Below are 117,474 nucleotides of genomic sequence, written 5' to 3'. Positions count from 1 at the left end.
GATATTTATCCTCCCCTGGCTGCCCCTTGGCTCCTTCCTGGAGGTATTTGAAGACTGTGATCCCATTCCCTAGCTTTTGTTTTTAATTCTTCCGTGCTCAGGTCAGGTTTTCTCAGGGTTTTGTGTCATGCCTGGGCACTTAAGAGGTTCCTGTTTTGCTGCTGCTGCTGCTGTGGACCTCAGTTCTCCTTGGTACACCCAATGCATGGAGACAGCCACATGCCATCAGCACACTGATAAAAGCTGAAATAACATCCACCTCTGCACTAACCTTGGATCATTCAGAATCAGAAAAACAGAATTGTTTGGGTTGGAAGGGACCTTAAAGCGCTCATCCCACCCCGCTGCCATGGGCAGGGACACCTTCCACTATCCCAGGTTGCTCCCAGCCTCATCCAGCCTGGCCTTGAACAATTCCAGGCATGGGGCAGCCACAGCTTCTCATGGGGCCACCTGTGCCAGGGCCTCACCACCCTCACAGTGAAGAACTTCTTAATAATTAATCTAAATTTCTCCTCTTTCATTTTAAAACCATCCCTCTTTGTCCTATCATTATCTGCACCTGTAAAAAGTTGCTCTCCCTCTTTTTTATAAACTCCCTTTAAAAACAAAAGGTCACAGTGAGGTTTCCCTGGAGCCTTCTCTTCTCCAGGCTCAGAAGGCCATGATTGTCCTCACACAGGTGGCACTTGCAGCCAGGCTCTGGTGATGCTGAGTCTGTGAGCTTTGCCCTTTTGAAATCAGGAGCCTTCCTCACTGTGGGTTTGCTTTCACTGCGCCTCCATCAAATGCCCTGTCTGGACTAATCCAGCCTTCCCCTCCCCTAACTTTCTGTGATTGTGATAAATAATTTATGGAACAGGCTGAATCAGGATTTGTTGCCTGGTATAAAGTGCACAGATTTCTGCAAAATACTCCTTGGTCTTGCTGTTAGCCTAAAAATCGGAACATTATTATAATAAACACGTAATAGCCCTGGCTCTTCTCCCTCCTGCAGTGACAGAAATTGGGGGTGACACTTGCTCAGCAAATGCAGCTACTCATTTGTACCATGAACGTGAGGGATGAAGAGCCAGAGTTGAATCAGTGAGATTTTCTGGATCTGGCAGAGAAATAAAAGCTGGTCTGGCAAGAACCAAATTCTGCAGGTCCCTGGCAGAACTTTGAGTCCTTTGAACTCACAAGTGTGGGCACACACTGTGGAAGAAGCTTAGTGTGTCCCTAGGACACCTGAGCAATTCCATGCTGAGGTCAAAAAAAGCTGTTTTGATGGCAAAATTAAAAGTAACCTGGGTTTTGTGCTCCTTGTAGTGAAAGACCCTCAAGTCATTATTTTTGTTTCCCACTCCCTTTGTCCTGCTCTGCTTTCCCTACTCTGTGTCCTACAGCTGCATGCCTGAGGATCTCAGAGGGGAAGGATGAGGGGTGGGAAGGGCTGGAAGGGGCTGTTTTCCTGCATCCACCCCCAAGGTGATGCACTCCTGTACACGATCCCCATGGGTGAATGATGCCAGCAGAGAGTTGTTGCCATGGATGGCCATGTGGGTCTTGGACTGAGCTTGACACTCTGACCCACAGGTGTTCTGTCTCATTCCAGACCCTTCTGAAGGAACCAAACTAGGATGGCATGCCAGATTTTAAATTAAGAGATGTGTATCAGTGGAAGAGGCAGTGATGCACCTGGTGTGCATCCTAAAAGAGCTCTCCACTACTTCTGGCCCACTTGCCCCAACGTAAAAAAGCCACAGGGGACTCAACCCTCCAGTTTGGGGTTTGGCTGTTTGAAGATGTAAAATCATCTTCCCTAAGGCAGCAAACCTCCCTTTGGGGTCAGCACTTCTAACACTGCCCCAGAGCTACCCAGGGAGGTTGTGGTATCTCCCTCTCCAGAGATATTCCAAACCCACCAGGATGCATTCCTGTGTCACCTGCTCCAGGTGACCCTGCCTTGGCAGGGGGTTGGACAGGTTGATCCCCAGAGGTCCCTTCCAGCCCTGACAATTCTGTGATTCTGTACCCAGTGCTGCCCTGGGGCTGTGTCCCCAGGCCAGGTCCCGTCTCTCTTCTCAGGTGTCACCCACCAGGGTCACCATATAAAACCCACAGGACGATGTTTCAAATTCCAGGAGCGTTTCCCAATCAGACTAATTGGTTAGCTGCCATAAAAAATCCACCGCTGCTGTTACATGGCAAACCTGCACTCAGAGGGGATGGACAGACACAGGGACACTCCATGACAGGTGAGTCACCTGAAATAACCCCTCATTTGTCTGGAGTCCCAGCAGCTCCTGGAAAATGAGCTGCGCGATCATCACTGCAGCGTCAGCGCCTGCTGATGCAGCACTGTTAATTATAGAGCTGGGGCTCAAGCAAGCACAGCACAATTAACATCTCTTAGGTGAGGCTTGAGAGCTGCTGGGCTCTCCCAGACCTCCCCCAGACTGGAGGTGACAGCAGGTGCCCTAGAGGTGATGGTCCCATGGTCAGTGCATGGATTTACACCCTGCTGCTCCAAGGCTGATGTTTGGGCTCACAGTCCAGTCTTTAATGCTGGAGCAATAAATTGCAAGTGGTTTTCAGAGGAAGGCCAGATGCTCTTCACTGGCAGCTCCAGCTGGAGGGAGGGAAGGGGTGCCAGTGTGACATTAAGGTTTGCAGCACCCATCCTCTGTGTCATTATTCACTTTTCTCCCTGAGAACTGGATAAACAGTAGAAGGTGTTATTTTCAGCACTGAAATGCTGGCATCTTACACCTCCCATCTCTAAATGTGCAGCCATTTCCTTCCAAAGGAGACATTTTTTCTGAAAATAGAAAGAAATGCGTATTTTGACCAGAGTAAGCAGTTGTTTTCCTGCACTTCTTGATTTTTGGAGCATCTGGCAAGCTGATGTTACCACATTAAAGTTGTACTACAGACTTCCCATCCTCTGGCTCTAGAAAACCTCGATGGCCAGGGACACTAAAGCACCTGAAATTCCTCATTCAAGGCCAGAGAGAGTCCCTGTGTCCCAACACATGCCCAACACTGCCATGTGCCCAACACACTCCCAACACTACCAGCCTGGCCACCAGTTCCAAGCTGGAGTCTGTGAGGGTTAAGTGGTCCTTTTTAGAAGGTCCTGTTGTCACAGAACAAAGGGTAATGTTTTAAAACTAAAAGAGGGTAGATTTAGACCACCCTCATTTTACAATGAAGGTGGTTAAACATTGGAATAAGTTGACCAGAGAAGTGGTGGATACCCCATCCCTGGAAAACATTCAAGGCCATGTTGGGTGGGACTTTGAGCAACCTGGTCTTGTTGAATATCTTGCTCAAGGGGATGGACTAGATGACCTTTAAAGGTCCCTTCCAGTCCAAACCATTCTATGATTTTGTGGTCTCTGAAAGGGCTGAGTGGGGCTTGCAGCATCTCCTTGTGGGATGTAGGTGCTCAAGTTCTGTGCCAAGCACCTGCACTTGCTCTCAGCTGGGCTGATGGTGCAGGGGGAGTCCCATCAAGCCCCACGTGGGACACGTGGTGTTTTGGAGGACATCCATCCCCATTGCTGCAGTGAGCAGGCTCCCACAGGTTTTTGCTGGGCATTTCAAAGGAGCTCAATGCCCAGCACATCACCCCATCACCCCATCCCTTCCCACTGCTTCCCAGTGGCTGCCAGCAGTGATGGAGCTGGTTAATGGGCTCTGCTGGAGAGTTTGATATTTAACTCACTCCCACAGTCAGGCTGGAGAGGTGACTCAACAAGGTCTTGCCCTGGTTCAGCCGGGAAAATCACATCCTGTTCTTTTAGCTGGAAAAACATTTGGCCACAAATACATCACATCATGTTGTACATGGAGGCATCTGCTCCTCACCCAGGCTGATGTCACCTCTCCTGACCCCTACGAGGAAGGGCCAAAAACTGTCACCCCCCCATGGGCTCTGTTATTGATGCACACAACTGCCTGGGCTGCTGCAGTTTCAAAGAGTGGCCCTCATGGTGCTCAGAACTCTAAAACAACTCTCCCTGTGCCTGGCACTGGGCTCACTCCATCTCACCCCAGTGACAGGTTTGGGTTTGTGCCTGTCCACGTGTGCAACTGCACATCCCCAGCACAACTGGTGTCATGAATCTGAGGAAACGAGCACAAAACCATTGAGCTGTACTGATTTTATGTCACTGCCAGGCTTTGCACTCAGCTTGGGAGCCAGGGAGATAAAAGACACTTGTTTTGTTGATGCCAGTGAGGTTTAAGACTCAAGACAAATTAATTGCATCTGTATTTTTTTATCGTTGAAGGCAATTTCGTGAAGCATTTGTTAAGGATGCCACTTAAGGAGGAATTTCCTAGCTGCACAAGTTAATAATTTTAAAACTGCTACTCAGGCTCCCTGCAAAGGGGCTTTGTGCTGCAAATCTCTTTGAGGCTCATAATTCAATCCTATTTAAAAGCAAATTTTCTTAGATTTAGAGCAATGAATATTTAAATGCTACCAGTTGAACAATTTTCAATTTTGAGATAATTTCAAAGCCAGGGGAGTTTACAGCATCCAGCTACTCTGCCACACTTCAGCGTCTGAATTGATCTGAACCAGTAGCTGACTCTTAAGCAGCTTAAACAGCTATAAAGGGTTAGAGTAGTTTAAAGGGTTAGGGTAGTTTAAGCAGAATATCGTGTTTTCAGGGCTTTGGTTAAAGAAATGAGAGTTCACAGGCTGTCAAGCTGAGCAGCTCCAGAAAAAGGATGTGACAAGCTTTGCTAGAAAAGCTCTTTGAAGCACTCAGCATCTTCTCTGCCTTCAAACCTTGTCTGGTTTATTTTTTTTATTCTGAGAAAAAAATAAAGAAGAAAAATGAAACGAAAGGAGCATGTTGAACATTGACAGAAAATGCAGAACACAGGCAAAATGTTTGGGAAATGCTGTGAAGGTGGGTTTGCACTGACAAGAGCCTTGTTCCGCTCCCTGTATTTGACACTTCTTCAGTACAAACCACTTCATAACACAGTAAAGCTCTGAAAAGTGGCAATGAAAAAAAAACACATGAGCTTTTCTGTGCTCATGTTTAGCCCTTCCAATGTCAGATACATGCAAATGAAAAATCAAAATATGAAGCTTTTAAAAACACTGTTGTGAGACCAAACCAGATCAGCACAAGATTTTGGCCAGGGTGGTTATTTCAGATGGGAAAGCAGACAAGGAGAGAAGGAGAGGTTGTTGTTTTTTGGGGTTTTTTTTCTTTTGGTTTTTTGGGGGTTTTTGTTGTTTTTTGGGGTTTTTTTTGGTAAGAGATATTGACACCACTCCTAGCCATAGAAATGGCCCCTGTGTCCATTTTAATTTATTCCTTTTGACTAAAAACCATGCATATGCCAGTATAGTTGCTCCATCTGTGCTGTTAATGCTGGACTGTGCAAAAAACAGTTCGGGTTTTGTTGCATACAAGAGACAGCTGAGGCAGAGGGAAGACCCCTTAGCTTGGCGTATCACAGAAGGATGAACATGGGGAATCTGTTTCCAGGTGTTTAACTGCACTGGCATCAGGACAGCATCTGTGCTGGCACAAGCCTCCCACACCTGTGCCACAAAAGCAAGGTAAGAAGCAGCGCAGCTGAGGTGAGCTGCAAAGGCTGTGCCAGGGCTGTCTCTGCTGCAGTTACTTTACATCAGCCTGAGGGCTGCAGGAATGGGACAGGGCTGATGTACCAGGCTACACCATGTCCCATTTCCCCATGGTTCTGTCCCTGGCTCCAGAAGCAGATTTCTGGGAAAAGCATAATGAAAGGTGATGTAACTTCCTCTGCAAACCCTCCTGTCTCAGACTGACTGTGGCTTGGGGAGAGCCAAGCTCCTGGGCTCTCTGGGTGCTGGGTGACCCTCTGTGAGTTTCTCTCCTGTGACCACACAGGGCTCCCTGGAGAAAGCAGGACAAGCCTTTGCCATCCAAAGCTTCTGTGTCAGACCTTGTACCAAACACTGGCTGATCTGTCTGTTTTGAGCCTGGCAACCCCAGCTGATGCCCTTATCCATCTATTTCTTTATTTTTATTTGTCAGTGGCTGAAGCACTGAACAGCCTGTCTTCTCCCAGTTCCATAAGCGTCACCACATTTCTACCCACCTCTTTTTGAGGATGAGAAGTCCTGACCTACTCATGCTTGATCTTCCCTGCATCCCTTCTTTGAACTTCTCCCCTTCTGCCCATGGTGAGCTGTGATGATGGATGAGGCATGGCCACTTCCACATCAGGATTATATCCTGACAGCATCATTGCTGCAGAAGAAAATGCCAGCCCTGACCAAACATCCCCTCTGAGGGTATTGCCAGGGTTTTCATCAAGGATGGGATATTTAACATCGCCATGGTAGGATCCAGGCAATCACTCAACTGGAAAAATAACTCAGGTGCTGTGTAATGAGATCTGACAGAAATGTAGCAGTAAATGATTTAATTACTCAGCCTGTTTCAGTGATGCTGCCAGGATGGATGCAGCAGTGCTGGGTCCCTGCTGCTGACAGCAGCATCCTCCCACAGCCCAGCAGCATGCCTGGGGCAAGCCTGTGGCTTGTGACCTCCCATCTCACCATAAATATACTCCAGAATTGAATTATACTATTTAGAGTGGGTTTATTAGTGGTATAGCTGATGTGTGTGTATGTATATACTGAATTATTCCTTACACTGAGGAACCCCAGCAATCCCATTTCTTTAGTCTTCTTCCTCAGCACCATTTCCCTTTTCCTTACTCCCAAACTGCTCCTGTCTCATTCCATCTTATCTCCATACTCTCTTAGAACACTTTTTTTCAACAATAATATCACTGTCCAAGATTATGATATTCCCACCAGTTCTTAATTTTTCCAGTTTCTCTGTAGACATACACAAAAGATCTGGGTTGTTTTTGGGTTTTTTTCAGAGCAAGCACTCAGCACTTCCAGGAACTGGGTGTCTTCAACAAGCAGCAATGTGTGTGTTGTTTTAAAAGCATCCCGCCCTTGCTTTAACTAACTTTTAATATGTCCCAGAACTGGGTGTTCTGGGACGTATTTCTCCATGGCTCTGGGCTCTGGGTCAGGGTTAGAGCACCAGGATGTGCTGATCTGGCAGGATTTTGTACCCACTCCAAAGCTGGCAAGTGGCAGATCCCCTTTTTCCCCACAGCATTTTGTGAAGATATTTGGAAGCTAATAACTTCTGTATCACCAGCATTGGGACTTTTCCTGCATCCCCCGGGGTTTCTGGCTTGTGAAGCACCTTTTGGGACAAGCCAACAAAAAAATTCCCGCATGATGGAAGGCACCAGGTGTTTTCATCATCCCTAAAGCTTTCCAGGAAACCCCGACTCAGAAATTCACATTCCCCTTCCCTCATCCCATCCACAGCAGTGGTCAGCCTTGGGAGCTGGAGATGTCGTCACAGAAATGAGTCAGAAAATCCACGATTTTAGGGAGGGGAATTCTCTATGACGGTTCTTTCTCCTGCGGTTTTGCAAGCCGATACCTCCAGCTTGGCTGGAACGATTCCCAGCGTCTCTCCGAAGGGTTTTCGCCCTCTGGAGGCTGACATTAGCAAATCAAATGCAAAATTTAAAGAGAAAAAAGCAGCCTTCATAAGAATAGATATGCAAAGATCTGGTGAACTCCAAAGTGCTTGTACTGAAAAGCTGGGCACAGACTCGTGGCAATAACAGAATCACAGAATGGTGATTTGGTTGGAAGGGACCTTAAAGTTCAGCGTGTTCCAACCTCCCTGCCATGGGCAGGGACACCTTCCACTGTCCCAGGTTACTCCAAACCCCATCAACCTGGCCTTGGATGCTTCCAGGGATGGGGCAGCCACAGCTTCTCTGACCAGTCTGTGCCAGGGCCTCACCACCCTCACAGGGAAGAATTTCTTCCTAATAATCAATCTCAATTTCTCCTCTTTTATTTTAAAACCATCTCTCCTTGCCCTCTCACTATCTGCCCCAGTAAAAAGTTGTCGCAGACATCTTTTTGTGAAAATATTTCTTAAGATTTTTCCTGCTGAAGCTGAGAAGTTTCAGCAACAAATGTAAACAATGGTTATCTGCTGCTGCGGAATGCAACAGGTCCACCTGTGATTGGGCCATCTTGAATGTTTACAATTAATGGGCAACCACAGACCAGATAGCTTGGACTCTCTGTCTGAGACACAGATCTTTGTTATTCATTCTTTTCTATTCTTAGCCTAGCTAGCTTCTGAGGAAACCTTTCCTTCTACTTCTTTTTAGTAAAGTCATAATGTAATATATATATATATATAATAAAATAATAAATCAAGCCTTCTGAACATAGAGTCAACATTCTCGTCTCTTGCCTCATCCAAGAACTCCTGTGAACACAGTCACAAAAAGTCACTCTCCTTCTTTTCCATAAGCCCTCTTTAAGCACTGGAAGGGGGAAAAAAGTGACACTGAAAATATAAGCTCAGACTTGTCTTGCACTAGGCTTGATTTAGCCATATTTGCTTATCTTATTTTATTTCCCTGTGTATTTCTGCCATGACTTCATCCCAGTTCCCTGAAGACTGTGATTGCCTCCTCAAATTCCTATGGAGTTTTCTTGTCAGCCTCTTTATGTCCTCTGTCAAGCTGAACAAAGCTCAGCCTCACAAGTCCCAGGAGAACAGAGAGAGGGCTGTGCATGGAGGCACCGTGCCAGGAGCATGCCTGATGGATGCTGCTGGCCAGGCATGGGTGATGTGATTCAGTGAGCTGGAGGCAGAGACACAGAACATCCCCTTCCAACCCTGTTCCCATGCAGGACACCCTGTATTTTGTGTTTTCTCTTTTCCAGCCAGCCCAGGTCCCTGCATATCTGCCAAAAAAACAGCTGGAAGGCAGATGTGTGAACAACAGCTAGCACCTAGCTCCTAGGAGAGACAGGAATTCCCATGGGTGCTGCCACACGTTAGGAGCCTATATAGGAATGGTGCTGCTAAACATCTTTTTGGACAGGATCTTTTTGTCCAGAGCATTATTGGAGGACAAACTCCTTAGCTGTGTGTTAGAATAACACACAGGGTGATGGTTTTCAACTGAAAAAGGATTGATTTAAATTAGATAGAAGTGCTTTATAATGATTATGGTGGAACACTGGCACAGATTGCCCAAAGAAGTTGTGGATGCCCCATCCCAGGAAGTGTTCAAGGCCAGGTTGGACAGGGCTCTCAGGAAATTGATTTAGGTGAAGATGCCCCTGCTTATTGCAGGGACCTTGGGCAAAATGACCTTTAAATGTCCCTTCCAACCTAAAGCATTCTATAATTCTATAACACAAAGCACACAACAGATGTGAGGGGTACCAAGGATTCCGCAGCCTCAGAAGTCTTTGCCGTTTGCTCCTGACACCTTCTCTCCAGTCTCCTGTGAGAAGGAAATGCCCACTTGTGATCTGTACATATCAAGAGCTCAGAAAGTTCCCATATTCTACAGTTCTACACCACTACCCATGGCTGGGAGAGAAGGTGTGCAACACCATGAAGCAGAACCCTCTTACCCTGCTCACCTTCATTCCCAATCTCAACAAGGTGCCCACCTGCACCTCAGCAACCTTCAACACTTCTGCATGGGGTCAGCTCCATCCCACAAGGCTGCTGAAGGGAATGGCACAAGTCTTTTCCAAAGGGAAAACCAAAGATTGTGAGAAAACAAGGTCCAGATGGGAGAGAAGCATAAGGAAAACCTAGATGGGATTTTCCACATTCTTGGTCCTTGATCCAGAGAAGTCACAAAGGTTTATCCAGTGCCAGCTGTCCAGTCCTACAGACCAGGCTTGGTTTGGCAATTAACTTCTCCATGGGACTGATTTGACTCCCCATTTCTGAGCTGGCTGAGGCTCTGCACTGCTGCCAGTACAAGGTCCACAGGTCACTCAGTCACCCACAGGCAGCTCTGGGCCAAGAGCTCATCACTGTCCAGGGCCACACCAGCCACCCTGGCTCCCTGGGGCCAACACCAGCAAGCCTGTGCAGGGCTCAGCTCAACAGGCTTTGGTTTTTTCCTGGCCCCTCAGCACCTGGACCCACACAGCCAAGAGTTCAGCACTCCGGGTCTTCCTACAGGACTTGAGGAGATGTTTTCAATGTCCAAGAGAGAGTCTTCCCATGCTTGGATAGGCCTGAACTTGGGAAAAAGCATTCCTCAAGGCAAACCAAGAGAAAAAAAAAATCACTTGCATCTCCGTCTGTCTCAATAAAACAGCAAGACCGTATCCTACTGTGCATTATTGGGGTTGTTCTGTCCTGATTCCCATCTTAGGGGGTTTGAAGGCAGTTTTGGCAGGTTGGCTCCCTGGGTGTGGCACTGGTTGTGGGAGCGAGCTGAGAGAAGATTCCCCCCTATTTTCAAGGCTATTATATTGTGTCCATGAGCCAAATTAGATTTTAGCAAAAGAGAAAGACATGTCACCCCACAGCAGTGGGACAAAGCTGGGACAGGGGACACTCGTCACAAAACCCCCAGCAGTTCTGGGTACCACAGACAGCATCAAGACCAGGACAACATCAGTTTCTTGCATTACCTGTGCAACCCAACACCTCCTCAGGCCAGAAACACCATTCCCTGGAGGCAGGAAATTGCTTAATAATTTAAAGCTGTGCTCTAGAACAGAGGTAAACACACTTTGGTGGAGGAGTGGAGGTGCATTCTAGTGCTGGGGTACATGTGGTGTGTGCTGAGGTTGTCACATTGCAGCAGAAGCCGGCAGGGCACTGTCACAGTTGGGTGAGAGGGGACAGTCACAGGGGTGTAATCACTGCTGCAGATTTGGGGTCAGCTTTGCCGGTGCTTTGCAGGGAGCCCGGGAAGGCGCCAGTGATGTTTTGTATTCTGTCTGCAGGGCTGGGATTTGTACAGCTGAGCAAGTTTTAATGTGATGTTTTCTGAGGCAAGAGACGTGGAAGCCTAAAGTGCTGCTATTATGAAATTCCAGTCCAAGCAGTGGCACATTTTAAATAAGCAATAAAGATGCAAGAGCAATTCAGTACCAAATAGCAATTCCACTGTAAGATCACAGAGCCATGACCAGGCACAAGCTAATTTTTTATGCATGTTAAAGTAATTGGAAATTTGCCTTGTGCTTGTTCTTCATCTTATTAAAGGACTAGCTGCTATGAGGACATATGGGGGTCATTTCCAATGTTTTTAGTGCTCTGCACAGTTTCTTGGCCAGGGTTCACATTGTTCCAGTAAACAGTTACCTGGTTGTTTACTGGAAAAGCCAGGATTCCAGGCCTTCTTTGGAAGATGATTTAATCATCTTACACAGCATTTTGCACTTGGATAAGCAGGTCAGCAGCCAAGGCTCAAACCAACAACAGGGTCTGTCGTGGCCTTACCTCCTGCCTCGAGCAGCACTGGAATGCAGGAGCAAGGAACCCAAGGAGTGCACACACGTGGCTGGGTCTCTGCAGCTCTCGCACGTTTCCTCATGCCTGATGTGCACATGCCATATTAGCAAAATGTGAACATTTGACTCAGCTTGGCCTGCACTGAACATGAGTTGGAGACCCAACAAGTAAACAAACCCATAAGTCATCCTCCAGCCAGGCTGCCAAGAGGCTCTTCAATACCCAGGCAGAATTTAATGGGTGCCACTCTGCCAGACTGTGTCTGCAGCCCGCCGCTAATGGGGAAAAATCATCACCGTCATCATGAGCCCTCCTTTGGCTCATCTCAGCACACACAGACAGCTGATCCTGCAGGCTAATTCCCAGCTGGCCCAGTCAGGAGAAGGAAAAGGAAGCTCACTTCAGACACAGTAGCTCAACCCTGCCTTGCTCAGCCTGTGGTGACTCACGAGGCAGAATTGTACCATCTCAGCGTGACATCTGCGGCTTACACCAGACACAGACCTGCCACGTGATGTCCAGCACATTTCAGGAAGCAGCTGGTGCCTCCACTTAGCCCCAGAAACTGACTTTTGGCACGGTGATGCACTGTGCAGTGCCTGGTCAAGTCATCATCTGCTGGTAGTCATGTGTGTATCTGTGAATGATAACTGTTATCAAACTGGTGGAAAGTTCTCAGCTGTAAAGTTCTTTGCCTGTGGAAGAAGAAGAGGAATCAGGCCTATGTGAGAAATTAGACCCAAAACCAGGAAGACAAAAAAATATTTTCCCCCATTTCTAAGCTGTCTCTGACTTATCACCATTTTACAGCTGTCCCTGCATGTCCACTGTGAAAGCTGAGTGAAGACTCCTGCCTTCCTGGGATCATTGAATCACAGAATGGTTTGAGTTGGAAGGGACCTTAAAGATCATCTAGTTCCAACTCCCCTGCCAAGGGCAGGGAACAGCTACCCCAGATGCCAGCACCCCTTGGCCAGGAGCTGCAAAAGTCAATACAGCTGGGCAAATGCAATTTTTTGTGAATATTTTACCCTGCCATCCTGCAGAGTCTCTGTACATCACACCTGTGCTGTTTGCCTGTCCCATGAGTGGGGCACATATGGCACATCCCACTACTTGAGAAGGAACAGAGACAGGAGGAAAATGGCATACCAAGGGCAGAAAGAGTGATGGTGAAGAAAAGAGAAATAAGAAAGAAGCTATGAAAGACAGGAGCAATAAAAGAGAATCTCTGTAGAAAGCTACAGCAGAGCTCAACAAGATGATGTCACATGTCCCTCTGGGTTCATTAACCACTAATAGGATTTATGAAAAGGATTTGTCACACTCTCAGGAGTATTTAGTAAAATAAAAAAAATAATCTGGAAAAAATCTTACACCCTATAAACATCTATCCTTTCTAATGAACACTTAATGCTTGTTAGGAGTGACGGAAATAAAAGGAGCCAAGGGGGAGGCGAGGAGGCTCCAGTTTGACATGAAGCCCCTGAGGTGTGTGAGGACCTGGAGTCCTTGGCTCACACAGATATTTAGGGCTGGGCAAGGTGCCCTGAGCATCTGTCCTGGCCCCCAGACACCACTTGGTGGCTACAAGTAGAACCTGGAGCTCATATCTCTGTCTCTGATGCCCATGAGCATCAGTAATCCCTGAGAGCTTCAGTAAAACAAAGCAAGAGAGCTTCCATGGGCATTTTTGTATGGGTGCTGCAAATCATGGGCCAGGTTCAAGGCAAGAAAGATCATATCCAGTTGCAGGGAATGCCACAACAAGAATGGACCCAAATCCTGCACTGTAGCAGGGACAGTCTTAAACATCTGCTGGGGATCCAGGAGTGCTCACCCTTGTTTGTGAGAAATTAATTTCAGGCAAGAACCTACCTGAAATAAGCTGTGCCACCAAAACCAACACTGGGGACATTGGGGTGGTTGCTGTTGCATCCTGGCTGCCCCACAGAGCGAAGCTCCTCAAGGTTTTCTTCATCTTTTCTGGGCTTTAGGAGTCCTAAATACAAATCAATTAAGTAAAGCCTGAGGCACTTTCAATGCCCTGTGCTAAACCGCCCTGAAAACCCCCAGCTTTGAACACGAGGTGGCAGGCTGGCCCCAAGATGGGGAGCAGCCAAGGCAGCTGAAATGGCCAGAAACTGTCCTTTGTCACCACAGAAAGGTGGTGACACGGAAGCTCAGCTCCTTCTTGTCACCTCTCAGAGAGGAGAGAAAGGGCACAAGGTTCCTGTGGGTCTTGGAGTGACTTAGGGGGAAGAGTATGAGGTGAGTGACCACATACTATGAAAAGATGTGACAAGATGTGAAAAGATCTTGCCTAAAACCACCTGCAGCTTGGAAGGAGGATGACTGAGGGAGGGGAGCCCACCATCTGGTCGTGGGGATGGTGGGATGCTGTCCAGAAATTAGGTACTGGCAGCACCCTCAGCTTGTCCACTCGAGTGGTTCAGCTCCCAGGGCTTGGGGTGAGGCTGGAGATGGCACAGCCAAGAGTTGATCCCATTATTTGGACCTGGCTCACACGTAGGGGTGTCCAATAGCACAAGAGGAAACAGCCTTGAGTTATGCCAAGAGAGATTTAGATTGGATATCAGGAAAAAAAATCTGCAGGAAAAGGGCGATCAAGCACTGGAACAGGCTACACAGGGAAGTGGTAGAATCAGCATCCCTGGAAATGTTCAAAAGGCACAAGGATGTGGTGCTTAGGAACATGGTTTAGTGGTGGTCCTGGCAGTGCTGGGTGAATGGTTGGACTTAGTGACCTTAGTGGTCTTTTTCAACCTTAATGATTCCATGGATCTGTCTGGTGACCACTGGGCTGTTTCTAAGTCTGATTACCTTGATCCTGACCCTGACATGGCACTTGGTGCTGTAGTCTAGTTGAGGCGTTAGGGCATAGGTTGGACTCGATGATCTTAGAGGTCTCTTCCAACCTCATTATTCTGTGATTCTGTGACCCTGCCCCTGCCCTGCAAACTGACTTTGCAGCTTGACCTCGGGCCTGCCTCATCACCTCAACTTGCCTGAGGACTTGGACTGAACCTGGCCACCATCTTCAAACCTGCACCAAACCTGCACCAGCCCTTTTGGCAAGGGAGCAGTGAGGGCCAGGGTGCTCCCCACCAGGACCTGGGGCAGGAGTGCAGCACCCACATGGAACACAGAGCTCCCAAGGAGCAGGAGCTTTCCATGGCTCCCGGGGCTCCTTGCCCTGCAGTTCAAACACAGGGCAGTTTAGATCATGTTGCAAGGAATGCAAGCACGGTGGGACTGCGGAAAGAGCAGTCTAATCCACCAAGTCTCACTGTAGCTGCTGGCAGTAGGAGACCAGAATGCTGCTTTTGACTCTGGTGTTGGCACCTGAACGCTCTCGGCACTAATGGCTCCTCCCTCTTGCCAGCTGAGAGCATCCCCAGCTCATTAAGCTGATTTGCATACAGCTCTGTGTGAGGTCGTTAGGAAGTGCCAGGCACAGGAGTGAAACATCATGAAAGCTTCACCGGAGGGAACAATCCAAGGAAATCCCAGTGCTCGAGCTCCAGTTTGCCTCAACAGAGGGGAATTCAATTAAGGGCTGATTTGATTTGTGTAGCTCAAAGTAAAGCCAGCTGACTGGGTGTTGGACATATTTTTGGCTCTGCATCAGCCATAAATACCAAGAATTGCTTTAAGCAGGTTGGAACAAACATACTGGACCAAACCCATCCCTGGCTGCCAGCTGCTGTGGGCAGCAGAGGCAGAACTGCCCCTCGCTGATGAAGAACTGATGTGTGACTGCTTGCAGGGGTTGCCTTCCCCACACACCCCTCTGTGGGAGGAGACTCTGCAGATTTTGGCTGTGCTGGGTCTGTCCTTCCCTCCGCTGCAGCTCCTGCCCTCCAGCGTGTGAGTGCTCAGCATGTGAGCGCTCAGAGACCTGCGCAGCTCATGGCACTGGAAACCCACCTTCCCACTTCCAGAGCTTTTGATCTCGCTGTTGCCTCCCTGGGGGCACTGAGATAAGGACAGCCACCAGTTAAGATCAAGCTTTGCAGAAGTGATTAGGTATCCTGTGTAACTCATTATCTTCCTGTTAACATTTTACTTTTCTTCCTTTGAAAACCCACTGTTTGTTAAATCAACTGATTCATCCTTTGCCAGCTCACCAGTGTCCAGTTTGGTTTCCTTCTTCCAGTTTTCTGACTGGAGTGACTCAAGATGGGTGGTTTCCTAGTGATCTACCCCACCTGAGCCCACCTCTGGTGGGTGCCTATTAAATCCTATTAACCACTGGCTGCACTAAAGCCTGAGCAGCTCGTCTCTCCTGTGAGTGTGTAGGGAATTTTAGCTCTTGTGTGCCAAGAGCTGCTCTGCTCATAAAATTAATGAGGACTTTGCTCCCTGAAAACAAGACCCCCTGCACAGGTGTGCTGCTGCATAAACACAAATCAGCTCACGCGACTCCCACGGGCACCTTCTCTGACCCCAGGGTCCCACTGTGCCTCAAGGTGCTCATGGACTTGTGTGAGCACCAGGAAAACTCCAATTCCTGCTCACACTGGGAATAGAAGAGCTGCATGCAGCTTCCCAGGAGCAGGATGAGACCTGGAGGCACATCCAGAACTGCTGCCTGCTCACTGCAGATGGCACAGGGCACACGGAGCAGCCCTGGGAAGCAGGGAGCAAGCATCACTCAGAGACTGGCACAAATGAGGTGTTCATTCCTTCCCTCCAAACTTCACATATGCACGGGGAGTTAGAGGGTCCTTCTTGTAGGAAAACTCATCTGCAGTACAAAGCAGTCCCCTGGGTTGACAGCATGGAGTGCTTTCTCATTTGCTTAGGGAGCAAAATGGAATTGCACAGCTCCCAAAGGGAGGAATAAACTGATTTAAAAGGATTTGCCCTTCACATCTAAAGAAAGTCATTGGAGCTGTGCCTGAGGTCCCATGAGAAGTATCTGTGCAAACATCTTGCTTGTCTGAATAAAACAAGGACTTCTTGGTAGCACTGAGCAAAATTCCTCTCTAAATATAATATTTAAATGGGAGGATACAAATTTTCTGCTGAAACCACTCAAACAGGAAATTTCATGTGGGTAAGTTCACTAGATTTTATTTCCTCTCCTCTGTGTGACGCATGGGGGTTGAATGGAACTGATCATCTCCCCACACTCTTAAGCATGTGCCTTTCTTGTCCCTGACCAGTGGCATCTCAACCAGTTCCTCCATCTGCCACTTTGCTTCATCCTGCCACAGTGGCTACAAAAACCAGCTCAGAAAGCATCCACGAGGTTGCCTGCCAGTTCCATGGGGTGAATCCACTGCTTCAGCAGGGCATCCTCTGGGTGCCAGGGAAGGGGAGGCCAAAGGGAGCAAGAGCAGCCAGGCTTACTTACAGCAGGGATAACCTGCTAGGACAGCTTGACTGGAGCATGCCATGCAGTCCTGATGGGGCTTATGCCAGCTAAAACTCAGCTTAAAACTGGGACAAGGATCCAGGAATGATTGTGCTGTTTGGAAGAGTTGTGTCTCCCAAGGACTTTGAATATTGTTGGTAACTTACTGCCCCCAATGTCTTAGTTCTCCCAATTAGAAAGAATGGCTGGAGTTGCCAGGCAAATTTTGAGGCTGGTACAAAAATCTCAGGATTTCTGCAGCAGTTCTAACATAAAAGTTGTCAGGCTCTTGCTAGACTACTACAGCTAAACCTATCATTTTCAATGCTTGTCAAAGATTGCACTTTAGTATTAAGTAAATATTCCATTCTTGGAAACATTTCCCTTTAAAACAAGCAGGCTGGATGAAAGACTTCCCTGCCTCTCCCTACCACAAAAAAAAAAAAGGGGTAAGATTTATTTTCTTGCTCAGCCAGCAATGCTGCTGGACACCCATACCTCAGGTTTTCCTTCCTGCTGCTATCCTGTCTGCTTATCAGAGGGTATCACCTGTTTATTTGAGACAAGACAAACAGACTTTGCTCATCAGAAGCCTCTCAGAGACATCCTACGAGCATCCTTTGTAGCTGAAACTGGACAACCTGCAACCAACAGGAGCACTCAGCTCAGGCTGGTCAGGTTTGCTGTGTTTTGAGCTGCATTTATGTGAATTTCCAAGCAGGACTGAAGTGAAAGCTGGGCTGTGCTCCATCTGGAGCAGCTGACCAAATATAAAGCTTCAGAGCAGAAGGAGGAAGCAAAAGCTGCTCTGCCCATCAAGGTCAGGGAGGACTGGTGCCTTCTTCTCATCAGGGTCAGGGAGGACTGGTGCCTGTCCCACCTGACCTTGATTTTTGGCCATGGGAGTGGGCATTGTGGCCATGGGAGTGGGCATTGTGGCCTTGTGTGCACAGATTGCTGCTGCCCAGATGAATAACCATTGGCTGGTAGTGCTGTGTGGTCCTTGGCAGGACTAAAGCCCAGCAGCAGTGAGGGGCTCTGCTCTGAGTGTGCTGAGCTAGATGCTGTGGAAAGGACCTGGGGAAAGGAGAGAGAGCAGGGAATGTCCCACATCCACCCAACCTGTCCCCCTAATCCACATCCCCTTCGCCTGCTGCCACCGGCACAGCCTCACCCTGTGAAACCTTTTTGAGGGGTGTCAGGGGACAGAATGTATCCTCTGTGTTGCTCACTGGGGTTAGGACAGGGACAGTGCTTTCAAGTGCAGACCAGTCCCAAGAAATTTATCTTGCCAGCTTCCCTTTCGTAACAGGAAGGATTGCGGGCAAACAATAAATGCAGGAAATGTGCAACTGACCCAGACAAAGGTAGAAGGTTTGCTCTGGATCAGCCTTGTGTGCAGATGGGAACAAGGAGAAAAGCCAGTGCTGGGAGCTTGTTAGTCTTCTTCATGGATGTTTTTTAGCTGAGAAATGTTAGTTTGTCACAAATTAAGTGTTGTGGAAATGTGCCTGAGTCCACAAATCTATGGATGGAACACTGACAGCATTACACGTGCTAGAAACCAGCTAGAAAAGATGAGATAAATCCTCCACACCTCTGGATAAGGCTCTGCTTCAATCTCAGTATCATTTATCAGATAATTAGGGTTGTTTTTTTTTTTTACTTCAAAGTATTTTCTTTATATTTCCTTCTCTTGGAGACCCTATTAGAGATTTCATTTAAGGTCCCAGAGCAGGATATGTTATACAGCATGTGATGAATTTCAGCTGCAGGTAAAATCCAGCTTTCAGCCACCTCTAATCTCAACTATCTTCAGTCTCCATTCCCCAGTCCTTCAGACAGATTGGAGACTCCAAAAATTGGGCTGAGAGAGAGCCTGTGAGGTATCAGCCCTTCTGTAAGGATCAGCATGTTCAGGGATGTGGGACTGAGGAGGAAGAATTCCAGAGGAGGAGCTCCACCTGCCAGTCCATAGGTGTAATTGTCCTCTCCATCCCCCCTTGTCAATGAAGGATTTATTTTTGTGCCAATGAAGTTGTGTTGGTGCAAAAATGGAATGAGAGAAAATTCAATAAATATTTCTGTCCTTTCTGTTCAACTGGGACCAGTTATAAGGTCAAACCCACGCCCAATGTCAGCTGAATTTGCTGAATGCCCTCTGTAAGCTAAGAGTGGGTTTATTTTCATATACACAATCCACTGTTGATATTTTTAATCCATTTGTGTGCTAACCATTCAGAAGGAACCACCTTTGTGTTGCACTAAGAAAAGGGCCAGGTGTGTTGATTAATAAACACAGAGACCTTTTAAATCCATAAATGGTATTTCTGGGATGTGTTAACCTGATTGTTTGGTATTGCCCTGTCCTGTGATCCTCTTTCTCTCTTGGAGGGGTTTTTTGGGATGTGCAGTGACAGTTTTCTGCCCAAATCTGTTCTGTACTGAGCCACAATCCCACAGGCTTTCCAGTCATTCCTAGAAGTGAGTTCTGGAAGGCTTCTGGGGGAAAACAAGTCTGGAAGGTGCAGCCCAAGGTATTTGGCTTGGCCAGGATCAGTCTGTAGTCCACACAAATGCCTCCCTGCATGGATAACATATGGATCTGGTGGAGCTCCTCAGGAAGGGACTCTCAAAAGCTTATAAAGCTGAACATGGATTTATCCAAATCAGTACTGAGCAGGCAGAGGTGTCTGTCTATAGGCTTAGACAATGGCTGATAAGGACTTTCAGAGTAATCAAGAGCGGTATTGTTGATAAGGGACACAGAACTTGGCACCTGAAGTGACAATTAAGTACTGACATCCCTACAGGCATTTAGTTTTGGCCAGGGAATTGTTTCCTTTGAAAAGCACAAGCACATTCCAGCCAAAGCTGTTGTTGGACACAGCACCTTATCCCCATACCTGTTTTACCTCAGAAATACCAACACCGTGCAGTCCCAGCAGATCCAAGAGAATGAGTTTGTACCACCATCCTCATCTGGCCCAAAGCCTTTCAGGTTCAGTTTCAACAACCCCTTCATCAGCTCTGCATGGGTGGCAGATGTCAGGCTTAACCTAAGGGGTCAGACTGGTGTGACTCCATACCACAGAGGCGTTTTTGGTGCTGGCAAATGAGAGAAGGGCCAAGCAGAAGCCATACTCTGGTCTCAAATCTGGGGAAATGAGTGTCAAATCAGGGTCGTGTGTGGCATTTGACCCCTTAGGTGTTTACTCCTTTGTTCTCTCACTCTGAGATGAGTGTTTTCCTTGCTAATAAACTAATTTTTTTGCTGTTCTGATCTGTCTTTCCCTATTGGTCACTTTCATTTTTTCCTTACTTTTCCATCACAGAAAGTCTGGCAAACTAAAGCCCTTAATGCAATTGAGGCCCCCACCAAGGAAAAAGGCTCTCAGTGGTGCTGCTGAGAGAAGGATCCTGTATCTAGCAAGGTGTGAGTGGGTACTCAAATACCTGGTGTACAGCACTTTGCTCTTCCTTCAGCTGGATCTGAGCCCCAAGGCAACCACCTCCTCTCTTGTGTAATGGGAAGACAGGACACAGAACTGAGGGCAAAGTGTTGTGGTGGGAGCAGATGCTCAGAAATGAGGTGCTGCTTCTTGAGATGTTTGGTTTAGGTAACTTTGAGTTTTGCCATATAACTGCACCTCGATGCACTGAAATACCCCCAGTAGTCAGTTCAGATGTCTAAGAACTGTTGTGGCTCTGACAACTTAATTTTGGAATTAATTTTTGAAATTTAATTTTGGAGTTAATTTTGGAAACTCTATGTTCCCCTGAGTCTTCCCTCTGCCCAAGGTCAGCTCTGCAAGGGTACAGCTGTGTAACCAGGGAGGACACTGCTGGGAAGACAGCCAAGGTATGTAGAGCTGGGAGACACCTCACTGGGAACCCTGCCTTGTGTTGGAGCCACATTTATGTTTTCCCTGGTCCTTGGCCAAGCCACATTGCACGCCTGCATGTGCCCAGCCTTACCCTGCTAATCCCAACAGAGACTTGCTGAAGTGACCTCCTGGCTTCACCTTGGACCTGCAGCTTTGCTATGGGCTCATTTGGTGGGACTGAGGTCTAAGCTGGTCAGCAGAGCTGCTCTGCTTTCCTTGTCTGGGTGCCACAGGGCTGTGCCCATCAGTGAGGGTGCTGGTTATGCAGAGCAGCTGGCTTCTGCTCCCTGGCACTGGGTCTCTCCTTCTCCTGTAAGCTGTAACCCAAGTTCTAGGTCTCTCAGAAGATGCCTTTTCATTGGTTTGTCTGTGAATTTCTCAGGGAAGATCCTGAAACTTCCTTGGGAACATGCTGTTGCAAGTCAACCAGGAGGTGTGCTGGAGATTCCATGCCAATGGAAAGCACTTGAAGGTCCAGGGTAACATGTTGCATAGCATTTTGGATATCTCTTGGTGGTTCTGATCTGCAGTAGAATTCAGTTTCTTATGGCTCATCTGTCTTGAGTAAAAATCAGCAAATGGACTCATGAACATCATAGATCAAGTACAAAGCAAAGCCTCTTGGTGGAAGTTTGTCCAACACAAACATGCCAGTGCAAAAATTCTACCAAGTGGTCTCCTCTTGGGAGAAGTGGGAGTGGCTTTTGCCAGCATTCTCTTCATAAGCAGCTAAACTGTACCAGATTCCTTCACTCTATGAAGAAAATAAACTTTACCCTTCCTTATTGCTCTTACAGGACCAAGTTTCCTCATTTCATAGAGCTATAAGCAAACAAGAAAATCTGTTAGAAGACAGGAATTCAGGTGAACTGCCTCTTTACCTCAAGTATGCAGATCAAAATCTGCTTAAATGCTCCTCCAGTGGAGCCAGGGTGCCTTTATCTGCTGCTCTGGCTCCAGGCTCATTGCTGTGCCCCATATTCTGGTTACTGGCCTGGGCATCTCTGGACTCCTCAGGGTGCAGGAGCATTTGGAACTCTTCAGCAATTTTCCACCTGCTTTACATAGAACTGTAAAAAGAAAAAGTTGTTTTGTGAAACATAGAAGTAAGGAATTTTTCCCCAGCTTTCTATCCAACACCTTCTACTGCAAGACCTTGGAGTCCCAGCAAATTCCCTATAATATTCCCCATAGCAACAGTCAAGCCCCCTCACCTTCCCTAGACTCTGCTCTAGTCCTTTTGTGTCCTCTCTAAGTCTCAGGTCCCAATTCTCTCCTGCATTTCCAACAGATCTATCCCTTGCCTCCCAATGGTGCCTCCAACTCATTTCTGTACTTTCCATCCCTCCTAACACCATCATGCAACTCCCATGACTCCTGCCTGGCTCTGTCTGGCTGCTGGCCTGACAACTGTCTTCACCATGTAGTTGGCAACCACTTCCCTGTGTTTGACAATCAGTACAGCTTTTCCAGCTGCTAAGCAGCCAAATAAAACATATTTGTCCTTTAGGTGTTTGTTCTTTAGCCTGGCCCTGAGAAGAAATGTGTAGGTATTTATTAACTTTGAGATTACGAGAAATGGCAAAGTGTCTGTGTGGTGGTGCATCCCCCACTCCCTCGTGGAGTTCACCATGGTCTCAGAAATGCTCATTAAAACTTGGCCTTGCCTAACAGCCCCTGGGCTGAACTCCTCTGAGCTTATCCAAAACACTGTCTGCTCCCAGGAACTTGTGCTGGCTAAGGAGCCCCCTGGGTTTTAGCAGCCTTGGGAACTGATTTTTCTTCCCTAAATAACCACCCAGGTGGAACATTTTTGGTTTTGAACTTTTAAAGAAAGGTACCGACCTGAACTGTGGCCAAGATGGAAAACTACTGTGACCAAACCAGCTCTGTTGTGACTCTCTGAACAGGGGTCCAAAGTGAGACCCTCTTGAGCTCTCCAGGACTCCAGTGGGCTGAGACCAGCACCTCCCTCTGAGTGGGGCCTCTCTGAGCCACACAATTCCCACACTGGAGATACCTGGGGGACCACAGCTGAGGGACGGTGACAGATCCTGAGCTGAGATCCCCACTCCTTGAGACTCAACCCCTCACCTGCTGAAAAGGTGCAAAGGTGTCTGGCATCAGTACTTCCCTGAATTCAGGAAATTCTTGCAGGTATGTACCTTATACACCTTCCTTCAGTGTGTCTACTTGTGAGTGTGAATACGCAAACACACTTTGAATGTTGTGAGTGTGAATATGTGAGTGTGAATATGCAAACACACTATGAATGTTGCTCTCTTAGATGTTTAAGCACTTCAGATTTGTAAGTAGATTAGGCCTGTGAGTTACTGTTGTGTCTGTGGGAAATTCTATATGAATGTTTTGTTAAATTGTTCAAATTAAGCTATAGACTAGGTGTTGTTAAATTTAAGTGCTGTTAAACCTTTTGGGCCTAAACTGTTGGTCAAGTCTGGGGCTTAGTTTAGAAAGGGGATCTACTCTGAACCTTGTCACTCAGCAGGAAGATCTGAACCTTGTGACTCAGCAGGAAGATTTTTCTTAGTCCTTTCTATCCTTACCCTTTTTCCCCACACAGACTCTCCATCAGCCTCCATGTAGATAATTTTTGGATGAATTTCAGGTTTAGATTGATTGATTTTTGGTTCTAGTTTGCTTTTCCTCTATGTGCTTTAACCATCCAGTTAAGTAGAACAGTGAATCTTGCCAACAAACTTTGTTGCACTTTCACTTTTTTATTAAATCTGCTTTTCCCAATACTTTTGGTGGTGATTCTTTAAGAGACCTTAAAACACTCGTTCACCACACTCTGTCTTTCAGAGAAACTATGAGATCTGCCTAAAAGGTGTTATAGAAGAAATTAAGAAATGTCACAATACACAAAACTAAAAATCAGTTTTCTTCTTCCAATACACATGGGGTTGTCTCTTATGAGTGCCAAGGATGTGTGGACAAGGGATATTTGTGGCTTTGTTGTCTTCTTTTTGACAGCAGAAAGAGTGCTTCTTGTCCCAGAGCAAGGAAAGACAGCAAAGAATAATTTGATTTAATAAAAAAGATAGGTCTGGGTGCTGGACCTATGTGTCAGAAGGAACATGTGATGGTCTCATTCATGTCTGCAAAGGAGAAAAAAGATCAGATTCACACAAAAAAAACTGCCCTTCATATGGAATTGTACCAAATACAAGGTTTCTGTATAGCCAGAAGTTTGTGCTTTGCCTAGACATTTTCTATGCAAAAGAGTAATTGCCTTGATGAATCAATAGACTCTCTCTATATATATGTATATATGTATTTATTTATTTAAACATACTGACTCTGCAAGCTGGAATCAATAAATCCTTTCTGAATTTGCCTTTCTTTGTGCTCAATTACCTCTAGTCATCCGTGTGACTCCAAAGATCCCGTGGAGAGATCTCACCTCCATGGACATTTGGTGTGGTGGACATTTGGGGCAGAGGGGTGACTGGAAAGCAGCTGTATGACCAGAATGCTCTTTACCAGTATGATCCACAAAGATGTTCTGACTGGGTGAAAAGGTCTCTTCTCACTGGAAAGGATATGCAAATCTAAATATATACACAATGCCGTGACGTGCACTTCAGTCAGTGTGATGGGAATCAGGCATCCTTGCATAGCCCATGTTCTTTCAGCTTGGAGTCTCTCACAGATAGCCAATCCCTTCTTCTTCACCTTTTAAGCTTGGAAAATGCTTTGGAGACCTGCCCAAGGTATTGTACCTTAATCTCATAGGTGACATTTGCTGTCAGAGCAAGGATTTTAAAGACACATCTTCCTAGACAAGTTTATTTTCCCAACACTTATCTATGCAAGACTTCCTCTCCTGTAAATAAATCAATACTAAGTGAATTGAGTACTGAGTGAAAGGACATGAGACCATAAGGAAAGGCAGTATACACATAATCTATCTCCCCACTTTTGTGCCTGTCATGGGGACAGGAGGAGAAGAAGAGTGCCTGTAACTCTCTCGCTACACCCTCCCACCCCTTGCCCTGGGAGAGGAACACCATTTTTTTGAATCACAGTTGAACACATCAACTTTCCCACCACATTGGACTATGTGCCACTAAAACTGCAGTGGACTGAGAGCAGAGAGTTCATGGGATGCTACATGCCACATCGATCAGACTTCAAAAGAAAGATCTTGGCCCTGAAAGCAATCCCAGCTGAGTTCTTCGTGTGTGTGATGTGCTCCCATGCCAAAGTCTGTGCACTACTGGAACTTAACACTTCAAGAGATTCCCTGCCTAAGTCCTGCAGGTTCTGCTTGACTCTAGCACCAGGAGATAGCCTCTTCCCTCCATTTCCATGCGTTCTGTCCATCTCACTGGTGGCACCTCCTGGTGATGACAACATTCTTCCATCTCCTTCTGCTGGTGTCTGCTCTTGCACACATGTCTAGCCTGAGCATTGTTCCTTTGACCTGTCAGGACCAGGATCATTCCTTGTGAGCACACCCTGTCCCATCTTTGTATCTTCAGCTACTACTTTTCCCATTCTCTTGGAGCTCTGGGTCTGTACACCTTCAACACAAAGGTACCGTCCTTACAGCTGGGTTTCTCTGTGTTGTTACTATTAATTCCATTAATTACTGTTATGAGCAAATAATTACAATAATAAGTGGGAATTCCACAGCACACTGCATTGTATAGAGTCTTGAAGCCCCATGTTTATGTAGGATACAGCTTTGCAGAGCTCTCCACACCCAAGCCTCTAGGGTGATGATCATTTCTTCTTGGTAGTGCACCATTAAAAAAGCATTTTCTTCATTGTCCATTGTCAGATGAAACGATGGGAAAATAGGCCATTGCCTGCACCCATCCATTCTAAACAGGACCCAGCTAACCCAGAGGAAGCTGCTTGAAGTTTCAGAAAGGGATGGGTGGGTTGTGATTTGTGGGAAGGGACTCAGAAATCTCTGGAGGAATTACCGCATGTGTTCTGCTAGGGAAATCCAACAATCGCACAAGCACAAAGGCTACCAGTAACAGGCGTTTTCCACTTCCTTGATTGGCTTTCACAGAAGCTCAACGAGTTCTCCATCATTCTCCACAAATCCCTGCTTTGGCCTGGGTCTCTGCACTGGGATTTCCTATCAGCTATGAAGGCCCTTGGCTGCCTATTGTCAATAACTGCTTTTAGCAGATGAAGCTTTACATAACGTCAGACAAAACATGTTGTTAGAACCACAGTGCACTGAGGCAGACAGAGCCCTAATTTAATACTAAAAAAGCTCAGTAAGTCTAAAGGCTGAAAGAGTACGCCCTTTATTGAGGATGTCAGGTAGCTATACCTCTATCTAAGGCAAATAATGAAGAAAAATGAAGGAAAGCAGCCAGCTGTTACACAAATATGTCAAGTATTAGTGAATCACATTGAGGTTTACATGTAAGATTGATTACTGGGATTATGAAAAATATGGACCTTTGCTTTTCAATTAACTTTCTCAGCTTCAGTTTCCCACATTTTCTTTGTGGTTTTTTTTTCCCCTAGAAGATTAAATATCCATTTATCTTTTTTGCCATTCACAACTAGATGGTTACATTACACAGTATTGTAGTGATCATCCTGCTATAATGAAATTCATACAAGTGTGGTAACTAGCCTAAAAAATCCTCATTATAAACCCAAATAACTTCAATCTAAAAGAAACCCATAAAGCTAAGCGATGGTAGTGTACAACCAAAGTACTCTGAGTACCAAAATTTGTTGTTCTGTCACTGCAATGAATTCCTGGTGCTTCAGGAAAAAAGTCATCTTCAGAGACCTTGTTCATGAACATAAATAGTTTCAGTTGACCACTGGCTGCAGGGACACAGTGCAGGGCATGTTGCTCCTTTTGGAGACCATACAGCCTTCAGCACTAGAGTCAATTCTAAATATATTCCTCAAGTCAGATGTATAATGAGACATTTCATTACTTCCTTCCTTCTTGGCACACTACAGCAAAATGAGCCAGGAATAAAGAATTAAACTTTGGTCTCCCCAATATGAGCAAAGTTTAATTCTTTGCCATCTGCCAGGATCACGAGGACAATTGAAATATCCCTTTATTGTCCACGTGCACATTAGAGCATTGCTAGCCATGACATTCCTTGATGACAGGACAAGCTTGTGATGAAGGAAAATACCAGCTTTATCTTCTTTCTAGTGACCCATGGCAATAATGATTTCTATTAGATATAGGTAGTGCAATGCTCCAGATACTGACGTTGCTGTTAAATAGAAGGAAATATGGATCACACCATTAATCAAAAGCACATAAAGATGGGGTGTGTTGCCCAGGCTCCCCCCTATCTCTTTTTCTCCTTTTCTGTTGATAGAAAAAGTGTGTCAGTGAGCATGTGGGTGAGGTGTATTCAACAGTGAAATGTCCAAATGTTTGTTCTTGCTTTTGCAGTATGAACTGGATCAGGTAGAGTAACTTAAAAGTGATCCTGAGTGGAGATATCAGGTTGCTAAAATAAATTCTTGCTGTGTGCAGAAAGAAGGGTGCTATTATATGCAGAATCTGGAGTCCCAGATGCAATTCTCCATCTTAAGACATCCTCAGAAATATGACCCATGCATACCCCAGTCAGACCCTGAAACACAGAGGGGCAAGCTGTTCTCAGCTACTTGTACAGTCAAGAGGTAGAATCTGATACTTCTCATCAGAGATGAGAGATGCCATGGGCCATCTGATGGGTTGATGTTGGCCCATGGGACTGCAGTTCCCTTGCAAGAACAGCAGAGATGGTGCAAAGCCAGGAGAGACAACAGCAAGGAATACAGTGTCCAGGGAAGTGGTGGAGGAACTAAAGACGTGGATGTGGTGCTTAGGGACATGGTTTAGCACTGGGCTTGGCAATGCAGCATTAATGGTTGGTCTCCATGGTCTTAGAGGTCTTGTCCAACCAAAACCCTTTTATGATTCTGTGATTCTAAGGAAGCCATTACAGTGTCCTTTATTTATCAGAATAACCAGGACGAGCTGTGGGGCACCTTCCCCACCTTCCAGGGGTGCAGTCATTTGGCTAATTCTTGAAAAATCCACTCTGAGAGCCCCAGCTGGAGGCAAAAGGACCTGCACAGAGCAGTTTATGGGCCATTCCAGGAAAAGTTGTTCTTCTTGATGCCTGAGCCTGTCCAGATTTCTTCTGCACCTTGACAAGGAGCCCTTGTGGCCCAGCTGCATTGCTGGGTGTTGCTGAACACAAGCTCCATGTGGAATGGCTCTCCATTATTACTTTGCAGAGTACCTCAGCACCTTGGGGAATGAAAGGCACCATAGCTGAAAGTCTGAGGAGCACCTGTAGGCTCCAGATTATTCAGTATAGTGAAAACTGAGGCTCTCAGAACAGCTTACCCTGGGTTTAAAAAAAAAAAGTAATTTCTTTTACTTTCACACCCCTGATGACCAAAAAAGTGTTCTGCTCACCTTGAAATCACACTCCCCAGAAGCTCTGTTAGCACCCCCACCCAAGTGTTCCTTACATCCACTTTCCCCCCAACAGCAGGAAATTGCTTAGAAAATATTTCCAGGTTCCTTCCTGGCCAGAGGTCACCTCTGTGTTTCAAAGCAGCAGGAATCACCATGTTCTCTGACACAACAAACGGAGGAGGAAGACCTGTCCTGCCCTTCCAGCTTTCAAGCTTGTGCTTTTTAGTTGTAACTCCACCCTACACTGGTGGAGAAGGGATCAGTTCCCACTGATCGCAGGAAAGGGAGGTCACGGGGTTTGCTTGATTGAATCACCACAAGCCAAAAGGTTTTTTCTCTGCTCACTGAGAATTGCTCACGGGCTGTTTAATTTGTTCCGAAAAGAAAAGCAAGACAAAAAAAAACAAACCCCAAGCCCAAGAAGCAACAGCACACAGGGAAAAGCAGGTGTGTCTCCAGATCCTGGGAAAACAAAGGGAAAAGGCTGAGGCAGGAGGTGACACGTGGATGGGAAGTTTCCATCTCAGCACAAGAGGACAAGTTTGGAAAAGACTCGGAGGGGACCAGCACATGTTGCGCTGCAGGTATGGATGCTGTGTGTGAAATGTGGCATTGCTTTTATGCTTTGGGGAGGGCAAGGGTGGCTTGAAGGAATTTGATTCTGACAGATTCTGACAGTGTAGTGCAAGCTTTGCATCATCAGTAAACCTGCTGCAGGTTTTTGCCAGGGGGACTGCAATCGTCACAGGTTTCATTTTGTGGTGATTACTTGGCAGTTTTCTGTAGGATGGTTTTGTCTGTTCAGGGTATGAATTAAGCCATCCAAGCTCCTGACAAAGTGCTACTGCCTTCACTTGGCTAGTGAATGCTAATAGAGGTTATGATTGCTTTAGTTTAAGCTGGGGCTGCAGGGGTAAAGAGGGACATGCACGGAAGTGCTGTGCTAATCCTCATTGCATTTATTACCTCCTAAGTTGTGCTGCAGAGTTTCAGAGAAAAAAAGTCAACTGCAATAGCATTTAGAATTTTTTTCTTTTTTTCCACTTTGTTTTGTACTTGCAGTGGCTGGAATTTGCAGTGCAGATGCAAGCACTGTATTTTGTTAGCTGTATAGAATGGGTTTGTTTCTTCTAAGAGCAAACTCCCTTCAGTTTCATATTAGGTGAAACTTGCTGACAGGGGAGAGGAATTTGGAGCACCCAGGGCCACAGTCTGAGGAACTGCTGCATACTGTCTTTGAGCATCACATTTATCTTGTTTCCATTCTTTTCTATCTGTGTTTTCAGCTGCTTAAATGAAAGCAAATTTTATGGTGTTGTGCTGGAGTGCTGCTGCTTCCAGTGTTCAGTGTCAGGGGGGGATACAGAGAAGCTTTCTGATGCTTTTGCCTCCATTGATGTCTATATCCCCAAAAGTTCTGCTCCATTTCCAAACATCTCTGGTGCAGAAGTATCCACTTTGCTTAAATGGTCATGATTCAGGAAAAAAGCAGTGCTGTGATGTGATCCTGTACAACCTTGTTTCTCTCTCCCCATCGTAGGAAAGCAATGCTCACCTATGTGCATGAGGAGCTTTTGGATTTGGGGGAGAGAGGTGTTTTTGTTTAAATGCTGTAACTCACACTTTCAGTGGCAGTTTTACAAGGCAATGGGCTTGTGACAAGAAAGGAAATAACAAAGCAAAGGATGTTGTGAAATTGAAAGCCTGAGGCTCCATTTCTTCTGCTTCTATCACTTGCTGTTGCATGATGAAAATGGTATTTTGCAACCCATAGATTTTCCTCTCAACCAAAAACTTCCTCATCTATTTCTGTCACTTAACCTGTCTAGTGATGTCTGGCAACATTGCAGAATAAAGTGATATTTAAATAAATGTAGAGGCAAATCTTTAGCACCTGGGTAGCAGTGACACTTAACTGAACTCAGTGATGGGTCAGCCAGCTCAGCAGGAACCTGCTGTGACTATTTGGCATCTGTCACTATTTAACTTCCCTAAATTCATCTGAGTTTGCCTCCGGTGATCCAGGTTTAAAAAACAAACACAGAGAACATGCGTAGGCACTGGGAAGATATCTTTGTCCTGATCTTCTTGGTTATTTTTATTTTTTTAACACCTCTTAGGCAGGCTTAATAAAGAAGTTCTCCAACATCTGAATTGGAGACGTGGGAAATTCCTCAAACTAGGCAGAGCTTCCTCTCATTGTTATAACACAAAAGACCAGTGCAGCCTTTACTAGAGTTCCTTTTTTTAACCCATTCATCTTGACCAAGAAACCTACCTGCTGCTGCTACTGCTCGGGGCTGTGATTCAGAGTTTCCCAGAAGACAGCAGATAAGCATGGAAGTGAATTTCATCATCCACAAAGACAGCATTATTCTGGGGTTTTATTGCACTTGAAACTGAAATAGTTTGCTGCTAGAATTAATCTCAGCCTTGAGCAAGAATCATGGCTTTTCAAGATCAAGTGGGATGAATCTACAGTAAAACCAAACTCCTTGCAGAAAACCATTTCCAGTTTTCCATGAAAGAGTTTCTCAGGACCATGATCTTCAAAAGGGGTTCAATTGACATTCATGAGCAGATCCACTCCAATTGCATGTTTATACAGAGTTTATTTCTCAAATGATCCTGATCCTGTGGCTCAGCCTGCCTGGGGGCAGTTACCGCCCATGGGTTAATCTGATCCTGCACCTGCCCTGCTGGTAAGGAGCAGCAGCAGCTCTACCCCTTATCTATGCTGGGCAGCATCCTGAGGGGACTGAGCCAGCACTGGGTGAGGGCAGGAACTGTGGGGCCGTGATAGTGGCCCTGAACTGGTTGTATTAAGAATGTGGACGAGATGGAATGCACAAAGTGGGTGTGCAGGAACAGGTAAAATGAGAAAGAGATAGCAAAAGATTTGCAATGGCTTGTTTCTCTCTGATGGACGAATGTTTGATTCCTTGTTTGTTCAGCTGGGTTTTTTTTTAGAAAATACTAGCTCCTGCAGAGCAGATAATTCCCTGTAGCAGGTTGTCTAGTAATTACACTGCTATATTTGCATGTTATAATGCTGCACCAGTGGACTTTGTTAAGGAGTTTTTGACTACATTTGCAGCCTATTCCAAGTGCTTATCTGCTGTTGATGGTGGCTGGAAGAAGTTTCCCTTTCACAGCCATCCCATGACATGACATGGATGTTGTAGCCTTAATCCACCATGTCTACACACAGTTTATATCTTTTCTACAAACTTCAGTTTATTCCTGTGGAAGCCTGCAATGAATTCTGCCCCAAAACCCTCCCCTCTCCATCATAATTCCCATCTGAGCAATCCAAACAAGATGGGTGTGATGGGATTGAATTAACTTTCCTCATAAGGTGCTTTGTTTGGATTTGTGGCTGAAACAGTGTTGACACCATACCAATGTTTTGGCTATGGCTGAGCAGTGCTTGCGGAGTGTCAAGGCTTTCCCTTTCTTCCCACTGACTCTGTAGTGAGTGGGATGAGGGTTGGGAGGGATTAAAACAGGGAAAGCTGACTTGAATTCACAAAAAGGATGTTTCAAATCACATAACATCATGTTCAGCAACAAAAAAGTAGTGGTGGAAGTCAGGGTTGTCTTCCAAACCTGCCATTGCTTGGACATTTTCTGGATATACATCTGCTTGTGGGAGGTAGTGAAGGATTGGGCCCCTCACTTTAGGAGGGACGTTGAGATGCTTGAGCGTGTCCAAAGGAGAGCAACGAGGCTGGTGAGGGGCTTGGAACACAAGCCATATGAAGAGCGACTGAGGGAGCTGGGGTTGTTCAGCCTGGAGAAAAGGAGACTCAGGGGTGACCTTATCACCCTCTTCAACTTCCTGAAGGGTAGCTGTGGTGAGCTGGGGGTCGGTCTCTTTCTCCGGGCAACAACCGACAGAACAAGAGGACACAGTCTCAAGCTGCGCCAAGGGAGATGCAAGCTAGAAATAAGGAGGAAGTATTTTACAGAAAGAGTAGTCAAATACTGGAATCATCTACCCAGGGAGGTCGTGGAGTCACCATCCCTCGAAGAGTTTAAAAAAAGACTGGATGTGGCACTTGGTGCCATGATCTAGTTGAGGTATTAGAACATGGGTTGGACTCGATGATCTTAAAGGTCTCTTCCAACCTAGAATTTCTGTGTGTGTGATTCTGTGTGTGTGATTGCCTTCACATCACTTTTTTTTTTCTTTCCTCTTTCTTTCTTTATTAACTTTTATTTATCTCAATCCACTAGTTTTTGTACTTTTTCTCATCCTATTCTCTCCTCCATTCCTCTGACAGATGGGAGTAAACGAGTGCCTGTGTGGGTGTTTAGCTTCAGACCAGGGTTAGCCCACAACAACAGGATATCTAGCCCACCCTTCAGACATCTCCCAATGAGCCACTTTTGAATACACAGAAGTTTTTTCCCAGCCCAGGAAAAGAACCTTTGAACTCCCTTGTGTCATCTCCATTGGCTGATTTACACAAAGTAATACTTGTTTCAGGAAGACCTCAAAGGTCATCTAATATCCTTCTCCCGGCATTGAATTCCTTCATTCTGGATGAAAAGGGAGCCACATCTCATTTGCCTTCTAGGTACTTCCACAAGTTTTGCTTTATCAGATCATTAGTGCAGTCACTGATGGGTTTTTCCTGTCCCAGGGTCTCTCTAAGCACCCTGTGAAGCAGAGACAGCAAATATCATCCTTGTTTGGCAGCAGAGAACTGAGGCACACCGATAGCCAGAGTCTGCTTACAAGGTTGGCTGCTGCCAACCCAGGGTCTGCCTAAACTCACCTCACCAGCATGGAGAATGCTATGGCAGCCAGGTTTGAGGGTGCTTGTGAGCAGCAAAGCTGTATGCATGCCCTATTTAAATCTTAATATGAAATATTAATTTCCAAATGCCTTCCCTCAAAACATAATAGAGCTGTGATCAAGTATGTAATTTACTGTCTTCGGAAATTCCTCAAAACGACAGAACTTCCCCCAATTGTTCATGCTCAGAGGAAAAGCTCTACTAGAGTTCCTGCTTTGGCTCAATCCTGTGAGCACAGGCTTGGCCCGCCATGACCATTAAACTGAGTGTGTGAAAGCCATCTTCATTCCTAAGATGTCCCTACGTGCCTTATGACAGGCTACTCACAGAATGCCCCTTGTTCCTGAAATTGTTTCACTGTGCCTTTTTGAGAGAGAAATTCTTTAAATTCCTGCACATGGTCCCTAAAATTTGGGTTGGCTGATCCTAGGCCTGAGGTCCCAGATGAGCCTATGCATGCCTCAAGTGTCTCTGGCAATTAAACAGGACTGATGGCACTTCCTTCCTTCCTTCCTCCTGTTATCCATCCTGTTTCAAGTCTATGGCTTAAAAGGTTCAACTGCTGTTCATAAACACTGTCTCTTTTTGCAGTTAGGACACACTGCATGTAAAATCATAGAATCGCAGAATGCTTTGTGTTGGAAAGGATGTTAAAGCTCATCTCATTCCAGCCCTTTCCACAGGCAGCAACACCTTCCACTAGACCAGGTTGCTCCAAGCCCCATCCAGCCTGGCCTTGGACACTTCAGGGAATGGGCAGCCACAGTTTCTGTAGACAACCTGTGCCAGAGCTGCGCCACCTTCACAGGGAAGAATTTCTTCCTAATAATTAATCTAAACCTGTTCTCTCATAGCTTAAAGCCACCCCCCCCCCCTTGTTCTGTCACTGCAGCCCTTTTGTAGGCCCTTTAGGTATTGGAAGGAGCTCAAAGACCTCCCTGGAGCCTTCTCTTCTCAAGGCTGAACAGCCCCAGATCTCTCAGCATGTCCTTTTAGGGGAGATTTTTATATTACTATTGAAAATCTGCTTTAAAAGCTGCCTGCTCTTTTCCTGAACACCTTGTTTCTAACAGCCTTGCAATAGTTCTTCCAGCACTGCTCCAGCATCATAGTACCAAACTTTCAAATGCTTAATCCATCTGACAGCAGGTAATGGAACTTCCCTTGTCCCTAGTGTACATACAGGTGCTTTTGAGGGTGTTGAAGCAGAGGAGGTTCCTACTGAAGCAAGGCCTAGACTGCCTGTAGAGTCAGCAGAGAGAAGCACAAAGACCTCAGAAAAATTCTTGTTGGAGATGCAACCAAAGTTCAGCACCAATTTCATCCCATTGAGCTGGGGGATGAGGGAGCTGGAAGAGAACTGGAGAACCTTCCTGTTCTTGGAATGTGGATTTTATTTTAAGCCATGCTAGAATTAGGAGAAACCGTGTCCCAGCAGCAGGGCGGGGCGTGTTAACCCTGAGGCCATCAGCAGGGCACAGCTCCCCTCTACGGGCCTGAACTCTCCTTTTCTCCCTAAACAAGGAGCCCAGGCTGTGCTGCTGACTGGGAACAGCCCCTGGCCCATGCTGTTCTTTGAAGAATTCCTGTGAATCTTGGCATTAGCACTGGCTGAGACAGGGAACATGGTAACTATGGACAAGGCCTCCTAAAGAAAGGCAGAAAGAGACCTCAACAGCTCATCTACTCAGGCCCTACATCTCATGGCAGGTGCTTGTTTAAGCTCTCCAAAGGCACCCTGTGGCTGGAGAAATGCCATTCCTTGGTGCTGTATCTCATGGTCAAACCTGTCATCAGGTTTAGCTTGTCTTTGCAATGTTGTGTTTTTATGCAATGTAAACCCAATAAGCACCACAGGGATTCACAAGTCTGGATCATCCCTGGTCTCAGTCTGAAGATAAGCATCTTCATCCTTGGCATCAGGCGCGAGATCAAGCCACAGTATCATCAACACAGATGGGACTTGTTTGTTTTACTAGTGTTCAGAAGACTTTAATGAATAATAGACTTCAGACATCTTCAGACTGAGAAAAATTTGAAAATATTATGGACAGGTGTAGCCTTCCAAGAAGTTAAATAGTAGCACTTTTTAGCCTTTCTGAGTTCTCCCGTGCTCTGAAAGACAGATCAGTACAAAAATAGTAAGGCTGGAAATTAAATCAGTGGAACAAAATAGAAACAATTATTTTTTTCTCTCAGGCTTCATCATAAGAGAAGGCAATTAAGAGATATGGACAACAGAGACCTGCCCTCACTGGTTTGAGGGATTTCCCTCCATCTATATGATTCTATGTGCAAAACGTGGGTGCTATTTTGTACTTCCATCTTTTTGTTGCTAGGTGTGACAAGCCAGGCCCTCAGACAGGAAACACCTTCTGTCCAGAGCGCGATTGTACAAACTCCAAAAGGCTGACACCTACACAACTTACAGGAGCTTCCTACACAGCCAGCTGCAGTAATAACAGGAAAAAAATCAAGAGGTTAATAAAATGAAATGAGCAGGAAGCATGCAGTCATCAGACTTTCTAGTACTTTAGTCTATAGAAGTAACCCATGTCTGGCCTGACTCAGGGACCCAATCCAAAACTCATTGCAGCCCATGGAAATTCCAGTGCTGCAATGGATATTGTGAGACCTCACTCTTCACTACATTGATATGGGAGTACCTGGCAAGTTCCTCCTTCCCCAGTACTACTACAGTCCTGAGCTTCAAATATCTTGTTGTGTTACTTCTCACTGTGAATTAGGCCTGTACCCCACTGCAGATGATCCAAAAAGCACAAGGAGAAGATAAGGTTCATGGGTACATCTCTTCTTCCATCCCAGTTATCCGATGGTGAGCTGGTGTGTGCTTTTCCACAGTCTTTCCAAACGTGGTAACCAGCTGCAACAAAGGGCTGAAATAGGAGGGTGGAATTAATTGGCAAGATTTTTTTTTTTCTTTTTTTCTTTGTTCCTTCTCTACAAAACTCCAACATGAAGCTCAAGGAGGAGGACTTAGGTGGAGTAGAGAAAAACACAAGTGGAAGTGAGAAAGAACTATCAGGAAGAAGACAAGAATTAGGCAAGGCTTTCTTTTTCCTGTAAAGTGCTGATTTAAATGCCATTTCACTTTGGTTGCAGCTATCACTGTTTTCAGTCTGGCATATTAACATGCTATGTGGCATGGGGAACATTCATCCCTTTACTTATGAGTGCCATGACATTTATTTGCACAAAACCAACAAAAATAAGAATTACCCCTCTATTCCCGCAGAAAATAAAACCTCTGCTCATGTCTGAGAGATCCTTGAGCATCCCATCAAACTCAGCCCCCTGCACCATGCTAGGCACAGAGCTGGAATAACACAGCTCCACAAACATCACAAAGAAAGCATGCCACAGCTTGTTTATTGCCTGTTTGAATCCTTATCACCAAGCAGTTCAGTTTTGTGTCCTTGATTAATTTCTGTTTATTTTATTTTTGTTCTCATTCAGATGTGTTATCTAAGGTCAGTGCAACTTCCCTTGTCCCCCCTTTCCCTTTCAGCCAACTCTCCCATGAAATATTGTTGTGCCTGGGTGTGTGTTTCTTAAAGGCATTGTGTGTTTTCTGTCTGAAACAAACATTGTCTGATCATCCAACTTATTACGCACTACTCAAAGGTCATGCTTTATGCAGAGAAAGGAAAACTCTTCTGTTGTGGTTGAGGAATAACAAACTGGACAGGCACTGAAAACAAGGCTTTAGCCCCAGAGTTCAAGACTTTGGGAAAATGTTCCTTAGCTGTTTGCAAATGGTAACCAAGATTCAGCTGCTACTGGGCAGCCATGGAGCCAAACTGTGCCTGTGCCAGCAGCAGATCTCCCCCTTCACACCTTCTAACCTGTAGCAGCTCCAGGTTCCTCTCTCCAGGCATCCTTCACCCCCACAGATCTCACAGCACCATAGGCTTCATCCAAAATACCTAGAGGGAGGCAGAGTTGTTCAAGTCATAGGAAAATGCTGGCATGGGGGTAACTGAGCTTAACTATGTTGCAAAAAAATAATCCAGCCAAAGTGGAAAGATACAGAACAAGTACCAAAGAGGCAGGAGGACTGCTGTGCTAAAATGGCACAGGACTCTTCGTCCTCAATAGCTGATGGGGAATGTAAAAGTGATATACGGTGTGAGAGGCCATGGAAAAGTTTGTGCTATCTAGTTTGACAATTAAGGATCAAACTTGACCCTAATGAGTGGTAGATTCAAAGCAAGCAAAGGAATTTAGGCCTCCTTGCTCCTGCAAATTATGTATTCTGCACACTCTCACAGATTTTCCTGTAATTTACTTCATTTATCTTAAAATGCCATTAGGGCTCTTAAACACCAATGACCTGCCTTGGCCTCCAGAAATCCCTGTAGCTCTGATAGCCAGAAGTGGAAATAACATTCTGAAGATGAGCTGCTGCAAACTTACTTCATTTTTGTAAAACTCTTTCCAAGGGCCTCTGCTATAGCCCTTGCTGGATAAAAACCAACTGGGCTAGACAGTCCCAGGATTCAACCAAGGGCAAATCTGTTTAGGACATTAAGCTAGCAGAGCCCATTAGAAAGGGGGGAGAATGGTCTCTCAGTGTGAATAAAGGAGTAAAAAGCACAGAGTTGAGGGCTTTTACAGTGAGGCTTTAAAACAGAATATGTCTGCCTGACCACACAGGGAGCTCTTGGCCTCAGTGACCCAGGACATGTCTCACAGCCAGAGCAGAGGGCCAAGAACTGAGGCTGTGGACTAATATCCACCTCACAAAGAACTGCTGGTTGAAGATGTGTTGTGCCTGCAAGGTTGGTTGTTTTCTTCTTCCTGGTGATGCCAAAGGTGTATTCATCTCCATTTCGGTAGAAGAGGGGCAAATTTCCCAGACACAGCATATAGAAAGGTTACAGCCAACAGGAAAAAGATACTTTTATGTGGGATGGCTGCATGGGGAAGCATAACTCTGTGTCTTCTAAAACAGAACTGCTTGTTTCCACTTCTGCATTTATAACCCCTTACCAGAGAACCCACTCCAGGGTGGGTATATCTTTAGGTCCCCTCACTGGTTATTTTTAGACATTGACAAGATCCCCCTGTGCCTTTCCTTTTCCAGGCTAAGCAGCTCTCTTGGCCTCTCCAGGTATGACAGATGCTCCAACTTCTTAATCATCTTCATGACCCCTTGCTGGGCTCACTTCAGTGAGTCTCTCTTGTACTGGGGAGCTTAGGAGCTGGATATTGTGCTTAAGATGAATCCAGAACCAGGAAATCTTTTTTTTATTAAGTCTATCATCAAATGAGAAATGTTGTCAGAAAGATTCTAGAAAAAAGACATGACGGGCAGGATAAGAAAAGCTTACAAATATGTCTGCCTGTAAGAGACAGAGTTGGTGAGTCAGACAGAAGCATAAGGTGGAATAGGCCAGGTCCCTCTGAGTGAACAGAGGTTACCTGAGCAAAGGAACCCAAATAAGGACCCCCAGGTCTGAGAGAATGTCTATAGAGGCAGCCCTGCTGCAAGGGATTATACAGAATGCCAACAGCATGTTATTTCTGGTTCTGGTAGAACCCAGGTGTCTTTATCATGCTACACTGCCAAGGCCACAGAAGCCATGAACTATCACAGAATCACAGTAGAAGCTGAGTTGGAAGGGACCCACGAGGATCATTGAGTCCAGCTCCTGGCTGTGCAAAGGACCATCCCCAAGAATTCTGGGGACATCACCACCCTGCCAAAGATGCTCTTTCTGTCCTAACGCAGTGATGTGGCTGTAAGTGCAGATGTATTGTCACCCAACCCCATGGGAGAGGCTGGCCACAGGTCCAGCCGTGGTGTGGTACCTTCCCAAAGGGGTCAGCTGTACAGCTGGTCAGCAGCCAGGGCAGTGTTCATGCCTCTCCAAATGTGCCAGGCTGGTTCTCACCTTCCCCCTTCCCTGAAATAATGCTTAGCCAGTGACTATGGCAGTTGATGCTTATTCATGCAAGAATGCCCTCACTGATCTGGCAGATTGCTGTTCTCCAGTGACAAGCAGTAAGTCCAACTGTGAACTGTGCCAGAAGGGCTATGAAAACATTGCAGGACTGGCTGGCACTGTCCAGAATGCTCACTTAAAAATGCTCACAGAAACTTCTTTTGGCTGCTCTCTGAGTATTAGGAATGCATGGAGAATGTGATAATTTGGACATTCAGCTGGGCAGTGTTCTCTGTGCTCCCAGTTATCCACCTAAATGGTTGCTATTTCAGCTACTATGCCCTGCAAATATGAGTCCTAGAGAGTTGTTCTCTCCTTGCAGGAAGTCCTGTGTGGTCATGGTATGATTTGAGCCTGATCCTCAGATAGCTGGGTCTAAATTATTTTCATTTTCCATGTAGATTATTTGGCTATGTAAAAAGGTCATCAACAATTCACGGGAAGGCTGACAGAGGAATAGAGGAATCTAAAGTCATAATCATAGGTCAAAAGGAAAGATAAATACTGCACAAACAAGGATGGAAAATGTGAGCTGGTGTGAGCTGATATAGAAAAAGGTGTGAACCATAGCCCTCCTCTGGAAATATTGTTTTGGGGAAACCCTTGATAAGGCTGTAGGTACAGTTTACCTCCTCTGCTTAAACCTGTGAGAATATTGTGCTGCAAAGGTCAAGAAAGGAATGCCTAAACCTGGATAAGGTAGAATAACATTTTGGAAAAGAACTCTAAGGTCATGAGTCCAACCATTAAGCCAACACTGCTAATCCACCACTAAAACATGTCCCTAAAGTCCACATGTGCACATCTTTTAAATACCTCCAGGGATGCTGACTCCAATACTGCCCTGGGCAGCCTGATCCACTGCTTGACCACCCCTTCCTCAAATAAATTTTTCTAAATGTCCAATCTAAACCTCCCCTGGAGCAATTTGAGGCCATTTCCTCTTGTCCTGTTGTTTGTTACTCGGGAGCAGGGCCTGACATCCACCAGGTTTCACCTTCCTGTCAGGGTGTTGTAGAGGGTGAGAAGGTCCCCCTCAGCCTCCTTTTCTCCAGGCTGAGCTCCCTCAGCTCCCTCAGCTACTCCTCACCATACTCGTGCTCCAGACCCTTCTCCATCTCTGTTGTCCTTCTCTGGACATGCTTCAGGACCTCAGTGGCCTTCCTGTCATGAGGGACCCCAAACAGAGCACAGGATTTTTAATGTTTCACCAGTGTCAAGCACAGGGGAACAATCATTGCCCTGGTCAGTCCAAACACAGCTCTGAGAACACAGATCCCCAAACAATCTACCCATCAACCCACTGCCACAAACCCACATGGAAGTAGAATCAAAGCCTCTCCTCCGTGTCAGCAATTGTATAGTCTCTTCTTAAAAACCTCTGCTGAAGGAAACTTTGCAGCCACCCTGGGTAGCCTAATTTTGTGCTTCTAAATGTTATAATTACATATTTTCCATAATCAGCAGCATATTTACTTTTGCTTCAGATTGTGTGACTTCAGCCAGCTGCCGCTGTGAACATCTATGTCAGTCCTTTTTCAAGGAACAAACTGTTATTGTGTCAATACCTGAGTCTTGTCCTATCTAATCTGAACAACCTTCAGCCTGTTCACGAGATTATGGCTCTTGTCATTGAGGTTATACAATCCTCTTGTCTTAGCTCTCCTTTGGATGCTCTCCAATACAGCAATATCCGGACACAGGGCTCCAGCCAAAACATCAACAGCATCACACAGTGCACTTTTGTTACCTCCCAGGTCTCCAATTAAAAATGTTTGCTAAAAAAAAAAAAGAAAAAAAAAAAAGATTTTTCAACATTTTTCAACATTGTTACAGTGAGTGAATTTAGATAGCAAATTCTTAAGACTCCCTTCAGAATAATATCTGCAAGACTGAGATGAGCAAAACTATCTAAAACAGATAGAGGTAATAAATGAAGCCCCAGGCATTGTCAGATTCATCCCAAAAACTGTTATATCAAAGTAAACTACCTATTAGCTCCAATATACTTGGGATTCACTCTGTCCTCACATGTTAAAAACACAGTTTTGTGTGTCTGAACACACAAAATTCAGACTCAAGAATATCAGATGGTGTAAGAATCTACAGTGTTGCATCCAGTTTCTGAGAGGTTCTGGCATCTTTTTTCTGCATTTGGATGCAGTTGACTGTGGGGTTTGATTACACAAATTGCTGAGATTAATTTCTAGATATGAGACTGAAGGGTCTATGTCCAGGACTGGAATGAGGAAGGGTGAGTCAAGAGAGCTGCAACAGCTTCATTTCTAAGTTGTTTCCACATTTGCTTTCTCTTTGAACAGTATCTCCCAGGGTGCAGCTGTGTGGGAACCTTATCCTGGCCTGTCTTTCGTGACAGATGAAATGTGTTTGCATGCTTTTGCAACAACACATTTCCAGTGAATTACAGGATCCCTGTAGCTCTGCCCTGGTTTGGATAGAGCAAGTGTCCTCTAGCACAACTCTTGCTTTCTTGAGCCTGTGAAGCCTAATGGCAGACTCAAATGTTTAAATAAAAATGTTGTGGGGTTGAGACTTTAGAATCCAGGAAGTTCACAGTTTCTGGTGACATGACAGTATGTGATGAATGAGTACAGGAAAAAACATCAGGACAATCAGGACATCCCCTGTGCTCACATACCAAGTTGATTACATACCTAATCCTCTGACATTGTATAATTTTCACATTCTCCTGCAAAGTAAACTAAGGTTTCTCATACCTTTAGGCTGCAGCTTGATGATAAGCCTTGAGCAGAAACCCTCTTTTAAGAAAGCCTTGCTGACATTCTTTCCCATTCTCACACCCCAAGATGCTCTTTCCTAAAATTTTTGGGGAAAAAAAAAAAACAACAAAAAAAATCACAAATGAAACCACAAAAAAAACCCCCAAACAAACAAAAAAAAACAAAACAAACAAAAAAAAACCCAACAAAAAAAACCACAAAAGCTCGGGGAAAGCAGGTTTAACACAGACCAGTTTTCTAGTCAATGCCTGGCAATGTGCAAAGTGTGACTCCACCACAGGCACAGGTGACTCAGCCTAAGCCAATTCTTCAGCCTCTTCATCTCAGCCTCTGCACTGGCACTGCTGATCATTCAAACCTGCAAGCAGTCATCCAAGGGAGCAATTCTGGGAGAAAATGAATAGTTTTTTCTCTAGGGATAGAGCATGAACTCGTGTTGAGCAGCTTGCCAGGGCAGAAAGGAAAAGGTCCTCCTTGTCCTTACCCTCCTGCCCTGTCTGCCAACCCTTGTTCCATCTCCCTTCCCTGCTTGGGGCCGCTTAGGTGCTCCTCTTCTTGCTCTGGCTCTGGCACTAACTGAGATGTTCTCTAAGCTGATCAGACTCAGATAAAAGTTAGCTGGACACCTTATTGCTGTTTTAGTTTTCTGCAGGGACAGGGGGTTAAACTGAGTAAGAATCTGGAAGGCCAAGGCCATCAATAAAACCAATCTACAGAGAGAGAGGTGGTGGCATTAAGTACTGTAGATGTAGCCTTGGACTTCTACTTGTTGAGATTCCTGAACCAGCTTGAGTGGGCAATAAATCAGACCAATGGCACCACAACAGTGAGGACAAAGACATGCTGTAAGGGTAACCAGGGCATCAGTCATGCCAATTTAATCACCTTAAAACTGCTGCAAACAGCTGAGGTCTGACTCACCACCTTGCAGAGAACAGCAGGTGAGCAGGTTTGCAGAAAAGGAAACAGACCTGTCTCCTGAATGAATCAGTGTTTAAAAAATAATTCCCCCACAACATGAACTTAATCCCAGGGGTTTCCACAGAGCTCAGTCAGTCACTGCCTCACACACTGCTGTGGAAACAAATTCCATTGATAAATCAACTGTTATCAAACACTGTAGGGACAAGGGTTCCACTGTTACTTGGACAAATGTCCTCTTTTTGTGTGTTCTTGGCTCAGATATTGTTTAATGTAGGAACATCCATAACACATCAGAATTTCCCCTGCTTTCTGGGAATTCCCATAGCCATCAGAGCCACAGGTCTGCATCTCTGTGCAGCTTCTCCAAGGGCATAAATGTGTCTCCACAGAGCCTTCCAGGCCCAGCAAGCAGGCTGCCAGCTCAGGTAGGAAAATTTTAGGGATTTCCTCCTTTAGAGTTTAAGTCATAGCCCACAGACATTTTGCCATAGCTACAAAACATGATTTTGCTGCTTTCAGTCCTCAACACCCTCTTTTGTTAGAACAAAGAAGGTGAGTAACAGCAGGGGAACAAGTTAGTCCACTAATCTGCAGATAAGACACTGAGGGACTCAGATCAGTGCAGGGGGAAATAATGAGTACAATCTGATGAATGGTATCAGGAAATATCTCTTCTTAAAATGCCTTGTGGGTTTTCTGCAGTGGCATATCTGCTCAGTCTCACACTTGAAATTTGAGTGCAGGCTCTAGAGGCAACTTCTTTTCTGGGCAGCAATAACTTGTTCAATTAATTATAAAAGTTCCTGTGGTTTAATATTTCTTTGAGAGAGAAGACTGGGCTATGGTGGAAAGCAGGTGATGTTTAAGATGAATCTAATTAGAAGATCTTCTCTTTGAACCACCTGAGAAGGTAAATCATACTAGATGTCTGGGTGTTGTCTTTATTTTCTAAAATGTGTGATGGTGACTGTTGTGCTGGGTGGATTTGCAAGAGAAGGTGTAATTATTTTACAGCATTCATGAAAAAGAGAAGTTTAGAGAAAAATTAATAAGAAAGTCATGTATCTCCTTTATGTCCTGGGTTAAAATGAGACCTTGCTATTTACCTCTAGGAATCCTCAGCATTTTAGTATTAACTTTAAACAATATTTTCCTGCCTGAATGCTGTGGAGAATGAGCATTTCGTAGCAAATCTGGACTTCTTTATCTCTCTGGGTCTTTATAAGTTGAAGATACTTATTGTTTCCCAGGAGACAGTTTGTATGAGAAATGAGGAGTGTGTCTGCACATGTGCTTTGCCCACTGAAGGCAGACCGATACTTGAGAATTTGCTCACTAAAAGTTTTACACCAATGCTTTATTCATTGAGAAATTAAATAAACAAAGGGAACACCCACATTGCTTGAGAAGAACATTTAATACTTTTCCCCATTTGCAACTTGTTTGTTGGTTTTCTGGTTTTCTAGATACTGGCTTGGAATGTTTTGGAGCTTTAAATAGCTACCAAAGCCTGAGTAGCAGCCCAGGTCTCATTTACATGAGTTGTCCTCTATGTAGTGTCTGACACGTACAGTTAACAGGTTGTTTGCTGTCAGCTGCATAAAGTCACACAGAAGATGTGTTTGAAAATAGAGGCTGACCCACAACATTTGAATATGAAGGCAAGTTGGGGAGCAGGGCAAAAGATAGATGCAAAACTGTGCCAGACGTTGTTTACTCTCATCATAAATTTTGTTTAATGACCCTTTTGCCTTTCTATTATCTATTTCATTAACCTGTTACTGGTGTAACACAAACTCTTTGTGCAGATTAAGTTTTTTTACCATATGTTCTGAGAATATCCTGAATATACAAAGTTACCAGAGACCTTTGTTTAGTTAGTGCTTCAATTATTAAGTCATGTCACTATCTCAAGAACTTATGTCACAGCTTATAATGTTTCCCTTATGATCCACTTTAATCAATTGTGATCTTGGGATCAGCCAGATCCATGGAAGTCTTGAGTTTGTTAGAAGTGGATGATGTCTTCAAAATAGGAAAATAGTCTCTTTTGTAGAATTCTGGATATAGTGACAGACATGCCAAAGAAACTGAAAAAAATTCTCTACATTTTTCCCCCCGATTCTGTTAGCCATTCATTGATTGGATTAAAAAAAGCCTGTAACACTCTTTTATTTTAATTGATTTTGGAGTGGGGTAGGAAGATACTCTGAGTAACTGTGATTCCCTTTCTGGTTATTCCCGTAGAGGAGTATAAGAGCAGCTATACTGTGTTAGCTCAGATGTCTAGATAAAAGAGGGTGTTTTTTCTTTGTTTATTTATTCTATTTTGTTTTTATTTACTCTTGTTTTGTTTTTGTTTTGTTTATGTTGGTTTGGAGGTTTTGGGTTTTTTGTTTTGGTTTTGGTTTTTTCCCTCCATTAATATCCTAAAATATCTTAAAATTAATTTTCCTTCTTTAGTTGCATCTCAGAATTCAGTTGACATTTTCTTCAGATCCCATTTCTGAGTGGTAATTGTCAGTTCAGTAATTGTCAGTTCCATCACAGAATACAGACTGCCATGATCATTTCTTTCTACCTTACACTTATGAGTTCTGAGTTTCATGATCAAGTCACTCAGTCTTCTGTGTCCCCAATGCAGATCTTCACAGGCAGACTTTGCTTTTATTAGTCTCAACCAAGTAAAATTTTCCATGGTGTTGCATCACTGACCACTGCCTTTTCCACATCACTTGAGGACAGAGAGTAAGGTACAGGCTTACACCTCATTCCTGCAGAGCTCTGGTGATAACATCTCTGTATTGGAAAAGAAAATAATTTATCCCTACTTTTGCCTCCTATCTTTTAACCAGGTCAGTACCCAGGTGAAGTCCCACTCCAGATGGATCTCTCTAAGAACCACAATTGGTGAGAAAAGTCACGAGTCCCTGCTGGGCCCCCACATTGGTGATATCAAGTACATGCTTGGCTATAAACTCCTTGCCATCCTCTTCCAATTCACAAGGTGAGACCACAGATCATGTTCATATTATTGTTTTCTGTCATGGACTCATCAGAGCAGGAAAGTGCCAGCAAAGCCCCAGCCTGCCTGGGAGCATCAGTTCTGATAAATGATGGTTGCAATAGGCAGCCCCTGATCTCAGGAGGTGTTGATTTTTCTGTTTTCCCCTAGTGACTCACTGCATTGCAAAACTTGAGTTTGGATGAACAGCCTTTTCAATGTGAAAAGATTGTAATTTTACCAGAGTTCATGATTCTAATAATGAACTGACGTTATCCACTCAGGCTCTGTCCAGTACTGTGCTTAGAGCCTTTCCTCAGTGCTTAAAATGATTTTCACAATCCTCTTGGGTTCTGTCTTCTTCTCTTTTTCTTTAGCTCTCTACTAGTTGTTAATTCTGGAACTAAGAAAGTGCTTTGTTTGGAATAACCAGAAAGTGCATATTCACAGCAAAGTATTTATCCTTAATGGATTCTTCACCTCCCTTTCTCTATTCCTCTTGGTTGCATAAATGTGTTAGCACTTGTTATAAGGGTCCATGAATGTTTTACCTGTCCCTTTATGTTTCATCATCCAGTCTGCTGTGTGACTAAATTAGCTCAGGAATTAATGAGGTAGAAAATGTTATTGGGGTGTGGATATGTGTGTGTGTGTGATTTCAGGCACCACATTATATTCTTGTGTGACATGGTCCTTAGATTCTAGTTTACTTATTAGTTAACTTCAGTGCAATTAATGGAGAAGTTTGCTAAAACCTCAAGACAGCACAGATTATTTCCAGGAGATGCCACTCTTCATTGTGTCCATTGCTAGCCAAGGGGTAACAGACACACAGACATCTGTACCTGAGCCCACGGTGATGCTACAACCCTCTCCAGAGTGGGATACAGCCAGTAGCAGAGCTCTCCCTGCTGCAAGAGGACAGGCCCTGACTTGCAGCAGCATTCCTTATTGCTCCCTCATCTCCTGGCAGTGCATTTCCCAAGTACCACCAAGAGGGATATTTGAAGATCCAAAGTCAACTTTTGTCATGGCAGATTTCCAGCACCTCCTTTGTCCCTGATAGGAATCTGCTCAGGACTCTGCTTTCTTCAAACAATTTCTTTCTCCTGTTTTGAGTAGGTACAGCTGACTTCAGGCTGGAGAGCAAAGTCACCAGGCAAAATGCCATCCCCAACAACTACAGGTCTCCACTGCCTCTTCCTGCTGGTCTCAGCCTGCTGCCAGATACCACAGAACTCAAACTTCTATCCATTGTCCTACGTAGTGAGTATCCTTCCCCACCCCCACTGGTTTTCATTGGATCTCTGCTTGTATCAGCCTGATGTTCTCCTTTACACCCACAAAACCTTGGAAGAAGTCAGAATAATATTTGGGGGGAGGGGGGGATCTGAACCCAGAGTGTATAAAAGAGGTGGAGAAATCCAGAACTGGGCTCTTCATGTTTCCCAGTTTAAAGTCTCTCCAGAAGGCACTGAATGAAACACATCTCGTTTCTCACTATGTTGGTCTGCAAGGAGTTTCAGTTACTGTCCCTGGAGCTAAGTCTACATAACATATATGTGGGCACTGCTTCTGGATGGAATTCACCCATCCTAGGAGAGAGGAACCAAATATATCTAGAAGTGACATATTTGCAGGTAGGTGACAGGACTGTCTCAACAGCAGGACAAGTGCACATGACCAAAACTCCACTCCTGGATGATTTGTGTTTAGATATTGCCCATGAACTGAGATTTTACTTTGTTTCCCACTTTTTCAATAATCCTCACAGATCCTTTCTGTTTCACCAACAGTATGAAGTATGGAAAGCCATTTTGTGCTTCATCCTGTGTTTGTTAACAGACAGTTTCTGCACAGTTTTCCCTAACAAAAAAAGAAAAATTTTCCCTAACAAAAAAGACAAAAGAAGAACAGAGAAACCAAGGTTCTAACCAAATGGAAGTAAATATAATCTGGTAAATCTACCAATTCTTGGTCATCACAATTAGTATTAGACCAGACAATACTTCTTTTATCTTCTCCATTGTGAGCAAATGGAGAACCTCCTTCTTTGAGAAAGTTGAAAAAAAAGGAAAGGAAATGTGAAGAGAAAGGTGGGAACTCCTTAAGCTCTTTCTACCACTACCCCCTCCTTTGGCAAAACAGGATATGTCTGGTTGCAGCAGCTCCATTTGTGCTTCAGCAGATGTCTAACAGTGGCCAAATATCTAATTTGTTCTGATTTTTCAAGCTGAGTCTTCATCTCAGCACTTAGGAGTTTTCATGAAAAAAAAGCGACACCTTTTTTTAGCACCACTGATCATGGGACAGCCTGCAGATGAGTCATTACTTAATGGTGTGAAATATGTGAAGTATTTAGCAACCTAGCAATTGTTTGGGAGAATAACTGAAAGAGGAAACCACTGAGTCCAAACCTGGAGGAGGACGTGGGTCACAGGGCACTTTCTGTAACTCCTGCAGCCAACCAAGGTAAATCCCAGCAATGCAAAAAGTGCCAGCACTCCTTGGGTGTGTGGAGCTTCACCCCAGCACAGCTGTGATACAAAACCCAGCTCTAATCACACACCAGATGGTTCCTTTATGTAAAGAGACGACTCAAGAGTTGCCAAGCTATTCACCCTTTCTGTAAATAAAGGTTTCAGTAGGAACCAAGAAACTGGCAAAGCTGCAAATTTCCTGCCTGAGTCTTTGCTTGTTCTTTAGCCTTTCTTGCTAACAGTGGTGCCAATGTATTTTTAGGGCACAGATAAAAAAAAGATAAGATGGTCTGAATCTGACTTGGCTGCAGCCTGTGTAAACCCAGCCAGAGTGAAATGGTGCTAACTCCTGCCATGGTCAGCTGTGTCTTACTGATGGCCCCAAAATAGCTGACCTGGAAACTGAGCTGGAGCCAAGGCTTTTCAGTCCGCTTTCTTCTCCTGCTCAGGCTGGCTCTGCTGCCACAGAGGAAAGCAAAAGGTGATCAAAGTCCAGTTTCTGGATTCAAATGCTGAGTGACCAGGTTTCCCAAGCAGTTCACAAGGCTGGCCCAGGACTAAGTGCTCTGTGACAGCCCCGTGGAGGTCTTGAGGCTCAGACACAAAAATCCTCCTGAACTGGGACAGTTGGCTTGCAGAGATATGCAAAGAGGCATCTGCAAACTCAGTACATCCCTTAGCTGGTGCTTAACCCTTCCCTGCTGGGAAGATAGAAATTTTCTGTTTAAAGAGGAAGATGGAGTGGGAGGTTGGAAACTTGAGGCCAAGATTAGTGGGAAAAAATTATCTATGTCAGTATCTTCTTCCCTAATTTCTTTTGCCAACAACAGCAGCTGAAGTTTCACTTTGTCATTGTCATGGAGCTTCATCTTTTTTTTTTTTTTCCCCACAGATTGACAGCACGCTAGGGCAAGAAAGCTTCTTCCCAGAGATGCAAAGGCAGAAGCGAAACAGTATGTACACAAATATATGGTAACAGAGCAGGTTTCCAGTAGACCCAGGGTGAAATCACTGTCAGGGACAGTATCTCCTGATGTACTGAGCTGGGAACATCAAGGACAAGGTGTGGTTGTGGTTTAACCCCAGCCAAGCACCACAGCACCCCTCACTCACTCTCCCTCAGTGCGATGGGGAACAGAATCAGAAGGATAAAGTGAGAAAACTCACAGGATGAGATAAAGACAAGATAATCTTATATGGCTCAGTCTGTGGTTGGCAACCCATCAACTTACTGATTCTAAGGAGAGAAGGGATGAGGCAGCTCTTCTATGAATATATTATGTCATTTGTATCAGCTTCCTATGCTCTGACACCAGAGAAATCTGGCTTTTGTCAGACAAGGAGCAGATAGAACAGAAGCAGAATATCTGCCGAGTGGGGAGCAAGAAGATTTCCTAAGCAGAATGCCACACTAAGCTACCATTAAATAGCAACAAAGACCCCAAATGCTAGAGGCCATCAATTTGTGATTTACTCTCAAACACAGCTTTGCAGTCTCATTCTATTTCTCTTTCAGTGCTTGTTCTTGACATCCCCTTTCCGGAGCATACTTTTGACATTGAAGTAAGCCTGCAGGATTCATCTTATCTGGAGCCAATCAAAGACTATTTGAAAAACATTGATCTTCCAATTAATATTTCAAATGTACAAACAACAGTTTCAAACATCAGCATTACAACAGGTGGGTTGGTTATTGATTTGTTTGTTCTGGATAATGTGGGGTTTTGTCAGTATTTGATGTCTCCCACTTTTACCACCCATCATGTTTCAGAATCAGCAAAACTGAACCATCTCTGCTCCTGCTGAAAGACCCAGCAAGGCTGAAGCTGTAGCACACAACAGCATATTTGTTATCTGTCTCTCACCACTCCTCTTTATATAATGTTGGCATTTGGAATAGCTCTGAATGCTTTTCCTAAGGAAGGGACAAAGCCAGAGGAAGCCTGAGCCAAAGGATTTTGCTCCAGCTTGGCTAACAAGCAGTCTGAGTTGCTTTCAAGTTTCAGGAAGCTGTGACAGCAGTTATCAGACTGTTTACTTCCCTCCTCCTCTATCTGGAACATAGATGGCTGTAAGAGGCTGTACTCTGACCCTGACAGAGAAAGGCTGCATGAAATAGAGCTCACTTCACCTATTCTTACAGGGTGAGACAGGTTTTATTACACGAGTTGTGGTTGTGCAACATCATGTCCAAGTAATACAGCAGAGCATATACAAGCACACCAAGCATTTACAACAGCAGAGGAGATTTAATACCTTCTTATCACTGAGCCATAAAGCAGCAAAAGGAAGTGTTCAACAGTTTCCAAAGCAAGATGCAAATGCATCTTATAAAGGCCTTCAGGCTCACATGTAATGTGTGAAAATCAATTTGTTAATATCTTACTTTGCCAATGGCATATTAAGAACAGAAAATGTTACAGTGATGTGCTCTGTTTTGCCTTTTTTTTTTTTTGAGGAGGGGGGTTGGTTTTGTTTGGTTGGTTTTTTGTTTGTTTGGGTTTTTTGTTTTTTGTTTGGTTTGGTTTGATTTTTTTTTGTTTTGTTTTGGTTTGGTGGTTTTAGTTTTGGGTTGGTTTTTGTTTTGGTTTGGTTTTTTTGATTGGTTTCTTTTTTTTAGTGCTTTAAAGCACTTAGTGATTGTGCTACCTCCTCTCACATAGCATCTGCCAGGGGACAGAACAACCAGAACACAACAGCTCATTAGCCACTGGGATTCTGAATGATCTTGCTCTTACAATCTCTAAAAGCTTATACACTTGCTTTCAGCTCAAGTGACATAAAAACATTCAGTCTGAAAAATATTATGGGACCCTGGCCAGTATGCCAGGTAAACTTTTAGGATCAGACTTCACATCTCCATTCAGTTACTTGAAAGCAATTGATCAGACTTTTCCCTGTGCCAGCCTGGTTCCCATTTCTTGTTAGTAATTTACAATTACTAGAGTAAAATTTGAAAGCTGTCAGATCATCATTTTGGCATCATTCAAGTGAACTCAAAAGAAGGGCAACTTTTTGAGATCCCTGTCGTGAAGGCACAGAAAGGTAGATATTTATCTTGCAATGCTATGCCCCATTTACCATTCTCATGGTATTTCTCTGTCTGTCTGACTCCAGTCTGCCTGCCCAGTGGTGAGAATAGCAGCTGCTGTTTCTGTGAAAACGGATATGCCTGGCCGAGCACGGTGTGCAGTGATGTGATGCCCTGCCCTTCTCTGAGCCTGGAACCAGCCCTGCCCTGTGGCTACATGCAGAAAATGCCTTTCTATGGACCCTACTGTGAGCCCCAGACTGAAGGTGAGAAGATAAAAGGCAGAACTTCATTGCTGTGCAGCTCACACACTGCTTAGAGGTCAGAATAGTGATGAAAGGTATGATGAAAAAGCACATCAGGACTGAGCTGGCTACCACTCAGCCTGTGAATGTGGAGGAAAGTCTGCAGTGATGGTCTAAAGCTCTTCTCCTTGTGATATGGGCCCACACTGACCCAAACACTTGCAGATATTTGGAGCATTTGGAGCCCCAACTCCTGGAATCACTCCCACGCCTCTTTGGCACTTTCAGTTTTCATTGAGCCAAGAAAGTTTAATCTCATCCGATTTTAGACAGATTTTCACCTCATAAGCACTGTTTTTTATTATTTTGCATTTATTTTTCTGTCTTTCCTTACAGAGTCATGTGGTATGGGAGAGCCCATTGTAATGAATATGTCAGTCAGACTTGGCTCAGACTTCCAGGATGATCTCAAGGATTCTTCCTCTCTGTTATACCAAAAATACAAAACGGACCTTGAAAAAGCAGTAATGACTTTATTTTTTTAATCTCTGAAGGTTGAGAGCCCCCTAAGTAATGTGGTATTTACCCCAAGTGCTTGGGTGGTCAGTGTCTCTGTGGGGAGCTGGGGAGTGTGCAGCAATGGGAGCTGCAAAGTGGGGCAAAGCTGACTCCATTGATGGCAATGGAAATATTCCCATTTGTTTTAATACACTGAGAAGTATTAGGAACCTTTTGTATATAAAACATGAAAAAAAATCCTATTATTGGTCCTATCTTAAATCCATGTGGGTACACATGGAATGAAACCATGAGCAGAAATGTGTTCCATGACACCAGGAGAGCACCAGGCCTGTGGTATCAGATATGTTACATGTCCTTACTCACATCAGGAATTGAGAGTTTCCTATTTTAAGCACACTTCAGTAATACACAGAGGACTTACACCATCTCACCTGTCTTTGTTTACAGTTTAATGCCAGCTACAGATGTCTACCAGGCTTTGTATCGACAACAGTATTAGGTTTTAGGTAAGTAAATAATTTCATTTTTCCCTGGGAGACACAAATCTCCCTGTCCAGTCTCAAGGAGATACAAGTCAGCAAAGGTTACATTCACTCTGCCTAGAACCCACTCCCAGCATGCACACACTGAATAGCAGAATAATCACTGCAAAGCAAAGCCCAAGTATGAACATGGAAATGGGATTGTAGGTAGAATTCATCACTGTGCAAAAGTCCAAGAAACACAATTGTTCCCCATCTGCAGGAAAGCCTTTTATGGAAAAGATTGAGCTCCACCCAAGGGGGAAAAGAATGCAAATAAACCTATCACTTTCTAGGCCATAAGGAAGGTGAATAGTACATTGACTCTGGATACAGCCTTGGATAAAAGAGACATTGCTGCTGTCCACACATATTTAAATGCAGCTGCATTTTAGGTTTCTAAGGAAAGTTTACTAGAAATGAACATCAGACAAGGAAGGTGTCACATAAAGGTGTTCCTTTTCAGGGAAGAGCTGTAGCACAACTTTCTGGTATAACAGAGCAAGTTTTGAGTCCCAAGAGGAGTCTTCACAGGGGAGTCCTGTGAGGTCTTCCCATCCATGCAAGATGGGTCACCACAACATAGAAAAGCACTAATATACAAGGATATTTAATTCTGGTGCTCATGTGATTCTTGTATCTGTTTAGCCCTGGAAGTGTTTTTGTGAACTATGAAGTAAGAACAGGAGCAGCAAGCTTCACTCAGGTTGGAGATTCCAACAGAGCTGTACCACAGTTTCTGGATTCATCGTACCAGCTAAACCCATTTACCTTCACAAGAGTAATCACTAGTAAGTTTAAAGCTCTCAGTACTTTCCTTCAACCTTTACTTTAGTATTTTTTGCCTGAATCATGTAGCTGCCCTATACTGTTGATTATTTGGCACTGGACTTTCAAGAAACATTTCTTTTTTAGCTGTTTCATTTTATCCTGTGTCACCAAAGCTTAGGACCCTCATGAGAGGACCATGCATGCAGTACCTCCCATGAAAAACCAAACACTTCCAGCTACTCCACTGACCAGTTATTGGTTGGACTTGATTATTTCATGGGTCTTTTCCAGCCTAAATTATTCTAAATGATCCCTGATGTGGTCTGTCCAGGGGAGAAAGATTGAACACCCTTAATTCACCTCCAGAACCAAGACAGCTCTAAGAATGTCAGGCTGTCAGCACTTTCTACTCTTTAAAGCAAAACATAAAACTCTAGCAGTTTACATGACAACACATTCCCCTTGGCTTCCTTGGCACATTTTCCATGCTGCTGCTGGACAGTGTGTTACAACTCAGATGCTGATCCAGTGCCCTGGAGGTGTTCTGCTCTCAGTGCACCAAGTGCTGGACTGTCTGTCCCAGAGGATTACTTCAACCTGGTTGCTTCTCCTCCCAGTTAATCTAATTAGAAAGTAGTGCTGGTGATAATAATTCTTCTAACTCTGGAATTTTATAAAACCTTCTGGAATTTTTAGCCGAGAAAGATACTAAAGAATATGTTGAGGGGAAAATCCCATGGCCTGTATCAGAGGTGGTACCCTGCAGCTGACACGAAGCACCTATAAGATGAAAGACACCATAAAGATGTGAGCTGAAGTGACAGTAATGCAGAATGTTGCTCTCTGTCTTCCCAGATCAGACAAACTTCACCGTGAAACCCTCGAACATTTTTGAAGGGGACACAGTAAGACTGACCTGTGAGATAAATTCAACATTTTCCAATGTGACCTGGTATCACTTTGACCAGACCATCTCAGCTGGCTCCCGGTACTCCATAGAGACAATTTTAGCATCCACAAGATCAATTCTTAAAATTGCCAACGTTACGATGAAGGATTCTGGTATGATTTTCCATTGTTAAAACCGCAGATTTAAATCTTTATTGTGGCTAGTTCTATAAAAAGCAAATATGAATGCAGTGGCTGCATTTTCTAGAGGAAATATGAAAATTACACTGCCCTTCATAATTTTCCTGTTATTTTCATTAGTGATCTACGTATTGACTGGCATTGCCAGTAAGATGTGAACTGACTGAAGTGATGGTACATGACTGGGTGTTCTAAGGGCCAGGCTTCATTTTCCTACCAGGGAGATAGTGGTGACTGCATGGCTGTGAGGCCTTCCCACCCTTTTGGTGTGGTGGCTGGAGGCTGTAGTTGAATTTGTCCTTAATGCCCTTGCCCCCTACACACACATGACCTAACTAAATCAGAGCTCAGAGCTAGAGTTTTGCATGTTTAGGGATTTTTGAAAATCAGAAACAGGTAAACTGACAGCATTTTTCTGGGAGGATCTATCAGGGGAATTATAATGTATTATCAGAGCTTGGGCTCAAGCTTCCACTCAGTTCATGTCTTTGGACCATGAATTCTACATTCAACTTCATAAAGGGTAGCCTGTGATCAGGTATTTGGGCACATGTATGTGAAGTAGGAATAGTGGATCCAAAATTCTTCAGACTGAGGATGCCCTGAACCTGGATGTTTCCACTCCTATGTAAGTGGTCTGCTCATTTGGCTATCCCAGTGGGGAAGGGAAGTCCACATACTTAAAATATGTGGGAAATTTGGAGCTCCTATTGCCAATCTCAAAACCAAGCCTGGCTGCATCCAGGGGACTGGTGCCTGAGAGAGTGGCTGATAAAGAGAAAGGGACCTGTGGGTCCTGGTCAGTGGCAAGTTGAATGTGAGTCAGCAGTGCCCAGGAGAGACAGCCATGTCCTGAGGGGGCACCAGGCACAGCATTACCAGACGGGCAAGAGAGGGGATTGTCCTGCTCTGCTTTAGGTTGGGGAGACCTCACTTCAAGTCCTGGGGGCAGTTTTGGGCACCAAAATACAATAAAGGCATCAAGCTATTGGACAGAGTCCAAAGGAGGCCACAAGGATGGTGAAGGGCCTGACGGGTAAGAGGTATGAGAAGGAGCTGAGGTCATTTGGTCTGTTCAGCATTGAGGAGACTGAGGGGACACCTCATTGTGGTCTTCAACTTCCTCATGAGAGGAAGCAGAGGGGCAGGTACAGATCTGTTCTCCCTGGTGACCAGGGACAGGACACAAGGAGCTGGCATGAAGCTGAATCTGGGGAGGTTTTGGATAACTGAGAACAGTTTTTCACTCAGAGGGTGGTTGAGTAGGCTCCCAAGGGCAGTGGTAACAGCACCAAGCCTGAGAGCTCAGTAAGTGTTTGAACAAAGCTCCCAGGCACATGGTATCCTGTGCAGGGCCAAGAGTTAGGCTCAATGATCCTGACAGGTCTCTTCCAACTCAGCATACTCTGTGATTCTGTGATAAATACTCTGCTCTGTTTGGCAGTGCCTTCTGAGTAGCTTGAGAGCCTCCACTCTGAGGCCAGTTCTGGTGGAGTCCACCCTGGGCATCTCTCTTGTCACCTATTCTCTGTAGTAATCTTTTTACCATGACATACTGCTGCCAGAAGGACTGTGGCAATATACAGATCCCAAAACCACCTACTCAGCCAGATTTGAAGTATTTTGGTCTGAGAACACAAATCTCAGGTACCCATCAACAGTGAATCCTAATCTAGATCCGTTTGGCACCAGGGGTTTGCAGAAAGCATTCTGCAGGTGACCTGAGGATACATATTGATCAGCAAGTAGCAGAGCCACTGCAGAGCAGGGACATGTGAAAACCAGCTGTGGAAGTAGTTCCTAATTCCAAAATAAAGGCAAACTCAGCAAAAACTTTTGTTTATGCTTCACAGGTTCCTATAGCTGCGTGTTCATAAGGAGTGGTCTGTATCACACGGAGATACACAATGGCACAGAAACAATATCTGTCTTTCCACTGCATGTCACTCCAAACTTTGAGGAAATCGATGTCACATGTAACAGTCCTGAAGTGCAAGCAAAGGGTCTTCAGCTGTCCTGTTGCATTGACAGACACTTGACATCACTTAAAGTATCCTGGAAAGTAAATGGAACAATCAACATTACAGGTAAGATTAACAAAAGGTTGGCTTTCACCTGCTAGGTTTGCTCACTGATCAAAAGTCTCCTCCTAAGTGGCTGCCCCAAAGTCCTAGGATGAATACAGGGTATGCTCCAAAAGTGGCAGGGGGAAGGACAGACTCTGTATGTGTTGTGCAGGTGCCAGTGGGGTTTCAGGCATCTCCATACACTGATGCCTTAAACTGTGCCATCCTGGATGGAAACAGCTGCCTGGACCAGCAACACACCAGCTTCTTCCAGAAAGTTTATTTCTGCATGGTCTAATTTTGAGAGCAGGGATGAGAGCAAATCAGCCTGTACTGCTATCTCTGGAATCACCCTTGGGGTACAAAGATCTTTCATGTAGCACATACTGAGATTTGGCAGTCATGAGGTACAAGTGCTGCACTGTGAAACAGCTGCAATGCAGATAAATATGAGCACTGTTTGTCTCTCCACCCGTAGCTGTGATACTTCACATACCAGTTGAGTCAGAGGCATCCCGTAAGGCTCTCCAATATACAGAGTTAATAAGGCACCAAGTAAGTGTGCTACAAAGAGCTACAAAGTAACATGAACAGAACTGCTCATAAATGTCTATGAACCATCACCCTAAATGGTCTATTGCCCCTCTTAATATTTTATGAGTATGAAGTAACTGTTTATTGTTAACTATTGGCCGTAAATGAAACTTTGCAGAAAGCAGGACAGCAAACTGAGATAAAATCTTCAAAGGTCATGCATGCCCCCACTTCCTCAAAGGACAGTTACCAGAGTGCAGCAGTGCTTGCAGGGAGAGGGGATCCTGGCCCGCTGCAATGGGCCGTTTTACTCCTCATTCCCTGTGGCCAGGCTTTCCCCCAGGAACTCTGCTCTGCTCTCATGTCAACTGTGCTGCCAGCTGCAGCATGGGACAGCTTTAGTGCTTGCAGCTAAACCAGCACTCTTCAGATTTTAAGTTGAATGACTGTCAAGTACCTCCACATTTTTATTTCAAAATTAGACATTAAAATCTGCAGTGTTTACTCCTGTTTTACTTACCTTTACTCACCCTAAATATCACAGATAATGAGGTTAGGCTTAACCAGAATACTCTTCATTTTGATTGACCCTGAGATTTCCAAGCAGTGTGGTTGCGTTCTGGCTGGTTTTGGCAGGAGGAATCTCAGCACAGAGCTGTGTGCTGCCACTCTGTGAGTGTTGCCACAGCAAAAGATGTGAATGAACTTCAGTGATGATGAGTTAAAAGTGCCATGATGTCAATTACATACAAACCCACAAGGGTTTCCATGGCTGGAGTAATTGCTTGTGCTTTTCAGAGGTATTTTTGGATGTCCATAGCCCTTTAAACAATGCTTATTGTTCCCTAGGAGTAACCATCTTGAGTGGAAACTGCACTGGATACCAGCTCAACATCAGTGAGTCCCTGTGCCCCCCTGAGAAGTCAGGTGCAGTGACCACATACACGTGTGAGATGGAGACCGGGCACGGAGCCAGGCGCGCTCAAAGCATCGCAGTCACATACCTGAGGAAAGGTGAGGGGCAGGGACTTGTCACAGAGCAACAGCTCTTTAATGCACAGATGGCCTCTGTGGCACACAGAATTTGTGAGAAAACGATTAAAAGTAACTCTCACTAATGTGACTTTTGTCCTGTGTTGTCTCAGCCCACATAACAATATCTTCAAGCACAAACTCAACAGTTTCCGAGGGATACGGGTTCAATGTAACATGTGAAAGTGATGTGAGCAATTATGACAGCATTAGTTGGAAAATCCAGTCTGGAAATGACACAAAAACAGTAGACTGTGATATGTGCATCCAAAATAGCAAATTCCCAGCCATGTCTGTGCTCACAGTGAAGTCTGCCTCGCAGGACTGGAGAGGTGAGTAAATCTGGTCTCATTGGCTACAAAGGCAATGTAATCTCTGTACCGGATAATTTACAGCATCCTGAGCCCTGCAAATCACTGTGCAGCCTGGCCACAATAAATAAAAAGCCCTCAGGGTTAAAATTTTAAGTGTTGGAGGACACCAAGGCTTGATGTTGCCAACAGAATTGTATTTGTTCATCATTCATGACCATGCAAAAGCGGAGGAGCACTTCTGTTGACTGAGACATGGTTTTGTATCACTTCTTTTAGGCACCTACATCTGCACATTCTCCCAGAAAAACCTGGACAGTTCTGCCAACATTACCATCGAGGTGGTTTCCTTGCCCCTGAAGCAGAACATCCTGATAGACCCCATTGCAACATCGATACAGTGCCAAGTGCCACATGCTCTGGAGTGCTGCATAGGTGCAAAGACTGTGAGAGACTACAGGGTTACATTTGTGGTTCAACAAAATGAATTTCAAGTTGGTAAGACACAATAAATTTGCAGAATCATTAGTTTCACTCTGTGTCACAACCCAATCTCTGGGTGTTTTGTTTTCAGTTAGGTCTGTGTAAACAAGTCATGCTTACTGCTTTCATGACAACCCAAGAGCACTTCTGAGGGTGCAAAAAAAGAGAAATGGACTTTTTTTAGGATGTTGAGCATGCCTGGGGAACACGTCTGGGATTAATACTGAAGTCACTGCTATAGTGAAAAATACATAATGGGTAAACTCAACATTTTGTTTGACTTGCTAGGCAGGGAGAAGTGAGCATCCTGATCCTTCTTCAGCTTGGAAATTGCTGAACTCTTTATATTTGCTTTTATCTTCTATTCTGTCACTTTTTAAAATGAATACTGAGAAAACGTTACTTAAGAAAATCTACTAATTATTGAAAAATGTCGAGTAACCCATTAAGAATGCAATTCAAAAAAACTACTCCACTTTCTTTGAAGATACAGGGAGCACATCTTTAACAATACAAAAGCCTACGCTTCTATGTCTTCAAATTTAGGGCAACTCTGCAACTTCCCTGATGTGTTTTTATATACGATAAGTTTTCAAGCAAGTTGCTTTTTATACACCAGAATTTTTTGAGTGAATTATAAAAATGTTACTTTGAAAAAAAAAAAAAGGCAAATACGATCTACCAAAAATAACTCAGGAAACACGCAGGAGTGCAAAAACAACAGGCTGAGTAGTAAAGCAGGTGGAGACTGAGGAGGCCTTCAGTAGCTAAGAAAAAGGCAAGATGTTGTTGGAAGAGACTGCAGCTGGAGACCCACCCTCAGGCACAGGCATACTGAAGGGCAGTGGAGTGTGGCACAGATCCTGAATTCAAAAGAACCATGTAAGAACAGCCAAACACTATCCCAGCTTAACTGAAACACTTGTGGTAAAGGCGGGAAGAGTATTCTCAAAAATTATTTTCAAAGCAAATTTTGGTTACTGCACAGTTAAGAGGGTTTGGGGAGGATTTGCTCACACAGCAGTAAATGAAAATGTATTGATCATGCAGCAGCTGCCAGATTTATTGCAGAGGGACAGATCAGCATACAGAGAGGGAGCTTTTTCACAAAGGAAAGTTGTTTTTTTTCTAGTACCCACAGGAAATAAAGTTTTGTCAATGCTTTCTGCTGGTTTTAGTTGGCTGACCCCAAATCCGTGTTAACCTGTCTTCATCCATCCTTACAGAGAAAAGGGAAAAAGACAATTTGCTTTGCTACATGTACAATCACACAGAAAAAGAATGCAACAAAGAGAAAAAGGTTTTGGCGTATTGCAAATTTGTCAACCGCATCGGACAGGGAGTTGACAGTGAACGGATAAGACTGCACTTGATACCTGGTAAGGAGAAAAGTTACTGTTTATAGCTGTTATATAGGACATTACAATATCTTTATTGAATCAGGTGCCACAAATTCATCACCAGTGACATCTAACAGATAAAGGTTTTTGTTATCCATGAACTTTTGTCTCCTTTTCTCATGGGAAATTTTTACACACAGAGGAAAATATCGGGTTTTATGTAATTAAAAAAAAAAATAGACGAGATGTGTTGTCTTTGCTGTATTTGAGAGTGGACCCAGTATGTTCCAAAACAGTGACAATTTAATCACTATTGCAGGCTGCACCACCAAGCTTCATCCTCTGTGTTGAAATGTGGTCATGCAGTTTCCAGCTTCCTTGCTAACAATTTAGCAAGGATCAAAGACTGTGGTGCCTCATCAGGCACAGGAGGACAGCCTGTGGGAGAGCATTTCCACTTTGAACACAAGAAGGGCAACCTCTGTGAGGTGCTGCAGAGACCAGGGCAGCTTCCAGTCAGCTCTGCGGGGAATGTTTTGTAGTTAGAATTCAGCATTGCTAAATCCAGCTTTGATGTTTAGTTCTGACAAGAGTTTGGGTATTTCAGCTCTTTTTATTCTAAATTGGAAAGGAAGAAATCTTGCACATCTCCCTGATGCAGAAATGTTCTTTTTTCCACAGCAGCGGTACCTACAGTTGAATCACTGTATCTGCCAGATTTCACTCTCTTAGGCAATAAATATGCAGACACTTAAATTACTTTAATCACTTTAATCAGCAGATACTTACTGATATGACTAAGCCAATCAAACACAATTAGCAACACCCACGGTTCATCAAAAAGGTGTTGAGGCCTCACTATGAAGGTCTTAATGAATTTCCTGTTAGTACTACAGCAGTACTGAGTACCTTAACAGAATAAATTTCGTATTAATTATTGTTCTCTTGATGCTCAATATAATCCCACTCCAGCTCTGCCTAACCCTGTAGTTTAACAGATAAATTTAAGTCTTTGGGTGTTGGTTTGTTGATTGGATTCAGTACTCCAAAACTGGAGCTTTATTAGGTTGCCTTTTTAATTTCCTGATTCATAAAAATAAGGAACGTGAGACATATACACCCTGAAAGATCATGATTAATGAAAACAGTAAACTGAAATCCTAATTTAAAGATCTTTGAACAGATCACAAATTTTGTGGGGGAAATTCATTCATCTTCCTGCTTCTTATTTTCTATCTCTGTCTCCTCTCTGTACAGGTCAGAAAGTTTCCTGCTCAGACAGCCTGGGCATTGGAACAGAAAACGCCATATTAATAAAGCCATGCTGTGATGTAAAAAATCCAGAAGGTTTTACTCGAGGCAATATAACTTACCGGTGCATCAACAGCTCATGGAAGCCTATAAGGAACAACTGCCTGTCTGGACCAATAAACGACCTGCTGAGTGGTGCTGAGGTAACACTCATGGGTCTGTGGAGGCTGGGATGGGGAGCTGGGTGGGGAGAAAAAGTATTGGTTACATGATTTTTGCTTATCATAATCTAAAATATATGAAGCATTTGAAAGTTTCTTTTTAAAGATATGAAGAATGTTTGGCTTTATTTACACCAGCCAGCAAAAGAGCTGAGGCCCCTCCCAGGACACAGAGGGCCTGAGGCACTGCATGGATAATGTCCATACACATGAATGCTCTGTTCCCAGGCAAGGTGACCTTGTCCATGGCATCCATAAGGAGCAGTTCCTGGCCTGGAGCATTCCCTGAGCTATGCTCAGGCACAAGCCCAGAGCCTATTATAGAGCACACCAACAGTGAGGCTGTAGGATTAACTCTGGACCACTGCCCAGCCTCATCCCCAGGCCCTTCCTACAGTGCCCACACCCTTGGCCACTGCACTTGACAGATGGGTGCCAGGCCTTGGTTTTTAGCCTTGGTATCATCCCACAGTGCTCTTCCCATCCACAAACCATCCAGAGTCACCTTTATGTCAGCCAGGTTAGAGGATTTCCTATGTGATGTGCTGTTATTTCTGTTCCAGTCCTTGGTCAGCAGCCCTGAGGCAAAAGCTCAACTACCCTTCTACCTTGCACAGCTTAAGGAACAGACAAAAAAGGAGCTAACCACAATAAACAATTCTTCAGCAAACCTAGGTGCAATTGTTACCATCCTGGATATGGTCTCCTCTATCCCAGTTGAGGCAGAGGAGCTCCCTATGCAGGTAAGGTTTTATTTTAAGTCTTATCTACACCGACCAAGCCCTTTGGCCTCTTTTGTCAGAGAGGATGATGTTTTCCCTGAAGAAGTTTCACACTTGCTTAGGATCGAGATCAGGACAGTATTAAGGGAATGAGATGAAGTGACAGCAAAGATACAGAGAAGTTTATGAAAACTCAAAATGATGAGGACAAGGAGTCTATGCATGAAAGAGAAGCTGCTTAGCAACTAGAAATATTTTAGGAACACACGTGTTCCTAAATGGATATCTGCGGCATTCTAAGACAGGAAAGGACAAGGGATGATGGACAAAAAATTGGACGTGAGCAAGCAATGTGCTCTTGCAGCCCAGATACCCAAACATGTCCCAGGCTGCTTAACAGGGAATGTGACCAGCAGGTGGAGGAAGGTGATTCTGTCCCTCTACTCTGCTCTGGTGAGATCCCACCTGGAGCACTCCATCCACCTCTGGGGTCCACAGGGCAACAAGGATGTGGACATGCTGGAATGGGTCCAAAGGAGGGTCACAGAAATGGTCAGAGGGCTGGAGCAAGTCTCCTGTGTGGGCAGGCTGAGAGAGTTGGGGCTGTCCAGCTTTGAGAAGAGAAGACTCAGGGAAGAACTTATTGCAGCTTTTCAGTACTTAAAGGGGACTTATAAAAAGGCTTTTTATCAAGGCCTGTGGTGACAGGACAAGGAAAAATTGTTTAAACTGAAAGAGGGCGGGTTTGGATTATGTATTAGGAATAAATTTTTTGCTGTGAGGGCAGTAAGGCACTGGAATAGATTTACCAGAGAAGTTGTGGATGCCCTAAACCCTGGAAGTGTCCAAGATGAAGCTGGATGTCCCTGCCACCTGGAAGGGGGGTTGGACTGGATGACCTTTAAATGTCAAAACCATTCTGTGATTCTATGATTCCATGAGTAGAAGTAGGAATAGGAAAAAAGGGTGAAATGGGAATAGGGAGAGTAAATTCCAGGAGCCATGATCAAGCAAGAAAAATAAGCTGAATGTAACAACAAATGAATAACAGAAGAAACCTTAGAAATGATTGGGAACCTTGATTATGAGGTCCAGAGGAAAAGCACTGCTCTTCTAACAGAAAAGTGCAAAAAGGTTTGATAGTCATAGATAGAAAGCCCTACATGAGACACCAAGAAATCAAAGACAGCAAGAACACTGAGAAAGAAAGGAAAGAAGGCTGGAGATGCTAAAAAATGCCAAACAATGCCAAAGTACCAAATAATATATTAAAAAATAGTCACACAGCTCTGCTTTTGGAAACCTTAACTTGCAAACAGAGTATGCAGAGGGTTAACAACTGAAGAACTTGACCTGGACTGAGCAAAATAAGAAAATGCTGGGCTTTTTTAAAAGGCACTTCTAGGACCACGCATAAATTACCATCAGAAACAACAATTAATTGTGTGGGATTTCAGTAACTGCATTATTCTGTTGTTGTTCCAGAATTTCTTATCCACAGTGGACTTAATTGTTGACGATTCCACAACTGAAGTTTGGGAAGACCTGAATAAAGAGAAGACACGACAAAGTTCTTTGTTACTACAGTCGGTAGAAAAGTTTTCCTTGAGCCTCCAACCAGTTAATAACACCATTCCTTCTGTCTCTGCAAACAGCGTTCAGCTCCAAGGGGTAGTTGTCAAGGAAAATAACAACACAGCTTATAACAAGGACTTCCGCAGTGCAGGAAACCTCACAGTCAACGTGCTCATTAGTGAAGCTGAAATCCAGGCTCTAACCCAAAATTCAACCATTGTCAGTGTGATGTACTCAAAACTTGGACATGTTTTGCCCCGGAAAACATTTGAATATGTGAATGGTTTATTGATAACAACAACTTTGAGCAGCAACAGGAGCCAGAAGTTTGCGATTAATATGACATTTGCAAAGGAAAACTTGTCTCTAAAGATGCCCAAGTGTGTCTTTTGGAACTTCACACTCAACAATCACAGTGGGGACTGGGATAATCATGGCTGCACACCCACAGAGTCAGAACATTATGTCATTTGCTCCTGCAATCACTTGACATCATTCTCCATCCTGATGTCACCTGATAGATCCTCTGAGCTAATCTTTGAAAGTTATATTTCCTACGTTGGCCTGGCCATTTCAATAGTGAGCTTGGTGGTCTGCATCATAATTGAATCCTTGGTCTGGAAGTACGTGACAAACAACACAACCTCCTACATGCGCCATGTCTGTATTCTCAACATTGCTACATCCCTGCTGATTGCTGACGTTTGGTTCATTGTCACTGCCTCCATCATGGATCAAAACCAGCAGATGAGCAGAGACATCTGTATCATGGCCACCTTCTTCATCCATTTTTTCTACCTATGTGTCTTTTTCTGGATGCTGAGCCTGGGCCTCATCCTTTTCTACAGACTGGTGTTCATCTTACACAACACGAGTAAGACTGCTCAGAAGACGGTGGCATTCTGCCTGGGATACGTGTGCCCCTTTGTCATTGCAGTCACCACCATCGCTGTCACACTGCCAAAGAACAGTTACACAAGAAAGAATGTCTGCTGGCTCAACTGGCAGGACAGCAAAGCTCTCCTGGCCTTTGTCATACCTGCCTTGATCATTGTGGCCACGAACTTGTTCATTGCCGCAGTTGTTATAATAAAAATACTGAGGCCAACTATTGGGGATAGGTCAAGCGGGCAGGAGAGGAAATCTCTGTTGCAGATTGGCAAAAGCGTGGCCATCCTGACACCACTGTTAGGCCTCACCTGGGGTTTTGGCCTTGCCATCATCATCAAAAACAATCATCCAGCTTTCCACATCCTCTTTAGTCTGTTCAATGCTTTGCAGGTGAGTTGTGTGCATTTTTGTTTCCTCTATTATGATTTAACATGGAGACATTATTGTAGTGGTGTGCTTGGCAGGGCATAAGAACACCAGGGAAAAGCTTAAATTTGCCTAACACATCCTTATTCCAAAAGGGCTCTTTGGGAAAGCCATTCCAGGAATTCAGCAGTATTTCATATTCTCAGCTGCCTTAGCAGATGTGCCATATAGACAAAGCTGGCCTAAAGATAACTCCCTACTTTGCCAGTAGTTTTGGGATCAACTTCACTGCTGAAGACCAGGAAAACAGCCCTGTTGTGTTCAGGTGGGCAAACTTCAGCATCCCTGTTTCCATTTATAGTGCAGCTGGAGGTATCATGCCTTTTTTGGGTTTCAGTATAAACCACAAGAAAGTCACCAAGATCAGCTGAGAAGTACTAATGATAAAGAGAAGAACTGACAAAAATATACCATTGAGAGTTTTCAGTCACTATGACTTTTGCCATGTATTTAGGTGGTTAGTAGGATCCCAATACAAGGAAGTTTCTTAAGGACAATATAGTTATGTGTACTCTCTCTTTAAAGAGAATACTTAAGATTTCCCATTGTTAAGAGAGGCATCAAAACTGTTTTCTTCAAACCGAACTCACTGGCCTTTTTCTTGGAACCTCCTAGTTTGTCTGGAGAGCACAGGTAGGGCATGTCTTCCATACATACACATTCCTTTTTCCAAATACATTTAGTGCTACCAAACTATCTGTGTCAGTTTGTAGACCAGATCAACACAGAATTTAAATAGACCAGGCCTGGGGAGCTGCCAAATGAGCAGTCCTTATGTGATAAGCAGTTAGAAAAATGCTCTGTATCAAAGAATTCAAAGTTTCAAAATGCTCTGTATCAAAGAATTCAAATAGTACCATTTAATAGTTTAAATGGACAATTTTGGAGATATTTATGAGATATTGAAATTAAAGATTGCTGTCATCAAAATGAATGTAATTATCTGTCTCCTAGGGATTATTCATTTTGGTGTTTGGGACTCTCTGGGATAAGAAGGTAAGGATTCCAACTATTTCTTACATTATGTCAAAATACTGTTGGAATTTAAACAGAATTTCTGTATTTACTGATTGACTAATTTTTTTAACAAATAGATACAAGAAGCCCTATTGAAGAGGAATTCATCATCCAAATGGAGTTCACAGCAATCAAAGGTTAGAATCTTGACCTAAAAAAGCATTTCAGTTACTGCTGAGTAGTCTATTTTTGTCCAGTGCACTTTAAATTCTGGATTATTTATTAGAACAAGTCACAGAGGACACTAACAACATAAATATGATTATATCCCCTTTTTAAAAGTTCATTATTTTCACTATAATTGGTAAAAAATGAGAAGGCAGTTAGTGGACATTTGATTTAAATTCCACAAGAAAGAAACTAGAAAATGTAACTGAAAACTTTTAGTTAGAAAACAGAATTTTTTTTGCACTAGTATTTATTCACAATCTGAGAGAAATGCAAGGGGAACTTCTTGGGGAACTATTGTTTCATTTTACACTTCTGCATTTATAACACCTTAACAAAAAGGTGTGTAAGGATGTGTAAGAAACTTAGTAAGCTTTGAGTTGAAATGGACCTTCAAGATCATCTGGTTCCAACACCCACCCCCCCTCTTCCTGAGCTGCCAATGGTGCTGGCATCACCCTTATATGACAATAAAACTTGATTTTATGTTGGTATCTGAACAGGGTTTATTCAGAAGAGCCTGTACAGGTATTGCTAAAGACTTAGGAAGCCGACTTAAAAGCAAGGATAATTAAGAAGATGAGAACACAGGCTCAAAGGAATTAAGGAGTCCATTAAGGTTGAACTGTCAGTTCAGAAGAACAGCATTGGATCAAATCACTCCAGTTTCTGCAGGAATTGCTGAAATTGGAAACTACCCTCAGAGATCATCTTGCACCACATTTCCATCAGAGCATGGTCAGCTAGAGCTCGGAGCTGTGTCCAGTTAGGTTTGAGTAGCTCCAAGGATGGAGACACCACAAGCTCTATGTACAGCCTTTTCCTGTGTTTGACCACCTTTACAGTGAAAGAGTTTCATCCTAAGTGGGATTTCCATTTGTTCTCAAAGCCTCTTGTCCTTCCACTGGGCACCAAGGAGAAAAGTCTGGCTCCATCTTTACTCTGTCCTAACCAGACAGCCCTGAGTATGTCCTGGCATTGGGTTTGGTCCTCCCCAGGGGCAGGAGGACTTTGAACTTCCCTTTGTTGAACTTCGTAAGATTCCTGTCATTACATTTCTCCAGCCTGTTGAGGTCTGAGAATGAGCAAATAAAGCAATATCAAAGTCTTTGTTAAGCGTTTTATATGTGATTCATTTACCTTCTTTCTCTACCACTTTATGATATAGGTGACAATACAAAACACTGCCTTATTTCCCCCACCAAAGTACAACTAAATAACAAAGAAGGACTGAAGAGAAAAAGATGTGGTTTTCATGCCTTTTTAATACATCCTTGGAGGAATCACGTTAAATTCTCCAACCACTCCAGAACCAAAAACGAAACTTAATTTTAGCAGCAAAATGTTCCTTCCTTCCTTCCTTTGCATCTGGACTGCAAAGATTGTGTTCTAATGCCCTCTAGCGTGCCAAGTAAAATTTGCCTCGGATTATCTCAGACTGCTGGCTGTCAAGAACAATTCCCATTCACATAAATCTTAGCTATTGTGGCTACCTTAATGGCCATACTGACACAGCTAAGAGAAGAGGATCCCATACTGCCTGTTAGGACAGACTCTGGAGCCTAAGCCATCCCCCCGGCCAAGAGTTAGAGACAAACAGATTGTGCCTTGTAGTTTCTTTTAAAGTTGATCTCCTCCTATCACCACCATAAACATGCAAATGTGTGAACTTGATACCTCACAAACATCTAGCTTTGCCTTCTGTGGATTGTTTGCTCGTACTACTGAAACAAAGTTTATTGGAACCTTTTTTTCCCCCTAAAATGGGGCTACAAAGAAAGTCCTTTTGACAAAAAGCATTTTTCTCTCTTTCAGTCATCCTCTCTGATCCTGGTGACACCAATGCTTGCTATGAGCTACCCATTTTCAAGAACCTTTAACAACTTATGTGGGAAAACAGGTATGTGACAACAGATCTCCCTTACTGAAGCACAAACAGGATTTGGCCTTCATTCTTGCTCTCAGGGTCTGTCTGTCCTGATATCCATTAATCTATTTGTCTCTCCATGCATCCATAGATTGTTTTTAATCTTCTAATGCAAAGGAACTGCAATAAGTCAATTGTAGCATAATGCTAGCAGTGAAATTGTCTATCTCTTAAACAATTATTGGATGTTTCACCAATTCTAAATCCCACTAAGTAAGCTCTGTTTTGAGCTTAATGAGATCATGGCACAGTTCATCTGTCATTCATGTACTCTTCACCACCTTGAAACTGTATTTCTTCAAATGTTCTCTGGCTGCCATTTTGTGGACATCACCATTTTAGTGTTATGACTTCATCTTGCAAAAAACATTTCTGGAAATAACATTTAATTTCTAAGTGTCCAATTTTTGTATCTACACATTGTTCAGAGAAGATAGTAACACTTGGGTCTTAGTTTAGAGCCTTGTCGCCATAGGAGGGAGGGAGCTGAGATTCATCTCAGGAGCCTGTGAAAGTGTTGTGTTCTGGATGTGTCCCTGTGCTCCGGGAGAAGCACTAAGTGCCTTCATTTGTGTGAGAAAATCATTGCCCTGTGGCATGGTTGGGAATTCGAGCTGACACATCCTGGCTGTGTCACCAAACACGCTGAGTTCTGTGGTTGCTGGTCTTGCTGTAATCCAGGTAGTGCCAGGGCTGCAGGACAAGGCAGAGCCACCTTGGCCACCAGCACAGCTGTCACTGTCCTTACTTTGCAGTGACAACTTGTCTAACCCCTGTGCTTTGTTTTGCAGGCAAATACAGAGTATCATCTTCCGAGCCATCCACCTCTTCCACTGAAAATACTTCCAAGGCATATTCCTTGCTTAACTGAAGCACTGCCGGTGCTAAATCATGTAACTCTGAAAGGACCTCTTCATGACACACACAAAAAGTTCCTGGGAGTCACCAGGAAGCGGACTGCTTCATTTTGACTGAATTGTACCTTGGTGAATTCTTCTGGAATAATCATTTCTGGTTAATGTGTAAGGCAGGGAAGCTGAGAGAGGAGGAATTTTACAAGGCTGCCAATCCCAGAAGAGATGACAAGGATTTGAAGGCCTTCATGTGCAAGAAAGGACATTGGGAGTGAAGAACTCTCAGCCCTTAAGTGGGTGCTTAGCACTATGCCGTACTGAGACATGAATTGCAGTGCTTCGCACGGTTGTTGTCCAGTGGATTTGGTATTTCCCCTGTCAACTCTCTGAATGATCCCAAAGGCCTGTGTAGATACACAAATACCTCACAGTTTCTCTCCTACCCTCATATTAGAGTCTGAAAAGGCCATTGTGGTTTCCATTTTCTATTTAAGACTTTCTGGAACTAAAAATTTCCAACCGAGAAGGCCCATTTCAGATCTTCCCTTTTGACTTACATAAAATGAAGACCGTGATGATTCCTGCATGGTCTTCTTTCAGATGGAAAGACTGAAAGTTCCATGTGGCACTTTTTTGAAGAAAAGGAAGATTTATGCCCTTAACAATATTTTTCTTTCCCTTGATATGTAATGTGGTAAGACAGAGATGGTTGATGCCCTCTGCCACAGAGGGGACTGCATTTATTTAATGCATACAATTGTTTAGAGTGCAAGGAGTGCCTTGTGTAAAGTCTGTATGTTTGGGTCTTCTCTCAGAGGAGAAACACGCTTGAAGGACTCAGAGAATAAGCTCTACAGTGAGTATAAATCATCATATGCCAGGCAGGATGAATGGTTTTATATAAATTATTGCTCTAATACTACATTTGTGGAACCATTTTTTTCAAGCCTGTACACCTTTAAAGGCAGGACCCCTGTCTTGAGAAGAACCTGAAAAGTATTTATAATGCACACAAATGTTGCAAAATTTAATATACAATATGGTAGAATCATGAAGATTCGATTTGAGGTCAGTATCAAATACTCAGCCACGTGGTGCAGTTCTGTTTGATTGTCAGGGAATTTGTGTGTTTGCCAATGGTGAACCTGTTCCTGGAACTTCGGGGTGAATCAGGATGGGAAACTGTTCTCTACAGTTAGAAGCACTTATGATGGCTTGGTATGGGCAAGGTGGTATGGGTAAGAGTTTATGAATTCTGTGTAATAGCTAATTAGTGTAAGTACACCAGCACAGCTCCAGGGAAAGTGAGTGATCATGTACTGATTTATATAAGTATCTGTACCCTTTAGGGTTCTTGAGCAATTTTTGCAGGAACATTTCCAGAATCTTAATACAGGTGTTTTGGTGTGATTTTTAACACTGTTTTGAGAGGTTCAACCAGTTATTTAATCTAAGTTTGAACCATGGCTGAGAGTAAATGCATAGGCTCTCAACACTTCTGCTTGCTATGGGATGAAGAAACAAAACTTTCAAAATACACACAAGAAAGGGAGTGTATGAATTTTTATCAGACAGCAGCTTTACATGACACACTTTAACTGCCACATCCCTCAGAAAAAAAACCAGATTGCTGCCAAGCCGCTGGCAGAGCTTTTCATCCATATGATAACTGGTTTTCTCCAAGTTACATTCATCATTTTTCATTGAAAATGGATGTCTTATGAACCACGTTGAAATTTGTGCCCCCTGCAGTTCTTTATCTTCTAGCCATCATGGAAACGAGGACAACAGTTAAGACAATGGTTCCAGCAATTCCACCAATCAACATTCCCAGGATGTTCCCATGGACTTGCCTTGACTGACACCTCTCCCCAGTGAAGAAGAAGGCTTGTTCTGATGGGCACCTGGGAAAACAAAGCACAGATTCAGTGGATCAGGAGCCTTGTCATGCCCTCACCCCAAGGTCCTCACACTCACTATCCCAGATGAGCAGTTCCCATTGGAGGGGTTCAAGTCACAACATTCCTACCTTGTTAGGAGGCTATTTATACACCCTGGAAGCACCACAGAATGGGGCTTCTTTGCTTTATGCTGAGAACCCTGCCCTCCTGGCTCCTGGTAGGAGCTAGCAACTGTGGTAAAGTACTTTGTTTCTACTACTCCTTGACGACCTGATGGCTTAGGCCTCCGAGGTCTGTAGCTCTGAGTATTTTTTAGCTGCATTACTTGAAGAAGAAGGCCAGGACAAGGAGGGAGGAGGTCTGTGGTACCTGCAGCTTGCTTTTCCTTTCACATTCACACAGACTCCATCATTCTGACAAGGGTTTGGGTCACATGGGTCTGGCAGATAAGGCAGCTGGTCTTGGACGGGCTCGGCTGCTCTCTTCTGCCTTTCAAGCACGAGGCCTTCCATTAGGGCAGATTGCACAGGCTCAACAGGAACTTCTGTGTTATTGAGGTGAATTATATCTTTAAAAAAAGGAGAAAGACATCAGAATCAGTGAATGATGCTATATGTAGCATGCCTTAAATCAGGGGCTCACAGGATGCTTTCTAGACCGGAGGATGCTCCTTGTCCATTTTCCCTTTACAGAGCTCTTGCTGTACCACCACAAGTTCTGTGTATTTAAAGCACAAGATAGAAAATAATATTGATATTACAGAAACTAGTTAGGTAAATCTGTGATGTTCTATGAGGCTGTTCTATTTGGAAACAAACACAGTGGGGATGGCCTTTAGTATGTTTGGTGCTTAGAAAGGACATAGCTACTGGTCAGGGTGCTTAAAGGTGTCCAAGAAGTTCACATTTCAAAACTCACTGCCATTTAGATCCCTCTTAACTCACAATCACTTTAGTCAACCTCACATACCTGACACTAAGACACAGAAATGCTTTTTAAAATTGATCCCCATTAGAAGAGATCTTGGAGACAGGTGTCAAGAATTATTTGAATGTATGAAAATAGAACGAATCACCTATTTTGTAAGGAGAATCAGGAAAGGGGTCCTTACCATTAAATTCTGCAAAAATAATAAGGTCATCATTTTTCAGGAAGCTTCTCCGTCTCAGCTGGCTGTGAGATATGAAGTTACTCCAACCCCAGGCTACACTTCTGTTGCAATTGCACGACTCATCAAACCTTCCAGCAACTGATGGCTTATCCCATATTATAGTTCCACTATCTGCAAAGAGAAAATGAGAACCACTAAGTCGTGCAGCTCAAAGCATGATTTGACTTTTTCCTGCATTACTGTGTTAAAGGCAATTTATGCTATAAAATCAAGTTCAGGCCTGAAATTCCCAAACAAACCCCAGAGAACTAACAAACTAAAGGTGCCAGGTGATCTTCAGGTTAGGTCTGCATGAGGATTCTAAGTCTATGTGAGGCCATTGAAATTCCACAACTTCTCTTTCCCTGAGAATTAAACAAACACAAACTGCCTCCTCATGGTTACCAGCTAAGAGCTCCCTCCTGAGTAAGGACACCCCCAGACCAGTTTGTAGGTACCTATGGTTTAGAATTTAGCTGATTTTTGTCATTACTATGATTTTTTTTAAACATATTCATATTTAGGGTTTAAAAACTCCTACTTAAAAAGTATGTACTTAAAATCCACTAGAAAAAAGTAGAAAGAGATGAAGATTCATGTGTAGTATTTTATTCTGCACCAAACTCAGTTTTGTCCTATTATTCTTATTTCTATCATAGAATCACAGAAAAGTTTGGATTGGAAGGTACCTAAAAGATCATATAATTCCAACCCCCTGCCATGGGCAGGGACACCTTCCACTAAAATAGGTTGCTCCAAGTCCCATCCAGCCTGGCCTTGAGTCCTTCCAGGGATGGGGCATCCACAGTTTTTCTGGGCAGCCTGTTCCAGTGCCCCACCATCCTCACTGTAAAGAATTTCTTCCTAGTATCCAATCTAAACCTGCTCTCTTTCAGTTTGAAGACAATTCCCTTTTGTCCTGGCACTCTGCTTTTGTAAATTGTCTCTCTCCATTTTTCTTGCAGGCTCCCTTCAGGTACTGGAACGCCACAATTAGGTCCCCCTGATTGTTCAGCCTTCTATTCTCCAGGCTGAACAATTCTGAATTAACACATCCATGAGAAAGGGTGAATGTTGTGCATTCAGACCATGTAGGCTGAGGTTCCCTGAGCGCGTGTTGAAGTTGTCTGAGCCTCCAAATGCAGTTTTAACTTAAATTATAGTTTAGTGACAGAATACTGCACCCTGCTGTCATTCCATCAACCTGTGGTGATATGTCACCTATCACAATGGGCAAACCACATGTAGAAAGGGAATTACCAGCTCTTGGGAAAAATCTATATATAGAGTCAAGGTCAGATATCCCATAATAACATCAACCTTATATATGTCACTTTTTATCTTATACAATCTTTCACACGCAGGAATTCTGAGTCCCACACAGGGAAGATGTGCACAGCAAAGTGTCCCAAATTGGGAAACATGGCCAAAGTTTCTCAGCTCTGAGTCCTACACTCAGTCCTCTTACTCAGATTCCTTGGCTGTCATTGACAACATTCCTCCAGGCAGACATCCCTTACCTGAGCTAACATGGTCCTTGCTTGTGGTGAAGCTTTTGCTCGAGGACATCCTTTTCAGGACATCGGGGTCCTGGTCCAGCACTGTGAGTGTGACCTGGCGGTTCAGAGCCGGCCACTCCAGAACTGCATCGTTCTCTCCACTGCACAGGTGGAAGGCAACACGAGCATAGCTACTGTTCTGGAAGTTGGGCAACACGCTGATGCCAAACCCATAACCCTCAGGGCTGTAAAACCGGGGGCTTTCAACAAGGCTGATGGATGAGTTCTCAAGGATTTTGCTGAAGTTGCGAATGACCCACACAGCTGTGGGACAGGGGGTCTCTGTCAGAGTCACATCATCAATGGCAATCCCACCCAGTGAAGAGCTGGGGTTGCCCTTCAGCCCCTGGAAGAGGTAACGGAATTTCTTCTGAGCATTGAGGGTTACGTGGGCAATCTTCCAGTTGGAGTCACTGTCCGCTTTGGTAAAAGGAAAGAAAAACATTTCCATCAGTGGGATTAGAGACATTATGAAGCAACTTGCCCCTAACTGTCCATCCCAGCTGGACTTTTAGACAAATGGATCCCTCACAGAGTCCTGAAGGCCAGAGATCTTAAGTTGACGTTGTGACCATAATATATCCACATTGTTTTGTCATCTAAATGCTTTGGACATGTTGTACAAGGAATTCCTCACATGTGAGGGAATGACAGCCTCCAATACAAAGGACAACAGCCTAAGGGCTAAGATTAAACAAGAGGATGGGAATCAATGACCCAATGTGTTCCTGACAATTTTTCATGTATTTATCCTTCACTGTAAACTGCTGCAGCCTCATGTAGGCAGGTTATGACAGGTCTTGTGTTCTGACCGCATAAATCACATGGAGCTTCAGTGGCTGAGTTTGTCCTATTTAGCAAATCACCCAAAGTGGGAATCCAGTTCACATTTCCAAAACTGCATATGCTTTTCCCAACTATCTAAAAATCAGTCTGGGATTCTTATTGACTGCAAAGGAGCACAGGTATTTTACACCTGAATAGCCCACTCTTAGATCATATAGCAGCCAGTGGAGACACAGTCACTTGGTCTTCAGCATGGCCTGGGGTCCCTCTCAGTCACTGAGTGCAACTTAATATTAGGAATGTTGTGACTTCTGCTGTGAAGCACTAAAATTACATTATTACAAGCCACAATTTCTCTGCTAAATGTGCTCATGTAATACCAAAATTCTTAGCTGTATTGCAAGGTATTCTGGTAACTTCAGGAAAATCTTTTGGTTTCTGAGTCAGTCATGGGCAGAGTAAGACAACTCATCCTCTTTACTCAAATATTCATCTTATTTCCAGGATTACCTTGAAAGGTTTGAATTTTCCTCATCTTACGAATGTTCCCAGTGCCATCATCCTCTTTCAGCCAGATGATCAGCTTGTCAGAAGGGCTTCCTGTGGTCCTGTAGAAGAACTGGAGGCACTGCTGAGTTCTCTTTGGATAAAGGATTCGGGACTCTAGGATTGCCACCTCATCAGCCTGGCCAGAGTTGGTGTTGAAGTACATGAAGTAGCCAGCATCTGGGAATAAAGGGTAGTCTGTCACTGCCTGTTTACACATTTCCTGCAAAGCTGCATGGTGTAAATTCATCATTTCATCTGAACTCTTTTAGTAAACAGAAGAGCAGTACTTAGCATGAACAATAAAGGAAATGACATGTGACAACCATCCAAGACAGACTGGCATAAGAACAGGAGTAGCAGTTCAGCATATATATGGAACTCACTGCTGTCAGCTCATGTCAGTTGTGCATTTGTTGGTCTAATTGGAATTTGGATTCCTCAGGAATGTCAGAGATATATGAAGCAGAGAATTCAGTGTTGACTACAAGCAATAAGGAGATACATTTTTTTTACTTGATTTATACTGAAGATAATCTAAAAATGAGATCTTAGAGGTCATGTACTATATTACCTTGTAAAGAGTAAGATAATTTCTTATCAGCAATAAAGATAATAAAGAGGGGTTGGACACAAAACACTGTCCTGACCTTGAACATGCAGAAGGTCTTTTTTTACAGCTTGCCCAAACACTTCAAAACTCAATGACTCACCATAAGAAAATTACTTAAGAATTCCTGCTTGTCTATTTCCCATTAACATTTTTGAAGTGTTCTTTTCTTTAATTTTGAAGTGTCTACTTTTATCCTCATACTTACAAGGATTCACCATTTGCACACCTATCATATCTTGGTATCACACAAAATTTTCTGGATTTATCTGTATTGTGTTGCTTTTTAGTTATTCAATTTAGTCAATGATTAAATTAATAAGTTAATTTTTTTAGCTGTTGTGTGAAAGTTCCATGGACTTTTGTCCAAGATAACATATCTTAGAATCACAGGATGGTTTGGGTTGGAAAGAACCTCAAGATCATCTTGTTCCAACAGTTATACCTGCAGCTGAATAAAGGCAGTGCAGCTTCCTGCAGGGTTAGTGAAGGGTCTTGAACTGCTTATCAGGTTCTCTCTAATCAGTCAGGGGAATTATCTTCATTCCCTTCCATATGGTAGCAGTATTTTGAACTCATGTCCACAGAAACCTTCCTAGAGATTGTTCTATGCAATGTATGACACTTAACCAACAGTTAAACTTATTTTAGTTTTAAGGGTATTAAATCCAAGTATGATCACTCTTGCCCCAAGTGAGAAGCAGGGCTGTGAGCCTGTTGTTGCAATTGTTATAGTAACAAACACCCAAATGATCTAGACTCTACCTGCTTTTCCATAAGAAAGTCAAATAAAGGCAATATTAAGTACCTATGGCAATTAGAATATGGCAGACTTCAGCAGACTCCCTAAATGTTTAGCTGTACTTTCCCTCCTTCAGTTTAGCCAGCAATAAGTCAAATACCCAGAATATCAAAACTATCTGGGGAAAATAGGATCTATCTATGTTAGAAACTTAGGATTTGCCCCCATTTGAAATTATTGCAGAACCAGTTCTCAAAAATGTCAGAAATTCCTGATGGTGTCAATAACCCTTTGGAGGTGCCAAAACGAGAGACACTCCCTTCCCATGCAATTCATTTCTACACTCTGGAGATCCTCAGAGGTACCCACCCCTCTCCATTAACTCTTGAAAAATAATTGATGCTTACTTTGTACTGAGTCACTGGATGTTAAAACCTAAGGGCACATTAAGTGCCCAGCTCAGGCAGATGTGATCATCTCAAAAACTCATTTAAATTATCTTTTTCAGTTACAATTGTACTGTACGGGGTAAGAAAGAGGTGAGAAATAATTAAGAATTTGTAATGAGCTGAGGGTTAGAAGCATGTGTTTCTAGAAAATATCAGGTGGTTTTCTTGAGTTATATTCTTGGGCCTGATCCATGGCTACCAGCATTATAAAAGGTTGTTAACAACAACAATTATAAAGGTTGCTAATAACACCTGTTATTTCGAGTTAGTGGGTCATTTGAGGGGAATAAACTACTCCTGAGTTGCAGCAAGACAAAGAGTAACAAAGCACAAAGGACTGTGCTTTAAGTCAGGAGTCATTCTCCTTCTACTGAGCCAAAATTTACCACAGAAGTCTCTTTTATCTTGGAATTGTGTAGTAGTTTACCCTCTCTAAACAATGACAAATTCAGCTATTTCTTTTCAGGACTGCCTGTTGGGAATTAATCTTTATTCTCAGCTGTAAACTAGCACACTGTGACTGAGACTCACTGCTCTATTTTTGAGAATGTCTTCCTTTGAAAAATGGTGAAATTACCACATCAAAATAAAAATTATCCCTGAACTCCTATCATAAAACCTTTGCAACTTTCTTCTACTTCCAGAACTAGAATTCCACAAGCTTAACTTCCCATTTGCATTGCAAACACAACATTTATGAGTGGCAACAAGTGCTGTATGATTCTTATAATGAGGTAATATAACTCTCACACAGACCTTGGAAGTTGCAGTAAATTGTCCAGGTTATATTTAAAAGACCTCTAGTTCAGATTGTTCCTTGTCCCCTTTGATCTTCCTGGTGTGGACAACATTCCACTACATTAAAAAAGTTTGGTGTGAGTGGGAATGCAAACACTGTCTAGAGTCTTTACCAACTTCTCTGAATCCATTATTGTAGTCAGCCTGGGGAAACCCAGCTCAGAAAGTGTTTTGTTCCCTTCTTTTACCTCTACAGTGCCCAGAAAGTGTGTGGTCCTCCTGCCCCATCACACTGCCCTGTTGGTGGACCCAGTCTTGGTCATGCTTGGTGCCCTGGATCATACCACAGATGTTTTCAAGCTCAAAAGAACACTGGTCCAAAAAGGTGTGAGTTGAAGCTGAAAAAAAATACACACATGGTCACCTCAGAGTGAGCTTCTAGCTCATTAAAATTTCTTCTTTAATTTAGGAGGGGTTTGTTTACAGTAGTACAACCATCCTGTGGAGAAGACAGCCCTCACGTTAGCAGATGTGAGCCCAATGACTCAGAAGAGGAAACATTTCATTCCTGGAGGGATTCCCTGAATAAAGACAACAATCTTTGACCTCTTTGCAGAAGGTTAATTAGCCCCCCGTGGCAGTGGCAGACGGTGACTGTCTTTGCACCTCTTTGCCAGCCTTGGTGTATTTAACCATTCCTCAGCTGAGGTTATTGTTCTTCATAGCAGTTCTCTCATTAACTTGAGCTCTGTCCTTCCACTCCAAGCAAAGTCCAACCAGTTACCTTGGGCTGGTTCAGATGAGTTTGCCTTCAAGGTGATGTTTCTGCTGGCAACACCAAGGGGACAATAACTTCTCATGAACAACCATGATCAGTGATAATATCTTCACCAGCTCAGCAAACACCTAGGCAGTGTGGGACTCTAGACCTAGCCAATCTCAGGTGCAAAATAATCTGATTAAGTCCAAATGTCAGTAAAAGAGGACAAAGTGCAGTTGCATTCACCTCAAAAAGTACAACAAGGCTGCCCACACACCACAGGCAGAACACAACCACAGGTCTCAACTTCTGGGAGCAGCAGAGAAGAAAAAGTGTGGATGGTTTGACTTTCCTTGACTAATCTTTCCTATACTAATGACAGTGAGAAGAGCCAAAAAGGGATGAGAAGGGAACAAACTGATTGTGTTTATCTGCACACTACAGGTCCTGTCCCATGCCTCTTCAAGCACATCTGAGACGAGCTTTTTTGAGTTTAGAGACATAAAGGAGGTGAACCAGCCTGGCTCAAGTACAACCGAAGAAATTGTTTGCCATGGTCAAATTCTGACTTACTGCAGTTGTACATGCGATTCAGTCTTTCCAAGTCAATGGCACTGAAGTCTAGACGTTGTCCAATAATGTCATCAAACACTGGTATCTTTGCTGTGATTGTGGGGACACTTTCATTTTTGTTAAATGAAAGTGGTTCATAGTGCATCAGTGATTCGTAGTCATAGGGGGTGTTCAGATCAGTGATGTAGGTGTCATCATACTTCACAAAATTGTGCTCTTTGCCTGGTAAAAGAACAGAAAAGTGCTTCTTTTTTGGAGAAAATGGAAAGGAAATGGCATTACCATGTCCCTTTGGATACAGTTATCTAAGGCACAAATTATATACCCCAAAGCAATTACTTCACAACAAAATATTAAAACTTAGCAAGATTTGTGTTTGCCATTTGGACAGCAAAGAAGAGCCTTTGTATTGCATTTCCATTACTGAAGTAACAGGTGACTTCAGTAAATTCAAAAATTAATATCAATGGGCTGTAAAGAATGGAATACATAGGAGGTGAGATTAGAATTAATAGGAATGGTTTAACAGTAATGATCCTGAAGGATTAAGTTTAAGGATTAATATACTCCATTCCAGAATCTGTGAATATTGATGCAAACATTTTCCAGGTATTAGATCATATATGGAGAAGGAGAGGCCCTGAAACTCATAAAGGAAACAAATATGAAAGCCCAGAAGTGTCTTCAGGTTCTGCTCTTCTTTGAAATAAATAATGCTCTAGCAATCTCTGGGGAAAAAGATATTTTTACCCTAGACTTACAACATTTATATGATATATCTACTGAAATGGCTTTTGGAAACAGGTTTCTCATGGTTTCTTGGTGAAGTAATTTGTACTTAGAGAAAGTTTTTCATTATGAAGGTGTCTGCTAGGGCAAAAAGAGGGAGTCATTTCACATGCTTTGGTATAGAAGTAAAAAGAGCTTGCCAGCATTTACAATTGCAAATAATGTTTTCAGAATATTTGGCATTCTTTTTCAAAGACAAAACAGCACACGACTGTGTTGGTGGGTAATTACACTTTCTCTGCTTAACAGCTGCCCTCCCCTTCTGCAAATCACAAACATCTTCAGTTCAAGGCTTGAGATTATATGGAGCTTAGAATTGTTTTCTTACAGAGACTTGAATTGCACCTTTTATCAAAATTTTTTTTAAAACCCTCTTCTAGTCACTCTTTTTCAAATATATCATTGTTATGTAATACAGAATCAGATATCACAGGGGACAACAGGAAAAACTGTCTAGGGATCAGGGAGACTGTGAAGAGTTTGTTGAAACTCATAAAGGTCCTGAATATGGTGATACTAAACCTGAAGGCAAGAGTCTGCAGACACACCTGGATAGGAGAGAGCAAGACAGAGTCCTACTTCATATTTCCAATGTGATCTAATCATTTTAAGGGTTTTTTCATGTGCAAAGTGAATATTTTTAGTTTCAGGAAAGCCTGAATCTCTGAATATAAAACCTTTCAGATTTTGAAAGGATCTTGGCCTACAGAAGAGCTACCTCAAAACTCATAATCTAAATAAGTTTACAATTTGCATTACATGGCAAAAGGAAATAGATTCATAGAGGGGAAGTAATTTGTATAAAATAAGAGAACAGAGCAGTCCAAGAGCCAAGGGGAAATAAAGTCCTGATTTCCAAGCAGGGTCTCTCTCTTCTGGCCTTAAACAATGTCCGGGTTTGACCAGAGAAGTTGTACCAAAATTTCTTAATTACAGTAGTCTCAGATGTGGCTCACTGTTTTCTAAAATTCTATCCTTAGGAAGGTCTTTAAATCTAGAAGTGAAAATGGGATATTGATAAATCTACACTTTTGAAAATGTAACTCGAACGTTAAAACCCACCTGCAATAATTTCATCCCACCAGATATTGACGTAGGCATCCCGGTCCATCCTCGACTGCTCATGGTAAAATCCCAAAGCGTGCAGGATCTCATGTTCCACAATTGCTCTGTAGTCACACCCTGACCCAATTGAGAGGTTCTGTCCAGTCTGCAGGTCCCCCACCATGGACCAACACCTGAGAAAAAGGGAGAGCTTACTCTCTGTTCAGTTGTTTTCTTCTCAGTATTTAACTTTTCAATCTGCTCACTGGATTTAGAGTAAGATTGTAAAAGTTTTTAATATGAAAGGAGTCACATAAAACATTATTTGGATGCTGACCATGTGCCTTGATACCCTAAAAATACTCCAGCCTGAAAGCAGACTAAGCCCCAGAAACTATCACTTCATTACTTATCCTCTGTGCGAGGGAAGATCATCCTGTGTTTTTGAAAGCCAAAACAGAAGTTTTGTCCTGCATCAGCTGCCTTTTGGCCAAGAAACATAAAACACGCAACCTACATGGAAACAGTAAATTCATTGAAACAGGCTGAGCATTTTTGTAATAACTTGAGCTAGAGAAAAGACCCAGGAGTACTTAGAACAGCAACATTTGGTCCTTTTTAACAGCAACCATGCTTTGCATTGGCCAGAGGTGTGAAAATACATTTCTAGTATTAAGATCTTCAACACTGACTTGTCAAAAATCATGGTGCTTGTAAACTTGTAAGAGAAGTGTTGTAGGACACTCAAGGAAGAGCTGAGGGCAGAAACATGAACTTCTGGGAAAACAAGAAATATTCACAGCTGATACAGTGAGATTTTTGTGCTTTTCTACATTTTCTTCCAAAACATACTTAGCTGTAGGAAATAAATCCTTTCAGTTCTTGAAAAACTTGACTCTCTGTGCATAAAACCCTTTCAGATTTTGAGAGACCATTCATTAACAAGGAGCCATATCAAAACAATAGAAATATTATAATAGATTCTTTCCACTTTTTTTCTTTTCTTTTCTTTTCTTTTCTTTTCTTTTCTTTTCTTTTCTTTTCTTTTCTTTTCTTTTCTTTTCTTTTCTTTTTTCTTTTCTTTTCTTTTTTCTTTTCTTTTATTTCTTTTCTTTTCTTTTCTTTTCTTTTCTTTTCTTTTGTCTTTTCTTTTCTTTTCTTTTCTTTTCTTTTCTTTTCTTTTCTTTTCTTTTCTTTTCTTTGTTCTTTTCTTTGTTCTTTTCTTTTCTCTTTTCTTTTCTTTTCTTTTCTTTTCTTTTCTTTTCTTTTCTTTTCTTTTCTTTTCTTTTCTTTTTTCTTTTCTTTTCTTTTTTCTTTTCTTTTATTTCTTTTCTTTTCTTTTCTTTTCTTTTCTTTTCTTTTCTTTTCTTTTCTTTTCTTTTCTTTTGTCTTTTCTTTTCTTTTCTTTTCTTTTCTTTTCTTTTCTTTTCTTTTCTTTTCTTTGTTCTTTTCTTTGTTCTTTTCTTTTCTCTTTTCTTTTCTTTTCTTTTCTTTTCTTTTCTTTTCTTTTCTTTTCTTTTCTTTTCTTTTCTTTTCTCTTTTCTTTTCTTTTCTTTTCTTTTCTTTTCTTTTCTTTTCTTTTCTTTTCTTTTCTTTTCTTTTCTTTTCTTTCTTTTTTCTCTTTCCTTTTCTTTTTTTTTCTTCTTTTTTTGTCTGCCTTCCAAAAATTCCCAGACTTTACTTCTAGTTATTCACATTCACATTCTTGGTAAGTTAAAAGGATGTACATGGAGGTCTTCATCAAAATGGAAAACAACCCTAGATGGAAAAGTGGAAGTAGTTGATGAAAACCCAGAGAGGCTGGGATTCACCTTCAGAACTCATCCTCCAAACAGCAGTCAGCAGAGGGAGCAGCTGCTTGCAAGCTTTTTGTCTAAGAATATAAGGCGAGCTGTTTTCCTGGTGGCCTCTTTTTGTCTGCTGACAGCAAACCTTTAGACTGCTGAAGTCAAATGGAATGAGCTCCCAGCTGATTCTACACGGCAAAACTAAACAGAAATTGATATTACCCTTACCCATCTTGCTTGCTAAAGAAAATGTACGTTCTTTCTCCCTCATATGGCTTGAAATCAATGCAGGACTTCAGGCGGAACATTTCAAATGCCTGGAGAATGACCCCTTTGGCATTCAGGTCTGAAAAACAAGGACTGAACCCTTACTACATTGCAGTTTGTTCACCTTGGAGAGGTAAGATATGTACAGATACACATGTGGAAACAAAGGAAAAATGATTGAAAAGAGAAATTATTGAATTTGATTAAATTGTGGTTTGCTATGTTAGCTGTAGAAGAAAGAAAAACAATTTTGATATAAACAAGACTACAATAAGTAGTTATTAGGGAAGTTTAACATTTTTAATTTGAAACAGTTCTGAAAAAGGGAAAATTTTAATCATAGTGTCTGCAGTGCAAATAAGGATTGGAGATAAAATCTGAATAAAGCATCTGCATTACCTAGGTCATCACCCAGAATATACGGAATGGGGAACTTCCATCTGTAGGTCTCATTTCTTAAGGCATTTCGCTGATTTTTCTGAAAAGGGAATTAACAGCTGGTGATGTACCTACTGTAGGGAGATGGGCTGATTTGTAGCAAAAATACAATTAGGACAAGCAACAGAAAGCTTTTAATTACTTACAGGGAGCAAGATATCACCCTGAAAGAGGTCCAGTCCAGCAGCTGAAATGGTATTTAATCAAAGATAGTGTCAATGAATTTCAAATATATTTCATTTCATAAACCACATTGAACCTGCTTATACAAAGTTAATGTCCTTGGGCATCTACAGAAAATAAATAAGGACCAGGCTCTATACACTGAGTTACAGGTAACAATAAAAGTAACAGCAGTTTCTAGTTTCTACTCGATATTTACTTCATGGCAATGTCTTCTTGGCAGTGCCTTTGTGGTGGCACAATTATCTATGGTCACCTTTGGTGAGCTCTGCTTGCTCTCAGGCAGTGACAAGAGTCACACAATGGGACAGTGATCACTAAACATCTAAGTTGTGTAGCAAAACATGTTTGCAAAACTTTATAAAAATCATATAGAGATGGACAGAAAATGCAGTTGGGACTGCAGAGTCCTTCCAAATCATACAGTGTTTTTCTGCCTTAGCACCATGGGTCTGTCCAAAATTCAGAAACAAAAGGCATCTGCATCCTTTGTTCACATAGACTTACAGTCCCGGAAATATTCAGGTGTCACAGAGAGTTCTGAGCTCACTTGATTTTAATTCTCTTGTTACCATGAGCTACCTGACCATCAGTCTCCTTGACAATACTGAAAATTCAGCATTATGCTCACAACTCTTCAGGCCTCATGAGAATTTAGGTGTGAACTCACCCAGGTTGATTTGGGGAATGTCTTTGAATATCTCACCAGCTCCAGCATCTGCAAGACAGTCAAAACATAAAGTGTTCAGATGTGGTGGCTCACAGCAAGCAGAAGGAAATGCTTCAGAACTCAAACCAGCTCACACAGCACTTACCAGCTTCACTGGAGAGCTGTCCCACCTGGAGGAGAGTGGAATACAACCAGTATAAGGTATGAAATGCCTCTGGACTGAGAGGAGCCTATAGAAATCAGGTTTTACTTACAGAGACTGGAGAACCATAGACAGAACACAGCAGAAGTGTCACACAGTGTGGGAAGATGCTGGAGCCCATTTTTGCAGTGGGAACAGAAACTGCTCCCTCTCATCTCTGGCAATATATAGGGCACGTTGCTGAGCTTTCCATGGAACTTCAGCCAATAAGCATCAGACTTTCCACCTTTGAAACATTATTATAACAGTTAGATTTCTTCCTGAATGGCACCTGCTGGCATTGCTCTTATCAGCTACCTAAGTCCATTTGAAGGAGCATTGCAGAGAGGAATGTGGCAACTTCATGTCTTCAGTGCAGCTGGTGAAAGACCCACCCAGGCTTCACATAACAGCTTCTCCCTCTGGCCCAAAGTTGCTGACTCCATCCCTTGCATTTGTTTTCTGTCACCATTATCACCTTGACTGCACAGGAGAAAAGCCACGCTCTTAGGCAGAATTATTTCAGGTTTATAGCACTCCAGTGCCATTAGAATTTGGCCCAGTGCTGCTTTCAATTAATAATTAACACCCCATTGTAAAGATTAGAAGTAAGAGAGATATGATTATGAATCCCCTGACAGTGTCTTTCCTCAGCTGATCCCATCCCAAATCTGATGGTCCATGCACAACCTGCCACTCTCTGCCTCCAGAACAGTCATTTAGAGCAGTAATCCTTGGCCTTCCAGGTGGGTTTCAGAGATCACAAACTCTTGTCCTGTATCTGGCTATCTTCTTTCTCAGGAACACAGGTCAGGAAGGGCTCCATAAATCTCTAGTTTGCTGTGTATCAGTATTCCCACCGCTCCCATGTGCCCTGGAGTGCCTGAGTGCCTTTAGCTTAGGCATGGAATCCTGCTCCTCCATTTCACATCTGAAATTACAAGTCATGGATGTGAGGATGTTCACCTCTATGTTCAGCAATTAGGTAGAAAAGGGCTTGTGCCATGACACCCCTACCCACAGCACAAGGCAGAGAGCTTGAGTAAGTAGGTTTTGAGTAGGAAATGGGCCTGTCCTAGAAAGAAGTCAGCCCTTCAAGCTAAGCAACATTTTTTTCTCTAAACAAATCAAAGTAGGAATCTATTCATAAGAGATAACATTGCAGAGGGAAAAGTACAGAGATCTTTTCTTGTTTAGAGAAGAAGGGCCCCAGAGCACTAATCCTTCACCTAACATAAATGAATGTTCTTTAACACTTTCTTTTAGGAAGGATTATTGCTGACACCTAAGCTGAACAGGACATACTACTAGCAAAATAAGCATGTCTCAAGATACAGCATGTCAAGGCTGTTTTCACAGGCAAGCAAAGAGGTCAAAACACAGCACCAAGGCCATATTTCCACATGTTTGGCAGTGGATGTGAGAAAGGAAGCAAAAAATGAAGCAAAAGCAGAACTGTCTGAAAACCACTTGGTTTTAGTACCCTTAACTTTAAAACTCAAGAACCTAAAGCAGATGTCTAAAGATAAGTCATTTTGAGAGCATGTATTTGCTTTCATAGATATATATATAGGGGGTCTCTTGGATGCCTTTTAGGCACTGTGCTGGGTTCTAAGGTCTGCCTGGAGCTCTCTCTTCTCCAGGCTGAACAGCCCCAGCTCTCAGCCTGTCTCCACAGCAGAGGGACTCCAGCACCATTTGCATTTTGTCCTCCCTGGAGGGCAATGCATGCACATTATTCCATTGGCTGCAGTTCTGGGAAAAACTCGGTGATGGGAAAAGCTGCTGCTCTTCCACTCTGGGAAGTACAGCAGGTGCCTTTTGGTCTTACTCCACACTGTATGAAGTGCCCAAAATTGCTGTGCACCAGTATTCCCACACCCAAGGGCAGATCCACCCTGGATTCCTAGACACAGGCACTACCTGGTGTCACTAAATGCAGATAATATCTTCTGTTAATCTGCTTGCACTGGTTTTAACTCCAATGTAACACAGAAAAACTCAGACAGAGAAATGTGCTGAAATTCATGTCCTACAAAAACAAATGTCTCCTGAGCTGGAAAACCTGGCATATCAAAGTGGCACCAACCACATTTTAATAAAAAAATTACCCATGAACCTTCCCAAATTTTAGGTAAGTCTATTTACCTTTGCAGGGCTTGAAATCAACACAAGACTGAACTTGTCAAATGCCTACAGCTCCAGCATTCAGATCTGAAATACACAGCAGAGGATAACAACAGCAGTTGCTCTGCTTTTAAAGTATTATAAGTACCTATAATTCTAGGTAGAAAAAATGAATAGGTGTACATTAAAAATAGGAGCACATATATAAATATCTCCCTGGATGAAAGAGCAGAAGGTGGTTAGCAAAATTCCCTGACAGGAGTAATTTTGGCAAAGGTCATAGAAAGATAACATTTTATTAGATAAACTGATAGTGCTGAGAAAAACAAGCAGGATTTTGGACATTCAGGGCATTGTTCAGGTACCACTGGAAAATTTTATTGCATGTTATAATGTAATCTGAAATGTTGTCAACTTGGAGCTCAGGGCCAGTAAAACAAGATACAAGACAGATACATCTGATTTAAAAAGGAATTTACTATTTATTTTTAATCTTGCATAACTCAAAACTTAAAATAGTGTCTAAAATCAGATGGCAACAAAGATAATGCCCTGAACTACATTATGTAGAAAATATCTACATGTTCCCTTGGCCTGTATTGAGCTCAGACTGGTAGGAAATGACACAAAGGGTAGAGCAGACCAATATAAATGTTTTTCAGAATAGAATTTTGTGACTTGATTACAAATCTCAGAGCTCTGGATGTGCTTTGTGCAGTGCAAACCCCACTCTGAGTGATCATCATAGGCAAAAAAGGGGACAGAAGAACCCAGATCCTGAAGCCTGACACTGATCAAACAGGGATCAGTATCAAAATCAAAACACTCTCCACTGCAGAAAAACATCTCCACTGTTTGTGTCACCCAGCACAGCCCCCCCCAAACCAACATTCAAATAGTCAAGAGTGACACTGGCCCCGGGTAAGGGGATACCCAGCACATTTACATCCCTGCACCTGCCCTGTGCCCACAGCAGCGGCACCAAAATCCCCCCAGCAGCAGCAGCAGCAGCAGCTGCTCTATAAAGCTCCTCTTGCCATCCCTGACTCTCCACCAGCAGCAGCCACTGACCTGCCTCAGGCTCTGCTGCCACAGCCCCCTTGGCCAGCACAGCTCTGCTCCCCAGCTCGCACCATGGAAGCTTCTCACCCTCCACAGCAATCCAATGTCACTTCCTATGAGGCCATGGCTTTGGCCATCATCACCCTGGAGGTGTTTGCTGGCACGGGGATAAATGCTTTCATCGTTTGTGTGCTTTGCATTGCCTGGGTCAAAAAGAAATCTCTGAACTCTAATGAGAAGATCTTGCTGCTGCTGGGATGCTCCAGGATTTCCTTTTTATGCTTTGCATGGGTATACCACTTCATTTCAAAATTTTTTCCCAATTTTCTTCATGTTCAAACCATACTTCAAGTCCTTGCATCGTTTGGAACGTCTTTTAATTATTCCAACTTGTGGGTCTCAGCCTGTCTTTGTGGTTTCTACTGCATAAAAATTGCCAATTTCAGGAACACCTTCTTCATCTACCTGAAAGTAAAAATTGACAGGATGGTGCCCTGGCTCTTGTTGGGGACAGAGATTTTAGCCCTGGCTATGGTCATTGTTACCTATGTCCTCAATGAAACTCTGCAGAAGAACAACATCACTTCCACCTGCCAAGAAAACTTTTGGGAAGTAACTATCAGAAAGGATAAACATCTTTTCTCTTCTCATTTTCTTGCTGGCCTTGTATTTGCTGCCTCATTCATGGTAGTCATCTTTTCTGCTGTTTTCCTTCTCTTTTCTCTCTGGAGACACAAGCGCACGATGGAGACCAACTCCATGAAGGACCTCAACATGGATGCCCACATCAGAGCCATGAAATCTGTCCTCTCCTTCTTAGTGATGTACAGCATCAACTTTGTATGTTTGATCTTGTCAATACTTTATACCACGAAGAAAGAAAATATCATGACACTCCTTATACACATATATTTGTATGCTTTTCCAGGTGTTCATTCCCTTATTCTGATTTTCAGCAATCCCAAGCTGGAAAAAGCACTGCTGAAGATTCTCTCCTGTGTGAAGTGGGAGTTTTCCATGAAGTAGGATCTGTGAGAGAAGCTGGAGCCCATGCAAAATGTTGATCTTTTACTGTAGAAAACAAGTAATTTCATTTCTGATGCAGCTCTCCAGGCAGTGTAGATGATACTGATGTTCACTCTCCAACATCCAAGTTATGAAAACTTCATTTCTATCTTTTGAGCTCAATTATTGCAAGCTAAATTTTATTCTCATAGTATATTATTATCATATTTAGATTTAGCTAAACTTTGAGATATATTTTTGTTATTAACAAAGTCATTTAGCCCTGATGGTAGGAACGATGCCTAAGCCCCTGTGTGGTGAAGGGATTAATTTGGGCATGAGAGTCTGCTGGTGGGCTGATGGATCATCAGGCAGAGCCCCTTTACCTCTGCCTGGGCCCAGAGGAAGAGGGAGTGATGCTAATTAAGTGTTCAGCCTCTGCCCAAGGCTCACAGCCTTCGCAATCAGAACCCTGGGTATCCCTCATCTCCACAGCAGCTGGCTGCCCCCCACCATTGACCATGGCAGCAAGGAGGTATTTTGACTGCAGCCTCTCCTGCATTTCTCCCAAAAGTATCAATTTGGCATTTCAAATCCTCCCTGGAAGAGGATGAGACTATGACCCCACTGTGCAGACAGGACAACAGGATTGCTTTGCTCTCCTCCCCAGTGCAGGGAACACCTCTTTGTAAAGATTTGCTCTTTTGATTTTGTCAGATTGTACCCTGGTGAAATTCTGTTCATAGGCCTACCTGGTGGTGAAGTTGAGCTAAATGAATTACCCATTGCTCTTCCTTATTGTCTTCTTCTTTCCTAAATATATTTAGAGCTAGCCCAGTGTTGCAGTGTGAAGCAATATCCTGTTCCACCTATCCCAGTCCCTCAGGTGTATCAACCTCTCCCTTCCCCTCTCCCCTGCCCCCTTGCTAAGAGCTGTCTGTCAATCTTAACATTCCAGCAAGGGCGTTGTTTGGTAGGTTCAGTTCAAAAGATGCTTCTCAGCCCTGGGGTCATTGGCCAGTCCAGGTGTCATTGTCCCCTGAGACTGCCCCCCTCCCACCTGGTTGGTGGCACACCTACCCCTTCCCTCCCCCTTTCCCCGTCCTTAAAAAGACACGGGACCATGCGGTCGGGATTCTGTTGGAGCTGTTACAAGATTCAGAGATCTGTGACCATGGAATAAAACTCTGGATTAAACCCTACAGCAGAATCCATCTCCTTTTCCTCTTCACCTCGCCTAAAGCCTTTCCACCAGAGGTAAACCTGAGTTCCTGCTTGCCTGGACTTGTTCCAAGTGCCAGCTGCAACATCCAGCCAGCCAAAGGTGTCTCTGAGGTGAAACACCACAGTTGCCGCCTTTGGTCAAGCAGCAAGGGCCGGACGAGCCCAGGCACGTTCCATCCGGCAATATTGAGATCATATTCCAATAGTCCAGTGAGTGTATTTATTAGTAGCAATTCCAAATTTGTATTTCTACAATAAAGTGCATTATTTTGATTCTGTGACTCTGAAAGTTCTTATTGAACATGACAAGACTTACACGCATGTCCTCTGCACCCCACTGCCTGCAAGGACAGGACTGCCTGCTCTGTGGGACTGCTCTCCTGGCCTGCCCTGACCTGGAGATGAGATTGGCTTTTCCCAGTGCACTCTGGCTCAGAGAAACACCCAGGTAACAGGCTTTGCCCTCGATTGGGGAAACAGCTTGAGGAGTTAGGAGTGGAGGAGGCAACTTGTTAAGACTGCAGCCCCTATTCAACTTGGCCCTGTGCTGTTGTGGGGGAGGAGGTGGAGGAGCTGGGGCTGAAGGAGGGAAGTGGAGCCTCAGATGAATGGGGTGTGGAGGGAGTGGGATCAAGTTTTCCATTTCTTCCTCATTATCCTGCTCTATTTTCTTTATTTAAATGAATTAAATTCATTTTCCTGATGTCAAATACATTTTGTCCATGACAGTAAGGGGTGAGTCATCTCCCTGCCATTATCTCGAAACATGACTTTTTCCAGCCTCTTTTTCACCCCTGTCCTTCCTGTGGGTGTGAGGGAAAAAACAGCTCAGTGGAGTTCTGGCTTCTGCCTGAGGGCAACCCATCACAGCAGGTGAAACATGAAATAGTGTTGGCAAATACAAAACAGAACCTGAATTGGTCACTTCTACCAGCAGCTCAGGTCCCGAGGCAGATTGTAAGCAGCTCTGCTGGACACATCTCCCCTGTGAAAGGCCTTGAAAGGACAGGAACAGCCACACATCCCTTCTTCCCCTGCTACTGCTGCTCATACACTTGATCCTTTAACCTGAAAGCCACAGTTGATTACACAAAAAAAGCCCTGGAATCTTACAGTGTGATCTCCTATTTTACCTGTCCTAGCCCCCTCAGGTGCACCAACTTTTCCCCCTCCCCCTTTTGCCCTCCTGCCTAGGAGCTGTCCATCAATCTTAACCTTCCAGCAAGGCGTCGTGTGATTGGCAGATGCCCCCCAGGCCTGGGCTCATTGGCCTGTCCTAGTGTCCACATCCCTTGACCCCTCCCCTCCTCACACCTGGTTGGCCCTCACCTGTCCCTCCCCTCCCCCTGTCCCCGGGGCTTAAAAGAACACAAGACCATGTGGCAATCGGTCTGTCTGGAGCTGTTACCACGTTCAGAAGTCTACCATGCTGAAATAAAACTCTGGCTCTAAGCTCTATGGCAGAACTCGCTCCTTTTCTCTTCACCGTCGCTTCAACCTTTTCCACCAAAGGTAAACTGAGTTCCTATTTTGCCTGGATTTGTTCTGAGCGCCCAGCTGCAGCACCCAGCCGGCCAAAGGTATCTCTGGGGTAAAATGCCACAGCTGCAGCCTTTGGTCCAGCAGCGAGGCCAGACGAAGCCAGGCAGGACACACCTGAAACATTTGGGGACCAATATTTAATACTGGAAGATCCATCTCATTCCCTACATGCAATGCAACATCCATCCCTCACAACCTCCCATGCCACAAGACTCAGCAGGCAAAACCCAGCACCTTGCAGATGTCACCACACAAAACACCACAGCCCCAGTGAACCACGCTGCAGATCCATTTTCCATCCCCATGAAACCCCTGAGAATGTGACAGCCAGCACAGAATCCCGCTCCTGTGCACCAGCCCCACTCAGCTGGCACTGCAGGGGACAGGGCGTCCATCAGCACAGCCACCCTGCACAGCCCATGGGGACAGATGTGCCCAGCCTGGAGAAGCTGACACATGAGAGGTGTCAGAAGTCAATGGGAATGGCAGCCCAGTGCTGGCACAGTATGGAAAACTGCTCTGGGTCACATTCCAAGTTTTTATGATGGCAAATCAATGCAATTAGGAGCATGTGATATGAATATTCATGTAACGTCCTGCTGGCTCTTATATCCCACAGAAAACATGGCTATCATCATTTGGAAGAGAGAAAATGCTGGTGGTTCATTTCCTGTAGCCATAGAGCTCTTGCTTGGGCTTTCATTTTTCCTGCTTCCACCACAGCATCAGATGAGATCTCCTTGGTTACTGTGGTCCTGAAATGTTAGTTCCTTTCTGGAAGGGAAACGAAACCTTGCGATTTCAATGGGAATCAATTGGGCAAGCTTTGGTCCGTGTCCCTGCACTTGATGGCATATCATGCCTTTTGATGGCTTTCACTTTGGCCAAGATTGATTCTTGATTTTTTTTTTTTTTTTAAAGTATCCATGCCATGTCCTTCATATCTTCCCCTCAAAGTTGTGTCTTGTGCGGGGATAGAATGTAACAAAATAAAGATAATGCAGAAGGTAATCTCACCCCTGAGGAGTTGCAGCTGTACTAATCACCAAAGATTAGGAACAGGCCTGCCCTTAATAGGCCGCAGCTGTGACTAGTAAGGATGAGTGCTATAAATGAGTGGGTTAGCTGGTCATGAAGGAATCTGTTATTTGTTGGCTGTGCTGTGAGGAAGAAGGAGTCATTGCTCTGAGGAGTTGCCCATGAGAATTCATCAAGAAAGTATGGAGCTTTTGCAATAGTATAAAAACTATTGGTGACCCCTATGTGATCCTGTGGTGATTTGGGTAGAGTACTGCAGAGGGGACTGTAAAGACATGATCCCATGATGGTTGTGATTATTAAGTGATATCATCTTGAGGTGTTTCAGGAAGATGACTGCAGACCTAAGAGCAATAAGATGGTAGAACTAGGCAGACTAGGAGCCTAGGAGCTAAGCAGACAGACCAAGAGCCTAAAAATCTAGATGAGTCATAGCCAAGCAGACCTGGAAGCCTAGAAGTCTGGGCAACATATGAGATACCACCCCTAAGTAGAAGAGTGCTGGATATGAGGAGTGGATGCTACACACTTTACTTATTTGGTGCATTGGAGCCAGCCCTGCACCGCTCTGCCAAGGTATGGCCGCAGTCCAGAGGACACCCAGGACAGTGCTGGGTTCCCCCTGAAAGGCAGTGTGTGCAGCAGGACACAAGCTGTAACACAGAGCTCTGAGACGCAGAGTCAGAGCTGCACAGACAACATGTAAGAGAAGCCATCTAAAACTGTATAGTGGCCATCTCCACAGTAACCCAATGTGATCCGGGATTGGGCTGTAGGGCGAGGTGCAGCCGGAGATGGAGCCCAGCGTAGCATTGAGAGCAGCAGGGGATGCTGCCTGGTCCAGACCTGACAGATTTCAACACCTGGGGTACAGGTGAGCCCTGGGGGACACAATGGGAAATAACATAGCAAGTGAAGAACAGATTGTTTCATCTACATGGAAAACAGAGCAGGGCAAGAGAGGCTTGCAGTGGCTAACTAATACAACAAAGAACTGTAAAAGGAAGAAGAGAATTATTAAAACAGCAGTTGGAGCTGGGGAAAGAGTAGCCCTATCATTCAGTATGGTGTATTTGTTTGCTGATGAAACATGCATTTGGTTTGTGAATTGCAACTATTAATCTTGGACTGGGCATAAGTGAAAGTTTATATTCCATAAGCATAAGTACACTCGACAGATACTGGATCAATGTTGTTCAAGTCATATAGCTATTGATACAATTACGTAACTGTTGATTTGTTACTACCCTAATGTATAGCCTTTAACTTATTCTTGTGAGTTGTCTTATAAAATTGTACAGCTATTGATATTGTCAATATTCTAGAAGTGTAAGTATAAGAGTTTCTGATAACACGTAATGTAAGTTTGAGTAATGAATCCAGGTCAGTGCGCAGACACATTCCGAAGTTAAATAGGAATTACACAAAATATGTTTGTACTGGGTTTACTATCTTTTGCAAAGGGCACTGCAAAAGACAGTAAACACAACATTAGTTTATGAAAAGACTTAGGTTGATGTTCTAGACTGTGAAAAGCAAAACTAAAGCAGAAACGTATGTTCTTGCAGTGATGTGTTGCCTGAACATTTGTATACTGTTAGTCCTAAGTGAGATATGTGAAAGTTATAATATCAATTTACTGAAACATATCTTTCTAGAGATGCTGCAACTTAGTAATTAAAAGAAAAGGGGGAATTGGGGGGGGGGATGGAATGTAAGAAGACAGTGCAAGAGGTAGTCTCAAACGTGAGGAGCTGCAGCTGTACTAATCACCAAAGATTAGGAAAGGCCTGCCCCTAACAGGCCACAGCTGTGTCCAATAAGAAGAGGAGTGCTACAAAAGAGTGGGTCAGCTGGGTAAGAAGAGAAATGGAGTTTGTTGGCTGTGCTGTGAGGAAGGCGGACTAAGTGCTGTCAGGAGCTGCCCATGAGAAATCATGGAGAAAGTATGAGAGCTTTGCAATATGATGACAACAGCAGAGTGTTTGTAAGTACTTCTTTTCTCTTTCTGGGATTTGAATGGATCAATTTTGGCAAGTTTTGGTCCATGTCCCTGCTCTTGATGGCATGCTATGACTTTTGATAAGAGTCACTTTGGCCAAGACTGATTTTTGAGTTTTGGTTTTTTGAATTTTGTTTTTTTGAATTTTTTATAAGTATCCATTCCATGTCCCTGATATCTTCCAAGTTGTGTCTTCCTCCTTGATTTTTTCCCCTGGTTTTGCAACATTTGTGAGTTTAGTTTTGGCCTGTTTTGATCCTTTGCACTGCAGTTTATTTCCTCACAGACCATTTTTTGAAGACTCTAAATCTCCCAATTTTCAGGGTTTTTTTGGGTTTTTTTCAATTGCATTTCATTTGATCTTATCTCCTTTCCAGAGTGCTTGTAAGGCTATTTCTTAGGGTTCTCAAGATTCTGTTTCCCTTCCCAAAAGGAAATTTCATTTCCTTTCGGGAAGAGAAACGGAATCTTGCGATTTCAATGGGGACCAATAGAGGAATCTTTGCTGCATGTCCCTGCACTTGATGGCATGCCATGCCTTTTGATGGCTTTGACTGTGGGAAAGATTTTTTTTTTTTTTTTTTTTTTTTTTTTTTTTTTTTGTTTAAGTATCCATGCCATGACCCTCATATCTTCCCTTCCAAGTTGTGTCTTCCTCCTTGACTTTTTCCCCTGCTTTTGCAACATCTGTGAGCTTAGTTTTGGCCTTTTTTGGTCCTTTGCACTGCACCTGATATAATCCCAGGCCATTTTCTTGTAGTCACCAAATTTCCCAATTTTTTTTTTTCTCCTCCAATTCCTTTGATGCTATCTCCATTCCAGAGTGTTTGTAAGTCTTTGCTTTCTGTTTTGGCCTTCAGCAGAGATCAATTTTGGCAAGCTTTGCTGCATCTGCCTGCACTTGATGGCATATGGTTTTGACTGTGGGGAAGATTTTTTTTTTTTTAAGTATCCATGCCATGTCATTGATATCTTCCCCTCCAAGTTGTGTCTTCCTCCTTGATTTTTTCCCCTGGTTTTGCAACATTTGTGAGTTTAGTTTTGGCCTGTTTTGGTCCTTTGCACTGCACGTCATTTTCTCCCAGACCACTTTCTTGTAGTCACTAAATCTCCCCTTTTCTTTTTATTTTCCTTTAATTGCATTTCTTTTCAGCATATCTCCTTTTCAGAGTGTTTGTAAGTCCTTTTCTCTTTCTGGGATTTGAATGGATCAATTTTGGCAAGTTTTGGTCCATGTCCCTGCTCTTGATGGCATGCCATGCCTTTTGATGGCTCTCACTTTGACCAAATTTGATTTTTGGTTTTTGTTTTTTTTTTAAAGTACCCATGCCATGTCAGAAAGCCGTGATGGCTCTGCCAAATCCCCTGGTTGTGCTATCCATGTCACACGATGCACTCAATTTTGTCTTCTCCAGGGCCTTCCCCAGTGCTGAGATCAGGCTGACCAGTCTTCTGTAGTTTCCTAGATCCTCCTCCCAACCCTTCTTGTAAAAGGGCATCACACTGGCTGACCTCCAGTGACCTGGACCCTCCGTGGTGAGGCAGGACTGGGGGTAAATGATAGAAAGTGGCTCTGTGAGCTCTTCCACCAGCTCTCTGAATACAGTTGGGTGGATGCCATTCAGCACCATAGACTTGTGTCTAAATGGTACAGCAGGTGACTGACCCTTTCCCCTTGGATTATGGGGGTTACATTCTTCTCCCTGTTGTCCATCTCAGGGGTCTGAGTGCCTGCAGAAGAACTGTTCTAACTATCAGAGACTTAAACAAAGAAGGCTTGAAGTACCTCAACCTTCTTTGTCAGTACATTTCCACCCACAACCATCCAGTAAATGATCCAATAAAAGATTCTTCTTAGCCAGCCTTTTTTTGCTAATGTATTTATAGAAACATTTTTTAATGTATTTTATGGCAGTAGCCAGATTAAGTTCCAGTTTCTTCCATTTTTCTCTCTGCATAACCTCAGAACTTCCCTGTAGTCCTCCTGAGTTGCCTACCACTTCTTCCAGACATCATAAACATTCTTTTTTTTTTTTTCTGAGTTCCAGCCAAAGTTCTCTGTTCAGCCAGGCCAGTCTTCTCATCAGGTGTGTCAGGAAGTTATGAGTAAACCATGGCAGTGATTCTCGGCTCTCATGGAGAATACCAATCAGTGAGGAGCTCTGTGTAGTACTGCTGATTTTTACTGTTTAACTAACCATGCAGAGGAAGATGAAATCTCAGATTGACATGTATCAATTTCATTGTGGCATTTAGGTAGATATTTAATACTTAGACATTTTAAGGAGCTGAGTAAAGGTCAGACCATACTGGGCAGAGAAGCTCACGTCTGTATTAATTCAGGAAAATACTGTCACTTAGGACAGACATCTCAGGAATAACCACTTGCACTGGCGACATTAAACGTGCTTCCTCCAACTCTACTTGTTGGATGAACTGTGAGGCACACAGACTTTTTGCTTATATGTGTTTAGACAGCCATACACAGTTGTGTGTCTGCAGGAAAGCTGGCCAGTAGGAGCAGGTAGCTACTGTTCATCCAATACTGTCTGCTCCCAACCTAGTCTGGAGAGCCCAGAAGAACAAAGATAGCCCTGAAGAGGCAGCAAGAGCATATCCCAGGACATTTTTCTTTCACGGCAACAGCTACTCAATAGCTGAGTTTAAGCAGGGTGTACCTTTCCATAGCCTCAAAGTGATGGCTGCTGAGTGAAGGATTTAAAATAATTTCTTGCTTCCTTCAGGCATACCTAAAATGTGTGCTGTTTTGGTTTTGTTTGTTTTGATTTTGTTTTTGGTTTGGCTTGGTTTGCTTGTTTGGGGTTTTTGTTTGCTTTCTGTTTTGTTTTGGTTTTAGTTTGGTTGGGTTTTGGTTTTTCATTTTGTTTTGCTTGGTTTGCCTTTTTTTTTCCCCTGATTGTGTAGATGTCTAAAGATGCAGATATATATCTAGCTATTGATTTACAGGCATAGGGACCTTTCAAAAAAATTGTTCTTAAGAGGACATGATCCTGGAAAGCTTTCCTAGTGGATTTTGGTGATCCTTACGCTGCAGAAGTGAAGGGACTCTGCAGAGCACCCAGAGGAAGACAGCGGGCTGTACTTTCGTTGTGGGCGTTGCTGTCACCACTCTGTTGGCACTTGCACAGCTGCAACGGAAATAAATGAGATGCATCCTCTGTTCCCCAATTCCGCTTATTCTTGCTATTCTAAGTGGCTGCCATAATCTCCAGGGGTGCTGAGAGAAACAAGTAGCGAGGTGTGTTGTAATAGGTCAGCGAGCTCCAGCTGCTGGTCAGCAACCTGCCAAATGCTTGTCAGCATGTACACACTCCCTCACTTCCAGCAGGAGTAGCTTACACCAGAGCATGCAGGACCAGAGGAAGACCCCACTCAAAAAATGCCAGGAATGCTCTGGGGCTTGGGAGTAGCTAAGGTAGGGATGTGAAGAAATTAACTATCTGAAAGGGTCTGTTCTGTGCAGGATAAAAACAGTAACAATAACAAAAAGTCAACACCTTCCTGGCATCCAAGATGAGCAGGGCAGTTGCATCCCTGAGAGCAATTAACATAACAAAGAGCACTTAGCAAGGTAATTTGAATTGAACAGACTATAAATACAGTATTATGCCAAAAAGTTAAATTTTTGACTTCTGGAAAAGCCTTTTGGAAACCAAAGTAGACAAGAGCACAAGCAATCAAGACCTAGCCTGTTCCTAATGATGACAGATTTTTTCACTAGAGCCTGTAGTGACAGGACAAGGGGTACTGGTTTTAAAGTGAAAGAGGGTAGATTTACACTGGATATAGGGATTTTTTTTTTTTTTTTAATGTTGAAGGTGGTGAGACAATGAAACAATTTATCCAATTATCCCCCATCCCTTGAAGTCTTCAAGGTCAGGTTGGATGAGGTTTTTAGCAACCTGGTCTGGTGGAAGGTGTCCCTGCCCATAGCAGGGAGTTGGAACTAGCTGATTTTTAGAGGTCCTGTCCAGCTAAAATAATTCAGTGATTCTATGCCACCAAAACCGGGCCCTCACTGACAGCAGAAGGTAGAAACAGGCTTTCAGAAGTTTGAAGTGTTAATCCACCAGTGGTATGAGCTAAGGAAAAGAAAGACAGACTTCCTACAGGAGTCCTGTGATGCATGAGACAGCCCTCTGTGGTTTCAGGATTGAAATGGTTGGAGAGGGAACTGTACCCATGTGCTTCAAAATAGAAAGCTTCAGTCACAAGGCGGGGTGATCTCAGAGGAAAACTATGACAGCAGGAAGGTGAGTAGCTGTTCTGCTCGGCTACATTGATCTCTCCTGGATAAGCTTCTCTATTGATCAGACCTTTTTATGGGGGTCAGACACTGCTAAGCAGGTTGCACTTGTTTCTGCAGCCTTTAAATATCATGTGAGCTAAAACTGTGACCCAAAGAAGGGTCAGAATGTATTCTGGGAGGTGTATGAACAGGCATGTCACTTCCACAGTTTTTGCTGGGGGGCATGTAAAGCACACAGAAACTGATCTAGGGATCAACCACTCTGTGAGGTGGAGGAACTATATGCAAGGGCTTCTTGAATATATTGTTGAGAGGTGGAAAGGGGAGGCTTGGACAGCTTGAGAAGTGACTGACAAGTTCACAGGAGGCTGCCCTGTGAACTTGTGCTGTCCAAGCCACCTCTGCATTAATCACAGGCAAACCCACTTTCATGTTGGATGTCAAGGAATGGACCTGGAATGTGCAGCCTGCCTGCCCTTGCACAGATCGATGATCTGATCCACATGACTTTGCCTGGTCCCATAAGAGGCAAGCACTGCCAGACTGTGGGTGGAGGAGCCTGTTGTCCCTGGCACAGCCTGCCACATTACCGGCAGCTTTGTGTGTCTCACCTGCTGCAGGAGCAGTGCTACGCAGCTGCAGAATCTGCTGCATGTGGGCCAGCCTGCATTATGGAGCAGGGCATGGGACAGAGAGCCCTGTGAAGGAATAGTGGGGAATTGCTCCCACAGGAGTTGGACTTGGGTCTGGCAGAAGAAAGCCTGGTCAACTAAAGCAGGCATATACTGACACTCCTGAACAGGCTCTGGGTTCTGCTGCCTACAGACTGACAGAGAGGCAGGGTGTATTCCCCAACCCCTCTGGCCACACATAATAAGCAATTCTTTTTTTCTTAGAACAGAAAAGCACCCAAGTATTTCTGATGGGGAGTTGGGTTTGCAGTTTTGTTGGTTGGTTGGGTTGGTTTGTTCTTTTGTTTTTTGGGGGTGGTTGCTTTTTTCCTGTAATGGCATGTCAGAACAGAACAGTCTGCCTTCAGCACCTACCAAATTACAGCGCTCAGCATGGAAGGGAAAGGAAAGCAAAGGGGGATGCATGTGAGCCATGCACATCTGAGCACTACTGAAGCTAAAATTTATTGGTTTCCAGTGCTTCTGCATGCAGACAAGCACTACAGGGAGGGAGACCCTCTTTTGTTTGAACTCTTGGAACAAGGAGAGATAGGGAGCAAGAGACAAGGGACAACATTACATGACATAATACCAAACTCCTGGTTTTATACAAGGGGTCAGATTTCAAATGTAGGATGCAATCCTACCAAGTGACTCATTCCCACTGCTGACAGTTACCTTAGGATTTTCTTCTCACAGGAAACATTTGTAGAACTTGCTAACACACTACCATACGAGCTAACCAAAGTGGGACATTCCTGAAAGGAATTTAAGGTACATTTTGCCTTCCAGAGAAGTGACCTCTAACACACAAGACTACAAAATGCCTGTGGAAACAAGGACAAACAGCTGCTTTGCTATAATAAAATTTGTGAAGGAAATTGGGAGTGATTACTTGACATTTGTGTGTGTGTGTGTTCTGTGTGTATAGATACAAATTAGCTGATCTTCCTCCAATATCCAGTAATAATTTCTTTCCATCTATTAACATCAATTTTAGTGTGATTGGACATGTAATGATTTCACCCATTTTATGACTGGGAAGTCAGTTTCACTAAATTTTAAAACAGAAATTAAGGAAACCATAGCTAAAAACATAGATAAAAATTGCTCTATTCAATTTCATCTTGGGGTGTGGCTAAGAAAGGGGAGAAGTGGGAAAAGAACAGCTTTATTTCTCTTCTATTAGAGTTCTTCCTTTCCCAAGGGAATCAAAGTTCTTCCTTCTGAATTTTTAATCAAAGAAAAATGCTCAGTGGGGACCACAGTTCCATGATGGAACAAACCAGGAAATGGAGAAAGCACGTGGTCTGCTCGTGTCACAGGCTTTCATGGCCATTAGCTAGAAATGACAGCAGCCAGAAAATAACAAAAATGAAAAGGAATATGGTGGGTAAAAATAATACAGTGTAAGGGCTAATCTGCCAGTCAGATGAGGTACAAGGAGAATGTGAATGTGATGGAGGTTTGATTTTGTTAGTGCTGGAACTGGCAAAGCCAGGACAGCTCCTTCAGCTGGCACTCTGCTGCAGGAGAGATAACCCTTCAGAACAGGATTTATGTGAGCTCTAACAAACACAGGTATTATGTATTCTGTGAGACACTTCTATAAAAAATTAAGACTATTACTACCAGTGAGAAGTTTTGATGAATGAATTTGAGGGCAAAATAAGGATTTGAAAGCACTATTACTAACAGAAATTTATCTGTCTTAACATTTACTGCAACAAAAAAGTAGGTAGGAAAGGATGAAGACAAATGTGTATTTCTTGCTTGTTCTGCCTTTCTTAGCAAAATCAATTTTAAGAGAGAATTAAGAGGAAACTAAACCATAACTTAATCTATTCATTTTTACCAACTTCAGACACATTAAAAAAATATACTTTCAAAATGTTCCTGAGGAAAAATCTGTAACTCCATTGGTGCTGACTTGCAGTAATAATGGAAGAAAAATCAGGAAGTCAAACCAAGGCAGTAAAGAAATGTTTGCAATGACAGTGATGGAGTTTGTTTAATTTACTCAGAAAAACCTGCCACATTTGTTCTTCCATAAATTTTAACTGCAATCAACTAAAACTTTTGTAAGTAAGAGCACTTGTCAATTTATGCCCTGCCCTCCAGGCAAGCTTAAGACATTGAATTTTCCAGCTGTTCCACGTCGCTTTAATCAGCAAAATGAAATCTGAATGAAAATAAATTATAAATAAAACCTGTACATTATTTTTTCTGGGCTTCTTGGGGGTGTAGTATTCATCTTAGCCCTTCCAGCATGAAACTAGACCTGGTGTGCCTTTGTAGAGCATTGAGCACACAATTCTGTTTCTCACTGCTACAACATAAATATCAAATAATAATTAAAAAGAGACAAATGACAGCATTTTTAAAATGTACCTAGAAATAACTTGTATGCATTTTGAAGATAATTTAAAAAGTCACAAACATTTCTTAGAACATGAAACACTGCATCCATAACTGCTGCACTGCATCAGCATAACTGATTTCAAGTAAAGATTTTTCTAATTTGCCAACACACTTGTTGTTGATTCTGTCACTTGAATACACTTAACAGGCAATAAACTGATGTATACGTCACCTCCCTTTTATGTGCTGTTTTGTATTTTTTACAGAACCTCTAAGGAAATGTTTAAGTTGTAGAAAATGCATAAGATGCAAAAATAAATAATAATACTACACTGTTTCTTTTAGAAAGCTTAGAAATGGGCAATTCAATACTTACTGAAAGCTGATATAGTTACCCTGTAACAAGTAGAGACACTCGATACCCACCTTAACTGGGTAGGTAGAAAGTAACTCTCATCCATAGGAAGTCAGTGTGCATGGCTACCTATGCACCCAATACTTCAATATCTAGCAACCCTCCTATCACAGTTTCACTTCCAAAATTTTAAGTTTATTCTTTTAAACAGAAGAAGTCTGAAAGACAGAAAAATCTTTTTAAATGGCTGCAGCAAACTGGGGTGTTTTCCTTTATGTATTTGTCCAGCTACCTAAGGTTATCTCAGACCTTAGTAAGAGACTTTATAGGAAAATAATCTTGCTTGTACCTGAACAATCACCAGACAACATTCCTCTTGTATGAAAATAATATACCTTTAATATATTTACAAGACTGACCAACCGGATGAAGTGGCTGTTCTTCAGATGCACTGCAAGAGCTTGTGTTAGTGAACTATGCCACTATTTATATGTCTGTATTTTCTTGATATCAGTTATAAATCATACAATCAAGCAAATCATGAAAGGGTTGTAAAGAGTTGGACAAAAGGAATGTACACAGCAATAAAAAGAGAAAAAAACCCACAACAAAAATATTTTTATACCCAGTTTCAAAAATTATCATTTTTATGATCAAAGTTGTCAAATTGTTTTTTTCACTACTTTTTAGATAATATCAATTGACTGATTTTTTTACTTAATATTAGCATCTACAGTAAAAGCCAGTATGTCTCAAACTTGCATGCTAGCTACTAACATCTATCCCTTGTAAAAAAGTTCAATATATATTGAATTCTTCTGGGAGCTTTGACATCACTAAGTGGTGAAACATATGACATTAGGATAAGAAAATAAAATTGTATTTCTTACCTTTTGGCCAGCCATTTGCAACTACAAATTAAACAGCTGTTAAGATCTTCTGTTACTTTATATATCCTATAAAAGTGCACATAAAAAAATTTCACAGAGTTTCTAGGTAACATACAATGACAAGAGAGTCTTGGTTTTTGATACATTCAATTTGACAAATTTATGCACTAAAATGAACACATGCAGACATTGTGGTATCAGTTCTTTATCTTTGGTAAAATGATTTCGATTTATTATAGCCGTATTTGCTCTGATATCCATTTTGAGTATGGTCTGCTATTACTTAAACCAACAGGAAACATTTAAATGGATATAAACAGTACCATTGTGTTGTTTAGTACATTCATGACTGTTTTTCAGACATTCTCTGAGAATGTTTCTAGCATATGGGCAAAATGAGCAAATGCTACTAACTATGATTTACTCCCAGTTTAACACAATACATGTACTAGTTCTTGCCATCAGGAAAAACCATTCTGTTTTCCTTTTAAAGGGATCAATATGAGTCTACGAACAAGATATTCTAAAAATCTGAAGTAAAAATATCAAATATTTTGTACTTCCTTACAAATGCTAAAATAGAAAATTACATTGGAACTGACTTAAAATTTGCTATGACCCATCTAAGTAAACAACAGAAAAGGACCACAGAGAACATCAATTGCTCCAAGGTGTGTTCCAGTGATGCTCTGTAGGCAACCACTGTCTTTACTGTATTAAGAATCCATAATTGACTCTCCCTCACCATTTCTATCAGTATTATTTTTTTTAAAAAGAGAAAACTAGTTTTAAAGCAGCACTCTCCAGTGACAAGTCATACAGCAAATTCATGTTGGGTTCTGGATGGTCTTTGTTACATTTGAAGATATTAATGATGCAAACTTGACCATATGAACCTAAGTTATACATACACAGTTATGTCTCCAAATAGCTACTAATTACACTAAAACAATTTGGCAAAGTGAGGGAGTTCCGTATCCCGACACCCAAATATTCAGATGCTGCTGCACTCATGGAAAGAGGAAGTTACATTACCACAGCTCATATGCTGGGACCCTGAAACACTGGATTTCACCACAAAACCAATCTTTGCACATACTTTTTATATATGCAATTCAATATCAACACTGGAAACCTTTGGAATCATGATTTTGATAGAAAGTAGGGTCTAAAATTTTTTAAGTCCTTGTTTCAGGTCTTTTTGATGTTGCTGTTGCTTCTGCTATTTTACAAACAGGGTGGCAAGCAGATGATGGGAAGATATTCCATGGGTATAGGCTTGGGTCTGGTTTGGTGGCTTTACCCAAGACAAGCAATCCTCAGTCACTCCAGCAGTTACACTGGACAAAACAATAACAGAACTCATGGGGGCAGGATCAGGCTTGTGGTGTCAATGCAAAAAAAACCAAAAACCCATTCCCACAGTGTCTATGCTCACGTCTCAATTCTTCAACAGAAATTCTTGATTTTAGAAATAAAACCAATGTAACAGTCAAAAATGCAAATGACACCACTCTGACCCACTCTTTGACACAGTATTATAACTCCAGTACCTCAATATCATGAAGAACAAAACAAGTGTGAAGCTGAAGTTACTGTAAAAGCAAAGTCTAATATTCCAATGATTTCCAATGAAAATGGCACATTCAAATTTAAATTAGTCTACACATTTCAAAATCTGAATTAATTAAAAATACTGTTTATAATGGTATAATGAAAAACTGCTCTTGAAGAGCACAACCATAAAAAAAAATTCTTTATTATTAGAAAGTGATAGAAAAAGAAGATGCAGAAATGGGGAGTGGAGCAATAGTTTCAATACATGTATTTGCACCAGTGAATATCATGCTCTTAGCGAGTCATTGATAGCTGTCACTGATGGTCTTTACCCATGTACAAATGTAGTCAGCCACTTCCCACTGCTGCGGTGCCAACAGAAATGCAACACACACACTGAAACGCAACAAATTTAGGGCCTGACTGTCCCAGGTGCTGAGAACCCTCAGCTCCCAACAGGCCCTTCGGTCTAAACCAAAGCATACTCTTGACAATAATTTAGTGGTCAAAGTCTTAGCAGTTTAAAGAACCTGTCACTTTTTTTGCTTTCTTAGCTTTTTTCAGTATATCACACTTTTTTCTGTTAGGACGCCGGCACCTTTCATCGATGCTCGGTATACATTCATAATGCCACACCTCTTCCATTTTCTCCACAGGATAAACTGCCTCCACGTAATGACGGATCAGTCTCAGTCTGATGGGATCAAGCTGTTTTTTATTACAAGCACCTGAATGGTTGTACTGCAGTCTCAGATTCTCCGGAGTAAAGAGTTCAGGGAAGAGTCTTACAAGAAGCCTGGCAGCAAAGTTGCCGACTGACAGGCTCTGCTGCACTATCTCTCTTATCTCCTTGTCAGACAGCAAATACAGAGAAGGCACAGGGAAGTCTGGATTAGGAACAACAAGTTCATCAAGTGGTATCTTGCAAAAATCCTTGCTGCTTCTTTCCGGTGGCAGTGGCGGCCCTTCAAATTCTTCCCGAAATCTCTCAGGGTTTATTGCATAGGTGAGAAATTCCCTCCTGTCGGGCCCTGGCACGTGGATTTTCCGTTGCTGTTGGTACGAGCGCCTTTGCTCCGTGTCTCTTCGTCGACACCTCTCGTCAAGCTTCCCAACAAACTCTAATGTCCACACTCTGTCATTCTTTGCTCTGGGGTACAGTATCTGCACATAATGTCGAATTAATTTAATTCTAGTGGGGTCAAGCTGTTTCTTGCCTAAAGATCCGCTACAGTTGTATTGCTTCCGTAAGTTTTCATGAGTAAATAGTTCAGGAAATAGGAGAACAAGCAATCGGGAAGCAAAGTTGCCTATGGAAAGACTGCTTTCATATATGCTTTTAATCTGTTCTTTGTTCAACAGGTAATCCGGGACAGGGACATCAAAATCAGGAGGGGGAAAGTCAAGTTTGTCAAAATCTATGGGTACAAGCCAAATTTTTTTGGACCGTCTGCCAGGCTTTTCATATTCAAAACTGTCTTCCACTTTTATGATTGATACATCATCTGGTAAACTAGAAGAATCGTAACAGTCATCTCTCATCTGGTCACATTCACTTCCATCCATATACGTACTTTCAAGCTCATCATTTATTCGCTGAACACACTGCTGCAACCAGGCTTCTTCTTCTTGCACGTCTGGAAAGTAAATTTCAGTGTACCTACGGATTATTTGAAGCCGATGAGGATCCAGCAGTTGTTTTCCAGAGTCTCCAAAGCAGCTGTACCTTTCAGCTAATTTTCTGTGGTCAAAGAGTTCTGGAAACAGTCTATGTAACAAAAAAACAGAAAACTCTCCTGGTGAAGAAGCTTCATCTAAAAATTCATTGAGATCCTGAGCATCCAGCATGTAATCTGAGGCAATGACATTACTCCTGTCCAAGGACAAAGCTTCTTCCTGCTCTTTATCCTCCATAAAATGAGAGGATTCGACCTGCTCAGTCTCATAAAAACTGGATGATTGCACATTCTGCTGACTGTTTTCCATTTCCCTTTGAGCCCAAAATCTATTGAAAAAATCATTGACTTGAGGCAAACACTCCAACTGCCACACAGCTGTATTCTTCACAGAAGGATAACAAACTTCCACATAGTTACGAATAAGCTGCAGATGAAGAGATTCAAGTTTCCTTTTGTTGAGAAAGCCACATGCACTGCAGCTCCTGCCAAACTCATCGTCACTGAAGAGCTCTGGGAAGAGCTGCACGAGCAACCGGCAAGCCAGGTCCCCGCCCGATGTGCTTTGATCCATGATTTGTTTGAGTTCCGTAGAAGTCAGCTGGTACTCCGGGGGAGGCTTGAAGTCAGCAACAGACTCTGCTGGACTGACTTGCTTTTTAATTCTGCTAACCTCCAGAGACAAGAGGTCAACTTTACTGTGAAGCTGAGTCATATTGGTGTTGAGTGTGTTCAAGGTGTAAAACATTTTCTGTATCAAAGAATATATATTTGATTCTGAATCTGCTGTGGCTGCCGCTACTGCAATGGCTGAGTCTCTTTTGCGTTGATCGTTCAAAGTCCGAATTTGTGAGGGACTGCTGGGGTTGATTTTTTCAAACAACTCGTAAGAAGCAAACTGCTCTGCTCCTGGTGGGTTCTTCTTCTCTGTGATTTTGTGTGAGATGCCATAGAGAGGTTTTTTATAAGATGGAGTGATTATGTCACTGAAGGATTCTTCTTCACAGAGCCATGTTACATTAGAATTCTTGCTCTTGCTTGGCTGCTCTGCATTTACCTGAGTGGGTGAGCCAGCATCTCTGTTCCTCATGTTTGAAAGGGAACCCTTCAAATGAACAAATATTGTATTAGTAACACTCCCTTAAAAATATTAGCTATAAATATGTGCTCCTTAAGCAGGCATTGTTACATAAATATGCAAAGTCAAATTTTCTGCAGGGGACTTGTGTTAAACAATAAAAATTAATAATTTCACTGGGAAAAATAAAAATACAGTAAAGAATTATTTAGGTTTCCTTTTTGTTTTCCTTTTTTTGGCTCATAGCTTTCCCCATGGAATAGAAATGCAATAATAATTCTTGGTACTCTCTACCCACAGAGCTCTAATTACTCCCCCAAATTAAGTATCATTAGGCTTCACCTTGGATATGAGGATCTTGGGCTGTCAAGAATTTGGGTGGCAACAAGTCAGCAACAGAGCCAAGAATAGCATCTAGATTTTCTGACTCCTAGTCCTGTGACCTTGCCATTGCCTCCAACAACTGCATTTAACATTCCAGCACTCTCTTTAGGTTAGCTTTTGAAAATGTCACGAAGGCTAAAAACAACAAAAAATATGCTTATTCTCTTTTTTTTCTGATGTGAAAGGTTTATATACAGGTTTTAAAAAATTCTTTATAATGGTGCAGAAGTACTAAACAAATCCTAGAAATTTATTGATTTTTAAAAGGTATTCTATTTAAATAATAAAAAAGTGGAAAGTACCTTGGTACAATATCTTTTTTTAAAGGAAGCCTAACAGAAGATTTCTTTATTTTTGAAAGACAAGGAAGTTTAGACTCATGGATTTCTAACTTTCTAAATTATTTAAACAATAGAAATTTATATAATTTATAAATTATATAAAACTAGTAATGAATTCTTGAGGACTCAATGTTCTCAATTATTTGTATTTATTCCTCATTGCTTGAAATTGGAACCAAACATTTTCATCATCTCACAGTAGATATGCAGGGCTTGATTTGGGGTTTTTTCCACAAACACATAGATATTGCAAATAATTCTTAAAAGTTAAGAATACAGATACAGATAAAACAGAACCAAGATCCAACATAAAGAATTCAAACATGAGAAAACACAGATTTGTAGATGTTTCTATACTGAAACAATTTTCTTGAATTGTTCTGTAGAACATGAATTAGATAAAACACTACAGAATTTGCATTCAAGTATTAAAACAAATGAAACGCAGACTTCAGGTCAGAGCTGAGAGCCACAAGAAATTTGAAATTCTAGTTAAGGCCCCATTATGTCCTACAGTGAGGAATTTGAATTAAGGTTTCTTTCTTAAGAAACAGAACTGTAAGTCATGAAATCAATGTGGTCCCTATGTGTACTCATACTTGGCATCTGCTTACTGCAGTGACAAATTGAATCTAATTATTTTTTAATTTCTAATGCAATGTATACTCAAAGGAGACTCAGAAAGAACAAGCTGGCTTCCACTCCAAGTTTAGAAACCAGCATACAATTAAACTGAAGCTGTTTCCAAGTTCTGCTCTCACATCACATTACCCTACATACAAAACCTTGTGTTTGCACATCCAAAGCTGAGAGATGATCAAACAAAAATGTAATGCCAAGGAGATGCATTTCAGTGTGCAGAATCCCTGGCTGTTATGGTGCCTAGGACACTTGGTTTCCAGGTCCCAGTTAGAAGACTTCCCACTCCAGTCCCACTCATAATAAAGCCAGAACAGCGACTGAACTGTGAGCAAACTGAAATCCACATTGCCCCCACCAAACTGCAGGCTCCTAAGCTGGAACTGAAGTTGTCATACACCACCTGTACTTGTCAGTGAAGAAACAGAGGAAGTTCCAGGTAGTAACAGAGCTCTACATAGACATCACCTAAAAGCAGGCCATGAAAATCTCCACTGACAATGTGCACAATACTGCTCCCCAGTTAGGCACACAAACTGAATTACAAAGCTTTTTACTATTTTATATCTAAAGAACAAAACAAAACTTTTCTTACACAACCAGTGAGACCTACCACCTGAGTTGCTCTTTCATTAACACTCCTGTTAACTGGGAATATACCAAATATTCCTTCAAAAACAGCATATGCCTCTTTCAATTCCTTCTCTACTACTATAATACCTTGCTGCTAAATAGCTTGCCACGGGCCACCAGGTATCTGTCAGTTCTCATTTCACCTCCTGCTGTTTATTTTCCCTAATTAATTAATAATAAAACTTGGCAATATAAGGGTAACTTCTATTGATGTGCACCTCACACACAGTCAGGCCAAATCAATATTAGAATGTGTATTAAAGAACATTAATTCATTATTTTGACAGTAAGATCATTAAAGTTTGCAGTCTCAGTTTTGGACACAGTGCTCTGGAGCTCATGCTAAGAACTACAGCAGATCTTCACTATGATAGCAGCTGAACTTCTTCCTTCACTAATGCAGCTCCCAGTGCCTGGATCTGGCTGCGGGATGGATTTGCATTTCAGAATATTTGCATTTCAGAAACATATAGCCAGTGTTCTCCTAGCAGATGACAAAACATTTGGGCCTTAAAAATATTTAAGGATATTTTAGTTCAGATGCATTCTCATTTTCTTTTCTTTTGCTTTTAATTATCTTGTCTATGGTTTCCATCTGGGAACAGCACTATCATCACCATAAATACATGGCTTTTGTAAATTGTCCAATTTAACTAATTAGTTTTCTGTAACACTGATCTTTAAACATCCATGAATTTCAGATAATACTGCACCCATTTAAGATCATCAGTTCTAAAGTACTATCAAAAAAGAAGCAAAGATATTGTTCTATGAGACTCAATGTAAGACAGTGCTGCTTTTTATACTACAGTTGCACAGCAAGTGTTTATGTTTTAAACATTTTATGAACATTTGCAAAGTGTAGTATTTTGCAAAACATCGACCAATACAAGAAATTGTAAAATAGTCTTTTCACACACTCTCTTGGAATCCTAAGCCAAGTTTTAAAAGTTGTTTAGTTATTGTTCTGCTCAATGCTCAAGTCCATTTATGACCTTTGTTATGCTTAATAAACAAAGTCTAAATATCTCTAAGAATACAGTGCATAATATTCAAGCACAGGAGTAAAGAATAAATAAATACATAGGCAAGAAATATAGATTCTTTCAGACACATAAGAATATGGAAAAGTCCTGCACATAACTTTTTTAAACTTACAATCTTCTACACATTGTTTTTTTAAAGAAAATCAGGGAAAATTAATTCCTGATTATGAAGTGGCACTCAAAATTTAAAAAAAAAAAAGCTAAGTCTTCAGATAAAAAGTAATTTAGTAATACAATTACCAGCCCCAAAGAAGTACAGCTCTGTTTATATCATAGATAGATGTCTATATGACATGCAGTAAAGATATACAAGCACAACATACTTTAGAATAATTAAGATTTTTCCACTGTTTAAATAGAAATAGTTAATAGAGTCATCAATTAAAACAGAATATTGGTACTAGAGAAGTAATTAACTTAAAAAATTCTGTTAAGATTGAGGACTATTTCTGGTTGGTTATTTAACTAAACATGCTGATTCAATGGGGTCAGCCAAGAATGAATTTTCATATTATTACCGGGTCAACTTCTGATATTATAAATCCAAAGTTATAATTAAATTCAAATTAAACTTTAAAATTTATTAATGGCAAACAGGAAAATGCAAAGCAAGCACATTCAGAGACCATTATAAAGCTCTTTTAAGAATCTGAATGTAAGGAAAACAATTGTAAAAAGAAAAAGAGAAAGGAAAAGAAAGAAACCGTGTAATAAGATTAAAACCTACCTACCACAGGCATTCAGGGGAAAAAAAGCAGCCGTAAGAAGTCAGAGAGATGATAGTCAAGAAAAAGAATCACAGAGAACTATGGCTATAAAGAAGACATGAAATGTGCAAATAAAACATGGAATAAGTGGCTAGGTAGCAGAAGAGCAGAAAAGGATACGTGCATTAGGATAGGTCACAAACTAAATATAACCCAGGGCCTGAAGTTATTCAAAAGAGGATGAATTTGAATCGAGGTTATTTTAATAAAGTGCTGAGTGTGAAAAACAGGAGGTCATTATACTGCTCTAGAGGGTGGCAGGTGGATGTTACTATCTAACACTGGACACTAGTCTTCCTGGACTCTCAAACGGAACAACAAAAATATAAGGTGACTCCTGAAGAAGAGCTGAAAAAAAGAAAATTTTAATCTTGGAAGGGAAGGACTGAGAGTGGACAACATCACATGAATTTTCCCACATGCAGAAGATTTTTCTCAGAAAAGATGATCATTGCACTCCCTACTGAAAGAACAAGGACAAAAAAGAAACTAGCTCAATTTCAGAAGAGATTAATTAAAATCCACCATTGCTTAGAGAGGTGAAGCACAAGATCAGGATAATGGAAAAGACTGGGCATCTCCTTCACTGGCTAGAGAAACATCTGGATTGTCCCAAGCTGGGATGCCACACCAGATGCTGTAATACATTCCATCTTGATGTGACTGAAATCTTCTGCATCCCTGCATTTTTATCCTTCCAATAATACAGTAACTTATACTGGTCTTACTGACATTAAATCTTTGTCACAGAAGAAAGAATTACAGCCCTGATTCTACCACTCAGGATCAAGCTGAGGGACTGTGTGACAGGAGAGGGATTGTAATCAGTCATGCCCAGTTACTCCAAGTCACTGCCCCTTCCTATGTTATCTGCTGAACAACAAAAATATAATTCACATAAATGAATTATTCCATAACTATTAAGTGTATTTCATAAATATGATCACTTCCATGTTATTTAGAGAATACCCAGCTGTGTGCAAACTAGCTTAAGATTAGCCACATTTGCAACAAACTCATTACCAATGCAAATTTAGTTAAAAGACTTGCATTCTACTTAAAGCAGCAGAGAATTTAGCCTAGGAAATATGAACCAAAAAAATCACAGTCATGTGTGTAGCAGTCACCTCTTGTGTAAAGCGTCTCTTCTTCACGCTGGGTAAGGCATCCTGCTGGCCTCCTGACCCATCACAGCCAAGGGAGCTCTGTTTCCGTTTGATGGAATCCTGTAGGCAAGTCACTGCACCATCCAGTGAGTGTTTCTCAGCAGATCTGGAAGTTACTGAGCAGTCTAGAGCTTCATCTTCATTTTCTGTTTCTACTTTCACATTTTTTTTAGGAATTTTTACTGAAAAAAGAGAATGTTTAGAAAGATAAAGCACCCTCTCCAGAAAACCATGACATCCTTAGTATAATGTTCTGTGATTTGTTTCTTTTTATGAATATGTGTTTTGAAGAACTTCATTATATTTATTACTTCTATGGTAAGTGTATATTGGGGCCACCTCAAAGTCAAATCATTCCGTTTTCCAATAAATGACATCTTCTTGTCCAAAGAATAATCTAAAGTATTACAGGAGGATTTTTTGGAGGGGAGGAAGGATGTAGAGCAGAAATAATAATGACTAACAAAGATAATGCCCCATTTTAGATAACTTAAAAAAAAACATTAGTGTAATTTGTCTTGATCCAACTGCATTCTCTATTAGGTGGCAAATACTTTAAATCAACAAGTATTTCTGCCTGATCAAAAATTATACAAAGTATAATATTTTACCTTCATCATCATCAGTGATTTCAGCTGAATTCATCTTCTATCTCACTAAAGAACAAAACAAAACCACAAAAATAAATATCAGCATCTTCTGGAATCAGAGAATATCTACATCTCCTCTTGTAATTACTTTTCATCTAGAAGTATTGAGTTAACAGCCCACAAATGACTCCCAGCCTTTCCAGTCTGTATGTTTGTAATAACTAGTTATTTTCAATAACCTTCATGGCCATCTACAGACCCCTCAACAGGCAAGCTATATTGCTGATAACACACAGCAGGTAGGGAACTATTTTAAACTCTTTTTCTGGTACAGACAAACGTAAAACTCATTCAAACCTTCTCTGTAGTATCTTGGCAGCATATAAATGGAAGTTAATTGTATTAAAGTCTTCGCCCTGTACAAAATCACTATTATTACAGTCAAATGTGTTCATATTGTCCTTGTGGTTGACACAAAGTTATCACAGAAAGAAAACTCATCATTAATAGTAACATACATCCTGGAGTAAGTTTTTATTTTAAAATCTTTCATCTTTTGGTATAAATTGCATCAATTCCAGCAGAACAATGCACATACATCTACACTAAGTCCTTTTTCTCTGTCAGCCTCTAAATAATGTGGTTTTTGTAGGGAAAAGCAAATATATGTATTATGCTAGCATGATTTTAGTGTTACTTCTCACGTGAAAAACTCATCTGTATTTCTGTTTACTTGGAAACTAATTTTGCAAGTTACTTGGGGGCAAATATCAATCTCTGTACATGTTCCTAAAAGATATTCTAAATCTTTGGAGATCTACAAAGCAAACAACTTGGTCAGATATCACTGACCCTTTCAGGGCACGCAGCTGCAAACTGACACTCTCAACTGGAGAGCGGGTGACTGGCAAACGGTCACGCTCTGCTCATGCTCCTCTACACGGAGCATTATGCTTATCTGGCCCCAGAAAATTATTGCTTTACAAGTGGAAGTCAATAAAACCAGTCAATCAAAAGTGTACACATAGCCCAGGAGTGGGAATTAAAATGAAATTGATAAGAAAGATGGGGAGAGAAAGACAGAGAATCTGTTGTGGAGGGAAAAATAGTCTGTATCTCTCTCCTGAATAATGCTGATTTTTTTTTTTTTAACTTGTCAAAACACTTTTTAAAAACTCTGTAAACACTTGAATGCTGTGTAGATATGAATTTCAATTTGTAGGCCATTGATGGCTGTAATGGTAACTATGAGGTTCCATTCTGGATTAGATTTTGTAGAATTTACAATAGGTGGCACCCAAACAAAAGATGCACAGATTTATAAAATCAGCTTATACTGGGCCACCCTTGAAGCCAAGATACTCTTTGATGCGCTGATCTTCCACATGGCCCCTATACACAGCCTTGTAAAGGGCATCCTCAAGGGGATAAAATGAGATTGTCTTCATCATCACGTACAAAAATAAATCTCTCTCGGATGCAGAGCTACTACAAACCCCTCAGATAGCTTATCCTTTTACCCACCATAATTCCCTATTTCAGGACTTGTATTGATTTGTGAATTGATCCATATATCAATTATGCAAGCCTAACAGTACCTGTCACTTAAACTTCTGCAAACTCTCTAAACGTAACAGGGTGAAGCTAAGTGGCCTGCACCAACTTCTAAACCACCTGATAAACCCTGACATGGGTTAATACCCGGTCTTATTAACTCAACAGTATTTAGAGATTTAGACCAAGCCACTACAGCTCTTCATGAAAAATCCTACAGCAGTCTCCTTCTCACAGCACCATCAAAAAGCCCTCCTGGACCTTAAGAAAATCCCATTGTACTAACAGTTCATATTTTGCCCTGATATCCCACATACATTGATAGTTACTGCCTGGATCTTCCTTGCACTTTTCCATGCTGCACTAGGCGTGGCTCTAAGGGCTGTGGTACAAGACCAACACATGTCAGTGCTCAGGGAGTGTGACACACAATCTTTTTGTGAGAGCCTGAGGTGACAGTAAGCAAATCTATCAATACCACTACAGAACATTTTAAAATGGAGATCAAAATGATTTTTCATATAATCCTAGACTGCTTCATTGGAGCAAAACAGTAAAAAATGTTAACCAGAAAGGCAGAAGAGAAGATTAAAAGGTGGCAGTGGATGAAACAAATATTTAGGAAGGAATATTTAGGAATTTTATTTTCTTTCTAATTCCTGCTATTACTATTATTAAAATGGGAAGAATTCTTTAGAAGAATTCCTATCAGAGAAAAAAATCAAACTAAAAGGAAAAGATAAATGAGTACCTGAAAAACCACTCTTTAATACTGGAAAAAAGTGAAAATTAAAGCAAAGCAACAGTTAACTTTCTGAAGGAAACAACATTAGGCAGGCCAAAGCTACCTTGAATTCAGGTCAAATAACACTGAGTTAAAACATTGTTTCACAAATTTGAAATACAGTGTTAACTTTTGAGGTTTTTTATCCGAAAACTGCCAGAATACAATTAAAAGTGAACAGTGAAAATCAGTGTCAGAAACAATGAAGCCTAAGAAGACTGTGTTCCATACCTGAGATCTTTGGTGTCAAAAAAAAGCATGAACTTCTTTTTTTTTTTTTTTTCATTTTTGGGAGCCCTAGTAATAATCTCTTTCCTTATCTAGTTTCCTGTCTTCTTTGTGAGATTTGTAAGAACTCTGGTATTGAGAAAATGAAGCACATCAAACATATAACAGCTTCTGTTAAGAGATGGGATTCAATTGTCCCTTTGATTTCCTGCCTTGCAGCCCCACCTGCTCCCTTTGTCAAGCATGGGTGCCCACCTTAACCTTCCATCTTGATAAACTGTCAGAAATCAACTCACTTCTTTTTTTCCTGGGTCACTTTCCTTGTAATTCAGAAGTAAAGGGCCCAGCTCAGGAGTATGCACAAGGTTTGAGCTGGAAAGGAGGAATTAAAATCTCTCCTCATACCAGCAAGCAACTGGCTTGATTCAACTGTTCAATGATACCTTATTTATTCCACCATCTCGCTTTAAATTTGGGTCACAGTGGACCCACGGGTGACTAGTGAGCCATCAGAGAGGCACCAACATAGCAATGGCATCATTGCTTCCACAGGAAATTAGGATTTATGGAAAGGGGAAAAGCCTGTATCTGTTTCTGAGCGTGTCTGTGCATCCATCCCTGTATATGTAAGATTAACAACAATTTTGTTGATTGTTTCAAGTCCACTAAAGATAAAACATTTCATATTTGCTAAAATATTGTTTGCTGTGCATCAGTTCTTACTAATAATAATTACTTCCTCTATAAAAGAGGTAGCACTGTCAAAGTCTGTTTCGAGGTAGCATTCTAGCCCAGACTGTGAGATTAAGCAAAGCTGGAATGAAAAAAAAAGTCTAAAAGATCTTGGGGCAAAATACTGCAAAAAGCAATTGAGTGAGAAATACATACAGTAAAGCAAACATCCAACAGTTGTTCCTTGTCATGTTGAGTACACAAAACATATTTCAATCTTATATGTATTTTTTTCAAAACGGAAGATAAATATACTTATCATCCTCAGCCTAATAATTACTCAATGCTATCTAGAGGACAGCTGTTAGCAAGTTCTAGGAAAGAGTGAACACTCTGTGCTGAAGTTGGGAACCCACGCCTGCAACTGTGACTGGCAGAGCAACCAGCCTTGGCAGCTTTATCTCACTGGGATACAGACAGATGCTGCACTGCATCCTGTTTTCTGGTGAACCCTCTGGAAGACAGATTCCAAACCAACCACCTACACCTATGTCAACAGCCAAATCCAAGGGAGTAGGGAACGAAGGGGAGTCCTGGAACACCTTGTCTGTCACTACTGGACAAATTCCCTTCCCATAGATTCTGCTCTCCCTTCTCATCAGACTACGCAATGAACAAGGCAGTTCAATGAAGGGACTTAACACTGCCCACTTTGATTACTCTTGCTTAGACATCTGCCTCTATTCCAAAAATGTACCAGGTCATGACACTTAACTGCACTGTTGTATCATTTTGGTAATGACATTCCACATTGAAATGGTGTTACCCATGGTTAACAGAGAAGCTCAAAGCATAGGGCAGTGCTGGGAGCTCCAAAGCATGGAAGAACACCTCAAAAACAAGGTTTTGGAATGTTTCTCTGTGCTTTTGCACATAGAACAGAACATGTGAACCACCTACCAAAAATGCACCTACCCAAAATATGCACTGAAGCTTTAAAGATTTAAAGCACTGGTACAACAGATTTTATGAGTAAGGGAAGAAATTGCAACTCATACTCGGAATGTATTTCAGTTTCATATCATCTATTATAATGCATATTGCTACTTCAAAGTAGCACAAGGTGTATGTAGTTATTGATACACAAAACTGAATCCAAACTGATTCATAAGTTATTTCTTCCCATAATGTGCATTCTCCTCCTCCTGTTTACCACCTAACAATTACTCGTGTGTTTGCCTTGAAGGATGCTTTCCCGACCCCTCTTATGATTTTGATCATTATAAAAGCACAATACAGGGAGAAAAGATCCTGCTAATCATGTAAGATGAAGGTAATTCTCTGCCTTTGCAATCATTCTTAAAGAAAGCCTGACTGATCACTTTCACATCCTGACTTAAAAATGGAATGAAAAAATTCCACCAGAAAAAAATACTGCTGTCCTGCTGTTTGTAACTAAAATAACTCTGTACTCTCTGAACTCCCATAACTTACATACTAAGTTCTGACAAATGAAAAAAAAATAGTGTGAAAACCACAGGAAACTATAAAACTGTACACATGCTGCATGTGGAAAGTGACTTGGATTTCATCACACTTGTTAATACTAATCATAAATGAAAATTAATCACT

The 117,474-nt window shown here is 42.6% G+C and overlaps 4 protein-coding genes across 4 annotated transcripts in view; 2 read left to right on the top strand and 2 right to left on the bottom strand.

The window, feature by feature from the left end:
* The first annotated feature begins 28,570 nt into the window (after positions 1–28,570).
* On the top strand, positions 28,571–69,929 carry ADGRF5 (adhesion G protein-coupled receptor F5). The gene is made up of 22 exons (XM_066547143.1): positions 28,571–28,649; positions 45,382–45,533; positions 46,653–46,796; positions 48,903–48,963; positions 49,527–49,691; positions 51,128–51,307; positions 51,683–51,810; positions 52,256–52,314; positions 52,978–53,120; positions 53,956–54,162; positions 56,043–56,276; positions 57,639–57,803; positions 57,935–58,153; positions 58,412–58,630; positions 59,842–59,994; positions 61,213–61,409; positions 61,991–62,170; positions 63,635–65,005; positions 65,996–66,037; positions 66,136–66,195; positions 68,042–68,126; positions 68,945–69,929. The coding sequence occupies exons 3-22, from the start codon at positions 46,695–46,697 to the stop codon at positions 69,022–69,024; spliced, it is 4,050 nt and encodes a 1,349-aa protein (XP_066403240.1). The 5' UTR covers positions 28,571–28,649; positions 45,382–45,533; positions 46,653–46,694; the 3' UTR covers positions 69,025–69,929.
* Positions 69,930–70,731: 802 nt separating this feature from the next.
* On the bottom strand, positions 70,732–84,322 carry MEP1A (meprin A subunit alpha). The gene is made up of 14 exons (XM_066547144.1): positions 84,254–84,322; positions 84,145–84,169; positions 84,000–84,047; positions 83,293–83,333; positions 83,108–83,186; positions 82,670–82,787; positions 80,673–80,848; positions 78,822–79,043; positions 77,737–77,886; positions 74,914–75,129; positions 73,579–74,037; positions 72,020–72,190; positions 71,278–71,476; positions 70,732–70,911 (listed from the first exon to the last, which is right to left on the bottom strand). Exons 1-14 carry the CDS (start codon positions 84,320–84,322, stop codon positions 70,764–70,766), a joined length of 2,121 nt encoding a protein of 706 aa, XP_066403241.1. The 3' UTR covers positions 70,732–70,763.
* Positions 84,323–87,441: 3,119 nt separating this feature from the next.
* LOC136554029 (taste receptor type 2 member 9-like) lies at positions 87,442–88,395 on the top strand. Its single transcript, XM_066545821.1, has one exon. The coding sequence runs from the start codon at positions 87,442–87,444 to the stop codon at positions 88,393–88,395; it is 954 nt and encodes a 317-aa protein (XP_066401918.1).
* A 13,818-nt stretch (positions 88,396–102,213) lies between these two features.
* BEND3 (BEN domain containing 3) overlaps positions 102,214–117,474 on the bottom strand; it is a 19,277-nt gene continuing 4,016 nt past the window's right edge. Inside the window, exons 2-4 of the mRNA XM_066547142.1 lie at positions 112,626–112,670; positions 111,976–112,196; positions 102,214–107,065 (exon numbers count right to left, since the gene is read on the bottom strand). Coding sequence (XP_066403239.1) covers positions 104,798–107,065; positions 111,976–112,196; positions 112,626–112,659 — 2,523 coding nt within the window. The 5' untranslated portion in view covers positions 112,660–112,670 and the 3' untranslated portion in view covers positions 102,214–104,797. The remainder of the gene's footprint in view (positions 107,066–111,975; positions 112,197–112,625; positions 112,671–117,474) is intronic.

The sequence above is a fragment of the Molothrus aeneus genome, chromosome 3 (assembly GCF_037042795.1).
Source record: "Molothrus aeneus isolate 106 chromosome 3, BPBGC_Maene_1.0, whole genome shotgun sequence".
NCBI classification, from domain to species: Eukaryota; Metazoa; Chordata; class Aves; order Passeriformes; family Icteridae; genus Molothrus; species Molothrus aeneus.
The sequence above is the reverse complement of the archived record's forward strand: the minus strand, read 5'-3'. Positions and strand labels throughout refer to the sequence as shown.

Bases quoted from the DNA above. Each gene is read 5' to 3' on its own strand.
- ADGRF5 (XM_066547143.1), top strand. From the start codon at position 46,695: ATGCCATCCCCAACAACTACAGGTCTCCACTGCCTCTTCCTGCTGGTC. The intron at 53,121-53,955 runs GTAAGTTTAAAG...CTGTCTTCCCAG, and splicing joins CTTCACAAGAGTAATCACTA to ATCAGACAAACTTCACCGTG. The intron at 62,171-63,634 runs GTAAGGTTTTAT...TTGTTGTTCCAG, and splicing joins CAGAGGAGCTCCCTATGCAG to AATTTCTTATCCACAGTGGA.
- MEP1A (XM_066547144.1), bottom strand. From the start codon at position 84,322: ATGGGCTCCAGCATCTTCCCACACTGTGTGACACTTCTGCTGTGTTCT. The intron at 77,887-78,821 runs GTAAGTCAGAAT...ATTTTTTTTCAG, and splicing joins GAATCGCATGTACAACTGCA to CTTCAACTCACACCTTTTTG. The intron at 70,912-71,277 runs GTACCACAGACC...TTGTTTTCCCAG, and splicing joins AAAGGAAAAGCAAGCTGCAG to GTGCCCATCAGAACAAGCCT.
- LOC136554029 (XM_066545821.1), top strand. From the start codon at position 87,442: ATGGAAGCTTCTCACCCTCCACAGCAATCCAATGTCACTTCCTATGAG.